A 130,354-nucleotide genomic window follows, 5' to 3' on the forward strand; every position below is an offset into this window, starting at 1 on the left:
GAAGCATACACTTGCTGGGACAGGGGTCGCCGATGGGGTAACCCTGCGAACTCTGCCAGCACTATGTCCCTCTCAGCATGCTCCTTCTCAATGGGGATGGATGATAAGTCAGAAGGGGGCCCGTGCATATGTTTTGACACCCCCTGCACAAATGGGATGCCCTTTACGCAAGTGACCACCATAATCCAAAGACATTCTCAGTCAACATTTCATAGTGGGTCCAAAGTAGGCACAAGTTTGGGCTTAAGCTTTGAGCCCCCAATTGGTTTGTCCAAGGGCTCCATGTCAGCCCTATCTGAAGTAGCCAATATGAATCTCTTATAGAATCTGACAGGGGACAATTAATTGATATGGATCCCATTTGGGACCCAAATCTCAAGCCCACATTGTGCCTACACTGAAGCGTGGGCTGGGAGTCAACAGATCCAACAGAAGCTACAGCATCTACTGCCGTTGGGCAGATGAAGTGTATTACGACATGTGTGATTGTGTGTGTGTGTGTGTGTGGGGAGACTGCAGAGTAATAAATTAGAGTTTATTTGCATGTTGGAAGGCAATTTAGATCCATGGCATTGTGGCTAAGGAGCCGATGCTTGTCATCTCAGTTGAACAGGGGTTGCCGATGGGGTAATCCTGTGGTCCCCACAATCCCTCTCAGCATGCGCCTTCTCAAGGGAGATGGATGATCAGTGAAGAGGGGGCCCATGGATAATTTTCAGAGCCCCCTGCACCTCTATGACGCCCTTCACGCCAATGGCCGCCATAATCCAATACTGGACTCATTGGTTTGACATTCTCAGCCAAGTAGGCACAGTTTGGGCCCCAAATGAATTTGTCCATGGGCTCCATGTCGGCCCTATATGAATTAGCCGATATGAATCTCTTATAGAATCTGACAGGGGAAAATGAATTGATATGGATCCCATTTGTGGTCCAAACCTCAATTCCATATCGTGCCTACACTGAAACGTGGGCTGGGAGTCAACAGATCCAATAGAAGTTGCAGAATCTACTGCTGTTGGGCAGATAATGTGTATTACGACATGTGCGACTGTGTGCATTTGTGTGTGGGAGACTGCAGAGTCATAAATCAGTGTTCATTCGCATGTTGGAAGTGTGTGGGTAGATGGCCACATGTTTAACCTTGATGTAGTGCTCCCAAAACATCTGCTCACCGCTCTGACGACCTTGCAGAGGGGCAACAAGCAAATGTCCAACTTTATCTCGCTCAGACCCCTGCGCCTCCTCTCTGCGTCTGTACGTACAGTATCTTCCAGTTTTCCTACTGCACTGTGCTGTATCTCACCCTCAGGCTGTTCTTTAGCTAAAAAAGGAGAGAAATTGATTATCCAGCATGTCTAGTAGGATTCCTTCTCTCTCTCGTCGAGTGTTTTTACGCAGTTGCGTAAACCTCAGCCCGCAGAATCCAACTCGATGTGCGCTAGGATGCTTCCACGCACACGCAAGTACGGAAAGGACAAATCCTGCGAGGGGAGACAGAGGAGCAGGGGGCTGTGGGGGAGGAAACATCCTCTCATGCTCACTTTCACATCCCTCCCTCTCTCTCTTTCTCTCACTCGCATCCTCCAGGAGAGCGAGGTAAGGAGGTGGTGGAGCGCTGTGTGAGCCGAGGCAGTGAGGCAGTTGAGATGAGCACATCAGAGCTGGAGTCAGAAAAGAGCGCAGCTGCCCTAACATGCTTCCCTTGACACTGCACAGCTACCTCTGCGCTCGAATGAAGGTAAGTCTGAAGAGAGGGGGGAACGGGGGCTAGAATATCCGTTTCCCGGCTGAGTGCGATTGTGTCACGCGGGCACTATTGAATGGGTCCTAATATTGTCTGTCGCTCTTGAGAAGGAGCATGCTGAGAGGGACAGAGAGTCGGCGGGGATCGCAGGATTACCCCATAGGCGACCCTTGTCCCATTGAGACGGCAAGCGTCTGCTTCTTGTTCAGGATGCCATGGATCTAAAATGCCTTCCAGCATGTAAGGTGGCGTTTTTGCCAGCGTTCTCGGGGACACGTGTTTTCGTGCATTGCAGGAGTTTCACAAGCCTGCCAGTTGCATGTGTGTGCATGCACGTGTGTGCAAGAGAGAGTTTGCACGTGCTTTCACGTGGAGATGCGTTTGCGGTAACCGAATGGTGTTGTGTGCACACTTTCAGAGAGGAAAGTCGCTGGTGTTGATTTGAGTCGTATCGATTCTCTCTGATTCCTCGTTATAGGGGTATTAGTTCTCTCGCCTGGAGCTGCGGCTACGAACTGCTCACATAGAGAGATTTTCCTCCTCCTAGCCTCTCTGGTCCTGTCACACTTTGAGTCTCCAGATAACTCTGTGCTGAAAAGCAGGGAACAAAGCAGCGGCTGCTCGATAAAGGGGAAGATAATAAAAGCCAGCTCGATCGTTGCTTCTAGGAGAGGGAATGAGTGTGAGATTGTGAATTTTTCATAGAGTTTGCTTGCAGCTTGCATACGTAATAGCAAACGTGAGAAATGCGCTGTACGGTTTCACTTTACCTACAGTCATGTCAAGTTTAAATATACATGGAGTTGCCGCTAAAACACAAACATTATGCAAATGCATTCACTATACTGAGCCAATGATGTTTTCCATCCTCTAACCCTATGTTTAACGTAAACTCTCAGCCTTTTAGATTTTCCCTAAGATATTTAGTATGTTTATTAAGCTGTTTCCCTCATGGGGATCGTTGGCTGTTGCTCACAATGGAGGTGATTTCAGGTTTTACTATCCTTGTGGGGATATTTGTTCCCTACAATAGAGGCAAAGCCTGACTCACGCACACACACACACACACACACACATCAAAGCATCTAAATGCAGGCAAACATAAGAAGCGTTCAGCCTAATCCATTTGCAGAATTGACAGTGTTTATCAGAATATACACGTCATTAAAGTCTCTGCTCGCCATGGCACAGTTGATTCTGATGGAGTGACCTCTGACCCCATTAACTTCATGACAGTTCTCTTAACTCTGAGCAAAACAACTGCGTCACACCAAAGGCCTTTCTCAATTGCCTACTGCCAATTCAGAAATTACGAATCAGTGTGAATTACTAAAGGGATTGTTTAGCCAAAATGCAAATTATTTATTCCCTCAAACTTTAAATCGTCCATGGAATATAAAAGGAGAAATTTGGAAGGCTGTTGTTGCAATTGATGTGAAATTAAATTTTATTCTATTTCTTACACAGACTTCAGGATATAGTGCACAGGACATGTGGACAGTTTTTATTATGCTTTTGTATTCTTCTTGAAGCTTGAAAGCCTCCCAATCATTGTAATTGCATGGACAAGAGCAACAGTGCAGTCTTTAAATGTTTCATTTGGTGTTCCATAAAATAAATGAGTTCATATACTGTATGTATTTGGAATGACACAAAGCTGAATATATGATGACAGTATTTAAATGTTTGGGTAAACCATTGCATATTAAGCAAAGCGAGCATAGGAAACTCATGCAGGCCTGGTTGTGCAGCAGAAATATGTTTCTCTGAAGTCATGGTTTGGCACAAGCAATAATTCTGTAGGCTAATGGTTCTTGAAAACTCAATGATTAGTTGATCTCATGATGTGAAGTCCCTTCACATAATTTGATAGTGGCTTACCTTGAAAGAAATTGATTTTGTAAGATGTGCAGACATAACTGTGTTTGCGTGAATGTGCGTGTGGACGTGCATCAGATGGAAGTAAGTTGCACCTCATTTGCTCCCAATGTGCGTGTTCCATTTGTATTGTGTTAGGTAAGATCCAAGCAGAAAAGTCCTCGAGCGCAATCCATCTGCTTGGTCATAATTAGATAAAACTTCAGTCTAATACATTCAGAGTATCGTCATGTCAGCTGCGGCTGGAGAGGAATTCCATTTCCTGCTGCATTGATCTGTATGCTTTGAAAGTATGTGTCTAGCTGTTTAAAGGACAGGTCTGAGATTAAATCTTATGCTGGGTCATTCATGTTAAGCTGTATACTTTGCACTTTTTTTTTTTTAATTAATAAAATATATATATTTTTAAATATTAAACTATTTTATGTTAAGATTTAAGGTAATGAAGGTTTATTTTTATAGCATTAAACAATGGTGAGAAAAACAGGATGTCTAACAATGTAAATAAAGAACTAAAGTTAACAATCAACAATTGTTATCAGAATTTTAATATTTATAATATTAATTTTGTTAAAAAAAAATCTAACTGGATAGAATGTTTATACCACAAAAAATATCAATTCATATAATTTATTGCACTTACTAATGTTTGTTATATTGTTTTCCAATCAGCTGATGTCACTTCCTGAAAGATGATGTCACTGAGGAACTACCTATTGGTAATGAGATATTACAAAATATTAGGTTGGTTGGACATTGATATTGAAGATAAACAAATCCTATAAACAAACAAAAAAATCATATTTATTTATTTATTTATTCATTCATTTATTTAATACCAGCGATATTGTCAAAACAATGTTTTGCCTACAGTGTATATTTTGGTTGGGGGGGGGGCACAAAAAAACACCTGGAATATTTTGTGTTTGAGAATTTTAGCAGATATTACTCAGAGACATGGAAAGAATTGGCACTCAAACCAAAATACTGAAATCATTACATTTGTCTGCCTTTGCATTTTTTATGTATGTACTATTTTCTATGCATTTACTTCTGCCTAACTGTGATGTTGTGATTAAAAAACAAGAACAAGAAACCTTCTTGGTAATACATTGAATACTTAAGAACTACAAACATAAAGACAATTATAAAAGTCACAAAAACATAATCATAGTCAGTGCACAACAAATACGAGCATTATACTGTATATACAAACTAACAAGACTATTAAGACTTAAAAATAAACCAATGGCCAGACTAGAACACATAAGGAAAGGAAACCAGGAACAAAGACAGGAACTTGACCTTTAAGACATTATAAAATAAAAGACATGATATATAACCCATTAAAAAAAAAAAAACAGCTTTGCTAAGTTCAAATAAATTTACAGAAATCAAGGGTTTATGGATATTATCCATGCGCATCTTTGTCAGACATGTCAACTTGGATTTGTATGTAAAACACTCAAATGACAGCAGCTCCAGCAGTTGAAAGTAGGATATTATAACCACTGCTTGTACACTTTGTTTGTTCTTTAATATTTCGCAATGGAATATCAAGGTATTCATTTACAGAGAATTAATTGAGTGATTAGGTATTTTGAAGCCTTTCGGTGTTACCAGTGTTGCCATAGAAACAAATCATTTGTGAGTCTAAGGATGTGAAGAGCTCAGCGTTGAATCCCTGAGTTATGATAATTCTCAAATACGTGAACGCAGCATCACATTTGAATGTAGATCTTCTTTTTACTCTCCAGCCTGTCACCAAACGCGGCCACAGTTCTGTGACATACAGAGCTGACACTAGGAACACAGTGGGAAGTAATACTGCCACATCCTTTAAACCAGCACTCGTAAAACACACGCTGCAATGGAGAATCATTCCTTCACCTTCTGCCTCGTAAACACAGCAAGCCTTACAGGCCGTGTGTGCGGGTGTCTGTGTGAAACTGACAGTGTGCAATAAAAGCCAACATAACAGATAATGAAAAGGGAAGATGAAGATGAAGATGAAGGAATGAGAGGCGTGGCTAAATGGCAGATTTCTCGTTACATTCAGGCCATGCTTTTGCATTGAGATGCATACACACAATGCCACCGGCACACTTATGCAAACAAATCAGAGAACATCTGATGTTTATCTGAAAGAAAACAAGCTCGCGCCTTTGCTAAATATAGCATGTATTGATTTATAAGCATGAAAGAATGTGCTTGGAGAAATATTACAAAAAACACCATCAAAAGTTTTCCAGCTGCTTTGTTTTAGCAGCATACAGTCACTGCAATAAATAGACGTCCTATTTGGCTGTTCAGCAAAGAGACAAGAAATGTGAAAAACTGCAGTGTGTATGTGTGTGTGTGTGTGTGTGTGTGAGTTTGCATCTGTCATTCAGAAGTCAAGAAGGTGATCAATGTCAGATCGATGCAGCACTATATACTCAGGTCACTGTTGCAATACTAGAAATGTCAGAATTTTGTTCTGTGATGCTTTCAATGACAAAAGAGCATCGTTCCACCTGGCCTTTTTCATTACTTAAAAGTGCTTTTTGCAATTCCACTTGCATACCTCCTGTGTCAGTCAAGCAACTGAAATTTATTTGTTTAGATGAGTTTGATCTATTTTTTTTCACCCAAAACTGCTTGTAAATGTATGCAAACATGTTCAAAGTTATGTGGTGCAAAAAACATACAGATGCGTCAAGGTCAACAAGCTTCTTACAGTGCAATCACATTGGCGAAATGTTGCAGGTCAAAAAACTCAATTGTCTCTTTTCAATAGTGTTGGGGAGTAACTATTTACATGTAACGGGATTACGTCATTTAATTACAAAATAAATGTAACTAATCTGTTACAGTTACTGAGGAAAAAAAATGTTAATGATTACAAAATAAGTTACATCGGAATATTTTCATACACATACAGATATGGTTGATTTCTTTCCCAAAATTGCATTGACTGCTTTATAATATGAGACACCAATGTTTCAGGAGTTTAGGATACAGAATAGGACACATGCTTCTTCAATATGGGTTTATGCATATGCTTTATTTTTCAAGATTTATTTTAGTTTTTTTCTTCCCCGAGGCATTGTTAGATGCCAGCCATTCCTGTCATAGCTACGCAACGATTTTATTTCAATACAGCTGTTCATTTTTAGCTTATGTTAGTTCAGGTCCATTAAATAATATTAAACATTAAGTTTGATTTTAACAATCTGTTTATAAATGTAAAGATTAACATTGCAGTTAATAAAAACGTCATAATTATTATTATTTATTTATTTTTTAGTTCATGTTAACTATAGTAGTAAACTAATGAATCAGTAATTTAATATTTCAGTATTTTAACAACACATTCACGTGTTTACGGTTCTCTGATGTTGGTTAATGGAATAATGTTTAATTGTTAGTTCATGTAGTTATTGTAGTTGGCTAATTGTATAGTCTAAATGTTTCAGGCTTGTTTGTTGTTGACCCATGAATGGAAATGCAAACAGATGGCATCTTATAGGTACCACAGACCTCCTTGCTCAACATAGAGAATAAGGGTTTTAATTTCCAGTATAGTGAACTCAGATTTACAGTGTGTTTGTGCAGAACAGATGGCCTGTCTTCAGGAGGATCTGCCTGCAAGTGAACGCGCTCAATTCTCCTGCGCCAATCATCATCATATCCCGTGTGCTGACATTTTGATTATTTCCAAGAGATTCCCCAGAGATCAGAGTCCATTATCGCTGGATTATAAGTGTTCCCAAAAGAAAAAGGATTTAGCATTTTCCGTTTGTGCTCCGCTTTATTGACAAACCCCGACTTAAGGTGTTTTAAGCGGTCGTGTTGAGGCAGTGATTCAGTGATTCCGGAATGCTAATTAGGGCAGTTCGACGCGGCGCTCGCTTTGGCAGACTCGATGCTGCAAATCACTTCAGGGAGCTGACAGGCCATCTGATAAACACAGGAGAGAGTGTCGAAGAGCCTGTTCTCTACTTAACACGACCCACCCACCCCCCACAAACACACACACACACATCCAGTAAGGACCGCCTAGAGTGCACGGCCTTGTTAGCGCTCTTGAGTGAGTGTCACTGGACCAAAGATGTATGCATTCACGCACACCCTATAAAGACTTCTGGAGTGGGTGTGATTTGGCCGTCCATCTGAACTTCCTGGAGCATCACTTGCGTTGGTGTAGGACTGCGATGAAGGTCGCTGTCACGGCGCCAGTGCTCCAAAGACAGCGGCCGGCTTAGTTTCAGCCGCTGCTATTCCTGTCACTGATAGGACGAGACGCACTGCTTTCATTAGGCTAATTGTCCTTAGTGTGGACAGGATGTCTGCTTGAAGGCTTGGTGTCATTCAGAGCGATAGGGACGCTCATACACACTTCCACGCCTGAACACACACGCAGGCGAGTGAATGCAGTGCTGGCAGCGAGCCGCGCTGGATGCTGTTCGTTCCAGGGGCATTTTAACTCATTTGCCCCGACTAACCTCAAAGTGTCATAACCATTTCAGATATAGACAGCCGAGCCATCGTCCCGCTCTCTCCGCTGTGCATGCATGCACGTCCGCACACATTCACACTCACACCGGAGACGATGCTGCAGCGATGACATTGACGAAGTGTCCGAACGAAGGGTACTGTATATTACAATATCTCATAAGTAAACCCTAATCCTTTAATTGAATGTTTGCGGTTCTCTGATTTCCATTAATGGTAACATGACACATGGGTAAACAAACTCAATTTTTCATTTGCAATTAATTTATTTATTGTGATTTAATTGTTACAAAGCACCTTGAGTTCCCTCTAGTTTGGGAGGGACAGTGCACCCACAAATATGCAATTTAGCATGATTTATTAACTCGCATGTCATTCACTATACATATGACTTTATTTTTTTTTTCTGTTGAATACAGAAGATGAAATTTTTTACATTTTGAAAATATTTTCCTTGCAACTAAAATGAATGCTGTCAAACTTCACAAGGATCCAAAAGTATCATGAAAGTTGTCCCTTGCTTGTGTACTATATTTTACACTAAATAATGCCAGATTTACTAACAGCTTGCACCAGCGCAAACCATCTTTTGGCGTTAAAATAGTAATGTCAGGATTTACTAAAGATGTACAGTGAAGAATTAAAAGCTGAAAAGGCGTGGACACAGTTATTTTTGCACCTGACCTTATTGAATATGCATTTGTAGGAGTTTTCTGCAAAATTTATGGGAGGAGAATATTAAAATGAACTACGTAACGCGATTTACTAATGTTTGAAACACACAAAAAAGCATGTCTTAAACTATTTTGCACTTGAACTGGCTACATTTGTTGTTGCTAAGAGGAGGCACCGCAGAGAACAGAGAGCGCCTGATAGAACGAGAAGATTTTTTTCCACACGTATTAATTTATTTGGAAAGCCAGGAAAACATATTATCTGAATCCGAACATATCCTTACGATAATTTGTGCTGCACTTGGTAGACTGCGTTGGTCATTATGGAAATGAGATGTTGCGTCTGTGTTCTTTAATTTGTGCATTGTCAGTAAATTTCCACGCCCGTCGGCGCTGTTTTGGAATTGCGCTCTAATGCTAATTTGCCCTGTTTAGTAAATCTGGCCCTTAGTCTGTTCCACATACACTTATCTTTTTTCTTCTGAAAACCTGAAAACTTGCAGCACACGTCAATTGACGACTTTTATAATACTTTCATGGCGTCCTTTTAAAGCTTGACAGCTTCAGTTCCCATCCATGGTAATTGCATGCAAAAACATGGGAACTGCCTTCAAAATCTTTTATGTTAAGCAGAAGAAAGTAAATCATGTCGGTTTTGAAGGACACGAGGAAGAGTAAATTATGACAGCTTTTTCATCCCTCGCTGAGCTATGCCTTTAAGTAGAAAGTGTATATGTAAAGTGCATATGAATACGGCATCAGTAAAGAGTGTAGTTTGGTAGGGAGTGCAGAGGGAAATTTACCCATCAGGCAAAACGAAATTTAGCTAAAATAAATGTTGTGAGAGTGAGTGATGTGTCTGGATTTTCATTCAGCTTAATTATTTCCAGGTGTGCTTTTGGTTACACTTCATTTCGATAGTCCACTTTCGACATTCTACTAACTATAAGTAACTTTGAAACTACATGTCAACCACATGTCAACTAATTATCATACAGTTGCAACTACATGTCTACTAACTCTCAGCAGGGTAGGTTTAGGGTTAGTAGAATAAGTTGACATACTTGCAAAGTTTCTCATAATCTGAATGCTGTATGTTGTGGACCCATCAAAATAAAGTGCTAGAAGATATTAAGCAGACAATCTACTAATACTCTAATGATTGCTAGTTGACATGTAGTTGCAAAGTTACTTACTGTTACTAGAATGTCTAAAGTGGACTATCAAAATAAAGTGTTACCGTGATTTTTGCAATTGTTCACAGGTATAAAACCAGGGCTGAAAATGAATGCTCCCCAAGTGCCAAATGTGAGTAAAAAGTGTTGACTAGTAGAGATGAAACAGTGTTACATGACAGTTGCCCAGTAACTAATGATAATCGTTTTGATTTATATAATACTGCTATCACTACTACTACTACTAATAATAATAATAATTCCAATTAGATGTGTTTCCCCAGTTTGTCCTGCGTCTTTTAATTCAAATAATGCACATGCAGTTTCATGGCTAGTAAATATATATATATATATATATATATATATTTATGGCTGGTAAATTTCCTCAAGTCTGAAGCCCTTGGCAGGTGTTGCAAAATGTTAGTTTAAGGCCCTGTAAAAACAGTGCCATCAATGAAAAAGGCACATACAGTATATTATAAATTCATCATGATGTTGCAGGGCATTCCAAATGAACTATTTATTTTTAACTTTTTCAGCTTCTACAGAAGTCCTTGTTCAGAGTGTAGGCAGCAGTGAACACTGCATCGGCTGTGTGAATTGAACACAGCTACAGAAATGCTAAGGTGGAAAGTCTAAGTAGAAAGCTTACTACTACAGTACGTCTTCTCCATTCAAAAGTCTGGCTTGTTCAGTTTGTTTTGATGACTCTTCAGAATTGCTTACTCCTTCAAAAGAAAAAGGGAAGAGAGTGAAAATCGCGACCCTGACTGCAGGACATGGATGAATGGACTCGTATCTGAGTAGTAAAATGCATTGCTGCAGCAAGAGCTCTATTCCTCCCCCACCAGTCATTACTCTCCCATGCGTTTGAGTAGATCTGGTTGTTGGACATCACTGGTACTGCAGTGTGTTGACAAAACACGTGGGTCATTCCCCAGACATTGCAGGAAATGTCTCTCTTTGCGATAAACCAGCTGTTCCTATTTGTTTAGGGGGGGTTTAACAGCTCTGCAGTCTGATGAGAAATCCGCAGGTCTAGCAAATGAAGTGTCTCCCTGATCGCTGCGCTGATCTGCTCTAAGAGGCAATGATGTAGGTGTGAGAGCATGAGCGAGGAACTCCGACAGCAGCTGAATCCTCCAAGCAAAACCGTACCATTGAAACACTAATTAGTATTGATACAAGTGCACGCCTGTGGTGTCTTACTCACGGGAAAGAGATCACCTTTCACTGTGAAAACAGGCTGATGTCGACAAATTAAGCAGCAGCATGTTTGCAGTGCAATTGAAGCAGTCTGACAGCCACACATTAATGTAAAAACTTGATGCCCACGTTCTCCAACATTAAAATATATCGTGGCAGAATTATGTTCTGTTAACAATTCTCATGCATGCATTGATCCATTAATTCAGACAGCACATTGTATAAGAATACTCGACTGATTACCACTATTGAATCATGCTGAAAGTGTGATTCCTGAACAAATGATTCAGTCTGTTCTTTTTAATGAGTCAAAAAACATACAGCGCAGTAAGTCACCTGAGCATATGACTCTGACGAGTCAGTTCACAGTGTGACCAGTGCAGTCTGATTATTTAACAAATGACTCATATGAACTGATTCTTTAGTGAAAAACAAATCCCAAGTGCTGATTCACAAATGAATGACTCTTGAAATCCGGGTCTTTTTATTTAATTTATTACATACCGTATGTAGGTGCACAGCACTCAAATGGGTTGCTCGTAAAACTATGCATTATAATTGTTGTTATTAGTATTTTATAAAAATAAAATTAATAAAATATTACCATTTTTTTTATTTAGAATTATTTATCATATTTGTCTCTTTTTAGTTTTATCCACGTTCTATTTATTGTTAGGGTGCATTTATTTGTATGCATTTATGCTGTTAAAAGTCAATAAAAGTAAATGTATAATTTACACAATTTATAGTGCATAATTTATATTGTTTTACATTTATTTATTATGCATTTTCCCCCAAACATTTCTTACTCGAAAGTACTGATGGAATCATTGACAAAACTGTTAAGGAACCAAAACCAGAATCATTAAATATAAGCTTCTCTCTCTCTCTCTCTCTCTCTCGCTCTCTGTTGTGCCCTCTGTCTGGCTTGCAACCAGACCCAAAACCACAAAAAGCATGCTACTCTAAAAGCTTGATAAGGAGCTTGTTACCTCTTCAGAACAGCAAGATAAGCATGAGGGAACGGAACGGCTCTGGCTCACCTCACCAGCGTGCAACCATCAAAGTCATATGGAGTTGCACAGGGACCGTTTTGTCATAAAATGTGGAAATGGCAGAGGAGGGGACATTGCAGAGGCCTGCCGTCTGTCTGTGATGTATTCTCCATGTGCATCTCGGATGCGGGTCACGTCAGTGTGCCCTTTCACTGCAGACCTGTCAGTCAACACTGTATTCCTGAGTGGATGGCGGCTCTGACGTGCCATCTGCGCGCAAGCAGGGCCGTGCAAATAGGGATGAGTGATGTCACTGCAGTAGAGTGGAATTAGACAAATAAGAACGAGGGTCAAACAAAGGACTCGAATCTCCAGTGAGGCCGGCCTCCAATTCCTGTAAAATTTTCACTACTGTTGTCAAGTACAAATTGAGTTTAGCTGTTTTGCAACAGGGATTCTTTCTAGGATGTGCTAATTAGTCAGAGATCAGCTGTTGCCCAATACAGCGCCAGGTTTTGTGTGTTTATGTCTACACGGCACTGATTATTTAATTCCCCCACCGTGAGGGTTATTTTCTCTGAGCTGAAAACGTGTGTGGCCGTTACAAGGCATGGAAGGGAAATATGCACCAGCATTTGTGGTAATTTGCTCCCGGGGTTCATCAGTTCACCTGATTACTCTACATTGATTTACTCTCCTAGCTGATCAATACCTATTTTAAGATCTCTTTTTGAAAAACCAGTGGGGGGTTTGTAAAATATCCCCCTAAATAGGCTGTACTTTCTCTGGTTTTCACTCGCTTTCTCTATATTTCAGAGGAGACTCCGCCATCATTTGTCTGAAAGTTATTTAACTATTATCCTAAACAGCTTCCAGAAGAATTAGGGAGTGCACATGGCTAGCATGACTTGCAGATGGGCTGTTGGGGATCATGGGAGTTTTTCACTGTCATTAGGCACCTTATGTAAGCGATTAGCATAGATGAAGCTGTGTGACATTACCGACAGGAGCACAGGTGCAGTGTGGGAGTGACCAGGATCTGGAGCTGAATCATTGCTTAATGCACCATGTCATAACATCTGAAAGTTAAACTAACCAAAATCCAGTTTTCCATAACAAAGACGTGTTAATGGAAACAAAACATAGGTACAGTAAGCCTACAGCCCTGCTCCAAAATCAAGGGCATGTAGGGAACCTGATAAGGCACCGTCGACATTTTGTTTTACATTATTTAATTGTATTTTTTAACATTATTTATATTTTATTTTATTTGTCCAGAGTTGATAAACTCTCTTAATTGTCACTCTTATAAATGCAGAAATGTTTCAATAAAATACTTACAATTGCAATTAAAATGGACTATTTCCAATTCTAGTACACTGAGAAAAATGATTTTGTGGTGAAGTAAATACTACATAAAAACAAATGTAATTTCTACATTAAATAATTTAGTTCAGGCAATAATTAAAAAAAAAAAAAAAGTAAATTCTATATTATTTCTCAATTTAAGCTTGTAGAAATTAACATTTCAACGTATAAGTATATTTTACTTAGAATTGTTTGTTATGTTTACAAGGATTCTTTAAGTTATGATCCCGTTTTTCCCATCATGCACTGGGGCATGAATAATTAAAAAGGTAAAATTTTTCACTGTTTTTGAGTTGTATTTACACTATTTTATGGTTGCTTTTGTTGTTAGGTTTAGTAACTTACTATTTTGTGACATCTGGATTTCATTTTCTACTCAAAAATGACCCATTCATACTCATACACTATTCACTAATTGTTACCGTCATTGTGTATGGTGTACCAGGTTTTGAGGTCTCTGTTACATTCGTTAGTAATTGTTTTGGGTGGACATATTAGTTTAAAAGGATAACAAGCTGTCTACTTGTTTACTGACAGGTTTGTAAGTAAACCACATGATTTCATAGCATGCTTTTTTTCCCCAGTGTTACATTGTTTAAATAAATTTTATAAACCGTGACAGTGCAGTAAGCAGACCAATAGTTGAAGATCTAAAATAAGTTAAAATGTTATTTAGATTCAACTCAATTAATTACATTTTTAATATAAATGAGTTTAAATGTTAAGTTAACACAATGTTGCAAGTTTATAAAGTTCATACAACTTATTTTGGTTCCTTAACCGTTTTGTCAATGCTTCCATCAATACTTTCGAGTAAGAAATGTTTGGGGGAAATAAGTTCATATAATAAAGATTATCTTGTTTATTTTAAGTAAAATTGTTCCAAGTTGGGTTTACTTAAAAAGTGTGATGCAAAAATGGTGCATATACATTTTAAGAAAATCTAACACATCAGTTTGACCAGTGTATATTTGTGTGTCGCTATTTTTTATGCTTGTTGTATTGTTAGTTTAGCGACATGCTAACAGCAGACTCGAGGCTATTTGTTGCTGAGTTGCTGCCCTAACTAGACCTTTTCAGATCGGTTACTTATGAGGTTCCATTTCAGTTTGGATGCTGTAAACAGCAAGACAGCTCAGTAGGTTTTGAAACCGAGCCTACGCTACAGCAGTACTTTCTGTTCAGGCCCTATCTGCTCAGAGCCCAGCTCGATAGCTTTGACAGGTGAACACTAAATGTGTCAGAATGGAGATAGTGAGCTGCCAGAGGCAGCGAGGAGCACGCAGAGGTGCTCACCCAGGTTGGCGTTTCTTCTGTGTGTATGAGGGAGAGTTTGACTGGATGACGGAGACAGCAGCAGCAGCTTTCATGGCGTGACGGTGCTGATGCAGTTAGTCTTTTGGGAGCAGGGAACAGCTGAGACTGCCAGTCTGTTTTAGGCACAAATTAAACTCAATCCGCACACTCAGAAAGTACATCTCCCTTGTGAGCTTTGATTTAATCCTTCAAGTAACCATCGAAGATGTTCCCCCAAAGGTGTCCGTGTGTCTACGACTTGTTCCATCCAAGTCATGTCATGTCATATTTAAAATGACACTCTATTTAATGTGAGAACCTGAGCAGTCAGGTTTAGTTTTTCTGTTTGCCCATTAGAAAATCAGACAGGCATGGTTGAACAGCTTTCCCCGTGGCGTTTGACATGATAAATATGTTTACTCCCCTAATTGAGAGAGGGTTTGACATTAGCTGATCAGATTAACCCTGATTTTGAATGCGCCTTGTTTGCTCGTGTGAATCTATAAACAGTGGTAATCCTAAAACAAACCATTCAATATTCCTATAGGGCACAATAAATCCATGTAATGACGTTTATCCATCTGAATGGGATAAGGGTAATGTATCAAGGCTTAGAGTGGTAAATCCCAAGGTTCATTGAATGAGCATCCATTAAAGGTGCACTCAGTAGTTTCCCCTGCTCATTAAAAGTAAAACATGCTTAAAACCATAGCGTGGTTATTTGTTATACAGTAAGTAAGAGCAATCAGGTTATGTTATTCTTTTGTGTTATTTATCTCTATTTCAGGTTTGCAGTCGAAGCTGAGGATGGCAGGAGATTCTCGCGTCCACATGGACCACGACATGGAGATAGGAGTGACTCCAAGAGAGGTCAGAAGTCCCCACTATCACTTTCAACTTCAGTAATGTTAAGGGAGTATCTACTGTAACCACCACGTAAACTTGAGAATTTAGAATATACAATAAAAATGAGAAATGTATTTATTTCATGTTTTTAATATTTGTTAATCATTAATCCATCAAAACAGTGGCCTTCAAATAAATCATAATGTGGGAGATTGAAACTAAAGGAACCCTAAACCAGTGGCTGATTATGTTAAGTGCTTAATTAACTGAAATTCAGACAATTGTAACTTTAAATACCATTTTTTAATCAAACATTTTTGTGCTCTATTTACATTCTCATTGACAGCCAGGACATTGTATAGTGATCAATATATTGGGCTCATTATATAAAATAGCTGATTACACAATGCTCAGTCAAGTATTTCAGGGAGCTGTGCAATAACTAAATACTATACTTATATATTTATAAAAGTGAATATGTTATGTACAATTTTTTTAAATGTATACATTGAAATCATTTATTTAGACATATTTAATACATGCTAATACATGCATATTTTTGACATGACTTGAATGATGAGGGATACTGAATAATAATAGCTAACTTGAAGTACAAATTTGGAGGAACACCAAATATTGGAAATTGGCTCTAGATGAGGGTATTTGTTTGCAATGTTTACAATAAGTATTGGTTTTATTTTTTACCCAATATTTGGCTTTATCTGACAGAAAATAGGGGGCCGCAGGTGTGTACGCAGCAGGAGGTCTCCGTGTGCTCCAGTTTCACATAAGTACTTTTAGGCTTGCCTATAACTGACTGCCACCACTTTAACATGATACCACGTTTCAATTAACAACCAAGCACAATCTTCCACGAATGGAAAGACAATGTGCCAATGTGTCCTTGTCTCATGTGGAGGGCACTGTGTTATGGACTTGGGAGGGGGCAAAGATTCTTATCTGGGCTTGCCAGTATCCCATGGGGAAGAGGAAGGTAATGGGGGAAGTGTCCCATGGAGCTGGTTTAGAACAAGGAATCAAAAATGGACTAGAGCCAAGATAGAGAGTCATGGGAGAGAAAAAAACAGCAATAGAAAAAAAAGAAAAAGCCACCAGTACTCCTACGTTGCAGTAATCTGCATGTTCTGTATGTGCTGAGACGTACTGTGATAATGTCATGACAGTTGCAAAGATATCAGAGCACTCCCATTGTTTGAAAGGAACAATGTGAACGTACCTTTGCTTGATGTTGGCAACTGTGCCATCCACAATGTCATTGTCTGGCTTACAGCAGCTTAGTGAAGAGATAGAAGAGGCAGATGGGAGCTATTGATCTGGCTTACAAAATATGTTGAATGATTCTGATGGGACTAGATTGCAACACCAGAGGACCTGTAGGAAGCATCACATCCTGCATGTATTATGCCTCTCTAGCAGTCTCCCTAACACTGATGCTTAATATAGGCCTACAGGTTCAGACTTGCTTATAATGTAGCCCGTTTTATCATCATCGCCATCATTTTGAATTGAGTCCTTATCCAAGAAGACACAGCTTCTATGTCACATTGATCTTGTAAACGAATTTGTTACTTATCTCTCTACCTCCTTACAGCAGGTGAAGAAACTCCCAAAGCACCTGAGGGAAGCACAAATCCCCACAGATCGCACCCACCTCATCTCTGATCCTGTTAAGAAACCCCGCCAGCGCTACGTACAGAAAGACGGCAAGTGCAATGTTCATCACGGAAACGTTCAAGAGACCTATCGTTATCTCAGCGACCTCTTCACAACACTGGTCGACTTACGTTGGCGCCTCAGTTTCTTCATTTTTACCTTGGTCTACGTGGTCAACTGGCTCTTCTTTGGGTTTTTGTGGTGGCTTATTGCGCTAATACGAGGAGATCTTCTACACTCAGATGAAGAGGGCTGGACCCCTTGTGTTGAAAACCTCAACAGCTTTGTCTCGGCTTTTCTCTTTTCCATCGAAACCGAGACCACCATTGGCTACGGCTATCGTGTCATCACAGAGAAGTGCCCAGAAGGGATTATACTTCTACTGGTGCAGGCCATCTTGGGGTCCATTGTCAACGCCATGATGGTGGGCTGCATGTTCGTAAAGATCTCGCAGCCCAAGAACCGAGCAGAGACGCTGATGTTCTCCCACAAGGCCGTGATCTCGGTGAGGGACAGCAAGATGTGCCTGATGTTCAGAGTGGGTGACCTGCGGAATTCGCACATTGTGGAAGCGTCAATCCGTGCCAAACTCATTCGTTCACAGCAGACGAAGGAGGGAGAGTTCATACCGCTCAACCAGACAGACATCAACATTGGCTTTGACACAGGAGACGATCGCCTCTTCCTAGTATCGCCTCTCATTATCTCCCACGAGATCAATGAGAAGAGTCCTTTCTGGGAGATGTCCCGGGCACAGATAGAGAAGGAAGAGTTCGAGATTGTCGTCATCTTGGAGGGCATGGTCGAAGCTACAGGTATGTTCTCCTTGACATCAAGCAATTCAACTGTTGACCTAAAAAGTGTCATAGTCTCCATGAGTAACAAATGACAGTTTGAAGCTTTGCATTAACCCTAGAAACTATCAGTCTTTCGCAATTGCTTCAAGGAGCAAGTTGCGCATTAACTGCCAAGCTCTGTAGAGCAGTTGACCTCAATGAATTTTCCATGTTTTTTTGCGGTAAGCGACAGACTTAGAGGTCAGTCATTTAAATATACAAAACTGCAACACATTAGTCATTTGCTGACAGTGCTGAGTCATCCCTTCCCTAAGCATGCTGACTACACAAAATAACATTCAAGAACTGACAAGAAGATAAATGTTTCAATATTGATGCTAAGGCTATATTTCCAACACATGAGTCAAGGTGGGTTTGAGAGCCTCTTGTTGTCTGGCTAGCCATGTCCTTGCAAACCTGTCTAGGCTGGAGTTGTGTAAAGAGGTGAAAGGTGATGAAAGTACTCCGGGTATGTTCCACTCTGCTGGAGGGGATCCTTTGGAAAGCTTATTGGAGCAAAAAAAATATTTTTTCCACTCTTCATTTTAATTAACGTTGTTCCAGTTCTCAGGTCAGTGAAACTCAATAACGGTCAGGCAGTTCAATGAGAAAACTGCTTTTAAAATGTCTTTGAGAGCACAGTTTTGCTATTATACCTCAAGACATTTGGACTAATACACAATCCATAACACAGCAGAGAGCCCAGGGTGCTGTGGCATTCAAATTGATTATTAATAATGCTGTTGATGTTGATTTACTGTAACAGTTTGTTCAATCTGCATCTAAATTTGAGTCCATTACCTTAAAAATTAGTCATAGTCTGCTTAACATAATCAAATGCAAAAATTCATTTAAACACAGTCTGTACAAAGTTAACCGATACTGGTGTGATACCTGTGCTTCAGCAGCAAACATGCGATATGAATATATGAAAGTGAATGGATTATCTAGATATATTATTCTCGGCTACTGTTTGGTTGGCCTTGCAGAACACTGTGTGCGATATTGATTTGAGTAGATCTCCTTATTCTCAGGGCTGTTGAGGGAATAAAGAGGCCTCCGTTGTCTAACGTGTCTACACTAATTGCAGATTCATTCCCAGGCTGAAACATTTCCCATGGTTTATCAGATATCTCAGGTGAATGTTTGCAATTCAAATTATTTATTGGGCGTTTGTCCAAAGAGAACTTGCACTGCTAATCTAAATCCAATTCATTATACATGCTTCCCTGTGAAGGCATCCTGTTCTGTGCTTGTTTTGCAGTGAATATCAATGAGGACTCAACAAAGAAAAGGTGAAAAGCATTTTATGATGACATTTTCCTTCACATATAATGCAAAAAAAAAAAATAATAATAATAATTTAAAATAGCACATTTAGAAGTTTTTGTAACACAAACATGCAACTGTTATTGACTGAAATATCCAAGGACCTAATGGAGAGAATTTAATCTTACACTAACCTTGCTCTGTGCCATAGATGCCATACGACATATCAGCAGTCTCCTCAACCTTCCTATCACTTTGAAATGTTTTCCATTTTCCGCTGTGAAGATGTGCATACGTAAGCACATGTCAATAGCTATGGGCTATGATGCATTTGATCTACTAAAGCCTTGTAAATTATGCCTTTGACAGATGACCAGGTATAGATTAGGGTGCTACAGGCCAGGATAAACCTACAAATAGGAACGCTGGCCTCTCTCAGATCGAAGTCTACTCCCACTTGCTAATGAGGGATGATGCCTTCCTTTTGATGTGCAGTAGAGCGCTAATGACCTGGTGAGTGCAGTAAGGTCACAAACAACCTGATGTCTGATTTGTAGAATATAGCAATGTTTTAATTTAGTCCTGGCATGTGACAGGTATGATGGATAGCCACATTGGTCTAGTCTATTATTTTTCCAGTACTGAGGGTCAGGAGTTCTATAGTGAGTCTCTTGAGTACTACTTGCAATTTGCATGAACGTGATGAGACTCTGATGATGGTTAATCAGATGTAATTTGCATAATTTAATTGTTGCAACATAAGCGGTTTTCATTTTTGAAATGCCTGATCTTGAGTGATATAATCACGAACAACAGCTTTTCCAGGTTCATCCCACTGCAGAACATGACATGCAAACATATTTGATCCACTCTGTTCCAAAAGCTAGTGAGCTGACTACATAGGCAGAATTGTAAAGCATCACGGGCACGCTTCTGAAGCAAAGGCGCTTTGATTATGCTACCTTCTAAAATGACTTTTTTGGAAGCATGAGAGTCAAATTGCTGAGAAGGCAAATGCATTGCAATGAAATGCTGATTGTAAAAATAACTCTTCAGAAAGATGCAAATACTTTTTGGACCATTTTACCACACATCAAACACTTGCATTGTCAATAAAACTCAATGCGTTGTCAGTCAAGTCTCAAAGTGAATCTGAATTATGAAGCACAGATTTGCTTCCAGATTTGCAGATTGGTTATTTCAAACTAGCTATTATGCAGTACAGTTAACAATGAAAGTTTAGAAGCAGGTCGGGAATGTCTAACAATATGGATTTAATATCAGTTGGTGTTAGTGATCAAAGATCTGCACCCCTATTAGAGAAAAATAACCTGTCATTAAATGCTTGTCTCCCCGTCAACATGATGAATGCCTGAAACACAGCAGCCCATTGAGTGCTCATAACTAACGGCATCTACTAAATATGTCCAGTGGCATTAAGATAGGCTTATCTGTGTTTTTAAGTAGCGTCCATTAACTTTCCATTCATTTTGCTATTAATGAGTCTCAAACCCATAGATAAGAACTTGCTTCGAATTAATGTTCTTTAACTAATATAGATTTTTAAAGGCCAACTTTATGAGGTGGTGTGTTGATTAAGAGATGAACTGTGGAGGCAGTTTGAAGGTTATTGATGTGTGCTTGAGCAGTTTAAATTTTAACACTGACTATTAGTGCCGGATTTTTATTTAAAGCTCAAACAAACCTGTAGAGAATTCTGGTGTCCTCTGAAAGCAGTGATTTTCAGTTCTACTTCTAGTTTGCCCCACTAGAAGCATTAGATAAGTGCTTGTTCAGTAACCATATAATTAGTGGATTGAAACTTTTTTACGGATTTGTTTAATTACCCAGGCGTATTACATTTTATTTGTTATAAAACGGCTCTTTTTAAGTGTACTAATCCATGCACAGTGAGACAAAGATTTCAACACACATATAATGCATAATGTAGTATATTAAAGCTAAATTATGAGAATGACCATGACAAGGAGAATCGTGCAAGGTTTTCCTGCATGGGAACACAGCAGTTCCCATAATGGTGCTTCTTATCCTAGGAGAAATGATAGTACTCATATGTGTCAGCAGATTTCAGTGTCACCGTTGTTCTCCACAATTAGACTTAGGAACCCCTGGCCTTGAGGTGTTGTGCCCTTATTTATAGATTAGAAAAGCATCAGTGCATGAAACCGGCCATTGCTAGGTTATTGAGATCAACCTCTCCATGTCTTTCTCTTTCACTCACACACACAGAAAGAGAGAGAGAGAGAGTATAACGCAATGCTAAATGTGTTACACTCAAACCCACACAACATTTCTTCTCTAAAACATGACACAAAAGCAGAGGGAGTCAGAGAGACTCAGAGCACTGAGTTCATTTCAGTTTCAATCAACGCTACAATGTAGATCATTGGTTTTCAATTGCTTTTGCTTCAGGATCCATTTTTACATCAAGGGGTGAACCAACACTCTACCAAATTTGTTTATACAAAAGTAAGCAAAAATGTTAATAAATACTTATAGTCAACTTTTTTTCTTTTTTTTTTTTACTATAAGTACATTTTAGCTAACTTTTGGAAATGAATTAATATGTAATATAACATAATATAATATATTAAAATGTAATTGTCAGTATAATTGTCCATTTGACAGTTTAACAGCTTATACAATTACTGTATTGAAAGCTCACTGTATTATGTGGAGTAGAGTATTATGAGCGAGATTGACTGAGCAAGTGTGATTACCTGCATCTGATACAGCGTTCATTCTTCAGCTCAATCTCATTCCACACTAAAACATTAGTCTGAATGTCTGCTGAGGAAAGCGATATCTTTGTCGTACAATACTTTCATCTGTTAAGGTTGATTTCCGATGAAAGTACTGCTCAGTGCATTTGTTGGCCGCGTCTTATTTGTTGATTTAAGTAAAATTAACATGCTTGTTTCCAACAGCGTTTCAGTCTTTTTCAATATAAAAGTCTTTACTGCTGACTCTCTCATAAAAACAGTCTCTTCTCACCATCTAATGGTGGAACAATGTAACTAAAATCACCATCACGAACACACACCGTTTCTCAATGCTAAATACTATTATTAAATAGTACAATTATTTATATAAATATTATTTATTGAATAATAATATTTTATAAACAACAACAGCCATCATAAAATTTGCTGATCAATTCAGTCAAAAGTACAAAGGCAGCGCTCTAATATAGAGAATTATAAAATTTACATAAACATATAACATTATATTTTGCTCTCAGCCAAAAATATTTACTCTGGAACAAAAAAAAAATGATCGATGAGACCAAACACTGTCCGTTAAATTCACCCAAAATTAATTATATCTCATGTTTAGGCCTGTAGCCAGCTATGAGGTCACCGAGGTCCAGACCTCTGTAAATGTTTCATGTTCAAAAATAAAATGAGTTCTCTGAATGACTAATTTGCTGTTAAACTCCTCATATGAATTTCTGCATGGCATGTATAATTCAGTTTAGACAGTTTGCAAGAATGTTTAGCATCTGAGGAATGAACATGATCGCTGCGAGATGCTGCGGAGTGAATGAGGCTTGAGAGAGTTGTAATCAGTTGTAATCAGCCTCCGTGTTGCCAGATTATCCGTTTTTGGATTTGTCTTTTCCACTTAATTTGACACTTTAGAAAGTTAATAAAGTAGGACGTTGCAATTTAGGGTCACGGATATCTTTATCTTATCTTAATTGCAAAATATTTAAAATAATTTCAGTTTATTTTTATTTATTTATCGTTTTTTGTTTGTTTTAATAGCAATATCTGGCAACAGTGCATCGCTGCTGTAGTGCCGAATTCTGACCCCCGCCAGATTATTATCCCCCTAGTATTGGTAGGATGGACAGGTTATTGCTGACAGGATAGCGCATTCAGTAAGGGAAACGCAAAAAATATCATGATATTATCATTATAACGTTATCAACGTTGTCAAAAACAGTAGCATTTAACACTAGTACACAGATCTGTAGAACAAGTAGGTTACAGAATGAAATGAAATACACAAACACTAGCTATGAAGAAATCTATGCTATGTCATTCATTATAGTAGTGTAATTTTCACAAATCATGCTAAAAACATTCATAAGAGCACTAGACAATGTTATCAGCTATGTTACCCCCACCCACCCCCAGACCTCACTAATTTTCACAGCCTGGCTATGGCCATGCTCATGTTTAACCACTATAGAGACATCAGAGCTAGCAGCAAATTCCATCTGGCCGAGGTGAGGCTTCTCTCGGTGGGTTCATGAGTGCTGAATGGCCGCTGACGCCCTGGAGCTCACATCCATCTCACGTCGTTGTCTTTATTAACAAATCATATATTTGAAGTCTAAACAACTAATTGTCCCCTAAAAACTACATTCCGTGACACAAAAACATAAAATTATAGTGGATTTGGGCAGAAATACTGCAAGTGGAGCGATACAATGATTATTATCGATGATGATGTGATTACTTACGGCCGAATCACAGCCGTGCTGATATACAGCCATATCGCACTGCTACTTGTGTGATATTGCTCAACCTGTCCATATTAGTATCAGCCTTATTGCTTTAGTTTCTATAAAGCTACAGATGAATTTGCACCACAATAGCATAGAGTGTGACTGGACACATTACCTTTGACATCAATAATAAATAATCTGTTAAGAGTCTCCAACTTTTTAAAAGCATCTTTTAAGACTATTTATTTTGTTACCACTGCAGAATTATATTATGAATTGCAGAAGCGTTTTGTAATTAGCATTTACTTTGGGTCGTGACGCCCCCGTTGAGAAGCACTGACGTAGATCGTGATGCTGTTGGCTTTAAATGCTAGAATGGTGTAATTCTCCATAATCTGTAATTACAGTTTTATCTATAATATATGGCATCACTGACTATTTTACCTATAAACATGAGGTTTTAGTCTCGTATTATTCTTCATGTTTTGCTAAAACATAAATGTAGTGATTAATAACGAGGACTTTTCCATAATTACAGGTCTGCACTAAAATTACTGCATGATTTTGAGTTTCCATGATCCCTTTCAGGGCAAAACACAAATTGCTGTAACAAAGTAGACGCAAGACATGCATACAAATTTGGGGAATTTCCTTTCATCCTCTAGTTGTTTCAGAGGATGTGTATAATTTGCTCACGTGAAAAGATAATGATCATCTTGAGGTTATTTATTTATTTATTGCATCCTGTGTATGAAAAGTGGACATGACGGATATGGAAGTGGGCGGCACACAGCACATTAACTTAGGTTTACATGACAACTTGAAGTCATGGGGCAGCAATTCTGTATCTCGCTGTGTTCAAACAGCTGTAACTGAAGACACACGTAGTTACACACTGCACCAAATATAAAATGAAATATGCCGTTTGATCATTGTAATCCCTTTGGCTTCCAGCTCATGCTACATAATGTCACATACTCAAAACTGCTCAGAAAAGGAAATGTAAAACATTCAGCCTTACAAACAAATTCATCTCCCTTTGGCACAAACTCACAATTGGTTAAGAGTCTGAAAACTGTAAGCAGACGCAGCAACCCATGCGGAAAATTTGTCATTCATTGAATCATTTAGGCTATTATATATTGAATTTCTCGAAGTCTTGTTTTATTGGAATGTCCTTTGTGTGTACAGTCTTTTTTGGTGAGTATAAATATATATAAATAAATAATATATATAAAACCTTTACTCTGTTGATTTATGAAAATGCAAATAATATGCAGCAAAGAACCGAGATTTTATATATGCAAGTCTTACTTACCTGCATATTAGCATTTTCATAAACCAGCAAAGTTTCATATATATACATGACTTGATTCAATAAATTCTGAAATGTAATTACCACCATTAATTGTATTTTTTATTTTTATTTTTTGAATGTTTTTTTTTATCAGTAACTCATTACAGATAGAAGAAATCATTGTAATGTTGGAATTATAGTGACTGAGATACAGAAAAAAAAAACATTGTTTCTATTACATTACTGATTTTCTGAGCTCTTTCTTTTCTATATATATATAATGGAGGGCATACAGTAATTCAGTATTGTGAAATGCAGCTCACGAACAGATACGGCCCATATCTCACCGCAAAAGCTTGTAACTCCAATATCATCTGACCTGTACAGCACTGTAAACACTGAGAGCCTCATAAATTATTTCTTTCTCTCCCTCTCTCCCCTCCTTCATTGCTGTGTGTGTGTGTGTGTGTGTGTGTGTGTGTGTGTGTAAATAACCGTGTGCACGTGTTTTTGTACGTACCTACATGTGTGTGTGTGTGTGTGCGTCTGTGCCCATATTGCTCTCCACGTATCCAGGCATGACGTGTCAAGCACGCAGCTCCTACCTGGACTCGGAAGTGCTGTGGGGCTACCGCTTCACCCCGGTGCTTTCTCTGGAAAAGGGCTTCTACGAAGTCGACTACAACAACTTCCACGACATATACGAGACCAACACCCCAACCTGTAGCGCTAAAGAACTGTCCGCTCGATTAAAAGAGAGTCCGCTCCTGCCTCACCTGCCGCTCCTCAGCCCCGACCTCAGGCAGCACACAGACCCCTTCTCCAGCCAAACCACACGAGATGATCAGGAGAAAGACGACGAGAAGCCCGCGGAGACCAACAACGGCTCTGCCAACCGTTTGGAGGAGAACCCTTGAGGGAAACCTTGCTCCGAATTGACTCAAGGACTCAGTCTGTAGAGACTGGCAAGCTTCTTTCCCCTCGCATGGAGAAATATCCTTGCAATAGCCATGCAATACGACCCCCGATTCCTCTAGAGAGCCGAGCTGATGTGTAGATCGAGGTTAGACGCACAAACAGATGAGAATCCGTATATATTTATACACCTGTGCATACTACACATATTTTAGCTTTATAAACTCTGTTGTGCAGATTTTCATGGTATCAGTCAACGCCCTGTACCTCAAGGACAAAATAGTAGCCATATACTGTATGACCCAGAGGTCAAACCCCTTAATCTAACCATAGCAAATAAGCTTTAATAGAATCCCAATGCAAAGACTCTTAGGAGCCGAACACAACGCTTGCGTGTTTAACCACCGCGAAAACCCGCGACGTTGGTTTCTTTAAGCTATTCTATTGTATGTTTTATCTGCATTATAATTATGCATTATAATTATCAATTTCCCCTTCATAACGAAGTGCATGTGTTTGAAATTGATGCAAGATGGAAGCTGGGAAATGTACCAGACTAAAGCACAACTGCTGCAGTGCACTAAAATAACGGCGACGAATGGAAATATCGCACATGCATTGTCTCTGTGAAGTTCAATCTTGCCCAGTCCACGCTCCTGGACTCGTATTTCGTCTCTTATCACGTTTGATTTGTGTGCAAGTTTGAGGCCACGCGCGTGAGACTGTCAGTCGCATTTCCGAAGAACTGTGTTTCAAAGCATGAACCCTAAGGCAAGTTCTACACACTTTCTAAACAGGGTATTTTCTAAGGCATGCAGACTTCAAAAACTCAAACACTTTCTACAAAAATTGTACAGTTAAATTCTGGGTTAAGGTGAGAGGAGAGCTCCATTCACAGCAGAGACAACGGTGCAGTATTTTAAAGATGCATTTTAGAGGAAACTCACCTATGACAAGTCATTTTCACAGAATAATATTATATGCAGGCTATTTACATAAATAAAATAAATAAAGAAACTTATAAGGGAATACTGTTGTTTTTTGGTCGGTTTGTTTGCTTTGTGTTTTGTACATGGGGAATAGAGTAAAATGCTCAAAAAAACAATGTCAAATGCAAGAAGCAAAGTGTGTGGTTAAATTAGGGAAAATGATGATGATCATTTATAAACAAGTAATTCATTGAATAGACAAAAAAAAAAAAAAAAAAGTCATTGAACACAACGTCAGGGTTCCACGTGCACCATAGGAAATTGTACCTTTAAAGAAAAATGTGATTTATTTATTTATTTTTTACAGTAGCAGATGCTGAGAGAAGTTTTCTGTTTGGCTCTGAATGGTGTAGTTCTCATGTTTTTCTTAAACAATACGCTTTGTTCCAGCCATATGTTACCAGCCAGTGCTCCTTCTGCCCACGGTACATATGCATTATTCAAAGATGAGCAGAAATTAATTATCTGCAGAAAATGGGACACAAAAAAAGTACATACATTTCTCTAAATTTATCACTCATGCTTTTTTGTAAGTGCAAGAAGTTCCTTTGAGGAAGATTCACCTGAGCGTAGCTGACTGCTTGGAGAACACATATCAATTTATTAATACCTCTGAGTTTAACTCATGCTCACGAGGCATATTCCTCATCATCCGTCTTCATGCTCCATGAAAGTTGCTTAACAACAAATAAAACAGTTTAATAAAACCAATAAGAACAATATGCAATGGTTCAAATGCCAGATGGCTTACAGTATAAAATAGCATGATGTCTCATCGGTTTGTGCAATACCAGAGATATTGCCTGTAAAACTCAAATAAACAGTATAATCCTTCAGTAAAATAAGTTCATAAGAGAAATAAGCAACTTGAGGCTGTGCATTATAATGATTTTACCATTGTGTAGACAAAATGGGAAGTGCATAAAACCTTCCAGACTATTATGTTTTACATTGTTAATTTAAATAACTTTTTTTTATTATTATTATTTTTTTTTTTAAATATGTCCAAGTACATTTCGGAACCTCTTTACACATTGACCTGGTTTTCTGAAGCGACGTTCACCAAACAAATTTATACGTCCCTAGTGAGGACGGGGCTACCGTTCCGTATACATATGTGCACTCATTTTCACAGGTATTTATTTATATGAAAACACGCTGTCCAATGGTTTCAAGATCTACATATTTACACAATCAATATGGATTTGTATACATGGATACTGCTCATAAGATCATGCTGGTCTTCCTTTCTCTTCTCAATGTTTCAAAACAAATACTAATGACTAGCAACTAGGGGTATTCCCAATTCCCAAATCATTACCATATTTGGTCATGAGAAACGAATAACGAATACACCTAAATAACAGTAATATTCATTAGATTGATTATAAAATGAGTAACAACAATCCAAACATTATATAAATAAATGATATTTTCAATGTCAGTTCTTGTTTTTGATAACATGCAACACTTCCTTTTCTGAACAAAGCAAACAAAGTGAATTTAAATGCAGAGAAAGAGCACTGTGAAGACGTCATGCACTGTTAAGAAATGCAATGAAACGTAGAGAGCAGAATTGTTAGCACTGTTTGTTTGTGTAAATTGAAGTTGGCAAGACAGAGAAATCCACAGCCGACAGCCAGCCACAGTCGTTCTGCATGGAATTGTGAGTAAAAAAAAGGTGTAATATCTGGGATCATTTCAGAGTCAGCTGCACAGACGTGAACAAGGCTTTCTTACACCTGGAAATAAAATGCATTTACAATCATTCACAGTCAAACAGCACTTGACCTCATTAAGACACACTTACTAAAATCTGATTACTGAAACACCTTCAGGGACGGATTCTGACCACATCTGAAAAAGGCATAATGTATTTTTTTTAACCACTCTGTATAAGTAACAGGCCTATATGTGAGTAGCTTTCGCATTTCACTGAAATTTTGCCATGAAAGAAAACATATTCTGTGTACTATTGTTGCACTTTACTGTGTAACACATTTTAAAAAGCTTATTTTTTTATGAATTGGTTAATGCACTATATAACAACTATGACATCATGGCATTAAATGAAAATCCAACCCATCTGTTTTTTAAATGCATGTTATAGATCTTATTGTGATGAATTCACAGTCCAATTCAAAATGTTTGGACCTTGTAACGTTTATTCAAAATGTTTTAACTGGATCCTCTGGTGAACTGACAGACTTCTGCTGAACTTCTTAATTTATATACACTGTAAAAAAAGAAAAAAGTTGAGCCAACTTAAAATTTCAGCAGATTTTTGAGTTTGCTCAACTTATTTTTGTGGGAGATTCTCAAATTTTTGTTGTATAACCTTAAAATGACAAGTTGAGAAAACTAAAAAATCTGCTGAAGCTGGTTGCCTTAAAATTTTAAGTTGGCTCAATTTTTTTTTTTTTTTTTACAGTGTAGTCTGCTTAAGCCCCACCCTTGCAAGCTCATGTTCATCCGCCTCTATTTTATGCCACGCCCACACATCTCAACATCCAATCAACAGCTGCTGCACCAAACCAATACCCCACCTTTTCAGCCACTTCCTGTTCAGGCTCCGCCCAGCTGCAGTTTCATTCATGCATTTCATGGGAATTAACAGTGTATTTAATGTATGCATTTTTTCAGCATGGTTCGATAAAAATCATTCCATACAGATACAGATACAAAACTATTTTTTATAGAGTTTATCCTTTAGTTTAGCTCTTTCAGTGAGCTTTATTCACAGCATGATCTGGTTGGTATTATGTGGTCTCTGTATACTGTATATCAGAGCTTTGAAGGATCAGTCTAGTAAGTCATCGGATGGGTCTATCACGTGTTAGACTTACACAACAGTCCTAGATCAAATCCCAAGTCCAACCCTCCTACATTGAAAACTTTGAGAGAAAGTTTCTTCTGCAGTCCTCCAGACATTTTAGACGCCGCGGTCTATTTGAGAGTCTAGAAAACAAGACACTAGAAAACAAGACTCCTTCAAATGAATCACACAACAAGCCTTGAAGCAACCACAGTCCTCCCTGAAGAGCCGAGAAACCGCTCAGTCACAGAACAGCCGTGACCTCACTTTCTTCAGTCTATTAATATAGAAACTGATCATGCTCTATGGTCATTAATACAAATCATCATTTTTCTTGAACTGTCAAGAGTAGAAAGGAAAGACAAGACAAAAATTAATAATGATTTTCAGAATTCTGTTTTACTCTTTATAAAATGTGATGTGTAGAGACTCCCCAAAAACATATCAATATTTATAAATTAATAAATCATGATATACGTAACAAAAATCATCTATAACATGATATCTGGTTTATACACACACAGTAAAAATGTTTTATTAAAAAAAATGAACCAAATAAAGAGTACAGTAGGCCTATAGAGTATAGTAAATATATTTCTAAAGGTACTGTTGACATATCGGTAACAACCCAAGAAATCCATACATACAAAGAACACAAAACAAGTAAGTTCAATTCTCTTTTTCCTGTGTCATTCCACTTTATTACACATAACGTATTTTCTGAATATATTTGTTTTGTTTTATTTGTATGTATGGATTACTTTGGTTGTTACCGACATTTGGTGAAAATTTCATGTCAACGGCACCTTTAGAAATATATTTACTGGGAAAAATGGTGATGTGTTCAACACTTATTTTACCGCTATATATATATATATATATATATATATATATATATATATATATATATATATATATATATATATATATATATATTATTATTATTATTATTATTATTATTATTAATTGAATTTCTGACGTACTAAAATAATAAAAGAAAATGATTATAAAACTATACAAGCATATAAATAAAAATAGAAATGACAAATGCATGTGTGTGTGTGTGTAATGATGTTATTACATTTTAATTGATGACATGGCAATTTTAGAGTTAATCTTTTTAACTCCATTTCATTTGTTTACTATATTTTTAGTAGGCTTATTGTTAGTGAATCTCAAACACATCATTATGATGCAGAGAGGATGTGTTTGTTACGCATGGTCATTTATAAGTTTATCTACTGAGTGAAAAGTAATCTGACGCCCACAGTGTTTCCTGCTGGAACATTATTTCTCAGCCTTATCACATACAGCAGAGCCTTTCACCGCAGGCCCAAAATATAGGTCTCAGGTCCGCTCTGACAGGGTCACAAAACAATTTGTTTAACAGACTGTAAGGATATCCTAAACTGCTGAAATAAAGACTGTGCTGATTTGAATATTTTATCTGAACAGCCATTACAGTTAATTGAGTGTTGAAAGAGACAGATGCTCTTAAATCTGACAGCCAAAATAGATGGATTTCAAGCACCGCAGCATTATATAACGTGAGTTTGTTCCATCGCAGAGATGGTTTTCACACTGCGCAGAGGACCAAAGCATCTGTGGAAAATGGCTGTGCTAAAAAGAAACTTCAGATGGTTTGCAGGGTTTCTCTTGCAGCTCCATCAATCTTGGAACAAGAACATATGGCTGAGCCGAGAAGGAAAACCTCCATCAATTGCGAATCAATAATCTCTCAAAAAAAACCAGAGCGATAAGAGAGGATGAGCAGGCGGAGTTCCTGGAAAGGTGTTTGCTGGGATAGGCCTCATGAATTTTCTCCAGAGCAATGTGAAGGGAAGGACTGAAGCTGAGCGAAAGGATCTGGAGCTGATGGTACATGGCTGGAAGCAGTGAGAGAGAGAACATGCTATGGATGAAAGATCAGAGCCGAGAGCCTAAACAGAGTCCAGGATCCACGCTGAGCTGAGAGAGAGTGAGAGAAAACACAACTACACAACATTCATCTGAAGGCTTTTGTCTGGAACAGTGTTATTTCAGTATCACTGAGATAGACAGTTTGAATTAGTTTTTATCTTTATGGGTTTTTTTGTTTGTTTGTTTGTTTTTGCTTTTTTATTTTGGTTTTACTTTTAGCTATTTAAGTAAAGTATGCAAAATTAACTGAAAATGATAAATGTTTCCTTGGCAAGTAGCTAAAATAAAATTTGTTCAATTTTAATTTTATTCATTTGTTTGTGTGTTAACTACAATAACCCTGGTCTGGGTCTTTAATTGAAAATGCATTAAAAACATATTTACAAGATACAGTACAGAACATACAATGACTTGAACAATTCATGTTTTACTTCTGTATTCAATTTTGTTTTTTTTTAGGGCCAAAAAATGACAGAATTGTCAAGATGGTAACTGTCCTGAGATCATGATGAAGGGAAAATCAATCAAAACAAATAAACAAACAAATAAATAGCAAACCATCATAAGTGATTTTGCAAAGTTTTTTATAATTATTTCTTAAGTGTAAATATGCTAAATTAATTTAGGCGGTAAAATGTCATGTGGTGAGACTTAATTATTAATTAATCATTTATTTATATTTAATTTATTTATTTGTGAAATAAGAAAAGAAGTCGCATGTTATTATTACTTTTTACTTGATGGTTACACCACATTCATTCATTCAGACTCATTCTTCATCATTTGTTCACTCTTTTAGATGTCAGGTTTTGTGTTGATATGTTTTTGTAATTAGAGGCAAGCTCATCATGCAGGAATGGTTTAGAAGAGCTTGGCTTAGACGTTACTCAGAATACGAGTGTTTTTAGTGTGTGTGTGTGTGTGTAATCTATTATAAACACAAAAGTTGTGGTCCACCAGATACAGTTTGGGCCCAGAGAACATGAGTCAGACTGTTTATAAGTGAGTGAGTGTGTGTGTGTGTGTGTGTGTGTGTGTGTAGCATGCGTGGGTGTTTGTGTGTGTATGTGCGTCATTGCTTGACAAGGCTGGTTGAGGCACTGTGAGTATATTGTGAAAGTTGTTTTGGAGTATATGTGGGAGTGGGTTAGGCAGACCTGTAAAGCTAGGCTAAAGGGCCTAAGAGCCTTATTTATGAATAAAAATATCTCTCTAAAAGGCCTCTATCATCGAGTGGCCCCTCATTTCCTCTCTATCTATATATAAGTATCCATGAAAAGGCAGAATCTCAGAGGAGCAGAGTGACATTTACAAAAGATCATTGCTTACGACTATGTTTCCATGTATTAGAAAGCATTTCATAAAACATGCAATTGTACAATAAAGATAAATCTGATATATAATGAATAAGATTACTGATATCGAATGTTAATTCAAATTTTCATTATAATTTACATATTTATGTTTTTTCTACACTGTAAAATAAATAAATAAATATATATATTTAAATATATATCGATCAATTTTCGTGGATTTCTGTAAACTCTAAATTCATCTCAGACAACATTACTGTCCACACATTCATTGGCAGAAAGATAACTAAATTCAACTGAGGTCTACATTGTCTTCAAAACCACATCTGCGCTCCACACTTACAGACAGATTACAGCTATTTTTAACACACAGTAGCGGTTACTTATTTGTGGTACTGGACACCTTATGTTTTTATATTTGGGATGAATGAACAAAGAAAAGGAAAGAGACCTTGTTAATAATAGACTGTTTTGTTGTGCTGCCAGCCCTTTTGTCTCCGTTTCTTTTCACAGTTTTTACAGAGTGATCTAATCTCTTCTGTGGCTTCTGAATTATGCAATGCCATATGCCTTATCCAAGACAGTGATTATGGAACATAAGCCATTCCTGCCTTCTCCACTATAAGCGCTGAACTGAAATGATGAGATGATGCCAGATTTCCTCTAAAGAGTGAGAGAACTGTCCACTTTTGCTAGTGGAAAATGTGGATTTTGCAACTTTAAGCATCAGGTAGCACAGTGAGTTCTTGATTTTCAATATTTATAGCATATGGTTTCGTTAAACAACAGCATAGTAGCAAGAGTGCTAGTTTCCCTCAGTAGCAGCGCAAATGGAAATGAGAGACTTCTGTGAGAGAAATGAAAGATTCTAGCCAGCAAATGTTCCCAATGGATTTTTTCAGGATATTCTGCAAGATTCTCTCAAAATAATGAAACATTAATAGAATGTTTGTTCAAAGTTATCTGGTCTTTAATAGTGTTCTCAAAACGTTAGCACAAAAAATCATTTAGATATTGTTCATGGACACTTTATTTTCTAAACATTTCAGTTTGACATTCATGTAACACAGTATTTTCTGAATGTTAGTACATGTTTCAGAGAACATTCAAAAGTGACGTTCCCATAATGTTTGCAAAATTATAAAATGGAATGTTCTTAATGTTTGCAGAACCAAGACAAAATGTTTTTAAAACATTTAAAATAATGAAATTGAACATCTCAGAGCAGTGGTATTTGGTCTGTGAATAAATTCACGTTTTTGAACAAATCATTTGCGGAATGACATAAGTATTCATAAAGACAGTCTCTTGATTTGTTCCTGAATGAACAGGTTCAATGAATGATTCAATGACTCATTAAAGGGGTCATATAATGCCATTTTTGTACAAGCTAATATGATTCTTTAGGGTCTAAATTGAAAGTTTGTAATATACTTTAATTAAAAATTCTCATTAGTATTGTAAGAAAACACTCATTTTACCTGCTCAAAAACAGCTCTGTTTTCAGCACACCGTTTTAGTGCGTGTGTTTTTAAATGCTAATGAGCTTTGCTCGCCCTGCCCCTCTGTTCTGTGGGGCGTTTTTGACACAACACATGTGGAGTGTTGCCTTGACAACAGTTGAGGGTATATTTTGAAGAATGGCAGAGGGAGTCTCTGAGGATACTGTGCAACCGTATCAATTCGAACCGAGTCGGACCGGAACAGGATGACGTCCCGAAGAAGTTCGACAATTAAGGCTCGAACGGGACGTTTCTGAATGGTTGGTTAACGTAATGTCACTTTTATCTATTTTTGTGTGTACTGTCAGGTAGAGTAGTGAGATCTGAGCGCTATGTGTTTACTGATACGTTAGTTCATTGACAGATTGATGTTACAGCTAATGGTCATGAAAAATAAATTCGGTAAATGTAGGCTTGTCAGTGATGCGTAACGTTATCTACATACATCGTGAAGCGTGCTAGCGATTTGCAAAGATTAATATAAAGATTAATATAAAGGTTAATTAAACGTTACACTCACTTCTTCTGGAGGTTCAGCAGGAACACGAATAGTTGGTACCGATTCTTTTTCAGGAGCAGCTTCTTAGCAAAACCAGCTTTATACTGACCTTCATTTATAAAGCAGTCTGGTGAAAAATGATTCGCAAACATGAAAACATTGGCGTTGCTCGTGGGGAATATTCCTTCAAAAGCAAAACTCAGCCACTGTGTCTTCAGCGGTTCGGACTTAGGAACATCAAAATGACTGCTGTGTTCATTATTGCACCGAGAACAGAACACCACAATCGCTAGACGCCATTCTGCTCATAGACAGCTCCAGCGTATATCAACAATGACGCGGACTATGATTGACAGCTCGCTCACGAGCAAGGGCGGATCTGTGTTGAAACACTGCTGTCAATCAACCATCGTGGGAGGGCGTCCGACCGTGTGGCGTCTGCGGTCGAACGGCTTGATTTGAGACAGGGTAAAACAAATAAGGAGATTAAAAAACACTGGATGGATTTTTATCATTTTATGATGGTTGTGTACAGGCACTGCTAACACACATTTCAGTACAATCAACTTGTAAAAGTGCATGTACCATTATATGACCCCTTTAAGACAGTGACTTTCTGCCACCTACGAGCAGTTATACAGTGGTGTGAAAAAGTGTTGGCCCCCTTCCTGATTTTTTTGCATGTTTGTCACACTTTAATGTTTCAGATCATCAAACTAATTTTAAATATTAATCAAAGATAACACAAGTAAACACAACATGCAGTTTTTAAATGAAGTTTTTTATTATGGAGGGAAAACAAAATCCAAACCCACATGGCCCTGTGTGAAAAAGTGCTTGCCCCCTAAATCTAATGCAGTTTTGCATTTGTTAACACTATCGGGTAGGTTTAGGGCTGGATTTGGTGTAGGGCATATTTCCAACACGATAGAGCATTAACCTTTAGCGACAGTCCCCGGATATTTGAATTCTGAACCGCCACAATACGTATCTGAAGCAACGTAATAAAAAAAACAGCAATACGTACCAATATCTACGTAATAAAAACGTGCCAGGATTCACATATTGAACCTGTGTGTTAGCGCCACTCAGTGGACATTTCTATTTGAAACTGCGGCGAAACGTGCAGCAAGGTACGTAAAACGGTGTCGCATAAAAAGTGCGCAGAGGTACATATTTTTATGAGACCAGGTTGGTTTTTGCCCAGTCTCTTTCTTATTGTTGAATCATGAACACTGACCTTAATTGAGGCAAGTGAGGCCTGCAGTTCTTTAGATGTTGTTCTGGGTTCTTTTATGACCTCCTGGATGAGTCGTCTTTGTGCTCTTGGAGTAATTTTGGTAGGCCAGCCACTCCTGGGAAGGTTCACCACTGTTCCAAGTTTTCTCCATTTGTGGATAATGGCTCTGACCATGGTTTGCTGGAGTCCCAAAGCCTTATAAATGGCTTTATAACCCTTTCCAGACTGATACATGTAAACTATTTTGTTTCTCATCTGTTTATGAATTTCTTAAGATCGCGCAATGACGTGTTGCTCTTTAAACATGCTTCACTTTGTCAGACAGGTTCTATTTAAGTGATTTCTTGATTCAACAGGTCTGGCAGTAATCAGGCCTGGGTTCGGCTAGTGAAATTTAACTCAGCTTTCTAAAATAATGTGGTTAATCACAGTTCTTTCATGATTTAATAGGAGGGGGCAATTAATTTTTCACGTAGGGCCAGGTAGGTTTGGACAGCTTTTTTCCCTTAATAAATGAAATCATCATTTAAAAACTGCATTTTGTATTCACTTGCATTATCTTTGCGTAATATTAAAATTTGTTTGATGATCTGAATCTTTTAAGTGTGACAAATATGCAAAAAATAAAAAAATCAGGAAGGGGGCCAACACTTTTTCACACCACTGTAGTTTCATATTTAAACGTGTCTTCGCATTTTTTCTATAATTTCATAGTCATGTATTCAAATTGTTATGCTCAAAACATGATGCTAACAATGCCAAGGTCCTGGGTTTGATTCCCATGGAATGCATGAACAGATGAAATGTATACTGTAGACTGATTGCATTTTACATTGCTTCTAAGCTTGTCAATTGTATTAGTGTAATGGTATACAACCCGAATTCCAGAAATGTTGGGACGTTTTTTAAATTTGGATAAAATGAAAACTAAAATAATTTCAAATCACATGAGCCAATATTTTATTCACAATAGAACAAAGATAACATAACAAATGTTTAAACTGATACATTTTACACTTTTATGCACAAAATTAACTCATTTCAAATTTGATACCTGCTACAGGTCTCAAAATACTTGGGACTGGGGCATGCTGTAGCATCTCCTCTTCTTTTCTGGGCAAGATGTCTGGGCATCGAGGTTATGAGTTTCTGCAGTTTTGGTGTTGGAATTTGGTCCCATTCTTGCCTGATATAGGTTTCCAGCTGCTGAAGAGTTCGTGGTCATCTTTGACGTATTTTTCGTTTAATGATGTGCCAAATGTTCTCTATAGGTGAAAGATCTGGACTGCAGGCCAATTCAGCACCCGGACTCTTCTACTATGAAACCATGCTGTTGTAATAGCTGCAGTATTTGGTTCTACATTGTCCTGCTGAAATACACAAGGCCTTTCCTGAAATAGACATCATCTGGAGGGGAGCATATGTTGCTCTAAAACCTTTATATAACTTTCAGCATTCATAGTGCCTTCCAAAACATGCAAGCTGCCCATACCGTATGAACTTATGCACCGCCATACCATCAGAGATGCTGGCTTTTGTACTGAACGCTGATAACACGCTGGAAGGTCTCCCTCCTCTTTAGCCCGAAGGACACGGTGTCTGTGATTTCCAACAAGAATGTCAAATTTGGACTCGTTTGACCATAGAACACTTTTCCACTTTGAAACGGTCCATTTTAAATGAGCCTTGGCCCAAAGGACACAAAAGCGCTTCTGGACCATGTTCACATATGGCTTCCTTTTTGCATGATAGAGCTTTAGTTGGAATCTGCAGATGGCACGGTGGATTGTGTTTACCGACAGTGGTTTCTGGAAGTATTCCTGGGCCCATTTAGTAATGTCAATGGCAGAATCATGCCAAAGAGTGATGCAACACATATTTATCCAGTTTCTCTGAAACTTTTGATGATGTTATGCACTGTAGATGATGAAATTTGCAAAGCCTTTGCAATTTGACATTGACTTTTGACATTGACTTTGTTTTTAAAGTATTCCATAATCTTTTTACGCACTCTTTCACAGATTGGAGAGCCTCTGCCCATCTTTACTTCTGAGAGACTCTGCCTCTCTAAGATGTCCCTTTTATAGCTAATCATGTTACAGACCTGATGTCAATTGATGTAATTAGTTGCTAGATATTCTCCCAGCTGAATCTTTTCAAAGTTCTTGCTTTTTCAGCCCTTCGTTGCCCCCGTGCCAACTTTTTTGAGACCTGTGGCAGGCATCAAATTTGAAATGAGCTCATTTAATGGATAAAAGTGTAAAATTTCTCCATTTAAACATTCTTTATGTTCTCTATGTTCTATTGTGAATAAAATATTGGCTCATGTGATTTGAAAGTTGTTTAGTTTTCATTTTATTCAAATTTAAAAAATGTCCCAACATTTTTGGAATTCGGGTTGTATATGTGATCACAATATAAGGTCTTATTAAACCTCAAACCTGCCTCTCTCTCTGACACACACACGCGCACTATTCTCTGTTGTCTCTCTTAAGAACAATGCCCCAGGCCTGTTTATTCTGAAGACATTAACTTGCTTCAGCATCTGCTGTTTCAATCCCCCAAAGAGTCACAGTTACACAGAGTACAGAAATATGAAAACATATAAAGTGCAAAAGAAAACCATTTATTTTTACTTATTTCAATGATATGATTCAATAAAAACGTTTACTTTCCCTCTTGAAATCATTACGTTTCTGTGGTTTGTCCTTGTTTGAGATCATCTGTGAGATCTAAATGACTGAAGAAACATTCACAGCATGGCTGGATGAAGAAAAAGATCAGTGCATTTTCTTCACAGTTCTACTGAAAAGAACTACTGTAAGCAGTTACAAAACTCATCACAAACTTATCCTGACCTCATACACCCGACCAGAGCCAAAGGTTTAATAACTGTATTCCAGTTCGACAGGACTGGATTTAGAATGAGTGTTGCTGTCAGAAAGCGAATGGGAAAGAGGGAGAGAGAGAGAGAGATTGTCTTTCAATCTGTCTTATTCCCTTTTCCTCTTCTCACACATGAAATCTTTCACTCAGCAGTCAAACTGAGGCTAGTTAAAGTTTAATTACAACATCAATAGATGGATGTGAGCCCACTCCAGGGTTCTGCGTATCACATTCGCTTACCTCTGCCAGACAGGAGCCATAGTAAAGGATTTATTTTTTTCGTTATCCAAGTTTACTTATTGTATTTTCATCAAAATACCGAATCGTAGGAAGTAACTCAGATTAAAGTGAGGATGATCATCATAAAAGAAAATGCAAAGACTTTCAGAACACAAACTTTCTTAAATTGGCCCAAAACAAAACAATTAAAAGTGCCAAATCATTAGTTACTCATATTAAAGGCATGATTATTATCAAAAGCAATTCAATTTTCTGTCCGTTTTTAAAGATAAAAATAGTTACTTGCACTATATAAAATAAAATATAATAAAATAAAAAAGTAGCATTCATCAAAGTGCCAAATTGTAGGAAGAAACTCATTTTAAATGGATGATTAATAAAATAAAATAATGACAACTTCTATTTACCATTAGAAGAGACTCATTTAAAGAAATTAAATAAAGCAATGAAACATATATTAAAATATTTTGAGACAACAGCTCTGTTTTGACCATCTAATAAAGATCCAGAGAGAAAACAGCAGCAGGTTGTGGGAATCTTTCACTGCTGATTGGATGAGCTGAACTGGGTCTTTGGCTGGGGAATGAAGCTGTCACGGCCGGGACGATCCCTCTCTACCAGCCACAAACCCAGAAACAGCCTGCTCATCCACATTTATCTCTTTTTCCACATTCATCTTTTTTTGTCCTGTTTTCCATTTCTCTCCCTCTGTCGAATAACTCCCTTGCTGAGTAGTTTGAAAGTAAGGAGAATATTTTCTGTGACAATAATGAAATGCATTACTTTTTTATCAAGTTCATGAAAAATGTGGTTTTGTTGCAGGGTTACAAAATGCCAAAAGAGGTGGTTTACAATGTGGGGGGTATACATTTAATTTACAATATAGATACAGATTTTAATATATATATATATATATATATATATATATATATATTTATTTAATAAATTTTCCTGTGGAGATAATACATGTGATTATTATTATATAATAATATATAACTGTTGCACTCTGTTTTGCAGAAATGGGTGAAAAAATCATTTAAAAAAAAAATCATTAAACAAAATAATTTAAATAATTTCTGGTTCTGTTTTTATGCACATAAACTTGCTCCATTTGAATTGTCCTCAGACTCATGTGAGGTTAGAATTATTTTAAACAGCATAAATGTAGCTGCAGATTGAGTAGGAGAAGAACACACGTAGCCTGAAGCCAAATAATTCAAACTGTAGAAATCCTCTGTGAGGAACAGCATGCAAAATCCAATATTTTTCCTGACGCATCAAAAGCAGAGGTCAACAGGTACTGTATGTATTGTTCTGGTACCATCAGAACTGCGATATGAGTCTGCACTCCTCCACATGAGTGTAAAGCTCTTGAGGAACTATACTTCCTTATTATACTTAACTTTTATTACTAAGAACAGTAACTCTATTTCGATAATCCACTTTAGACATTCTACTAACTATAAGTAACCACATGTCAATAGCATTCATTAGAGGGTCTGCTTAATATCTGCTTATATATATATTTTCTTTTGATGGTCCTCAACAGATATTCTACTGACTACAAGTAACTTCCAAGGACATGTCAACTTATTCTACTAACCCTAACCTAACAGTCTACTAATACTCTAATACACTAAAGACAGTTAGTTGACATTTAGTAGCAAATTAATTAAAGTTAGTTAATATGTAGTTGCAAAGTTAAAGTTAGAATAACTAAAGTGGATTATTAAAACCAAGTGTAACCCTAAGGTCTCTAGTACTTTTCTATTACTTGTAGTATTACTCAACATTTCTATAACAATTGCATACAGGCACAGGTTCAAAATTTACAAAATAAATATTTCACTGGTTATTATACATAAATATTGTCCTAGAAAAAAAAATTGTCTTGCGTTCTACTGTTTTGGGGTTTTTTTACTTCAATTTTACCTCGGAAATTGCTAGAACAATTGACAAATAATTCCAAAGAAGCGATAAGTATCACATTGAGTTAAATGTGAAATTTACAAGTAGAAAGACTAAAATGGCATTTTCTTGTAAAACATACTCTAATAACCTTTGTTTTGTTTACAATTTCAAATATATATATATATATATATATCAAAAATAGTTCCAAATAAAGCACATCAGAATTGTACGTCTCTAAACTGGCGTTTGGTCACTGAATGAATCTGCATTTTTGAACAAATCAACTGAGTGAATGATTCAATTACCTATTCTTATTAACTGTTTCTGATTGGATGTGTTGAATAAATGATTCAATGACTCAACAATATACTACAATAACTTTCGAAAAATATTTTCTGACACTGTAGCTAATAAGTCTAATCTCATACTTTAGCATGATTTCTCACTTGCCGTCCTTTCCCAGAAAACAAACTGACAGAGCACTATCCCATGAGACAGAAGAGGCATCTGTGATTGGAGACAGTAGAGCATGTTAGCACAGATTGAATGTGCTAGTTATTATTCAGTATTCAGAATGGATGAGAGCTACATTGGAGTGGAATTCAATATGATGAAATCATTTAGAATCAATAGGCTGGAATGTGTCAGTAAGAGCAGAATTTTTACAATAAATGCCAATTGTGTGCATGTGGATGTGAGTGCTTGTGTGTAAATGAGTCCAGGAGCTCAGGGACTCGGTCCTGCAGCTGAATCTCAGTGTCTCTTCCCCCAGGGTCACCCTCATGTCCTCAGAGACTCTGTCTTTCTCGCTCTCTCTGTACTTTTTCGTGTTCGGAAAACCTCTGGGGCTCTTATTCCTGGAACTCCAGCCACAGGAGAGAGGAAAAGAGGAGTAATGCTATAAAGATGATAGATGGATTATTGAATCTGTCCTCCGGATAAATATATAGATAGCTTATTCATGTTTTATACATGGAGTTGAAATCTGGTTGAAATGTGGTCTATAATAATTTCTTATAGGATTAGTTTTTGGTTTTTTGGGGGTTTTTTTTGCATCAGATGTGAATCTCCCAGGTGGGGAAAAAAAAAGTGCATTAAAATACACTTTATTACAGTACACTTAGTACACTTCCATAATGTAAATGTAATTATATAATTACATTTCAGTTGAAGTGGCAAAAAATCATGTGAGTGACAGTTACATAAATACTTTACATAACATGCATAACATAATTTTTTTTTTTAATCTAGTAATATTTAGAATCACACTTCTTTTTCTCAAATAGAGTGAGAACTGACATGTTGAGTCATTGATGTTTTGTTAAAGTTGTACAGTCACCCCATCTCCCCTACTTTATCACACCTTTTTGTTAGTGTAGTGTCTTCTTAAAACAAAGATTTATTAAAACTCCTCATTTTGCAGTCCTTGAACTCCTGTGCACGCATTGAACGCAGAATGTTTGGATATAGGACATCTGTGTTGTTGTGGGATAACCCATCATCACCTGTTGGATGCTCATAATCATATCACGAGTGTTGCTGCAGAACGCTGGCACTGCCATGCTAGAGAAACTTCACAGTGAGTTAGACGAGAGCCTGGCATCAGCCGCACCAAACAATTTACAGTAAATATATTTCACTGTGTTTGGCCACACACAAAGAGCTCCAAAGAACATGTTACGGATCACATGCCCATGAGAACTCACTGTATTTACATCTCAGACTTCCTTAAGGAGTATCAGAGAATGAGAACTGCAGAAAACCCTTAGTCAGACTGATTTTACTGTATTTATGGCCAGGGCCAAGAGATCCCAATAATATAGGTGTAAAAATGCACATTTTCAAAATAACCTTTTGTTTGTTTGTTTGTTTTTACAAATAAAATTAAAACAAATCCAAAATTCTAACAATACAACAACAATGCAATAAATAGCATGTGAATGTGCATTCTTCTTGGAGGACATTTTGTGCACATTATCAAGTTATACTATACTATACTATAATATAATATAAGTAAGGGATAATCAACGGCTAGCTGTGCATTAAACGATTTGAATGCACGACGTGGAGGCGAAGAACCACCCGACGCGCAGCGAAGTGCATTCAAATCGTTTAATGCACAGCTAGCCGTTGATTATCCCGTTTATGCCATGGTCATTTACCAGCATTCACATATTAAAGATGTTAATCATATTTGCGCTGCAATATTTGACCGAAACGATAAAAATTACGGTTATTTTCGTCTGTATTACTATTCAACTGTAACTGTATGTTACTATGGTTACCAATGTTTATAGGAAGCGCATTAATATAGAACGTGATTAAACTGACCTGGAACTACCTGTGCAAGCAACACCTGCCAGCCAATCAGAATCAAGTATTCAGACAGACCATGGCATAATATAATATAATATAATATAATAATAAAGTACTATTTTACATTTTTATTTTTTTTTTATTCTGTATTAATTATCAGTTCTCAAAGATTTGAAAAATGAATCAACTAATAAATGTCTGTTGTTTTAGATCAGTCAAAAGAGGTAAAAACTGATTTTTCCCCACTATTATATACAACAGGATCTGCATTTTCCTTATTTAATTATTTATTTTAATAAGAGACAATAAATGTAACTGTGCATCAAAATCACTCCTTTCCTGGTTAAAAAATACATAAATAAATCAGTCAAGTCAACAAATTTGTGTCCGCTAAATGTTACGTTGTCTGTCCAAAAAATAGTGCAAAATATGCGGTATATTTACGAGAAGACTGCAGAGATCCAGCGAGTAGATATTCTACACTACTGGATGTTTTGACTACGTCATCACTTTCCGAGAAGAAGAAGAAGAAAATGGCGGTCTGACGTGAGAATATATTTGTTCTTCATGCCCTGAAATTGAAAGATGATTTTTATTTATTTTTTTTAACTTTTTGATTAATTGACAAGCACATTTCACATTTATAACCGAAAAATGACAATTTTCACGTAGGCCTACAGTAAGGCAGCATTTACACTGCATGGTTCAAGTGACCCAATTCCGATTTTTTCCTCCCATGTGGCACAGATCGGATATGGCCCACGACCATGTAAGCAGGAAAAAAATTACATGGATTCCGATATTCTCCGATCGGTTTCAGGCCTCATTCATACGTGGAAATAAATCAGATTTGAATCGGATCCGAGCATTTGCGCCTGCCGTGTAGGGGACAAATCAGATCTTCCCCTGTAAATGCGACTCCTACGTCATTGAAAAGTGAGTTTTTTTTTTAAACATTTCGCGCTACAGACATACCTGTAACAAATGAAACATCTCTAGTTGAGTAGCAGAGTATTAATTTCGTTCGTCCGTGTTAAATGAAAGACGATCTGACGCTGAAATGTGCTGCTGTTGTCAATGAAGGCGGCTCTTGTACAGAGGAGCGCTTCAGTCCCGTTCGTTCCATTGAAACCACAAAATTAAATGCACACAAACATGTCCCTGCCTTTGATATACAATCACTGATGAACGCATTTGGTAATTACTAAAAAAACACAGACGATGTGACATGCTTAACATTATAGAACCTGAGTATTATTCCACTCGCAAGCTTTCAGCGGAGCTGAAGATCTTCGCTGTCCTGAAGAATTTGCACGGATATATAATTATTTTGATGTAGTCTATAGATGTGGCTATTGCATTAAAAACGTTTCTATATGAATTCCATGTCAATAAATTAAACTAAATGTACTATTCAAATTGATTTGTGATGTCATATGCTATTTTTGGCTTGTTTCACCAAGTGCAGTGTAAAATGCACACTTCGGATACAGGTCACTTTTAAAAGAAATGTAAGCACGTCGTCCAAAAAATCGGATATAGTCACAAAATCGGAATTGGTCATCAAGACTTGCAGTGTAAATGCAGCCTAAGTCGTGCACGTACATGAAAAAGATTTTTAGTGTGTGCATGTCTTTCTGTATGGTGATGTAGGGCAGTGGCAGTCTTTAGTTGTGCATTCTCGTTCAGGTGTATACAAATGATGTGTACTGAACAAAGACATGAGGGCGTTCGTCTGAACAGCTGGGTTCAGAGTCACAGCGCTACACCTCAGCGACCGCAGCCAGAGAAGTCAGCACGTAATGACAAACAAGCCAATGAGACGTGTTGAGCAGGAGCAGCCCGCTGGCTCTAATCAAAGCAGTGATTTCAAAATCCGGCTGCTGACGTGTGATCCAGATCTTCAGCTAGATAGACAGGTCATGAAGAGTGTCTGACTGTCATCAATTCGACGGTAAAGCAGGAAAACCCTGTGCAAACCTACCAGCATCACACATGCAAAAAAATGAACCATATATGCAATACTTTCAGGACGTGATGAGCAATTAAGATGCTATTCGCAATTTTCTGCCCTTTGGCAAAAATTTCAGTAGTTTTAGACAAGATCGTTCCCAGTGCTTCAACAACACAAAGCACACTTTTGCATGTTTTCGACACTTAACCGCATGTTACAATTTACAATAATGAAAATGTATTATAGTTTAAATTTACATTAAATTCAATTAGTTGAACAAGAGTGCTTTTTGATTCACTTAAGTCGGACTTCAGTACCTTTATATGCAATTTAATAATTACGTCTATTGTCTTTGAAATACGGTTAAAGTTACTACTGAATGTACTGACAAGCATTTATGATTAACTAAAATATACTTAAATGTCTAGTACTCTACTATACTATATACTATACACACACACACACACACACACACACACATATATATATACTATACTATAATAGATATACTGTATGTCTATTCTATTGAAAGTTATGAGGCGCCACAAATCAAACTTCGCTTATCAATACATACATAAAACACGTGCATATACACCAAATTACTCGCATATACATGTATACTATTGGATGTTCAATACATATATATGAAATACACGTGCACACTAATATGAAATCCATACCAATACATATTATGTTAGTAATGAATGCATATACACTTGTGAATAGCTTGTGTACATATAAACGTGACGCATGCATACTATAGACACTCGCCTATACATATAAACTCGATCCATGCGTATACACCCACAACAACACACACACATACATATAAACTCGCTGCATGCACACACACCTATACATACTCACATATACATATAAACTTGATCCATGCATATACACCTATAAACACTCGCACATACATATAAACTCGATGCGCGCACACACCCATAAAACACTCGCGCAAACATACAACATAAAATTCACAAACGTATACAATTCCGATAAGAAAGACGCATGCTTTAGTTGTGTATATACGTATATGCAAGTGATTTTATATGTGGATGTGCGTGAACTTTTCAGTGCAAACGGAAGGCATTTCAGTGTAAAAGGAAGCAGCGGCACTTCCGGCGGCATCTCCAGATGCCGGGACATTTGAAAATGCTGTGGCTTAATGCATTAAAACAGTGTTTTTAAAAGACCAAACTCAATAAACACATTATTAATGAAGCATATGATGTATAGACAACCAGATGAGTCCAGAATAAGAACATAACGCGTTTAATTACGCGTAAAGCCTTTTCCTCCCATAATATGCTTAACCTGGCTTAAGGCGTCAGTTTATGGGCGTCGGAAGCAAAATAAATGTGGGTGGGTCCTCCCCCAGAAAAAAAATAAAAAATTACTGCAGTATATGCCATGTTCTGTAGTCTGGTGCCTTTTAAATAACGGAGTGTCTATTTACACAAAGTGCAAATAGGCCACCTTGTCGGCAGGGATTATTTATCTCTGCTCACTATCGTAACAATATTACAATAGACAGCTATTTCTATGCAATTCCAGTGGCTTAAGTGGTAAAGCGTGTCTTTTACCGTCCGTCTTTTACCGAAATCGTTCTTCTCCCTTTTCACATCTCTTATTACATCGGAAAGGCATTTGTTTTCAATAAAAATGAAGGAAATAATCTAAAAGTTTAAATAAAGTATCGGGTAGGGTTAGGTGTATCTGAGCAGCAGGTACGCTCAGATGCTTTGTTTACTTTGCTGTGTCTCGGTAGCGCAGCAGGCGCGAGTAACTAGTGAAAACACGGAATTGAGTTTCATTTATATGGACTCTGAATGAGCCAAGTGCAATAGATTTGAGGAAGCAGCAGTGTTCAAGGCTGTAGCTAAATGAAGTTTAATTTATTAAGGCATTCGTCATGTCACGTGGAATGGATTTGACTGACGGCGCTCTGAAAAGTGCACAGATTCGCTGAATTAGAGACGGCAAAAGTGGGTGGGACCAATATCGGTCTTCAAAAGTGGGTGGGTACTGTCCCACCCACATACAATGGTTCCGACGCCCATAAACACATTATTAATAAAATCAAACTATGTACTATGTTATTGCGTTTGGTATTTTAAAAACACTGTTTTAATGCATTAAGCCACTTTACGCGTTTTAAAATGTCCCGGCATCTGGAGATTGGCCTAGTGGGCAAACTGACTGAATATATTTGAATATATTTTGCCAATGTCTCACCTTAGACAATATTGGACACCTTCCAATATTTCCCTTACTGTACGTACAGTACACAATAATTTTACATGAAAAATTGGACTTACATTTATTATTACAATCTATGAAAGGATGTATTGGCAAAAAACTCACTGTAAATCACTACATAAGTAATACAAGCTTTACAGTTTGACAATGTGTTATTTTAAAAGTAATTTTAATGAAAAATACATCGGACGTTTTAACCAGTCGGTGGAATTGTCAGACGGTTCCTTAACCATCAAGCACAATAGCGCTTCAAAACTTTCTCCAGTTTAAATTTACTGCTACAATATAGAATTTTAAATATTTTTTCATGATATTACTATTTTTTTCCAAAACCGCCAAACTCAATACACACATTATTAATAAATCATACTATACTGTACATAATGTGTTTACTGAGTTTGGCATTTTAAAAACACTGTCTCAAGGCATTAAGCCAGGTTAAGCATATTATGGGAGGAAAGGGCTTTACGCGTAATTAAACGCGTTATGTTCTTATTCTGGACTCATCTGGTTGTCTATACATCATATGCTTCATTAATAATGTGTTTATTGAGTTTGGTCTTTTAAAAACACTGTTTTAATGCATTAAGCCACAGCATTTTCAAATGTCCCGGCATCTGGAGATGCCGCCGGAAGTGCCGCTGCTTCCTTTTACACTGAAATGCCTTCCGTTTGCACGGAAAAGTTCACGCACATCCACATATAAAATGACTTGCATATACGTATATACACAACTAAAGCATGCGTCTTTCTTATCGGAATTGTATACGTTTGTGAATTTTATGTTGTATGTTTGCGCGAGTGTTTTATGGGTGTGTGCGCGCATCGAGTTTATATGTATGTGCGAGTGTTTATAGGTGTATATGCATGGATCAAGTTTATATGTATATGTGAGTATGTATAGGTGTGTGTGCATGCAGCGAGTTTATATGTATGTGTGTGTGTTGTTGTGGGTGTATACGCATGGATCGAGTTTATATGTATAGGCGAGTGTCTATAGTATGCATGCGTCACGTTTATATGTACACAAGCTATTCACAAGTGTATATGCATTCATTACTAACATAATATGTATTGGTATGGATTTCATATTATTGTGCACGTGTATTTCATATATATGTATTGAACATCCAATAGTATACATGTATATGTGAGTAATTTATAGGTGTATATGCATGTGTTTATATTGATAAGCGAAGTTTGATTTAAATCCTACGTGGCGCCTCATAGAAAGTTGTTTGTCGTGTATTTAAATATAATATTCATAAACATGAACATTTGTAATGATGATGTAATTTAGTACATGCATTAATTGTAATATCAAATAGCAATACAGTTGAATTATAATCTGGTACTTTATATGTGCATTAGTATGTTAGTCAACACATCAAAATAAGTGTATTTCTGTAAATCAAGGTAAAAGATTATTAAAACAATAGTTCAAATGTGTTTTGAGGTAAAACTTTTAATTTGACATTGTCAGAAAATTAACATTGTAAAAGTGTAATTGTGTTAAAAATGATAGTCATGAAAGTGCCTCTCTTTAAGTGCACTTGAGTAGGCTTTTATTTCATTAGTTTTATATTTTCTGAAAGTATAGTATATTACAAATATACTTTTACAAGTGCACATTCAATATGCTTAAAGGCAGGATTTGGCTCAAAATAATTTTTTGTTATGCTGGTTGAAAGTCATTTCACATCTCGATGGCAATAACTAAGTTAAGCGCTCTAAATGTATTTATATGTATTTATATAATGTGTGGAAGACGTAGGACCATAAAATGTTTGTCCAATTCCTCGGTCCGAGGGCTACGACAGGTTGTCCGACTTGCCTGTCAACATCTAAAGAGTTCATTTGCAAAACCAGTTAACTCCGTTTTTAACAATTTTCAAAAATCAAGTTTTTTCTTTGTGCATTCCAATTCATTTCAATTAATTATCAAACTGCAGTTGGGTTATTTTGATTATTTTGAAATTACTAAAAAATGCTAGCTAACTACCACAATAAAACACAATAAAAACATGATAGCATAATAAAAAAAGTTATCTGTTTTTGCAAATAAACTCTTCATATGTATTTGCATACCTCCGCACATCCTGTTCATATGAAACGTCATCAGCGAGTTAATTATGGAAGGTGTTATTATTGTAATATTATGCGCTTTGTACTCTAATGTTTTCTCACCGGTGAATGAGACATGAGCTAGGGTACCCTCGTGTCGCTTGGTAGCCTCCGCTCTGCCTGTGTGCTTTCTTGTGTTGTCAACGTGTGGCTTTGGAGAGTGATTTGCAGGGAGGGTGGGATCTTATGCTTTCAAAGCCAGCTTTGTCATTCTATGCATCAAAGCGGTGGAAAGATACAGCTTCACTTCAACATCATCATGTTGCATGCAAGTGGTTCAATATATCAAAACATTCAATGACTTGACCGTCATAGTGAGAAAATGGTCTCCGTCCCATTTTGGGGCAATCTGATGAAAGCTTCAGCATGAGTCCAGTAAAAATGTTTTGTGACAAAATTGAAAATGATCCAATTAAATTATTGAAATAATACTTAAAATCTCAGGGGCACTTTAAGTCAATTCTTCAGGTCTAAGCCGATAAAAGTTTGTTAACCCCTATTCTTAAATATGTATGTGAAACTGAATGCTAATATTCAAAAATGGCATCAATAATTTTGAGACACTTCCTGATTTCACAAAATTTTAACACATGCATGCCATAGACGCTAATGACAGAAGCCATGGAATAAAAAGAACCAGATGCAGCTTTAACCCTCACGTTTAACTGTATACACTTTACATACAAGACTTTTATTTCTTGGGTTTTAAAGACTTTGCTTGACTTACTTTAAATGTTAAGAGTGTTTTTGCGCTATTAAAAGGCCCTGGGGTCTCTCAGATATCAAAATAGAAAATGAAAGTTAAAGAATTTGCTCAGCTGTAAGCAGCTTTGGATAAAATAATCTGTTAAACGACTAAAGGTAAATGCATTTGCAAATAACCTGACAGGAAGTTAGGTAGGAAAATTGGACATTTCCCAGTTTCTCTCACTTGTCTCCATCTTTAGAAATCAAATGAACTGCTGCTGATAATAATAGCAGAATGTGAACAAAAAGACAACCCAATATCTACCTCTTCACCAAAACTCACCGTGTTATCATTGTGTGTGCGCTTTTACCTGCACAATCCCTGCTCTACACAACGTGTGGGAAGGTTCATCACATGGGGAAAAAAAAGACCAGTTCAGATTTGGCACAATTTTTAAGAGAGTGTGGGTGCACTGAGCACAATACAGCATTCAGGTACACAACATCATCTCTGCTCAACGCCATCTTAACGTTCAAAGGACGCTTTTAGAATTCAAACGCCGTCGGCAAACAAAAAAAGCAACAGTATCAAACGGATTTGTTGGCACATGCAAATGGTTCAAGTGTGTAAAGAGAGCTGATTTTGCAATTATGGAAAAAAGCAGCAGTTCTTTGTGCATCTGAGCCAAGAATTACACGCAAGCATCATGATGATGCAGCAGCATCGTACTGCAGGAGAAAATTATTGAAGAGCAACCGCTTTTCTAGCTGTACTTCACATTTGCATATACTTTTCATGCAAGGCAGCTACGCTGATTACTGGAACAGAGCTGCGCATTTAAATATCACACAAATCTGTCATTTACTAGCCGATGGGTCATTTAAACCTGAATTTTAAATGTACAAATACACTACTAACTACTCTAACATTGATTTAAGAAAAATTGAACACATTCCTGCATAATTGATGAAAAACACAGGTATTTTCTGCTCAAAACATGCAATCTTGATGCAATCTGGCATGTAAATATACATATACCCACATCTGCAGGCATGTTTGAACAAGGTGTCCCATTGATAACTTGCACTGACCTTGTTTTCAGTTGTCATATAAACAGATATATTTCGATTATGTAACTGTGTGTTGCATAACACAGACTAGGATGACCAATCAGGTATGGCACAGCAATGCATCCAGGTTCCGCACTGATTCTGCAGGGGGAACGAGACCGCCGCTGTTCAGACACTCCAGCCTCGGAAGAAGAGGGCCAGTGACGCACTTCAACGACTCTGTTGTGCCCTAAACTACTTCACATGTGGCCGCCCATCCCTGCATAGAGAAACTCCAGCCGCAGTTTCTGTCTGCACTGGCATGGAACTGAAATAAGTGTGTACTAATGAAGAATACAGAGAAGAACCTGATAGCAAAAAGGGCTGATGAGTATGACATGAGCATCTCAATAGTCCATACAATTACATATTAGATATGTTCCCAAATCTAAGAGTCAGACATGTCCTAAAAGGACGGCCCTTTTGAAAAAGAAGTATACTTTAGCATACTAAAATAGTGCTTGTTACGAAAATAATATAGCTACTCAATTGTGGCCTGAATGCAGTGTTTTCAGATAATCAGTTTAATGTTATTTACAATTAATTGAAATTGAAAATGTATTAATTTAAATTTATTTAAACTATTTAAATGCAATTGACCCACTTAAGTACGACTTCAGTGTATATCTCTATATCCAATTTCACAAATGTGTGTTTAAAAAATATAAACTTGATGCAACAATACTGTAAAATATAACAAGAAAATGAAGTATCCATATGTGCTTCAGTATGTTAGTCAACACATCAAAATAAGTGTACTTCTTTAAAGCATATGGCCTTTTATTTCATTAATATCTGTATCACCGTATCTTAAAAAAAATCTTGATTCTGTGTCTCTTTCCGACTTTCGGTCCATTTCAAATCTTCCTTTTATCTCAAAGATTATGGAGAAAGTTGAACTGGATTAAATACAGCATTTCTTGTCAGATAACGCTATTAATAAAGTTTTTCAATCAGGTTATAAAACTTTACTGTATATGTCCTGTTAAGAGTCTTAAATTATATATTTCTTACGACAGATTCAGGGAAACCCATGGCTCTTGTCCTCTTAGACCTAAGCACTGCATTTGACTTAGTTGACCAAAACATTCTTCTGTCATGCCTGGAGTCTTGTGTAGGACTTTGTGGTACGGTTACAGTGGTTTCGCTATTATTTGTCAAATAGGTGTTTTACTGTTCAATTTGAGCATTATACATCTTCTAACATTCCTCTTGGTTGTGGTGTTCCGCAAGGTTCAGTCCTTGGGCCTGTGTTGTTGTCCATGTATTTGCTCCCCTTGTGTCTCTGTCATTCATGTGCCGATGATACACAGCTTTAACTTCCCCTGCAGCCTAATAACAAATACTCTCTTCAGCCATTGTTAGATTGCTTAAACTAACTTCAGCTATAGCTTTCAAGTAATTTCTTTCACCTAAATGAAAACAAATCTGAAATTATATAGTTTGGTCCTAAGGAAATTGTTTCTTTTAATTTTGATCTTGGCCTCCTCACTCCATATAATACACAGTGTGCCAGGAATTTAGGCATTCTATTTGACTCCAGTACACAGTTTGACAAACAGATTTCAGCTGTAGTCAAGTCAATTTTTTACCAACTTCACCTTCTCAGTAAATTAAGCCCTTTCCATCGAGGAAAAATCTTGAAACGGCTATCCATGCCTTTGTAACTTCTCGGCTTGATTATTTTAACTCGCTGTACTTTGGTATTTCTCAGTAGTCCATTTCCCATCTTCAGTTGGTTTTGAATGCAGCCGCTAGACCAGTGTTTCCCAACTAGTGTGCCGTGGAAAATTGTCAAAACTTCCTTACCTCTTATATTTCGTTATTATTATTTTAAATTAGTGCTATTGGTCATGGTTATGTCTGTTTGTGGGTTTTACAAAATATTTAACCAATTAAAAGCATTCAAAAGAGCTTGTGACTAAATGTCGTAACACCATTGGATCCTCAAAATTGTCAGTCAAACCTCATAACTCCACCCCGCCTCCATTCAAAATTAAAATGTTGCGACGCGCAGTTTAACAGACATCTACTTCTTTGCAATGCAAGAGTAAATAAAGAACTGATGTTTGAATAAATACAGCGTTTACTTTACTCAAGAAACGCTGTCTATAAAGGCTAATGTTTTTGTGTGTTTAAAGAGCAGAGAAGAGTCGCATGTGCTGTCTAGTTGTAGCCAATACACTTTTGTACGTTTTAAATATCCTACATAGCGGTTCGTTATTTAAATCGTGAGATTTTGGCCAAATGTATTAAACAACAAGAGAAACTGTGTGCCCATATAGCTACAATAAACTGTATAACCTGCAAACTGATGAAAACGTGATGCTGTTCATTTACTGCCTCAGATGTGGCCGTTCTAATGATGGACAAAACCAGCCCGATCTCACGGCAATTTGTACATATTTTACGAGGTGGCAAATTCATATGACTTCATTCGTACAAATTCATACGGTTTTTGCTAAATCGTATGTATTTTACGAGTTTCCAATTGGTATTAATTTGTACGAATGACCTACACCTAACCCCACCCCTAAACCTACCCGTCACTGGAGTTTAGAGAAATCGTACAAAATCGTACGAGTGAGGTCATACGAATTAGCCACCTCGTAAAATATGTACAAATTACTGTGAGATAGCGTTGGACAAAACACAGATCCCTGTTATTTGGTCGTTAAAAACCTTGTTAACTCCATTTGAGTATGATTTTCAGAAATTAAGTGTCTGATCATATTTAAAGCCAAAATACCAACTCTGATGACGCATATTTTAATTATTGAAAAAACAAACAAACAAACCAAACTTTTTATATATTATGTTTAGCGAGATTTGTTGCATATCAAAACTGTGCCACGGCAGAAAAAAGGTTGGGAAACACTGCGCTAGACTACTTGAAGGGAAGCGAAAATACGACCATATAACTCCTGTCTTAAAGTCCATACACTGGCTCCCTATCAAGTATCGGATTGATTTTAAAATTTTACTATTTGTCTATAAAGCCCTCAACAACCTGGCACCTCAATACTTAACTGATTCTGCGTATGTACACCCCTTCTAGAAACTTGAGCTTTTGTAACCTTGGCCTACTCATAGTTCCCAGATCTAAACGTAAAAATTGTAGTGATCACGCCTTCGCTACTGCTGGTCTTAAGCTTTTGAATAGCCTTCCTCTCTTTGTATGACATGCCCCATCTATAAGTACTTTTGAATCTTATCTTAAAGACATATTTTTCACCCTGGCTTGTAACAATCCTTAGTATGCTATCCTGGGTTTCCTGCTCTATTCTGTTGATCTTTTTTGTATGTTTACTTTACTTTTATTCGTTGTGTTTTTATTCTTTGTAAAGCACACTGTTGTTGAAAATATCATATTATCTGCAAGTGTATTTTAAAATGAAATTTCAAGATTGGAAATAGACTGCAAGTGCACATTCAATAATCAATACAATTGAGCACACTTATTTTTAGTTGAATTCATTTGAAGTCATAAATGAATCATTTAGACTGGTTTTGAACTGATTCGTCAAAAAAAAAAAAAAAAATGTATTAATTAATTAATTCAACGATTCAATAACAGACACTGCTATGAGGCATGTTAGCATGTTGCTAATCTAACGATGTAGCTCTAAGTAAACATCGCACAAATGTGACCCTGGACCACAAAACCAGTCGCTGGGGTATATTTGTAGCAATAGCCAAAAATACATTGTATGGGTCAAAATTATCGATTTTTTTCTTTTATGCCAAAAAACATTAGTATATTAAGTAAAGATCATGTTCCATGAAGATATTTAGTAAATTTCTTACCGTAAATGTATAAAAAAATTTATATTTTTTGTTTAGTAATATGCATTGCTAAGAACTTCATTTGGACAAGTTTAAAGGCGTTTTTCTCAATATTTAGATTTTTTTGCACCCTCAGATTCCAGATTTTCAAATAGTTGTATCTCAGCCAAATATTGTCCGATCATAACAAACCATACATCAGTGGAAAGCTTATTTATTCAGCTTCAGATGATGTATAAATCTCAATTTCGAAAAATTGACACTTAAGACTGGTTTTGTCGTCCAGGGTCACAAATATTGAGTAAAATGTAAATTATGATAGTACAGACTAATTTTAATCTTTACAGTATTGAATAAAAAGTCAATTTACTGACATTTCTCTCACTTTGTCCGCCATCTTGGATTTTTTTTTTATATATTTATTTTTTTCATTGAATTTGGTGCAATGTATTCTTTGATTTTCTCTCAGTAAAGGATACTGCTGTACTGATGTGCTGCTGCCTATAATTTGACTAAAACAAGAAATCAGTAGGATTAGCTTCTAGAACAGTCTGGAACGTTCATGTGATGCCTTCATATGCCACCTCCAACGGCTCTGATTTATGAAAGCCACTGGTGGTTCATGTTTTGCAACATCCATTTGAATGAACCAAAAGTTCACCTAACACTAGATATGTTTGCTGTATTGTGCTGCTGAGTCCAAACATCAGTCATGTTAAGGGCTGTAAGCAACGAGGCCTTGCAGTCTGGCAGCACATTTAGGCACATAAAAACACTCTCTGCTGCCTGACACAGCTCCAGATTTTCCTCCTCTGTGAAGCTCTGAGTAATGAATCTGACTCAAACAGAAAGACAGCTCCTTCCACTTCAGATCGAAACAATAAGCATAAAGCAGAAAGTGAACATAAGGCCATCATGTACATATGATGTGCTTGAGCGCATGCACAGAACTCATGTTTCTCTCTCTCTGTAAACAGAGCGCGCTCACGCAGTCACGTAGATCAGTCGCCCTCTTCAGGCGATGAGAGGCATTGCTACAGATATTCTGCTCATGACTTCACAATCACTGCTGCTCAGAGAAATATTTAATATCTCAGCATGCTCAAATATAATATCTTATTTGAAAGATTCATCCCCAAATTAAATGGATTCACTTTAAAAATTTAGCTGATCTATTCTTCTAGTGTTTTTTTTTTTTTCTCTTTTATTTTCCCTGCTTGCAAATTATCTGGTGCCTTTTGGTACAGAGTGAGGATATGATATATCCGGGAAAAAGATTATTGTTCCGAACTTGTCCTTTATAAATATTAAATATGGGAACTATAAAGAAGAAGGCCTTTTTTGATTGATCTGGGTAAGCATTTTATTCAACATTTATTTCCCACCCCATTTGTAGTTTTTAAGAATTATTTGATTTTCTAAAAGCCCTGTCAAAAGAATAAAAAAGCTGTGATTTTGTTGGATTTACAGTAGTTGATAAATATAATTAATTTTCTAACTCTTTGATATATCTATTTTTGCGTTTAAAAGATGATTTATTCTTGAGTTTTTACATGTTTTTTTTTTTTTTGTATTTATTTTTTATATATTTTATAATTTTTATATATTTTTTTCACTTCTCACTTTCTAATTTTATTTTGTGTCTAAGCACCTACCATGAGTAAATTGATTGTAATCTGAATACCATTTTTTGTTTGTTTTCTTAATAAAAACAAAACAAAAGAAAAAAGTATATATTAGGATACCTAAAGGAGTTCACAGTTGTTCCATTTTGTTTCAATTTTGTCTCAGGTGTTTTTCATAAAATGCCTTATTTTTAATGAAAATACATGCAATTACAGTATGGATACAGAGCTGTATTAATGTGGATTTTGATGAGAAATATTGAGATCTCTTCTCTGAGACTTTTGTATCTTGACAAATCTGAGCACAACTTGAGACATCTCTTCTGAAACTCCAGATGAGAAACGTCTGAGAAGCAGGAGACAATCTCCATTTGTTCAACTGAGATCTCATGAGTATTGCTTATGGTAATTAAATCGTCATCTAAAAGCAAGAAGCATATTTTCATTTTATTAAATACTTACTGTAAGAATTTCACAAAATATCCAGTGGTGATATTTTTATTTTTTTAAAGTTCCCGAAAGGAAACAAAATCGTAAGCAGAAAAGATTCATTAATTATAAATACTCAAGGTCAGATAAAAATGACTGAATCACACAGAAATGCAGAAACCATACATGGATATTTCAGTTCTGTCCAAAGATGAAGAAATTGTCTGTAGTGCCGTATTTACATACGTTTATGTGTTTTTATTTATATATGTGTATGTTGAGTGTCAGGAATGAGGATGAAGATATAAAATAACTCCCTGGTCTTCCAGTCTCTTAAGCACGAGAGCCTCTTGATTGAGATCATGGTAGGAATTCTGCAACAACAACAACGACATTCTGTAAAGCAGCGCCACGTGACATACGGTATACGGAAACATGAGAATCAAAGCACCAACCACAGCTCTGTTTTTCCATTGCAAACAGACGCTTTATACTAACCTTCATGGATTTCATTGTCTCCTTTCCGTAATAGTGGATGGGCTGTTTCTGGTTCCTGGACTCTGGATATCCGAATCCAGCCACGTGCACAACGTCACAGTAGTTCAGTGCCACAAATACTGCCAGAATGCCAGTGGTGGGGTGGACTGGTTTCTGACGGACAAACAGAGAACGAGCTGATCAGGTAAAGTGTGTTTAATAGTGGTTGTCCTCCTGCAGGGGGCGGCTGAAGACAGCTTTAACTCTCCTCTGAAATAATTAAACCCCCATGAAATCTTAGCTTTAAGTTCAAGTCAACTATAGCAGATTTTATTGTTTATTTGCTATACAAATGTGTCTGATCAAATTATCTCCCTTCCTTTAGTCCCACTTTTAAACAATTTTATGAGGTTTTAAACTTTGTAAAAACGTTTAACACACACACATACGCTGCAATCAAAACAATGCAATAAACCATTTCAAATGTATTCCCTGTAAATTATTGCCAGACATCAACTTTTAAGTTGGAAACTTTCCACTTACAGTAGTAAAAGAAAGTAATGCATCTTGGTTTTTCCAGCCCTGACTGCTTAAATTGCGTCAATCTCTCTCTCGTTCCAAGTCATTAGCTTTTTCACATTGCTCCATGATTTCCGCAGCTACTGATCTGTGTGCTCCCACACAAAACACACTCATACATCTCCTCAAAGACATCGCACATCTCAGCCTCCCTTTCCACAACACTGTCACCATTTCATCATGTTCATCATTAGACCAAGAGTTCAGCATCTTTCCTTTCCAAATGTGGCTGTAAACATAGACGTATAAAACAAAATATATATAAAACAATGTTCCTCAACGTCTAATATACAATATATATATATATATTAGTGCTGTCAAATGATTAATCGCGATTAATCGCATCCAAAATAAGTTTTTGTTTACAAAATATATGTATGTGTACTGTGTATATTTATTGTGTGTGTATATATATATATATATATATATATATATATATATATATATATATATATACATACATGAATGTATATATTTAAGAAAAATATGTTATGTTTATATAGAATATAAATATAAACATGTAAATACATGTAAATATTTTCAAAATATATACTGAATATGTTTGTATTTATACTGTATATCCATAATAAATATACACAGTACACACACATATAATGTAAACAAAAACTTTATTTTGGATGTGATTAATCGCGATTAATCGTTTGACAGCACTAATATATTATATATATATATATATATATATATATATATATATATATACATATATAATACACATTTGATATTTAAGTAGAGCTTAAGTGTCTATAATAATAATAATGCCCACATCTTTAGAGGATAGACAGACAGACAGATAAATATTAAATAAATAAATATTATTATTATTATTATTACTATTACTACTTCTACTACTATTAAACTCATAGCTATAAGCTGTATTATTTTAGTATCATTGATGTACTATTACAATTTATATTAATATTTTTAATTTGTTTTAATATATTTATATATATATATATATTTTCCGTTTTCATTTTAAATTTTGTTAAAGTTTTGTTAATTTTGTTGTGTGGTTTTGACATTCAGTTTTTAGTACTTAAAGACCTAAAACAACTCAAATAAAATGAGAAGTCATGCCTTGGCAACTAGTGGAAAGAAAAGTTTTATTTTAGTTCACGTTTATTTTATCTCAAGCAACAAAAATGTTTTTTTTTTTTTTTATGTTTTTAGTTTTAGTTAATTATAATAACCCTGGCTAACTAGTAACTAACTATTTTTAAATAGTAGATAAAAATAACAGTGTTCAAAATGAATCCAATACTCCTGGAAATCATTATTTTTATAAACTCCCTGTTATTTTTATTTTATTTGCTTTATATAACCCTGTGAACCCTGAATAAACAATGCATGTTACTAAGTCACAGACTAGCCTAATGATTTCCTCTAAATATTTTCCATTTTCTTGTTCTACTTCTAATTTTAGACAGTGGCTTTGCTAGCTTCCTACTGACGGCAGACAGGAAGAAGGCTGTGCTGGTTTCTGCTGATCAGTGTCCAACTTAAGAACTAGTTAGGCCTTCAACGTGTTGAAGGTCGACTGAAGATATCACTTGTTATTTCAGTCCATTTCTCTGACTAATAACTCCAGAAGCGGCTGTGTATGTGCACGTGTGTTTCCCACAATGTTCCTCATGTTTATTGACGGAGCACGGCTCGGTTTGCCTGCCTCCCGAGCGCGCCGTCTCTGCGTTTCTGGCCGGCGGCCTGGAGTTAGCAGGGGTCCCTGTCTGCGCGGTACACGAGGTCAACCTTCTTAAGCAGCCAGAGGAATACAAGAAGCGAGACGGTACATCTGATGCACGTGTGTCTGCAATCTATCCAATCACAGCCCAACAAACATGCAGAATAAAGGCCGCCTGACAGAAATATGTGGAGGGGTGTGCCTCCAAAACTACACAGAAGTGAAAGAGGATATACTGTATGTGTGTGTGACGCACTGTGATTAGGTTAAAAATATAGATGAAAAAAATGATAAAGAAAGACAGATTGACACAGAGAGAGAGAGAAGAGTTGGGTGGGGAGGAAGTGTTCTTGTGTTTCCAGGCTGTTACTGGCACGGACCAGAAATAAACAGACACATTTCTGATCGTAATTCTTTGACTCTGTAATTCTGTGGGTTTATCAGGACACATGTGAACTCTGAATCGAAAAACACAACAGACACCACAACACAACATCGCCAGCTGGATTGTGATTTTATTAAAAACAGCATCGTTTATGGTTTAAGTCGATCTGTAAGACCAGTGGTTCCCAAACTGGGGGGCGCGGAGTTATGATAAGGGGGGCGCGGCGAGGCTAGTGTACATACAGTCAGCCGATATTTATAGGGATGCACCGAAATTTAAAAAGAGAAAAACGGTCCAATGAGCCGAAAATATCTGCCGCGCCGCCCGGCAGTATTCAGCGCGCACTGTCTCTCTCTCTCTCTCTCTCTCTCTAATCACTGCCGTCGTGACACTCCGCTGAATATTCCGCTCTATGAATCTGCGCAAAGCAAAGTCCGCTCAAATAACGCGCCGACAGAAAATTTCTATGTATACTTATTCCTTTTTGCAATAGCGCTATTGTGATGTAACATGCTGTAGTACAGCTGTACTGCACAACCGTGGTAAAATGACGCCACCCTCTCGTGACGCTATGCTCTGCTCACGTGCTCTGATAAGCTTTGTAGGACTATAAAAAAAGTTATATCCGATTCTGTTTAATATAACTGAATAAATATATTGATTGATATTTAATATTAATAGGCTATATTTTTGTCCAATTTTATTGTGTTACTTTCAATAAACGTGGTTGGCTTGTGATTTTTAAATTCATTAAAATTGAGTTAAATTAAAAAGTCTTACAAAAATGACTTAATATTATTTAATAAAATAATAAATAATTATTACAAAGCAGTTTCGGTTTTGGCCAATAATGTTCTTTTCGGTGCATCCCTAAATTTTTATGTAAAAATAAATGTTTTCAGGGTGATACAAAACCCCACTGTGAAATTATCTGGGTAATTATGGCTTCTTGCCACATATGTAAATAAATGAGCACAAAATATGAATTTCATCATATTTTATTACCTCAAGATGACTCGCAGAACCCGCTGCAGCGGTCTGTTATCAGTTCTAGCGGTTGTTGTCGTTAAATAACAGACCATTAGATGGTGCAATTGATTAATCATAAATGAGAATTGCCGCTAGCCAAATAAAATTATGAATGAATGACGCATTCTGCTCTAACCATGGACAAGTTTTTGAAAAGACAACAAATGCCAGATAAACGTAAAGTAGATGATGAATCTACTTCAAATATCACGGGCCTCGATCATTTATAAAGCGTGCGTACGCTCAGATTTGATCGTAGAGTGTGCGTGCGCTTAAATCCACGCCAGCGCTCATATTTATAAAGACGGTCTTTGACGTGGAAAAGTGCTTAGCGTCACGTCAGGGTCCGAGCAGACGTACGCACTTTTTATTGTCGGAGTATTGCAGGTTTTTTAAATGTAAGCTGTTCTTGCAGCTCGCTCTTCTAAATTATGATGATTGGTGATATTTTATATGTTAATGACATTAATTAGGAGTCGTTTACAAGGCAGAGAGCTGAAACCATTCAATTGCGCGCAAGTTGAAGATCATTTGCGATTCATAGATTTCACATCTGAAAGAGGCGCGTTTTCTGTGCTTACGTTCATTCTATGATTCTATAAACGTATGCATATTTGAGAAATGATCGTAAGATCAAATTTAGGATGGTTTCTGAGCAACATTTTATAAATGAGGCTCCACAACTACAACAAAGAGAAGAAAATATGACGAGGCATATCTATATAATTAGATTTTTGTGCAGAGGCGAGTTTGAGAAAATCTGTTGAAAACAATGAATACTGTTACATAGTTAATAATAATAATAATAATAAATAAATGTTGAAGCTGCATGCTTTACTTGTAATGCTTCTACTCTAAAAGTTACTAGTTCCTTAGTTTTTCAGTAAGTTGTCACACACTGAATTTGTGTTAATTACCATTAATGAATTACAATGTTTCAAACAAATCCTCCTGGAGGTGTGTTTATGTGTATGTGTGGGGCTTCGTTTTTATTCTGCAAAAGGGGGGCCCGGCAGAAAAAGTTTGGGAACCACTGTGTAAGACTGATAGTCTGACCTTCACTACTGTAAGTGACGCAAACGAAAAGCAAAGACACACGATTCCGTTTAAATGTTTGCGGCCAATATGACTAATTTTATTTTTATTTTTTTTAAAGAGAATTTAACTGACACGCTCGATTGATCAAAAGTGACAGCAAATACATTCATAATCTTACAAAAGATTTAACTTTCAAATAAGTGCTGTTCTTTTGAACTTTCTATTCATCAAAGAGTCCTGAAAAAAAAAAAAGTATCTCAGTTTCCACAACAATATTTAACCTTGATAATAATCAGAAATGTTTCTTGCGAAGCAGATCAGCATATCAGAATGATTTCTGAAGGATCATGCGACACTGGAGTAATGATGCTGAAAATTCAGCTTTGATCACAGGAATAAATAACTACGATCAAACGATTAATCGCATCCAAAATAAAAGTGTTTGTTTACATAATACGAGTGTGTACTGTGTATATTTACATTTTACTCATGCATGTATATATTTAAGAAAAATATGTTATGTTTATATATTAAATATATTTATATATAATATAAAATATAATAATATAAATGTACTGTATGTATATATGTATTTTCAATATACATACTGTATGTGTGTTTATTGATATATACACATAATAAATAAACAGTACACATACATATATTATGTAAACAAAAACTTTTATTTTGGATTAATCGTTTGACAGCATAGTTTTATCATGTATTCACATATAAAACAGCTATGTAAAATTCTAATAATATTTCACAACATTACTGTTTTTTAATGTATTTTTGATCAAATAAATGAGACTTCTTTCAAAAATATTAAAACGTTTATCAGTCCCAAAACATTTGCATGGAATCCGTCTGCTGAAAATGTATTGACTGTCACCTGGAAGATTTGCAATCAGAAACTCATTTGTCTGTACATTTTGCATAATGGAAATATAGTGTTCCTCACATATAGCACAGGAGACTCAGTTCTGATTTTAAGTTTAACATATATTGGATAAAAGAATCAATCTTTAATTCAATGGAATTGTGTTTTAAATATTTATAAATATTAAATAAAATAATATAATTTAAAAAAAATTTATTTTTAAAAAAAAATTCTAAATGTATACTTAAAACCTTAAAATGTAGGTAACTTTAACGTTAAGAATCCATACACGATGCATTAAAACGCAGCCAAGCTCATCAGGTTTTGGAACAGCCTCATTACAAACGTTTCATTATTATCAAATATGTAAATGGCGCTATATATATATATATATATATATATATATATATATATATATATGCCTGAAATGACACCAAAAGTAATCATATTATTTGGAACAGCTGTTTCCATGGCAATAAGAGTGTTTATCATTCCCCGAATCCTGGCCGTGTGTGCAGATCTCACCTGTTGTTTGAGTGGCTGCAGGGGAATTTGAAGCAGCTTGCTGGCTGTCAGGCGAAGGAAATACGGGTCCAGAACACGGATCTGACTAGCCCGGCCGAGCCAGATCTGGGGCGGAAGCTTCCAGAAACCCTTTCGGACCTAAATCGAGCACAGCGCCTCATGATTACTGGGAATCCAGGTGCACGCTGGCACATGAGGGAAAAAGGTGAGACAGACTGACCCTCTTTTCATCATACAGGATCTCTTTGAGCCAGCGGAGGTCCTGCTGCTTGAAAGGAACCAGGACCAGCAGGGTGTCTGGGTCATTTTGGATACCAGGATTATAGGAGGCGGATTCAGGATAAAACAGACGTAACGTGGTCTTGTTACCTACGTCCTCCTCATAGCCTCTCACCGGGGCATCATTCAGCCTGACACAGAAAGAAATGGGAGCAGTGTATAATAAGGTCAAAGGTCAAATCCGATTTGGAGAGTTGGAATCAGCATTGCTTCCTTTCCTGCATCATTCATTTTTTTGAATGAAATCCAGTACTTTTATCTTACTAATTTTTGGTGCCAATTCCACAAATTGTGCCTGTTTCATGCTTTCTCCCAAAACATGATGTTTGGCGACCATTTGTAAGGTGAAGAAGTCTTGTATTGTTGCTTAATCAGAAAAACACAACAACGACATGATTCCTATCTTCCTCTGAGCCACATTACAACTATTTTCACATGCATCACAGTATTTCATTACCAATCCTATAGCCAGAGTTATGGTCAGTGACAGAAGAAATGCAAACATGAGCCAGATGTTTTGTGCTCCATCTGTATGTTTTACTACATCCAAACTGAGACAGAAAAAAGTGAACAAACGCTTATTTATAAACGTATGTTTAAAGTTCTTTGTCATTCAATTTTTTTTTTCTCTCCTGTACAGATTGTACAGATACAGTTTTTTTACATTGATTCAGCTGATACATTTTTACAATGATACAAATTGTTACATTTGTTTACTTTTTTGTCATCAAACGTTTTGAGATTTTCTTTTGTTATTTTGATAAGTGCACTGAAGCTGTTACATATATTTAATTTTTAAAAAAGTGTGTGTGATGGAAAGTTTTATAGATATTGTTTTAACTTGGCATCATAAAATCAGAGCTGTGTAATGTGTGTGTGTACAAATACTGCAATTCTAATGGGACTGTTGAAAATGTGTCAATTAAGGAATAACAGCGGAAACAAATTGGTATTGGTCATAATTTATGAATATTGACCATGCAATGTAGTTCGTCCACAATTTGTGCACTGTTGACGAGGAAGAGAGGTAAAGCTTGGCAGAAAACACCCCTCATTTAGGCGATTTATGAGGTGACAGGCTTGTGCAGCCAAACTGCATTCCCATTATTCCCTGTGGAATCAAGCGAAAGCTAAAATACATAATAAAGACAATTACAGACCTAATTTACACCCTTTGCCTTTGATTTTGCTTCCAGAATTGGCAGAAAGTTAAAAAGAGAAAAACAAAATATGTTTGTGCATAACTCATAACTGAGTAGGGGGACCTGAAGGCCGCAATAAATCTCACCATAAGCCGTGTGTGTGTGTGTAATTTGTTTAGATTGCACTAGCAAACATTCCTGAGGCAGAGCCAAGCCTGTGATGAAACACTATCAAGGCCACTTGAAAACAAATAATGGCAACACAATGTGAGATTTACCGCCAAAACATCCGGCACTGGGAGTGGAGGGTCCTGTCTGATAAAAAAAGATCAAGGATGTTCAAAACTGTGAAGAGCCACCCTTTAAAACTTTAGCCTACCTTTAATGAGTTACTATTACAGAAATATTATACTTAAAAAGAATATACTGAAGTGTGCACTGAATGTAATGTTTAAAGTGTAATATTCCATAACATTACTGTATTTAATATATTTTTGATCAAATAAATGCAGCCTTTGGGAGCAGAAGAGATTTCATATACTTCAAATATGTCCTATTTGTTTAATGGGCAAAATTTGAACTTTTTAGGCTAAGGTGTTGTTTTGTTTTTTTTGTTTTAATGAGCATAACCAGAAGTTTTACAAGTATCCCTGCTCTCCACGGTCTTATGGACGTCATGGACTTGGCGTGAGACACTAAAAGCACATCCTTATCAACTGACCCCCATGTTATATCTTATTTTTCATGGGAGTGAACCCATGTGGGAAAAAAACACCCATTTCTCACAAATGAGATTAGAGAGGAGCTGGTGTTCTGCTCAAATCTCTGCCTAATGGCAACTTCGAAGCATCAGGATTTGTAACTCAACACCAAATGTCAAGCGGCTCGGCTCTCCTCCCCCGCCGCGATTAGCTTCTGAGAACATGGCGAGGATGAGAGACCATGGAAAAACACACAGCCAAATTCTGCCGTTTGTTAGAGGCTTAGAAAAAAATAAAATGGTATTTGTTAATTCCAAGGCTATAAAGCGGCTTGAGAAACAAAGGTCGAGAAACAGTAGCCAAGCAGAGCTCTAATTGCAGGAGGTATTGTTAAGTGAGGCTATTATATGCCACTCAATAGACTTACAATAAAACAAGAATGCAAAATACAAGCCAGACCACTGGAAAAGTTTTCACGCTGCACACAGAAAGAAAAAATAGTCAGTGGACAATGGAAAACAAGAGATGGAGAGGAGAAATGAACTAAAAGGCTCATAAAACTCTAACTAAAACTTTCTGAGGACCTACATTAGAAAAGAGTCTTTTTTTTTTTTTTTTTTTTTAATAATGTTGAGTCTTTGATGCCAAATAAAGACAGTGTAAGAGAAACACTGAAAGGTCAAACGGAGGTGGAGGTTTTATTTACCTGATCACCACGTCGTATTTGTTAATGATCTCCCCCAGTGAACTGTTTTTTATGGAAAAGCCGTTTCCAATGACTGCACACGTCCTGCAATCTAAGCTGCTGACACACAGAGCACTTTCCATGAGTGCGGTACACAACAAAGGCCACAAAAAGTTAATTTTGTAAATGAAAAGAAATGCTTCAGTTCAGAAAATGTTGCTTGTCAACCTAAATATTATAAGCGATTTTATTTTCTATGCAATTACTATTAAATTTCTACAACTTAAAGGGATAATTTGCCCAAAGATAATTTGCTGACAATTTGCTCACCCTCCGGCCACCCAAGATGTAGACGAGTTTGTTTCTTCATCAGGTTTGTAGAAATGTGTCTCTGCATCAGTGTCTCAGCAATGGATGCTCTGCAGTGAATGGGTGCCGTCAGAATGAGAGTCTGATAAAAACATCACAATAATCCACACCACTCCAGTCCATCAGTTAACATCTGGAGAAGACAAAAGCTGCATGTTTTTAAGAAACAAATCCATTGATAAGATGGTTTTAACTTCAAAACATTGCTAAAATATGAGTCCATAATCCATAATATTGTTTCCTCCAGTGAAAAAGTTGTCTTGTATGAATCAGGAGAGAAATCTATACAGATTAAGCACCAACATTTTGGATTATGGACTGATTAAAGCAACTGATTAAAATTAAAACGTCTTAATGTCTTGTTTCAGCTTTTGTCTTCTCCAGATGTTAACTGATGGACTGGAGTGGTGTGGATTATTGTGATGTTTTTATCAGACTCTCATTCTGACGGCACCCATTCACTGCAGAGCATCCATTGCTGAGACACTGATGCAATGCTACATTTCTCCAAATCTGATGAAGAAACAAACTCATCTACAACTTTGATGACCTGAGGGTGAGTGAATTTTTAGCAAATTTGTATTTCTTTAGCAATGAACATTAAACAAACATCAAAATGAATAGAGAAAACTGATCAAATGAAAAAGTACAAATTAAAATTAATTGGTAAAAGGATTGTGATTAACACACTTGCATATTTAGTCACTATTAGCCAGCACTAAGTAGGGGCTGCAGGGATTTACTTCTCCTTTCATTCTGTCGCGTCACACGGATACGTTTTCTACGTTTATTTACGCTTTGATTTGAACGAAAACAGCGTATCCGTGTGGCGCGGCTGACACAGAACAGCGTACTCAGTTTGCGTCCAGCGGATATTGTCCAAAATAGTGACGCGGAGGAGACGAATTGTTGAATAAAGTCATTATTTCTGTTTTCTTTGCACAGAAAAAGTATTCTCGTCGCTTCATAAAATTCAGATTGAACCACTGATGGCAGATGGACTATTTTGACGATGTCTTGCATACTTTTCTGTGCCTTGACAGTGTCATTTACTTGGCAGTCAATGGGACAGTCACAAACCTCCCGGTTTTCATCCAAAATATCTTAAACTGTGTTCCGAAGACGAACGTAGCTTTTACGGGTTTGGAACAACATGGGGGTAAGTGATTAATGTCAAAATTTTCATTTTGGGTTGGATTAACCCTTTAAATAAGATAATTTTGATCAGGAGCAAGAGCATTACTGTAATTAATTTGCAATGCGTGCAGTAATTCACGCCACACCGCAACTGAAGCAAAAGACCGAATCTGAGGAATGGGTTTCTTCAAGCTTACGGGAGCTTGAGTTCAGAGTTTAGATACTTGTGAAAGCAGCTCGGCCCTACTTCACCTCTCAATGTTTGCTGGCATTGTGTAGCTGGAAGTCACTGCCAAGACCTTCAGAAGCAGGGGCTCTGCAGAGACAAAGAAGAAAGTATTAGAACAAAGTGCACCATTATGAATGTATCATGAATGGACTGCATGCAGAACGATGAGCACCATGCAGCAAAAGCATGTGGTGTACAGAACAGACTAACTTCTTTATATATGTTGACTGAAAGGTTTCGGGGGCATGTGAAGTTCCAGCAACGAGATTTATGAGATCATGTACTCAAGCCAGATTTAACATAAGCATTAGCTTAATGACTTTGCTGTAGATTTAACCATTGTATTAAAGGTAAGATTATAAGAGAGCGGAGCAACAGAAGCTGTACATACCGCTGCCTTTAATACCATAGGGCAGAGCTTCAGCCGACAGATGTTCCCGCCAGAAGAAATCCTGCAGCTTCAGAAAGAGCTCAGTCTTTCGGCTCATGCTGTGTCGATGAAACAAAAGACAGACTCAAATACAAACTACTCCTCAAACTACTCAAATTCATTTTAGACATTTACTTTTTTTGTATATAGATTTAATTGACTTAATGACAGACTTTTAATCTTAAATTTAAATCAATTATAAAAATTATTATAAAAAATAATTAATAAATAAATAAATAAATTATATAAAATAATTAACACAGCCTCCAAAACAGATATTTTGGAACAATATATATACACATACACACACACACGTGTGACCAAACGATATTTTTTATCCCTTAACCCAACCCTAACCCTAAACCTACCCCTTACAGAAAACATATTTACTAGTTTGCATTCAGATAAACATCATTTACTTTTTTTTTTTTTGGTCCTCGTGGGGGAAAATGTCAAAAATTTCAGGTTTTACTACCCTTGTGGGGACATTTGGTCTCCACAATGTACCATAAACAAGTACACACACACACACATACAATACATAATTGTTACATTGTGAAGTTTCATTGTGAAAACAATGTAATGACAGCATTCTCCAGTGATGACTACATGTCAGTTTACAAACAACACAGATATACATTACACAGGGCACTAGTTTGGCTGTGTTGTTTTTGTGTAATGCTCAAAAGCTTGAGACTGACATGTTAGGGTTAAGCAAGCTAGTCTGTCATAACAGCACAGCCAGAATCATCACACGTGGATGTGTTGCTTTTACAGTGCTGCCAGGCTTTAACACGCAACCACTGCCCAAGAGCGAGAGGAGTGTCCTTTTTCATTAAGTGCCCTGTTATTCTCTGGCTACACCAGCTGGAAGAGAAATCCTGATGCTTTTAAGAGCTGCTGTTCGGAAAAAAGCTGTCTATTTTCACCCATTTTTGTGGCTGTATTCTGTGACAGAGTAAACAATTTTGAATACATCGTTGAATACATTTCCCCAGACTGTTGACCAACTGTGTTAACAACTCAAACCTTTTGGAAATTGATCTGAGCTCAGTTTTTGAGTGAAAAAAAAGCATTATTTGTGGATTAGTTTGCCAATGTTGACTCAAAAACCGAGGTCCATAAGCTATTAATGAAGCCTGTGATCAATCAGCTCCAAAACCAACAAAACTATCTGCTATTTGAAATAAAACAAGTTGATAAAAATATCTAATCCAATATTTGGTAATAAAATAGCATAACAAGAAATTATAAAGCAAGAAATATAAGCAGTTTTTTTTTTTTGTAGGCTGGTCATTTTTGAAAAATGCACAGATTTTTGCTTCACAAGATGTTGCTGAGTGAAATATTGCTTTAATGTAACGTGGGTCCCGATGCTGAATTAATGTGGACAGATTTGTCTTTTGAGCAAGCTGAAGTTTTGCCATTGAATGCTCCTTTGTTTCAACACTGAACTGAAACACTATGATTTTTGTTTTGATACTAAAAGGTTAGTCTTCCTAAATCTGATCAAATCAGATAGCAGGCGAATCAACAAACAAATACATGCAAAAGGTGAAACTCCAGATGGAGAATGGGGAGACAGACTCTTCATGCTCAGATGGGGAGCGGCCAGCTGTGTAAACCAATAACACGGAGAACACTACAATACAGAACACACAGATGCCAATCCGCAAGAGGTGGCATGTCGATTTGTAATAATTCCATTCAAATGCTATTTAACCCTCCAAAGCTTTGCAAAAAAAGGTCACACTTTGGCCATTCGTGTCACTTTTCACCAGGACAGGACTGTAGGAATGTAACTTACTGTAACGTAACAATAAGAATGTAACTAACAAAATTTTAAATCAGATCAGAAAAGTGGAAACAATAAAATGATGTACTTCTTTTGTTTGTTTGTTTATGTGTAAATTCCTCTAATTCACCATCATTTGTAAATGCAAATATGCAAACCTTTCTACTGTAAAAATGTACACTTGGATGGAAATGTATCATGTATTTGTGGCAGACTGCTGCCTTCAGGTGGAAAAGAACAATGATATGATGTGTGTGTGTGTGTAACCTTTTTAATGATTTGCACTCAGGATTTTTTATAGCCTTGTCCCTTCATTTTTGTGTGTGTTCGTTCAACTTTGCATCTGGTATATAGATTTTATTCAAAACATATTTTAAATAAATACATTTTCCAGTTCATTTATTATGGTCGATCCATAGGAATTTTGACTGGGAACTGTCAAGGTTTGGCTTTTTTTATAACCATTTATATTTACTGAATGAAGTCAGTCTTTTTGTTTGTTTGTTTGTTTAGATTGCATTTCTAAATATAAGTCATCAAGTTTTGAACCATTCAGATTGAGGAAATCATTTAAAAAAAAAAAAAAAAAGGCTGACAAGCTTACACGTGTTAATGCTATTAAACTCAATGTTTTTGCATCAGATACTGCTGTGCTTGCAAAAAAATAAAAACTTGCTCATTTTCATGTCGTTTTGAAAAATGTTGGTAACCAAAAAGGTTTGGTTACTACCCACTTCCACTGTGTGATTAAAGGAAAAAAAAAAAAAAAAAAAGCATTTCATCTTATTCTATGTTCAACAGAAACAAAAAAAGAAAGTCATACATGTTTGGAACGACATGAGAGTGAGTAAATGATGACAGAATCTTAATTTCCAATTTTCAAGCTCGGTAAACTACAGTTTCCCCAAAACAGGTTCTCAGTGTGAATATGAGGTCACATACTTTAATTTAAGACTCTCCCACTTCCTCTGCAAGCGATAGTTGTGACATAGAGAAACAGTGGGCTGAGGGGCCTTTCCGCTGCCTCCATAGCTTAAAGAAAAGAACAAATCAGTAGTTACCATAAGTACACCTTGAAAGCTTTTGCATGTCTCAGCCTGAGAAGTACAAAAACAGTAATAACCAATGAAAACATAATGTATTTGATACCATGTAGAGCAGGTGACGGCACTAACCTCTCAAAGTAGAACTGGGAGCAATAGTAACAGATGAAGAAGAACACAACCGGGAGGAGTCTTAAAAACCATGCTGAAAGAGAACAAGAAATAGAAAGACAGCTTTTATTGATTAAAATACATATATGTGACCCTGGACCTCAAAACCAGTCATAAGGGTCAATTTTATGAAATTTGAAAGATTTGAATAAATAAGCTTTCCATTGATGTATGGTTTGTTAGGATCGACAATATTTGGCTGAGATACAACTATTTGAAAATCTGGAATCTGAGGGTGCAAAAAAATTAAAATATTGAAAAAAAAAATCGCTTTTAAAGTTGTCCAAATGAAGTTCTTAGCAATGGCATATTGCTAATCAAAAATTAAGTTTTGATATATTTACTAACTATCTTCATGGAACATGATCTTTACTTAATATCCTAATGATTTTTGGCATAAAAGAAAAATGGATAATTTTGACCCATACGATGTATTGTTGGCTATTGCTACAAATACACCTGCGCTACTTGTGACTGCTTTTGTCTCACATATTGTGAGATTGATCAAACTGGAACTGGGCTGCCAACCAGCTATAAAGGAAATCCTGGGTTATCTTCACTTTCACATTGCTCATAACTTCACTTTCACATTGCTCATAACTTCACTTTCACATTGCTCATAATTTACCCGGGGTTAACAATTAATCCTGGGTATTTGTAATCTGACGTTTCAAATCATCTCAGGTTAATGTTCTTATTTGCATATTTGCAGTGCCATTGATTAATAGTAATAGAATAATAGTAAAAGAAAGTTGACAATTCACTTAAATTATTTTTTTTAAATTATTATTTACTTAATAATTTTAAGGCAATGGGTTTCCTCAATTTTTTTAAGTTATGTCAACTTGTAGAAAATGCAGATGTAATATGTGAGCAGTGCTGTGTTGTAACTGATTACATGTAATCCTAATTATGTAGAATCAGATTCCAAAAATTAAGTACTTGTAATTAGATTATATTACACTTTACTCATAATCAGATTAGATATTTTCTATTGCTCACATGATTACATATTAGTTTCTCCCGTCCATTGCTACGGTTAACTCTATGTCAATCACTGCAATTTTGAAAATGAACTCCACATTACTTCATGTAATCTCGATTACATGTTCTGTTATAATATAGTCAATAAAGCTCTTGACATAGTGTCTGCACACTAGGGATGGGAAGATTCGCTCGGTGAATCGGCATAAAAAGATATATGTAGAATCTTAAACCTACATATATGTGTATTTTTTATGATAGCAGTAACTGTAAAGGGACTATTGTAGTAAATCAAATGTAAACTATTGTAAAACAAATGTATTTCTTATAGCATTTAAAATCTAGTCATTTTCTTTATTATTTATTTTCATTTTTAATTCAGTGATTTTAACTTTTAAATTTAGTTATTTTAATGCTTTAAAGAGCAATTTTAGATTGTAATGTTCTAATGTTCTGCTAACTATAAAAGGTACAGCTGTCGTAAAACCAGAGAGAAAGGCTGCATGGCTAGACACTGTAAAAAAAAAAAAAAGTATGGCATGTGAGAGAGTCAGTGGTAATATCATTGTGTTCCTATTGGTCAGTGTTAGAGGAACTGAGTTTAGCCCGACAGTTAGCCTGCACAGTGACTCTAAGCTTGATCTAGGCCTATGTTAAAATTGCTTTATGAAACCAAATCATTTGACAATGAGTCTGACTAAATGAAATAAGCCTGGTTTATTTGGTTAACTTGTTTTAAGAAACAGGCCTCGAGGCATTAAAAGTGATCATATTTTCTCCATTGCATCAAATTGCATTGTGTTGAATCGAATCGAATCGAAATCAGATCACACTGCATCGTAACAGGGGTGAATCGTATCGCATCGGTACCTGATTCATATGCATCTTTAATGTATCTTATTGTTGGCTATGCATCGAGACGCGTTATCGTATCGGCCTGAGTCATGAGATGCACATCCCTACTGCACACAGTTTGTTGTATTGAGAGGATTCATGACTCAAGAAAAAAAATCTGGAGTTTTGAGCGGTGAATGAATTGGACTTGACCTTGAACTTGAACACGAAGGAAGATCAGAAAGTTCAAGAAATCAACAGGTATGTCTGTGATTGGCTACATTGCTCAATGCCCCGAAAACACAACTCTAAATAGAAACTTCTGCGGTTCTCCGCAGAGCACTAACACAAACACACACTGGAGCGTTTGCTGGATCTCTTTCACAAATATCCAATCCCTGCTGAAAAAAACAATAGAACCCTGCCCAAAACACAATAGAAATTGTATTGGTTTTAATGGAAACTATAATGGTGTCTACTGGTATGTGATGGATTCTATTGGTGGGATGTTAAAGCCTATTGGAAAAATGCCCAAAACACACTACAAAAAGGAATTTTGTAATGGTTTTACTGGAAAAAGCTAATGGTTTATAATGGTATTTTAATGGAAACCATTAGAATTTCTGTGATGGTTTCTATTGGGCTTCTATTGTTTTTTAAAGTTTCATCTGAAGGTGCCCTTGCTGTCGTTTGAGGAAGTTTTTTTTTTTTTTTTTTCATTGCATGAGAAAATGGACATGTGGAATAAGAGTGTGAATCTCACATGTGCATTCATTTAATGGTGCTTGAGAAAATAGCTGTGGAGCGTGAAAGCAATTTGTGCTATGAAATGTATGTTTATATATGTATGTATGTATATATATATATATATATATATATATATTGATAAGAGCCATTTTTAACTCCTTATAACGAAATAATGACGACAAAATAATATAAATATAATGCTAGATAAATTTCCCATGAATCAATTCGGGGAAAATACATTAAAGAGAACTACCAAATTAAAATATGCAAGCAGACACCGTCAAAACGGCAATCAAGAAATTAACAGATACCCTCGAAAAACACATGCATCATTTTCAATGTCAACAGTCAGAATTTAAATGCGAAGAAGTGCCCAATATAAGTGATCAGAATAAGCAACGTAATTACAGGTATTTCACACTCCTTCATGCACACACCGTGACAGTCAAAAATGTGTAATTCTGCATGATAATCCGACAATAAAAAATGCTCTTCCTTTCATGTCGCTCTATAATTTCACACAGAACTAAGTCTTTTGTGAAGTTCATATTGAACATAATATAGAACTTTGCACAGTCAAAACTAACAAGTCCAGCATATTTAAAGGATATACCAATCTGGACCGTTTAAAAGATAAAAGACAGGATCGTATATATACCTGTAAATAGATTTTGATTAAATAATTTAACTGTGCTCTGATTTCGGAGTTGCAGTGATATAGCCTTCATGTCATCTCTCCCTCAACAGGTGTAACTCACGTTTTGAGAGTTAAAACACTTCCAGTCTTTAACATCGAACTTATAAATAGGCATTATGGCCACTTAAATACATTCAAAATCAGATCCGTTATCACGCTAAAAGCCCGTCGCTCATGAATCATCACGTCTGTCTGCTGATCAACTAGTGGTTGGCTAAAAGTGCGGCCACGACATCAACATCAGCACTAGATATTGTGCGTGTGTGTTTAGTAACGTTGTGATGACTGACTGGATGCATGCAGTAGGCTATACATGCACACTTGGGCTTGTTCGTTAACCAATTAGCCTATACAATTGATATGTTTTGAAAACCGCCAAACTGACCAAAAACCAGCCCAAATTTTGTCCACCCGGCCCAAACCAATATTTACCCGCACAATGAAATTCAAAACCGCCCAATCTGGCAACACTGGGCTCAAGCCTCCGTTACTAGGTTTAAAATGATGTTTTGGAATTAGCAATGGAGGCGCTGGATGAGATGCAGAAGAAATAATCCTACTCACAATAGCGATTTAAGTACGAATGCCTTGAAATATATCATCTGATCGATGTCTTGAGGTGTGGCAACCGTAGTATAAGCGGAATAATTGACTTCGGTATATATATATTTAAATATATATATATATATATATATTTTACAACTTAATATACATAATATACATGATATGCATATACATAGAAAGCATATAAAATACAAATAAAGCATACTTTAATATTTCAATAACCTTTGTGAAAATAAAATGTCAAAATATGGGTTAAATAATGTCCCATCATCATTCAGTGTAACAGATATATTTATGCAAAAACGAAACAAAATACTTATTCTGACCTGTACTAATTAATGCATCCAAAGGAAAATGTAATAATATAATACATTTTACATACATCATAATTTTTTATATATTTTAAATTATTGAAAAGGTTTTGCTGACGACAAATAAGTAAAATGTTGTGTGAAGGATAGCGGCAAAGACTAGTAAAGATTTAAAATGACAATGAATTATTTTCGTTTTTTTTGTTTTTTGGCGGCTGTGCTGTGAACCTTAAATAGAGTCTTTTAATGTCATCTTCTTGTTCTAAATATGCATGACAAGATTTTTTGGTGTATGAACTATTGTTACACTGAATGACATTTTAGTGAGTGCATGTCTCCTGTAACTCAGGGTAAAGGTTTTTTGCAGACATTATTTTTGTTATCAAAAAAATAATAATAATAATATTAATAATAAAACAAAATAAACAGGACACATTCTAATGTACAGGGAGAAAACATAATGAAGCTGTATTAAATTGTTCTTGTTCTGATGCTTGAAAACTTTTTCGTCTTTGACCCATATTAAAAGGGACAAATGTGCAGTTCATGATTCAGTGTTTTTCATCGTCTCGGTTCACAGTAAATGCTGTTCCACATTCACTCTATCTCCTGCAGTGAGTTTGGGCTGTTTATAGAATACAATGAAAATGCAAGATGATGCGCTGGCATGTAGTAATGAAAATTGTTCATAAATCTGTTGTCAACAAATGTGGAGCTTAAAGTCTTCCAGCGCTGTGCCCACCAAAATAAAAGGTCTATGGTTTAATAATTGAAAGCAAAGAAATAAACATAAATATCAACTAAATAAAAGTGTTGTAAAATATATTTTTTATTAAATCCAAAATTTTTATTTTACAGTACAGTACTACTAAAGTAATGCATTTCTTTAATGATTTGATTTTTACTATTTAATATAACAATATTATTATTATTTGTTTTGTATAGCAAAGACATTAAGACTTAAGATTTTACTACTGTAAAATAAAATTGTTGTTGTACAGTCATATAGAATAGGTTCCAACAGGCATTAATAACGCTATGTCCCTAAATTTAGTTGTTTTCTCATATATATTATATTGCGGCACATAAATATTAGTCTCTAAAACTGAACGTCACCTGTGCTTCTAAATTTTTGACTAATGTGCATTATTATTGATTTATTTTTTATAAAGTAATATAATAATATTACATTACATAATTGAACCATTAATGTAATAATAATAAGTATGTGTGTTACAGAGAGAAGCGTGGCGGTGTGCAGGTCATGATTCAGTATTGCCGCCATTTTGATTATGAGATAAATATAAGTATTATTAAATAATAGTATTGTAATTTTGTAATTTACTGTTCTAAAATAAAATTATTTTTATTTTACAGTACAATAGTATTACTACTAAACTAGTACATTTCTTTAATAATCCAATTTTGATACTAATAATTATTATTATTATTATTATTATTAGTGTATAATCATATACAACAGGTTCCATAAAAACAACAACAGACATGACTTGCACTATGTTCCTAAATTTTGTCATAAATGACCATAATTGATTTTCTCATGCCTGTTTTTACACAGTATGTTGTGGCACATACTCGACTTCAACTGTGCTCCTAAATGCTGTTTTACTGTAGTACATTTTTTTATTTATTTGTCTATATCTCTTTTTGACAATATAATTTAAACATATCACATATTTGCTGCATAGTCTATCAATTAATATGCGATTACACAAAAAAAAAAAAAAAAAAAAGGCTGTTTAAAGTGTTCTAGATGAAGTGAAGCATCTCAACGGTCCTGGCCAAATACCCCTGTACTATTTACAGTATGTGTGTTTGTGTACTCACTTTTGGCTGCTTTTAAGGTCATCTTCACTCATGCCTTTGCCCTCTGATTTCTGAACCGCCCATATTGCTCTCCTGAGGAAACACAACATCACATCACGTTCACCATCTCTCTCCTCACACCCCATGTTTGTACAAGACACCACAAGAAAAAGGTGAAAAACCAAAGAAGACACACAGGAAGATAAAGTGAAAACAGTCCTCGCAAGCGTTTTTTCTTGTCCGTTGTGTATATTTCACTTCCTCACTTTTTATATGATACTTTCACCCTAAAGAGTGTGTTTTTGTGTCAGTGTCGGAGAGGGAGTGAAGAGAGCTTAAAGAAAGGATGAATGTAACACAGTTAATCTGGCCTGATTCTGGATTAAATCGATGTCTCTCACAGACCGAGCGATACAGTACATGCACACGTGCTCATGCATGATCACACGCCCTAGACTGGTTTCCTGTTATTTCTTAGACTAAAAGTTTAACAGGCAAAAAAAAAAAAAGGTTACTGAATTAGCACACAACAATGTGCAATGCTCTCCAATAACCTAAACAATGCAACTGATCGACTTGTTTTCTGTGAGAAATCATGCATCAAATCAAATTCACAAAGATGTATTAAAGGTTAAATGCATAATGACTCAATCAGTGTACTGCTGATGTTCTCACTTTTGCAGTGACTTCAGCATTTCAGTGGAAAACTGACTCATTGAAGTTTGTAAACTCCCCTGAAAGCATAAAGAAAAGAAAGAACCATTATCACAGTCCATAAAACCGAACACGTCATCTCAAATAAATAATTTATACTATCTACGTAGTTAAAGATCATTATAATTTAAGAACTGCCTAGCCTCTAATTTATCATTTGGTTGTTGTTCTGAATGTTATGTTTTGTAAGACACATATATTATATTATATTATATTACATTACGTTACATTATATTACATTATAGTATAGTATATTATATATATTATAATATATTTTATTATATTATACTACGGGGCCGTTGAATGCTTGAATCTGATTGACAGACGAATGTTCTAAGGTGTGCAATTATTATCAGAGAAATGCATGTCAAACGTTTTGAAAATTTTAATTTTGGCCACGATTGTTAGTTCCCAGCATGCTTTGCACATAGCTGGATATGTAACAGCTGTGCAGTTACGAGTTTTTTTTTAATTGTCTACAGTCTTTTAATTGCACAAGATAACTCAAAGTCAAATACAAACAGGCCTCACTCAAAATCACAGACATTTGCAAATCAACTTAAAACAAATGAGCGCATTGCACTAATAATATTAATGCCATTGTGTCGTAGATTAAATAATTTAGGAAATTTCACATGATTTATTCAGGTACATTCCATTAAAGAAATCAAGCCTTAAAAACTACCCAAAAAATATTATATGTAATATTGTTACCATATTTCTTAGTTTATTATTATTTTGCTTAACTAGATATAACAAACAATTAAATGCATTAATAAAATACTTGAATTACATTAAACAAACAAACATGCTTTAAAAATAGCTATAACCTTCACAGATAAAAAATATTTTGTGGTGAAGTAAATAGCCTACTACAGAAAAACAAATATAATTTCTACATTAAATAATTTAGTTCAGGCAAGAATTTAAAAGAAAGGGTAAATTCTATATTAGTACTCAATTTAAGCTTGTAGAAATTAAAGTTTGAACTTATAAGTAGATTTTGCTTGGAATTGATTGTTTGACTAAATAATCAAAGTTACTGGTGCAAGAATAATTAATAAGATTACATTCCTCACTGTTTTCGAGTTGTATTTACACTGTTTTATGGTTGCTTTTGTTGCCAGGTTTAGTAACTTGCTGTCTTGTGACATACTCAAACACTGTCCGCTGATTGTTACCATCATTGTTTATTGTGTACCAAGCACTGAGCTCGCTTTATTCATTTGGGTAATAACTATATTGAGTAGACATGTTTGTAAGTGTACCATATGCTTTGATAGCATGTTTGTGTTTCAATGCTATATTGTTTGAGTAAGTGACTGATGAGTATTGCAGAGTAAACTTAAAATAGTTAATTACTCATCAAACTCATCTAACTGGCCACGTTAAATTTACTTATTTCCTTTGCTAATTTTAGTAGATTTTACTTAATTCCATACTTAAATTTTACTTTAAAAATGCAAAAACGTGCAAAAGAAAAATGTATTAAACTTTACTTGTTTTTTTGCCAGTGTTCTCAGATTCACGTCTGCTGCCTTAGTTCAAGTTTATCTCGTGTGATGCAGGACAACAATGCATGGAATGGACATCAACTATTTCACAGGCCTGAAGATACACAAGCTCTGCAGCTCAACAAACATTTTATAATTCCGATGAAATGATACTAATACTATTTACAAGCGTGCGGTCAGGATCCATCAGCAAACACCCGTAAACCACCTGTCTTCAATGCCATTAGCAGAGAGGAAAAGCACTCATCGAAGTCAACTCTTACATGATCAATAAAACTCAAAGCGTAACTTAACAAACCACACAGAAACCTGATCTTATATTTGCATTTTACAATCAAACACAGCATTCAATAAAAATATGAGCGGCAAATGACAAATGAAATCGGGTTCACCACATGACTAGCACTGGAGTTTGCCCTCAATGCATTTTGACATGCAGATGTGGTCAAAACAATCTGCTGAAGTCAAAGCGATCATACGAATGGGTAAGAAAGGTGATTTAAGTGACATTGATTGATGTTGGTGTCAGACAGGCTGGTCTGAGTTTTTCAGAAACTGCTGATCTGCAGGGATTTTTAATGCACAACCATCTCAGAGAATGGTCCAAAAAAGAGAAAACATCCACTTAATGGCAGTTCTGTGGGCAAAAATGCCTTATTGATGCCAGAGGTCAGAGAAGAATGGTCAGACTGGTTTGATCTGATAGAAAGGCACTCATTACAACCGAGGTCTGCAGAAACACATTGAAACGGATGCCAGTCCTGTCAGGAAACTCGAGCTATAATTCACACGGCTCACCAAAACTGGACAATAGGCTACGAAGACTCATTGGAAATACATGCCTATAACTACATTTCTGCATATCTCATAAAACGTACCTATACGTATGAACCGCTGCAGTTTCCAGTTAAAATGAACACTAGATGCAGTAAAACACAGACAACTTTTATTCCTTTTCACACAAAGTATGATTTACAGGGACAGGGTTTCGATTTAAAATTCCTTGCTCGACACTCCAGAATAAATGTAACATGTTGTGGGATTTGAAAACTGATACATTAGAACATTAGCGTCACATGTACAGCTTCATATGGCTGGGTTTTCTACCATTTGCTCATGCGATACGACGTTGCACTTGTGAGGAGAAGTGCTCCAGTATGAATCTCGTGAAACTACACTTCAACAAAACAGCTCAAACCCACGCAAAAGAAAGTTACATTTGCAAGGTTGCATCAGCAGATGCATTTTTATATCACTTTTGCAATCATTAACACTATCGGGTAGATTCAGGGTTGGCTTTGGTGTAGTAGGGGGTTTGTTATTTTAAAATTAAAAATGTATTAAATTACAATGGACAAAACTTCTACAGCTGTTATTAACCTTAATGTTACAAATGGACTAGTTTTACCCTTCGCATTCATTTATCACTGCTGATTAATCGGCAAAACAATCAATCTTTCAACTTCATAATACATTAGTGTGATACCAGTCCAAAAACAGCTTTACATTATGTACAATAAGTCTAAAAAACAAACCTGAGCTTTCTGATGAGTCACTTTTGAAGATGTAAAAATGCTAAATAAACCAGTAACTGCACAATAAATTAACTATATTATTGTGACGTTGCTCTAACATTTAACAACATCCCTTAATAACAAATTCTTCTCGTTTAGGATTTTAAATTTCACTTCAGACCATGCGTCTTCATCATTCTTCTTGTGTATAGAACATTAATAACTCTTTCTTATGAATACTTAACTTTGACATTAGGGCTGCAACAGAAGATTATTTTGATAATCGATTAATCTAGTGATTATTATAACGATTAATCGACTAACCATCGGTTATTTCGCCGATTAATCAGTAGACGTTGATTATTCAGCTTTTGCAATTAGTTAAAATATTAAGTTATACATATTCTAACATAAAGGTCAATTCAGCTTTAGAAAAGCATATTATGTAATTACAATTATTATACAATTAATTGGTAACACTTTACAATAAGGTGCATTGGTTAACATGAACTAAGAATGAACAATACTTCTACAGCATTTATTAATCTTGGTTAATGTTCATTTCAGCATTTACTAATGCATTTATAAAAATCACAAGTTGTGTTTTTTAACACTAGTTAATGCACTGTGAACTAACACGAACAAACAATGAATAACTGTATTTTTATTAGCCAACATTAGCAAAGATTAATACATGAATTTAATACATGTATTGTTCATTCATGTTAATTAATACATTACAATAAGGTATCATTTGTTAACATTAGTTAAAGTGTTATCAATTCATTATACAAATAGATGTATTTGGCACACAGAATGAGACACACTCACCATTTAATTAGTTACATGGGAAAGTAACACATCATTCTGCTCAGTGTTGGGTAAGTTACTTTCAAAAAGTAATTAATTACAATTACTAATTACATCATCAATATTGTATTTAAATTACTTTACTGATTACTCTGTCTGAAAAGTAACTTAGTTACTCAATAAGTAACTTAATTATTCAAATCGCTAATTAGGCTACATCTTAAAATCCCTATAAACCTTAATAGAAATTAAACTGTTTATTCTTTCAATTTGAGTCAAACATAGAATAGTTTAGCCTTTTAGATTTAACACAACTTTAATACTTAAACATTTTTATTAAAAATGTTAACCTTCTTTGGTTAACAAATATAAATACTCTGCAAAATATCTGAATAACAAAAAAGCTTAAAAGTTAAACAATACTTTTCAGTTTGATGTTCATGAAAAGCCCAACTAGTAAAATCTATACAGGTTTATGTAAAAATAACACGTTAACTAAATGTAGGTAATAATAAATTCTTTTTTTTCATTAAGTTAATTTAGAAAAACGTTTGGAGTAGTTTTGTTCGTTAAATATAAGTTTTATATAATGTATAACGACCTAGCGGCCAGCAGCATACAGTGAGCTGATCTTTGCCTATGTTTGATCAATTTAGCCTTCTCAAATCATCTCGACTTGCCTAAAATAAAATCTATAGATATGCTAAAACAGTTCAAGCATATAATCATGTTTAAACGTTAAACCTGCACTATAATAATAATGTGTGCTAGCCAGGGGCGTAAATTTCATCTGACAGTAGGGGGGGACAATAAACATAAAATTTCTCAAGAGCAATTTTTGAAGGGGACACAAATAATACAGCCAAAATTGTACTTGCAAGGATAGATATGTGTACATAGCATGGAGACCGTGTTTAAATATGAGTTCATGGTTCACCACGCGGTCATATTATAATTATTATTTTGCGTCATTCATAGTATTTTAGGTTTCGTCTCTTTCGCATTAATTCAACCGCATTAAATCCACTGATCTGCCACTTAACATCATAGTGAACGAAACCCAACACATAGGTCTACAATATTAGCCTAATATCAGTTCACACACAGGGTTATCGCCGTGTTAGTTGTAGTGGGTGACAAGCTACGATATTAAGCTTGTCAAACTTATAATCGGTCATAGAAAATACATCGGATGTCATAATTTTTTTGTCATGACTAATTTATTAATGATCCAGCATCATCTGTATTAAAGATAAAGAATAATTTCACTCGATGTTTAAAGAGAATAAAATAGCCTTGACAGCCTACTTACACATAACTACCTAGCTCTCTCTCACCGGACTCGTGTGCAGGCGGTAAAGAAGGAAAGCAGGCAGTGGACCAAACCACTGAGGAAAGGGAGGGGGGAATCTAAACATTTCTGAACTTAAAACGTTTTTTTGCGTTTATTTTGTTTTATTAATCACACAATTATTTTAAGTATATGTCCATTATATTATTTCCAATACACAGAGTCACTTGTAATTATATTTTTACGGGGGACAAGCCTTAGATAGGGGGGGTCCTGTCCCCCCGTCCCCCCCAGGATTTACGCCTATGGTGCTAGCCTATATCCAAGTTTGTGCGGAGAGTGGAAGCTAAAGCGCGCTCTGCAGGACACGGAGGCACCAGGGACATCACTTGCATTTTTTCAGAGGAAACAACTTAAAATAGCCTACGCCGTAATTATTTTTATTTATTTTTTCTGATAAAGGTAAGAGTAATACATCATTCGGAACTGTAAAGGGTCTACTTTATTTGTGTGCACTCACAATATCAACAAAAGGTTAAACAAAGAAAACAAACATGATGAGTTTTCTGCCGTCTACCATCAATAAAGATGCATTTCTCTCTAAAGGCGCGTCTAATGAGGAGACTTCATCCTTGCGACAGGGACTCAGAAAACATAGTTGATTAAATAATTCAAATATGTCCTTACTATTTCCCGCGGACACATTCATGTCACATTCAGTCGCAGCAGCACGGTCTCGGCTAATACGGGACGGTTGGCAACCCTATGTATCTGAGTATTTAAGGTTTCTCTGTGAATCAGGAAAATCTGAAAGTAAATGAACTGGCGCGCGGAGGGTTAACGCCGCTGCATTCAATTTTATCTTTAGATGGTGAATTTAGATTTCAAATTCAATATTGATTTTAGAACTGTTGAAATTATTTAGTGTATGTAACGCAAGTACTTTATAAGTAACTGTAATTAAATTACCTAAAAATGAACAGTAATCCCTTACTTTACTTTTTCAGTGGATAAGTAATTTAATTACAGTAACGCGTTACTTAGTAACGCGTTACACCCAACACTGATTCTGCTTAACATCTCCATTTGTAAGTGATAAGAATAAAAATAAAGGTAACGTTAAGTGATGAGATGCTTTGGATAAACTATTTTATTCAAAACATAATGTCTTAAAATAGCCTACCTTACAGGGTTATGATAATGATTTCTGTAAAACAAACTATCACTTTAATTAAATATTTTTTCCCTACTAATAAAAAACATTTTATCATTAGCTAGCTCCACACCGGAGAGCTGCTTTATTTCAGAAAATCAAGATGCAATTCTAACTGAAAGCGACATTGACGTAAAGCTGCTTGATTTAAGGCTATTGCATAAAGTACTATATAAATAAACATGATGTGAGCGGACTTTACTTGAGTAACTGCAGAGCTCATGCAAACATCCACATCGTTGTAATCAGATGCATTTTTAACTGCTGCTTTCACACTGCTGTCAGTTTTTGTTGTTTATTTTGTTATTGAGAGGAAAGCGCGCAATATATATATATTTACATATTCATCAAACGCCGCTCAGGTTCGGGTGTGTCTTCTTCTCTTGAATTGCATCCAGGAGAGCTGAACTACAGTCTTGCGCTACAGCGCCACTCTGGTCGAACCGCAGTATTGCAGGCGCTTGCATATTAGGTCATGTGAGATCAAACGATTACTCGACAACAATTTTTTTATGTCGACTAATCGTTTCAGCCCTATTTGACATCAATCCCAAATCATGTATTTACATATAACCCCTATCACCTCTCTCTGGACGGCACAAGTTTTGTGAAGGTCACATATTGAGCATGCGTTTAGCACCACTCACTGGACATTTCATTTTCATTGTTGCAGAAACATTGCCACATGCACATATTTCCAGTGAGCCTGGGTCGACAATAGAAGATTGGAAAAAAAACTCTGATGTGTCCCGATTTTTGCTGCAATATTCAGATTTTGGTGTAAACGACATGAAAGCATGGATCCATCCTGGCTTGGTGCTGTAATGGTGTGAGGATATGGAGTCAATTTAATGCCGCATATATATGCAAAAGAAAATAAAGTTTTGCAAAAGAAAATAAGTTTTGCAAAGAAAAATAAAGAATTGCAAAATAGATAAATAAAACAGAGCAAAAGCAATGATTTTGCAATACATATTTTCCATGGCCATATCTACTAATTTATTTGCAATGCAGCTTTTATTTTGCGTTTCAGTCAAGTTTGAGTTTGCGATACTGTTTTCCCTTTGCGCTTCACGTTTCTGCGCGTCTCACTTTGTGGCGCTGTTTTGACATGGGGGTGGAGTCAGGGGACGGGGGCGTGTCCAACAGGCCTGGGCATGCCTCCCTGGAAGTGACGTCATCGGCCCGAGACGCAGATCACAGCTGATCCAGGCACCGTCACTGAGCAGAGGCATGCGGGCGGATCGTTTCCTTTTATTCACTAGCTTTAAAACATGCATGTTTTCATTTTATTAACAAATGTATATGTGTATTAGCAGCGTTTGCTCAAGTTAAAGAAGTTGTTAATATGAACATCTGCTGTTTATTTCTCTCAAGGTGTGCACACTTTTATAGCATTAAAATGTGTATCGTTTCATCTGGTTAACTAAATGTGCATTAATAGTGCTTGTTTAAAATCTCTTAACCTGTGCACAGCTCTTTGTTTACATTAGTTCAGAGTTACTGCTAGTTTTAATGTAAAAGAATGCAATTAACTTCACAAACTATACATCATTAAAAGGTCTAAGACTCAAGCTTCATATCCATCTCGACTTCGTTTTCATTTACATAACTCCTGGCATAAATTAAGAAATGACTGGCACTGGAAGTTTAAAAAGATTAAAAAGTCATTTTGGTTTAGTTTTGTCGTGGCCACGAGATATTAAGTCGTGGGAACGTGATATACTGTATGCCGTGGCCATGAGTTTAATCATGCATAAACAAACCCGCGTGACCATAGCAACCTGGGATTATCAGAGACTGATCAAATATATTTATCCATCCCACAGTCCGTTGATCGTGTCTTTTTATGTAATATATGTGTATATTAGGCTATTATTATTATTATTATTATACAGCCCTGAACGTTAAGAGATCGAAATGAAGGGAAAATAAATCAAATACATAACAACGAATATGAAAATATTACTAATACTAATAAAATACATGGACTTACAAGACTTGTGGGATGGATACAAATGTTTTCTTGTCGGCCTATTTTATTATACTTTAACATTCATTCATAATAAACTTAATTCGAATGTTGTCTACATCGCGATACAGTCCAGTACGTAGCCTATGGTTAACACTTCAACCACCAGAGGTCGCTGTATACCTAAAAGCGCCAGCGGGTCAAATTCACCCATGCCATGACTACTGTTTTGATATGGCTAAAAACGTAGTATGTCACTGTATTATGCCACTGTCTTCACAATGTCTAGAGTCATAAAATTATTATTTTTAGTCATTATGAAATGTTTTTGTCCTGTTGTTTTAAGTTCACAGCTATTTTTAAGCAGGTTACACTAATCACTTTTCTTAATGATGAATATAAACCAGTCTGCAATGACAACGAGAATTACGAGGAAATAAATACATATTTGGGTGTTGTAATATTATAGCTAATAAAATGTTTCAAGATAACCCATGTTATTTAAATGACTAAAACACCCTAAATAGACTATTATAAGCAATACTAATTCACCACATTGCAAAAGATGTACAATGACAAATTCAAGTGCACAGTTTCACCTAATTAATGAATTTGTTTAGTTATATAATTTATCATTTGAATAAGAGAACAACACCAATAAACTTGGGGTAATCATAAAAATTGTTTTATTCATTACATCATAGTTCAGATTTTTTTTTCAGGAATAAATAAGCAACACAGTAGCGAACCATAAACGATAAAAAAAATTGCAAACACAAATTAATATTTAATCCAAAGTTTGAACATTTATGAGTAGAGGAATAAACATCTTCATTTGAACGTGATGACAGGAATTATGCGTAAATTTGTCCTGATGGCGCTTATAGGTATAAATGCCCCATTTTTGTTCTGGTTTTATCTAAACAATTTTTTTAACAATAAACAGGGGATTGTAAATAACACAATTTTAGTAAAAGTCAATGACTGTAAGACTTGGATATTTTTAATTGAAAATATATTATGTAGCCTATTTGAAAAACAGCCATGGGTAAAATTACACCGTGGTGGTGTTAATATAATAATTTAATAATGCTTTTTTTTAAAAATAATTTCTTAATTAAAAATAAAATATTAATAAATACATCTCTGATAATCCCAGGTTGCTATGGTCACGCTGGTTTGTTTACCCATTAATATCTCGTGGCCACGAGAAATTTAAACCAAAAAGACTCAAGCTTCATTTTTTTTTTAACTTCCAGTGCCAGTCATTTCTTAATTTATGCCAGGAGTTATGTAAATGAAAACGAAGTCGAGATGGATATGAAGCTTGAGTCTTAGACCTTTTTAATGATGTATAGTTTGTGAAGTTAATTGCATTCTTTTACATTAAAACTAGCAGTAACTCTGAACTAATGTAAACAAAGAGCGCTGTGCACAGGTTAAGAGATTTTAAACAAGCACTATTAATGCACATTTAGTTAACCAGATGAAACAATACACATTTTAATGCTATAAAAGTGTGCACACATTGAGAGAAATAAACAGCAGATGTTCATATTAACAACTTCTTTAACTTGAGCAAACGCTGCTAATACACATATACATTTGTTAATAAAACGAAAGCATGCATGTTTTAAAGCTAGTGAATAAAAGGAAACGATCCACCCGCATGCCTCTGCTCAGTGACGGTGCCTGGATCAGCTGTGATCTGCGTCTCGGGCCGATGACGTCACTTCCAGGGAGGCATGCCCAGGCCTGTTGGACACGCCCCCGTCCCCTGACTCCACCCCCATGTCAAAACAGCGCCACAAAGTGAGACGCGCAGAAACGTGAAGCACAAAGGGAAAACAGTATCGCAAACTCAAACTTGACTGAAACGCAAAATAAAAGCTGCATTGCAAATAAATTAGTAGATATGGCCATGGAAAATATGTATTGCAAAATCATTGCTTTTGCTCTGTTTTATTTATCTATTTTGCAATTCTTTATTTTTATTTGCAAAACTTATTTTCTTTTTGCAATACTTCATTTTCTTTTGCAATTCTTTATTTTTCTTTGCAAAACTTATTTTCTTTTGCAAAACTTTATTTTCTTTTGCATATATATGCGGCATTAAATTGACTCCATATGAGGAGATTTTCTTGGCACACTTTGGGACTCTTAGTACCAAATAAGCATCGTTTAAAGGCCTCAGCCTACCTTGTATTGCTGTATTGTTGACCACGCCCATCCCTTCATTACCACAGTGTGCCCATCTTGAGAAGGCTACCTCCAGCAGGATAGCGTGCCATGTTACAAAGCTCAAATCATCTCGAACAGGTTTCTCAAACATGAGTTCTCTAAACTCAAATGGCCTCCAGAGTCATCAGATCTCAATCCAACAGAGCAGCTTGGATGTGCAGCTGACAAATCTGCGTGATGCTCTCATGTCAATATGAACCAAAATCCAGCACTTAGTGGAATCTACGCCATGAAGAATTAAGGCAGTTCTTAAGGCATGTGTACATGGTTTCTTCCACTTTCTATGACATACGTGGTCCCAATTGAATGGTATGGTCTTGGCAACTATCCTGTGAGTAAATCCCTTTTGATAATATCTGAAGGCTGGATTACTAAATTTGATTATTAACTCTGCTTTCCATAATTCCCTGACGTTTCCCATATAGCCTTTCTCACTATGTTTCATCAGTTCCTGAATCTCTCTCTTGGTCACACTCATGTCCAGAGCGCAGGTGCTACGTTGAAAGTCTTTGTCCAAGGTCATTTTTTGGGATCAAGCAAGATTCATTTTCCATCTTCCCAGTTTATAAGCAGATTTAACAATGTTAACTGCTATTTAATCACATTCTGTGATGGCCAAAGTTCTGGGGCCATATTGAAAATCTGGGAATCAAAACTAGTTCAAATCGAGAAGCATAAAGAAAGGTGTGTGTGTGTGTGTGTGTGTGTGTGTGTGTACATATACATACACACACACACACACACATTTACTAATTTATGAATTATTCTTCAAAATCTCATTTTGTGTTCCACAGAAAGTCATACGAGTTTGGAACAACTTGAGGATGATTAAATGATGACAGAATTAAAAGATGACAGAAAAAGTTATTTCTACAGGCCCATTCTAAACCAATTAGATCTTTCTTTTCAGGCCTGCTGGTTCAAATTATACTCAACACATACTCATCTGCTATATTCTAAACGGCCTGCGCCTGAAGTATATGAGAAAAAAAATCGAACTTATATACAAATATTTAATAAATATTTTAATACATAAATATTTAAATCAATCAATCAATCATATTTATCAGTCAGAGATGAAAAAGGTTTTCCAAGCATCAAAACATAATTGTAATACAGCTTTAAATGTATTAGAAAGTGTGCTGTTGTAATCTAATCAAAAAAAAAAAAAAAAAAAGACTACCATGTTTTTACCATCATTTACAGAAGAAACCCAAACTGCAATGATTCATATTAATTGCTGGAAACTGCAGTAATTTTGGATGTATGAATCATAAGATGACATTAAAAACACTTTTAATCACAACGCAGTCCTAAAACATAAATTAAACATAATTTTTAAATCTTTATCTTTGCCACTATCCTTCAAACCACTATATTTTACTCATTTATCAGCAAGAAGTTTTTAATCATCTAAATGTCTGTGGAAACTTGAAGGAACTAGTTGTAATGAGCCATGACAAAAGGGTTATTTTCACGGAGTTAACTAAAAAACCATCAATTACAAACTCACCATCAGTACAGTATCAATAAACACAACTTCAAAAACCAAGCTGATGCTGCTGCTCCGAGACAGAACGGCACATTTTCTGACTGTGCAACGAGCATGTGAACAACCCTAAAAAACAATAGACACAACTCCTCTAAAGTGCACATAACCTTGTAAGCAATAAGCTGCAAGAATGGAAGACAGAAAGAGTAATAAAACGAGTATATTCTCAATACCACATCATTTTAACATGCATTTATCTGCAGTTAAACAGTATAGTTTCTTTCAATCCATATGAGAGATGGCATAAAAATAGCTACGAGCTGCTGGAAATAGAATTCAATAATCTTGATAGGCTTGAGCTCACAGCTCCTCCGCTCACCCAATTTAACCCTGGCTCCGCGTCCAGACACAGCCATCATTCAGCAGCCAGAGCGTGTCCCAGCATGCTCGGCATAAGAGACCCTTCTCTGAAACACTTGATTCTGAGTGAGATTAAATTAACACATTTGACATTAACAAGCAAACACATACGTACGCTTTATCTTTTTGGCGCTGAGTAATAAGTCACATGGTGGGAACGGTCTAAAACTCCCAAAACCAAAGGGCGAAAAACATTAAACATTTTCATTTCACAACAGCTCACTGATAAAGAATTTTGAAATCATTAATAGGAGGAACATGGGGTTTGTAATGGTGTCAGCAGTAACATGAAATGCCTTATATATATATATATATATAAATTCATTAAGGTACTTCATGTCAATTGATTATTTTATTTTGAACTGACACAAACTGAAAGATGAGACTACTTATAATAGACGTCCACCAATAGTGGATTTCACCAATAATAATCACACTGGCCGATAACTGAATAATTAACAATGTTTTTCAAATGGATACTAAATGAAAACAAATATAACACTGCAAGTAAAAAGTGCTGAACTTACAAAAAACATGAAACCATGAAAATGAACTATACTTTTAAATATTAACATTTTAATTAGGCCTGCACATTGATCATTCATGGTAATTAGCTAATTATAACAAATACAACTTTAAAAAATATATATATTATTATTAAAAATCTACAATGATTAATCCTTTTACGGCTGTTGTTAACCTTAATGTTACAAACAGACTCTTATTCTTACTCTTAGCATTCATTTATTGTGCCGATTAATCGGCAAACCGATCAATCGTTCAACCTCTAATTCATAATAAGTGTGGCACCAGTGCAAAAACACATTATGTGCAATAAGTCTGAAAACAAAAGTGAACTTTCTGACGAGTCACATTTAAACTACATTGTGACGTTGCTCTAACATTTTAACAACATCCCTTAATAACATTTTTCTCATTTAGGATTTGAAATTTTACTTCAGACCATGCTTCTTCAACATTCGTATTGTGTATACAAAGAAGTTCAGTCCACTAATGAAGGTTTGACGTCAGACGCAAATGCTGCGGAAAGATGTTCCCTGAATGTTTGAACATGAATGACCATACGCACCTAACTAAATTAAACTAAAGCTTTAACATCAGTCCCAAATTGTGTAATTACATCTAAGCCCTATCACCTTTCAGGATGGCTTAAGTCTTTCACTTCTGTTCTGCACGCTTTCCATGTAGAAAACACAGAACTGAAATTCAAGGTGCATGTAATGAGCACCACATGCTGCAAGGCCGTGAGGCCACGGTCCAACCCGACCTCTGAAACAATGCTAGTCTGTGTGGCAAATGGAGAGCAAACAGAAAAATGGGTGGTGGTAGTTTAGTGGTTATGGTTGGTAATGTAACCATTTCAAGTTTAACCTTAGGTAGGAACACTTGGAGAGAACCATGCCACCACTGTGCACTTAAACCAGCTTGAGTATTATGTTGATATTATAGTTTTGTGTGGGTGGTTTTTGTGGCATTGACATTTTTTTGTACGTTTGAAAAGCACAAGGCTTCTCAAATTCTTATTTGGGAATATGAAAGTCGTAATGGAAAAAGGTACTGCAGTGCACCTGCACTTCAATTTGACTTCATAACATTTCAAAGAGTAATAAGCTTAAAAGAAAACATTTACCAAAAAATGAAAATTTACTCAATCTCATGACATCCTGAGGCTGAGGCTACGTCCACACGAAGCCAGAGCTTTCCCCATCTGATCTTTTTTTCCCCTCGTCTCAAGAAATTTCTGTTTCTTATTATACATTTTTATGTATCAGCTGCCAGAGTTCATGCCAGGAATCACGATCGTTTGTCACCGTTTCTGCTGTAAACTAGTTTTATTTTTAAATAAAAGATTTGATGATGCATATTATATACCAGCAAGCAGATGCGACCAGAATATGAACCCAATAAGCTAAATTGCATAAGCATTTTCCCATAAAGAACGTACACATAAGGAGTGCTTAGCTGTATAGACAGTATATAAGCACGTGTATACTATATTATGAGTCATTATGAGTTGATTAGTCTCCACTTGTTTCAGTTCTCCTCCTTCTCCTTCTCTTCCAGTTCTGTTTATAAGCCCTGGGTTTCCCTGTCTCCACGTCAGCTGTTTCCTCGTTTCCCAGGCCCGAGAGGAAACTTTTTTTTTTTAATTGGCTTAGAAATCAGATAATGGACAATAACCAATAAATGATTTGTTTGAAAGGTTTATGCCTTTTATTCAGATAACACAGTGATAGCTGGACGCTTTTATCCATAATAGGGATTTCCTGGTAAGTTGTAAGTTATTACTTCTATATGAGTCCGTCTTGCACTTTCTGCACCCTACGGCTTTGTGTATAACTAATATATATATATATATATATATATATATATACATACATACACACACACACACATACATATCTAACCTTACTGTTGTCACATTTCCCTGGTTAAATAAACATTACATTAAAAAGACCAAATACAATTATATTTTGTATTTTTACACTGTGTAATATTCTGTTTATCAACACCAATAAATCTCATCAAGTTAGTGTTTTTTACGTATTTTTACATTTATTCCAAAATAATAACAAAAGGCAGTAACAATACAAACATATTTTATTTGTCAACCAATGTTCAGCTGTTCTTTTTAACTTTACCAGCGGGTGTCCCTGTTGGACAGAATTACTAGTGACTTTTACACTTTTTAATGTCGCATTTTGTAATACTTGCGTTGATTTATTTTTGTAATATAATAATTGTAACAATTTTCTCATCCATTTTTTTTTTTCTCTAAAGAGACTCTGCCTCTCTTGCCTTGACTGATGGCAGGCAAAGCCGTCCAACACACAAACATTAGAAATTCAGTAATCTTATCCTTGCGGCTTTGAGGTTATGTAAATTGTGGCAGGTTATTTTACATTAATTTCATGCATGGAAATTAATAAAGTGATGAATGGAAATTGGGCAGTTCAATTAAGTATAGAATTTTTGTAATAGCTACAAAAATGAAAATGGGCAGATGTGGGATCACCGAGAAATGAAATGTTTTTTGTTTTTTTTTGTTTGTTTGTTTGTTTGTTTTATTACAATTTGTATAGCCACGGTTTTATTACAAATAGCATGCTTAAACTATGGTGAGTGTAGCAAAATGTTTTAACTGTAATACCTTTTTTTATGCATTGAAAAACCATTTTCGTAAGTTTTGTTGCAAACTATTTTTACTGTTATTTTATAATGAAAAACTGTAGCAATATATTTATAATATTTATAGAAAGCATTCATTGTTAAAAAAAAAAGATAATTTATGTCACGTACTGTAAATGCTCTAGGCCTACAAGTTTGAGGCATTAATTATAACATTATTATATACACCAAATAGTTTGACCATACTTTCTTCTTTCACAGCAGGAAAACATTTTTTGAGAGGCACCAGGACTGTAGTGATGGGTCGTTCTTGAACGATTCGTTCATTTTGAACGAATCTTTAATGTGACTCGGGAAGAACGAGTCGTCTCAGGGAGTGATTCGTTCAGTCGCGCATGCGCAACATCCTATAGGTTCTGCACTGAATTAGTTCACCTTAGTTCGGGTTTGGAGTCGTTCGTTCATCACGTGACAGCCTCATACACTAACCTATGCAGTCAGAGCCGGAAAGAGAATTGATTCGTTCACCTCCCGAGTCTTCGGGTTTGAGTCGTTCGTTCTTTTGTCACGTGACAGCTTTGGGCAGAGAAATTAGTTAACAAATGGGTGCATAGTCATTATTATTACTATTATTATTATTATTTACTCGTACAGTTATGTGATGCATTTCTGGTCTCAAATTATTCCTTTTAATTTCTGTCACGATGGTTCTTTTCCATAATACTGAATGTAGTAATAAAGATAATAAAGAGTTGGTTATGCTTTAATTTAATTGTATTTATTTTTTTAGAGTCTAATCTTCATAAAATACAATACCTTGTTGTATTTATGTCTTTTGAGTTAACCCTTTAGATTAGACTGTAGTGTTACTGACTATACTTTTGTAACATATGACACTTTAGACATTAACACTGTGTACACACTCTTGAATTGTTTTTTTTTTTTATTGTTTATTTTTGTGCCAGAAAAAGCTTTAGCAAAGAGGATAATTATTCCAAAATGAATTAAAACAATTTAAATAAAAAATACAAGAAAATTAAAATATACTAAAGCCACAGAGCCAGATCATAACCTTAATATTTTAAACTAACATTAATCATTCATATTCAAAATGTTATTTGCTTTCACTTTATATCATTGTGTCCTTTTTGACCAATCTTCTTATACAAATATTAGACCAATATGTCAAGTCTGCCTGTGAAAAACAATTATACCAGCAAAGTCAAAACTGGAGTAAAAATGAACAAACTATAAGTGCTTTGTAATTTTAGGCTTGGATTTTTTTTATTATATAGTTATATTATATGTTTATTGATAGACAAAGACAGTGAAAGGACAAATCAATCAATATTTTATTTATAACAGGGTTTTATTTATTTATAAAATAACACAGATCCTCAAGAAACAGTAACAAAAACATAGTGACAGAAATGAACAGATCATTTTTATTTCTAGGAAAATGCTTATTACACATATTTTGATAATTTTATGATAATTCTTAAATATGATCCAACATACAAAAAAATACAGTTTTACTTTATAGTATTTTACTGATCCGGCAAGTGGTCACGTGACAAAAGAACAAACGACTCAAACCCGAAGACTCGGGAGGTGAACTAATCAATTCTGTTTCCGGCTCTGACTGCATTGGTTTAGCTTATGAGGCTGTCACGTGATGAACGAACGACTCAAACCCGAAGGCTTGTCAGATAAGAGGTGAGGTGAGCTAATCAAGACCCAGGTAAACGATGAATTAATCTTTTCTGTTTCTTATAGCATTATAGTTTGTATTGTTTGTAGTGTGATCAACGTTTGCATAAGTAGTAGATATGTTAAGGAAGTAGCACGTAACATTTTAATTATATTTTGCTAAAATGAACGAAATGACTCGAAAAAAGATTCGTTCATTTTGCTGAACGAGACTCAAAGGTCCGAGTCAGTAAAATGATCCGAACTTCCCATCACTACAGGACTGCAGCTGACTGGTGCGGTAACAGAAATTTAAATGGATTTTTTTTATTTTTAATAAAAAATTGATGATGCATACTACATGCCAACAAGCAGATGAGCACTAAATTAAAACCCTACACAAAGCTGCGGGGGCAGAAAGTTCTCCAGCGGAATTGTTCACTTCTTTCCGGTTTTTGTGAAATGACAGGACTGTGAGATGTTCTGGACAGAACTTGTGGATAAAAACAAGTGGGCTATTGTCGCCATATTTGATTAAAAATGTTTCATCCTTCAGGATCCAACAGTTCACTGTAATAAAGAGTGAATAAAGATCCTTCAGGACCATAAATAAAATAGAATCACGCATAATAAGGCATAGTATATGCTTTATGAGTACAAATAAACAGCTAATATAGTAATATGCAAGCAACTAGTTAATAACTATAGTGTTACATTAAATACATAAAAAAATAAATGTTTGTGTGTGTGTGCATGTGCGTATATAGCCTACAGCAGGCATCCTCAAATCTGGCCCACTCCTGCTTAGTTTAGCTCTAACCCTAATCAAACATACCTGAACATGCTAATTAGTGTCTTCAAGATCATTAGAAAATCACAGGTAGGTGAGTTTGATCAGGGCTGGAGCTAAACTCTGCAGCAGATTGGCCCTCCAGGGAAAGATCTGAGGAACCCTGGCCTACAGTATTGGCTAGCGGCAGCTGGCACTCCTTATCTGTGTACATGTTCTTTATGGGAAAATATGTATGCAATTTAGCTTATTGGGTTCATATTCTGATCGCATCTGCTTGCTGGCATATAATATGCATCATCAAATCTTTTAGTTGAAAATAAAAATGGCGACAAACGAGCGTGACTCCTGGCACGAACTCTGACAGCTGATACATAAAAATCTATAATAATAATAAAAAATAGCAATACAATTGTGGGAACTTTGCATCATCATTTAAAAAAATAAAAAATAAAATAAAACACCACCGCACGCCACTGAGAACAGTGTAGTTTTTACCGAGCAAACAGCAAAAACAGCGAGAAAAACCGTGGCAGCTGCCGTGGCATCTGGAGACCTCCGCTGCCAGGATTTGCGCTGCTCTCTCTCCAAATGAAACCAGACCAGCGGGTGATGGATTATAGATTGGAAACTTCTGAGCCAAACGTGTTTAAAGCATCACATTAGCATACGTACAGTGTTTGATCCGCTAAATAGATGTGTTCTTTGTGGAAAGAAACAAATAAATGTTGTGCTATATAACATTACTCTTCTCCACAACAAACTGCATCTGCACTCATTGCTACGGTCCTCTGAACGCGAACTGAGACACTTGATTATGAGATCATCTGCGAAGCCCCGCAGTCTCAGACTAAGGTAAAGTTAATTTTTTGCATACAATAAACTTTAGTTAACGTTAGCCAATGCATGAACTAACATTAACAATGAGAAATATTGTTCCAGTATTAATTAGTCAGTTAATAAACTTTTTGTTAGCTCAGGTAAAACAGATAAAATTGTAATTTTAATAAATAATGTATTAGTAAATGTTGAAATTCAAATTAATGTTAATCAATGCTTTAGAAGTATTGTAAATTGAATCTCTGTGCTGTATTTTCTGTTGGCCCACCCACTTAAACACTTCTGGCCTCGCCCCTGCCTGTTGGGTCATTTTATTGGGTTATTTTGAATATTTTTACCCAGGTGCTGAGTTATTTTTTATTTTTTTAACCCAAACACTGGGTTCAGCTTGTTGGGTCGTTTTATTGGGTTATTTTAACGCTGGGTTGAGCGTGTCTCCGGTGAAACGCAGCTGCTGGGAGCCCAGGAGAGAGCGGTTCTCAGCGCCGCCGCCGATGTGGTGCACTCTTTTGGGGAAATAAAGGTTTGTATACATTTTATTTATAAAGTCTTTAATGTGGTGTAAATTATATTATTTTACGCAACGCAACATGAGGACGAGATGTCAGTCAGCAGCGGTCATTTCGCGTTGGAAACGCCTTTGCCTTGCAGAACATAAATGGATTTTACTCATTATAATACTGAGTGTAATTTACTTTGATGTTAAAACATGTTCTCTAATTTCAGTACTGTTTGTTTACGGGCAGGTTTTGGAGTCAGTCACGCCATCAGGCGGTCTAAAGTTCGCAGTTCCCCCGCGAACAGCAGCCCTTCACCGGCTCAGATTTCAGCAAAACACCGGCACGAGAATTAGCATTATTTAGGTAAAAAGCTATTACAGAGAACGGTTGAATACACTTAAATTAAAATGCTACTTCTATATGCCTTTTTTATTTCTAAACGAGTTAAACGTAATATTGTAAACTATGTTGTCAATTTGTCAATTTGTCTTGTATTTTGTCCATGGGTGTTCTTGCTTAATAATAAATGTTAATCTTTTGATTATTGCTGTTGCCTCTAATAATTCTGTGTGTGATTTTTAATTTCCAACCCATTTTAAGCCAGCAATATAATAATTTTTGAACAATATATTAAACAACCCAGCATTGTGGGTAAAAACGTTTAACCCAACCAGCCGGGTCAAAATAATCCAGCATGTGTTCTGTCCAGAGTGCAGAGATATCGCCTGTGGCTGATGCCTTTGATGATAGCAAGACGATTATTATTAATACTACTATTATTATTATCATGCTAGTAATACTATCTAATTAATATTATGTATATTTTGTCTTCTCCAGATGTTAACTGATGGACTGGAGTGGTGTGGATTATTGTCATGTTTTTATCAGCTGTTAAGACTCTCATTCTGACGGCACCCATTCACTGCAGAGCATCCATTGCTAAGCAAGTGATTAAATGCTATTTTTTTCCTAACCTGTTCCCTTAAAAAAATAACTCAGGCCCCGTCCACTCGGAGATGCGTTTAGCTGTACACGCCAAAATTGTGTGTGGTATTATTGGTGGTTTGTCCAGACGGATCCAGCATTTTGGGAGCCTGAAACCACTATTTTTTTTAAACCGGGACCCAGAGTGGATAAATCTGAAAACGACACCCTTGCGTTTTCGTGTGTACAGCCAATCCGTATATTGTGTGAAACGAAGATGTCATCAGCCCATGTCTCGACCCTACGTCACGTAACAACAACATGAACAAACACTGAATGATTGTCTTTTTATTAACTAACATTGACACAGATTAATAAATGTAGTGTTCCACGTTCGTTTGTATACCGCGCGCAAGGTTTATGTGCAGTCCAAGTCTTCATCTCCGACAAATTCAACACTATTTTCATGTCATTAACATTATTGTGGGTTATGTTTTGTCCTTTTTGCTACATATTGTTTACGTGTCTAATCCAGGTTTATGTCTTCTCAATGACAATTCTAACTTCTGTATGAGTTCATTAAAGAAGAGAATGTTGCTGGTTTTACAGCTGCAAAGAAGGCAATAATACAAAACTGGTTTACTCCGCACATGTGTGCAAAAACATTTTGGATTCATAACCTCCTTGAAATAGTGACTTGTGAATGTACAACAGCACGAATTAACAAGGCTAAACCTAGTATCATTGATGTATGGCAATGTTTTTCTTCCACACTTTGGACTATATAAAGGAATTTTTCTCCTTCCCTTTTTTTCTTTCAAATTGTGAAATTGTTGACGGTGTGTCTGTTGCTCCGCCTCCCTGTTGTTTGTTTGAATGGATGTTGTTTTGTTGATTTAAAGACAATAAAAAGTTGATCACAAAAAAAGCAGAAGAGTCTTTGTTTTTTGTGTCTGGATGTGACAGCAGTGAAAAGACATTTTCATATAAAATATAATGTAATGTAATGTTCAATCGCAAAATATGTCCATTTACAGTATAAGTTTTGATCATGCAGCCTTATATCAACATAAATAGTTTACATAAAAAAAACATTTACTAAAAATAGATTAGATAGATATTTTACATACAAACTTACAGATGTGTTGTTAAATTACTGAAATTATAACCTAAAACCTCAAGTAAATGTTGTACTTCTAAAGGGTTCGACTGACAAAAAAAATGAGAATCTCTATCTTAAAGTTAAAAAAAAAAAATAACTAGCAATGTGCCATTTAGTCACAACAGACATGTTAACATGTCTTAGCATAAGGCTGCTCATGAAGTGGAAAGCTGTCTAAAAGTCATTTGCACACAAGAAAGGGACACTGACAGCTATCGTTCACATCTTCTGGCCTGACCTGTGATCCGAGTAAGCTCTTTCTGAACTGCCACTCTACTATCTCTTAAAAGCATGCACAGCTTGACTCTTTATCTGCAGGGCCAATGGCAACTGTTGCAAGGAATTGTTGAGTTAGAAAGAGGCCTAGACTTTTGACATTTGAAGAACTTGTGAATCGTCATGAGCAAAACGAAACCTGAAATGCATCTGTGCATCAATGCAAGCATAACATTAAGTTAATGATTAATTGAACCAGCCCACAGTGCAGCAATGTTCAAATCTCACAATGCACGTTTAAGCCCGCACCACAAAGCTGAAGATTATTAGGCCTGGATACAAGACGTAGATCTCAAACTCAGAGCAGGTCTGTTCTATCTTCTTGTAAATAAATATTGTCGCACTTTACAGGTTGCAAACAAAACTGCACACAGATAAAGCTGAATACAATTTGCACATGCAACATTTAAAGAATAAAAGTGCTTAAAGGAAGAGCAACCTCCTACATCCTCTCTCATATCCTCACCACAAATGCATTACCACGCAATTGCCTTTCAATACATTGATGAAAACTGTGTAATACAATTTGAAGCACCTTTAAAAGCTTGAGTGAATTGCTAATAATTTCTTAATGTGTATATGATCTGTCGGTTTTAGCCAGTCATGCAATCATAGACTGATGCAATCAGACCCTGCCTTGCATAAGGGTACGAGAGAGGAGAAGCCTTGTGGAGAAGACTGCCAGTCACACGAGTGTATAAAAAAATATTTCATCAAATATACACAAAGCTTAGAGACTAGATGATGCAAAAAAAAAAAAAATATATATATATATATATATATATTATATAGGTAATCTAAAAAGTTGCTTAATGTGGTACCATCTGAATCAACTTGACTAGATACAGTAAATAACAATACAGTAACTCTAATTTTTACTTTATTTTACAGTTAACATTTGTCTGCCATACAGTAAGAATTATTCTAGCATATTGTCGATCATTGCACATAAAAATAACATTATTACACTAAATAATAATAATAATTGTGATGATGATAATAGTAATAAATCAACTTTACGTTTAAAGAGTTACAAACCTTATATTTAAATTTTACCTGACATATTTGCATTTGCAGCAACTGATGGCTACTATTTGTAATTCCACATCTTTTACATTGCCTTGTAAATTGCCACTATCATTAATATATAAATGATAAGTGGTTTTCCGGACTTTAACCAGCTGGTTTGCAGGTCTTGGTTGTGTTTCTGGTTTTAGGGAGGTTCTAAACCAGCAGTTAGATGAAAAGTCGCTTGGCCAGGCTGGAAGTCCAGATAAACCCGCTTAACCCAGTAAACCATTTTTTTTCTGCATGATATGCTAGTTGTTAAAGTTATGGGTAAATGAAAGTGCCAGTTTCAAAATACTTTTCATAACCACTGTTTCCTTGACCTAAAAACCACTAAAACCTAAACTCTCTTGCTGGTTAGGTTGGTTTGAATTTAGACAAAGTTGTCAACCAGTTACTACCAGTTTGAGACCAGACCAGATTAAACCTGTAGATAAAAGCGTCATGTGGACAACATAACTAAAACCAAAAGAACTAACCAAAATTTCATCACCACCTAACGGATTAGCTATTGCACAACTGGCAACAAGAAGCTTACATCTGAATTTCCTCACCCGACAGGAGCTTAACAGCCCTTTAAGAAAAAGAAAAGCGACAAGAGGTGTGTGAACCAGTGTTTCGCACAGAAATAACAAAGTTAAGGGAACAAAATACTAAGAAATCACGTAGCCTATGCGTAATTTTCCGAATTGAATGTAAACGGTCTCAAAACGCAGTGAGCAGCCTACATAGACTACATGTCCAGGCATCATCATCAACATGGAGTAGGCAGCGCACTAGGTTTTCAAACTTACTTGATTGAGACTTAAATCAACTTACCAGGAAGCACGTATCTAGATATAGTTGAAAGCACAAAGATAGTCCGTAAAGTGAATGTGATTGTCCAGATAGTCCCCCCCTCTCCCCCAGATCAAGCGCGCTGCACAATCACATCTTACGAGAAAAGTTGCGCTATTAAGTGTGCGTTCACGGGCGTCTTTGCTCTTCAGATGGGAGGCGCCGTTAGATGACTTCACTGATTTTAGCGTCTCCTTCAAGCGCCCAGAACGGAAACAGTCGCTTCTTTTGGCTCTCAATAACATCAGTATCTTTCTCTCGCTGTTTTCATGGGGCTCTTTCCGTGGGTCACATCTCTGTACTGCACAGAGTGTACCCACTAAACACCGTCCGACTGCGCATGCGCGAACGGGACCGACTGTAGAGGGCTGTGTAGGAAAGTTCAGTCGTTCATGTTATGATGATGCTGAAACGTATTTATTCGTTGCGTCTTCTGATGGACACGTTTTTGTTTTATGAAGCGTTTTACGCTTCATGGTTGTAATGTGACAACTTACCCCTGTTATGTTGTCACTAAAGGTCAGCGTGTTCAAGGTCTTTAATCCTGGGCAAAATTTTAAAATTGTGTTTTGTAGCCAAGATGCATTGACAAATAAATTACTCTGAGAAATAACAATGTAGTGAGTCATTCCACGAAACCGGTACGATTTGTGTCCCTCTAAGTGTATTTTATCTATTGGGTCACCAAAATCTATTTTTTTAATATTTTTGTATTAATTGAAATGTCTCATTTAATAAAAAATGCTTATAAATAGTACACCAAATAAAAACGAAAACTCGTGGTATTGATACGCAAAAATGGACTTTGGCGTATATATGATACGAAGTGTTTGGCGTACATATGATACGAATCTACTCCACAACCCTAATCCTACCCATGGCGTAGCATATACACGCCAATGTCCATTTTTGCGTATCAATACCACGAGTTTTCATTTTTATTTGGAGTGTACTTGGGATATGAATAATAAAATTAGAAAAAAGTCCATACATTTTGCTATTCTCATAAATATCTATCAGTGTTTTTTTTTTTTTTTGCTGGTAATGTTTTTTTTTTTTTCTTTCTAAGTAAATTCATGATTATTCATTAAAATCATATTATTTAGTTCCGTGCCTCAGTAACCCCTCAACCCCGTTACACAAATCATTCTCCCCCCATAAAAATAATGAACTGATGTGACATCATTAACCAGAAGTGACATCATATAGCTCTTCTGAACAACATTGTGTGCAGACATAGGCAAGTTGCCACCTTCTTTTATAACTATAACTTAATATTGTGATATTTTGATTGTCAAGCTTAATGACTCAACCCCGTTACATCAAATAAAGATGGAAAACTATTACTTGTGAAAATTATCTTTGTTATTTTAACAATATATATGATTTCTTAATATCATGCATACCATGTGCTCTCCTGTTATTCATACATTTAGGGCAGGGGCCGTTTTGAGCAAAAATCACAACCCCTTCACACTCAACCCCATTATTTATTTGATCACAACGGGGTTGAGATTGTGATGGGGTTGTGTTTTTAACACTTTGGTTCTGAAGTTATCCAGTAACTTAAATGAATTATTCTATTTGATCAAGAATCTTATACCACATGCATGTGTTGAATGAAGTAATGTCCATGTTAAAGCTATGTGTGTGTGCACATGTGTTCTGCTTAAATTTTCACAACTCAGTGTTAAGTAAATTCTACAAACAGTACCCCCATAATGACAATGTGAACAAAGTTTTTGAAATCTTTGCAAATTTATTAAAAAACCGGGTAAAAAAGCAATTACAGCCTCAAGTCTTTTTGAGTATGATGCTAAAAGCTTGGCAACATCTATTTTTGGACGGTTTCTGCCATTCTCCTTTGCAAAACCTCTCGAGCTCCATCAGGTTGGATGGGGAGCGTCGGTTTTCAGATCTCTCCAGAGTTGTTCAGTCGGGTTCAAGTCTAGGCCACTCAAGGACATTTACAGAGTTGTACCGTAGCCACTCCTGTGTTATCTTGGCTGTGTATTTAGGGTTGTTGTTGTCCTGTTGGAAGGTGAACCTTCTGCCCAGTCTGAGATTCTGAATCATCATCATTAATGCGATCTCAATATTTTGGTGCACTGAGCTTTTTTTCCTAGTCTGACGAGTCCCTCAGTCCCTGTCGCTGAAAAACAGCCCACAGCATGAGGCTGCTACCAGCACACTTTACTTTGGGATGGTACTTTGCAGGTAATGAGCAGTGCCTGGTTTCCTTCAAACATGATGCTTGAAATTGAGGTTTATCAGACCAGAGAATCTTGCTTCTCAGTCTTGCCACATTGTCATAAAGCCCAGATCGGTAGAGTGTTGCAGTGATGGTTGTCCTTCTGTAGGTTTCTCCCATCTCCACGTATGATCACGGAGGTGGAGGATGATCAGGTTCTTGCTCACCAGTCTAATCAAGGTCCTTCTCCATCAGTTGCTCAGTTTGGCCTGGAGGCCAGCTCTAGGAAGAGTCCTGGTTCTTTCAAACTTCTTCCATTAAGGGTAACAGAGACTACATGCTTCTGTGAACCTTCAATGCTGCAGAAATAGTTTCTGTACCCTTCCCCAGATCCGTGCCTCCTGTCTCAGCGGTCTACAGACAATTCCTTGGACTTCATGGCTTGGTTTGTGCTCTGACATGCACTTTGGGACCTTATATAGACAGGTGTTTGCCTTTCCAAATCATGTCCAATCAACTCAATTTACCACAGGTGGACTCCAATCAAGTTGTATCTATTTTAAGGATGATCAGTGGAAACATGATGAACCTGAGCTCAATTTTGAGTGTCATGGCAAAGGCTGTGAATACTTATGTACATGTGGTTTTTTTCTTTATTTTTTTTTTCTTAATAAATTAGCAAAGATTTCAAACAAACTTCTTTCACATTGTCATTATGGGGTATTGCTTTTAGAATTGCGTGGAAAACAATTTAATCCATTTTGGAATAAGGTTGTAACATAACAAAATGTGGAAAAAGTGAAGTGCTGTGAATACATTCTGGGTGTACTGTACAGGGGTGTTTTATGTTGGTGAAAAACCAGAGCCTGTGTGCTTCAGCACCATCTCCATGTGAAGATCTTGAAAGAGGTGTGGGCCAGATACTGAATGCCACACAAGTTGTGTGTTTTATGTTGATGACCTATTCAGTCAGTTTATAATGTTCTAATGTATACTATGTTGTTGTTGTTTTTCCTGCCGTCGAGTTAATAAAACTCAGCCCAATTGCAATTCATATCTGTTGTCTTTCTTGGTCACATAATGAAATACAGTGCTTATAGAAAATCTTACAGTGAATTTGAGTAAAAAAACAACTATTTAAGCTGTATTTGTCCCTTCAACCCCGTTACCCTAGTCTCAACCCCATCACACCTACATTTGTATTAATTATTTTTTTTAAGTTTATGAAAAAGTCATTTAATTTTTGTTGAACTCAGTCTGAAATGTTCATAGCAATCATACGAATAAAACAATAAGCCCCAAGAAGCCGTGGTTTACAGTTAATTTATAACAGCTAAGGGGCGTTGTTAGGCACGACACGAAGCGTTTTTATAAATCGGTTATTCCGTTTCAGTAGTAATGTTTCAGAAAATAAAAGAGAGCAAATAAAGTTTAATGATATAAATAAAAACTTTTTTATATTTATTCTTCCACCAAACAATGTAGGCCTAGTTCTTCAGAAACAGTTGTGGTTGCCAAGCAACACACAAAGAAAACAAAGGTGTAGGTTTGTAGTGTAATTTACTACAGCTACGAACGTGGCTCATCCAATCAGAATCAAGGACCGGAACTATCCTTTTTATAATACTGATTTTAGTTCAAATTCTGAAGTTAATCCACTTCTTTGATCAAAAATGATGAGGTTGCTGTCACAAAAAGTTCCATTCCAGGCTTTAGTATAGCAAAAGTGTGAGATTTTATGTAACTTTTATATTTGCAAATACTGAATTAGTGTGAGGGACATCTGATTAATAGGAAAATGTTGATTTCATTACAAATGCATTTTATGATCATATTCAGAGAGATCCCATAGTGTCCATAACGGGGTTGAAGATTAATAGTGCCCATATCTTAAAATAATAGGGATTTGATGGGTGGGAAAATATGTTTTTTCAGTGTGGGGTGTTCAGAAAAATTATATTTCGGGGTAAAAAATCAAAAATGTAAGTCCAAATCATACCGGTTTCGTGGAATGACTCAACTGAGATGCTAATAAAGCAAGAAAAGAAAGAAACAGAAAGTGACAGAGTGCATACTGTAACAACAAATGTCACAAACATCGGCAGTTTCTGCTGGAAGAAACCACAGCTAACACTGCAAAACAATTTGCACCCTGAGAACATGGTTATACGGAAAATATTCTTCACAGACTGGTAGAGAAATTTGAATTGTTTCCATATTCATGTAAAAATGGCACATTGTGGTGTTTTGAAACGAGGAGGCAATGTCCTCTGTGGTTTTTATGTGTTTTTAAATCCAATATTAGTTTATGTTCCAGTTACACTCACACTGTGTTGACTCATTTTCCAGGTTAAATAAATAAATATTATTGCTTGCTATTTTATAAGCACGCTTAGACACACATACAAAATGAGGTTTTTCTTCAGCAACGCTGTTTACACATTCAGTTTTTGATTCAGTGACTCATGAAAACACATTCAAAAGAAGTACGTTTTCATTGTTCAAGGCCTATGAACAGTCACAACAGTAAACTTATTTAAAAGTTGAAAAACAATAAAGTTTGAAGAGTTTCAGAGACAAAGAGCTTTGCAACTCATGAACAGCTTCAGGTTAACAGTGTCAATGAAAATGTGAAAACATCAGTTGAAAGAGTTATTTTACTCCAAAAACTGCATCTATCATCATTAAAAAAAAAAAAAAAAAAAGATCAATTGCCAAAAAATTGTTTTAGAGAACCTGAGCATTAACATAATTATATACTGTACATTAAATATTCCTAATTAAAGGAATACCCACATTTCCATTATTCACACAAATAAACCAATGCAGCGAGAGAAGACTTACCGTGTTCATGTATGATATCTGCTCTCCTTAACCTTCAAACCCTAAATATTGAACTTAAGTGGGGGTTTGAATGATATTGATTTCGTAAGTTAATCATTTCATTGATATGTGAAAGAAAAAAGGACAAAATGCAAATACTGTCCAAAGAGGTTTTGCAACATTATTACGCAAGTCATTCTGCCAATCACTGAGAAAACCAATAGCACTTTACAAATATTATCTAGAGTCAAAGATATTGTCTTAATGCTGTTGTTGGACGCTAGAATAATAATAATCGGTCATCTTCAGCGGCTGTGGCTTTGCTTCAGTAGGATGGTATTCTGGTAATCGTTAATTAACTTACAGTATTCTTATTACAGTGTCCATGGAGGAACCTGAATTCCATGAATCTCTCTCTGATTATATTTTCTTGTCCTGAGAAGTATTCACTGACCATTATGGATTGACTGAAACTAATAATTTCTGGTGAGCTGTTGCCAGCAATCTTTCTACTTTAAAGTCATTCTTAAAGGAATAGTTCACTCAAAAATGCGGATGAGTTTGTTTCTTCATCAGATTTGGAGAAATGTAGCATTGCATCAGTGTCTCAGCAGTGGATGCTCTGCAGTGAATGGGTGCCGTCAGAATGAGAGTCCAAACAGCTGATAAAAACATCACAATAATCCACACCACTCCAGTCCATCAGTTAATGTCTTGAGATGTGAAAAGCTGCATGTTTGTAAGAAACAAATGCATCATTAAGATGTTTTATTATTATTATTATTATTATTATTAAACCATCCCTTCTAGCTGAAATATTAGTCCATAATACATAATGCTTTCTCCGTGAAAAAGTAATCTAGCCTGAACCAGGAGAGAAATCTGCACAGATCAAGCACCGTTTACAAGACAAAACACTTCTACACAAATATGTAATCAGAGAGATAAAGAGATGGATCAATTCACAGAATTCAGGTTCCTCCATGGAGACTGTAATAAGAATACAGTAAGTTAATTAACAATTTCTGCAACCCAAGATGGTTGGACAGATGCTGTAATGCTGAAGGAAAGCCAAAGCCGCTGAAGATGACCAATTATTCTAATTCTATTGTCCAATAACAGCATTAAAGAAATGTCTTGAACTCTAGACTGATGAAATGACTTGCGTAATTTGCCAAACCACCCTGGACAGTATTGTCATTTTGTCCTTTTTTTCTTTCACATATCAATGAAATGATTAACTTAAGAAATCAATATCATTCAAACCCCCACTTGAAGGTTGAGGTTGGTCCTCACAATGGTGAGATTTCAATAGAAAATCAATGATGTCGTTGAATCACTGTCATTAAGTCATGTTGATTCAATAGTACTTTTGCACCCACAATTAATGTTGAATCAAGATTAAGATTTCAAAGAAAAAAAATCTCTATTACTGCTGTTGAATCAACACAAATTATCAAAAAATAATCAATGGTAATATTGTTGAATCAACATTACTTCTACATCACTGTTGTTGAATTAACATTGAAATGAACAAAAATAACAAATTGTAAAATTGTAGAAAAAACGTTACACTATGATTTATTCCAAATCGCTGATGTTGAATCAATATTGAATTGAACAAAAATAATCAATGCGTTACATTGTTGATTTATCACTGCTGTTGAATTGATATTGAAACTTCCTAAAAAACTGGTTATGCACTGTAAAAAAATTTATTAAAAAAAAAACAAAAAAACAAGTTGAGCAAACTTAAAAGTTTAAGGCAACCAGCTTCAGCAGATTTTTGAGTTTTCTCAACTTATTTTTGTAGGAGATTTTTGAGTTCTCTCATCTTTTAAGTGTTATATACTTAAAACAACAAGCTGAGAAAACTCAAAAATCTGCTGAAGCTGGTTGCCTTAAATGTTTAAGTTCTCTCAACTTTTGATTTTTTTACAGCACTGTAAAAAAACAAGTAAATAAATAAAAAGTTGAGCAAACTTAAAAAGCTTAAGGCAACCAGCTTCAGCAGATTTTTCAGTTTTCTCAACTTGTTGTTTTAAGTTTATACAACAAAAAAACAAAATACATTTTAAATAAATAAATAACCAATTTTTAAATAAATTTACTAAAATAATAAAGACCTAACCCTAAACCAAGCCAAAACTCAACAATGTCTCAATGTCACCAGGCTATCTGGGAAATCATTTACATCTTGCACAGTGTGCAGTGAGTACATTTTCAGAAAATGTTCATTTTTGGGTGAACATTTTCTTTAAAAGGAAGAGTTTGAACTATATATATATATATATAATCAAGAAACAAAATAAGCATTGTATCAGTCTCTTTGAGAGATTAATTTTAAATGCAACATAATCTTATTTAATCCCCAACAAACCAGCGGTGTTTCTCTCAGATGCTCTAATGCACGTCATGCTTACACTGATTCCAGTAGTTTCAGCTTTTGAATGACAAAGAAAAGTCTACAGTATTTCACAATGATCCAAATAAGAGAAAACAGAGTGTTTGTGTATTTCTCAACCGATTTAATGTGTTGAACGCTTGAAGCCACATTTGCCAGAGAGGATTATGACATGTGACATGTTATTTGCCAAGAACGTTTAATCATACCTTTGCAGTTCTTTGAGGTGTCCTATTGGTTTACATGGCATGTCCAACTGTGGCTTAAAGCCTTTCTGAAAGCATTGAAATGCTAGTGAAACATCTTATTTAACCATGCATGACAGGCAGAAAAGCAGTCCTGAGCTCTCTGTGGTTAATAATATCTGTAAATATGAGATATGCTATTAATACTGATGTGAATCTTCATTATATGCATTACATTAAATACAATTACTGCCATTTATATCTGTGGCTGCTATAATTTCCTTCTGTGCACATGTATGTACGTGTGGGTGGGTGTGTGCGAGTGAGAATAATTTTAAAATAATATTTTGTTGGGTATATTACATAAGCTCTTCTTCTAATCTGACTTTGACCTAAATCAGAAAGGGAAACATATGCCCCAGCATGTCTGAGCTCATGTATTATGACTTTCTGTTGCCATCTAGGGCTCATTTCACAAGAATTATTGAACACAAATCTTCATAAATGTCTGGGTTGACACCCTCACTATGGAAAACATAAACCTCATAAACAACACTGATAAAAAATTAGTTTTATACACACCAATTCAAGTAATACAAAAATACATGTTTATTTATTTATTAAAGAAATTAATACTTTTAATCAGCAAGGAAACACATTAATGAATTTCAGTTCATTAAAGCAAACTTGAAAAAAATGCATCACAGTTTCCAAAAAACTATTACAACACTGATAAGAAATGTGACACTGAGAGCAGGAGTAATGATGCTGAAAATTCAGTTTTGCATCACAAGAATAAATTACATTTTAAAATATAATACAATAGAAAACGTTTTTTAAATTGTAATAATATTTCACAATATTACAATTTTTACTGTATTTTTTGGCAAATAAATGCAGACTTGGTGAGCAGAAAAGTAATCTTACTGACACCAAACGTTTGAACGGAAGTGTGTGTTAAGGCATGGCGGTTAGATGAACCAATTTTGACATTATTTAATCTTGAGACATAAGACGGAGATACGGAGTTACGATACAGCTTGTCTGCTTGGACACCACTTCTTGGAAGTGAAGAATCTTGTCATTGCTGTCAATGCAATGAATGTTAATAGTTTGAGTCTGTTCTCAGCCATCAGTCTGAGATGCACTGCTGGACTTTTGCTTCTCAGACATGTCCTTCAAATCTGTTAAAAAAGGTAAAACATTGTTGAGAATCTATATGTTTTGTTTCCAAATGTGACAAAACATCTACAAGTATCGACCAAAATCAGTGTGGGAAAGTCTGAAATGTAAACATTCCCGTCTGGTTTACAGAAATGAGGCTTTATCTCTGTTTCACGAAAGAAGGTTTTTGGCTGCACAAACCCAGAAGAGTAAAGCACTTTTTCCACTATACTGTTTGAGAGAACTGAAACAGGGGGTGGGGGAGTAGGAAAAGACGCTGTCTTAGATCATGTTTGAATGTGTAAATGCAAGATATCTGAGGCCTCAGAAGGGAAGTGCAACTTTCAGTTAGAGACAAATGATTCAAGCTGTACACACACAAAGCTACTTCAGAAGAGTCGAAAAGTGCACAGGATTTGAAATATGGATTATTTCACGGTACTTTTTTTGTCCTGTTTGGAACTTGACAGCATCACCCTTCAATTTCATCAAGAACAGAGTGGATATTTAGCAAAATATCTCCTTTTGTGAACAGTTTTGCATCACAGTGATATTTTTATTAATTTTTTTTTTTTTGGTTATATTGTCTGTTTCATTGGGTAATATTTTAGTTTTGTCTTATTTGATGTAACTTTGTTCTTTGGTGAGGTTGTTTTGTGCTACTCCTGGTTCACTCAAGCTATTTATTTATTTCCATTTATTCTCATCTTGTCTACAGCTTGTCTAGTTTTGCAAAGCAGTTGTAATAAAGTGCATTTGTGAGCAACTACAACCTCAACTCACCTGAGCGCCACAGTTCATTTACACTGTATGCAAAACAATGGCCAGGACGAATGATTTATTAAGACTTTTCTTTTGTGTTCTATGGGAAAAAAAAGTCACAGAGGTTTGGAACAACATGGGAATGATGATGGAATGTACTTTTTCTGTGAACAATCACTTCAAATGTCTTGACTGATCACCCACACTTAAAAAAACATTTACGCCTAAATTGTTTCATGTATCTGAATTGCATTTAACAGTTCCATGTGCATTGTAACATTTTAACAAACTAAATTTCTGCACTTAAAAATAAATAAATCATTTAAAAATGACATGGCATAGTTAATTTGCATTTATTTGATTGCAATGAAATAATATTTTTTTAATGCATTCATTTAAATAGCTTAGAATCAGCATGGATATGTTCATTATGAAAAATGTATTCAGTTAAAAGTATGAACATGGATAAAATATGGAACAAGCAATATTCAGTGTATGAGATCAAAGCTAATTGGATTTATTGATGATAAATATATATAAACCTGTTTATCGTGTATTTTTTACAGAAACCTGGCTTGTTTCATTTATGTATGAATCTGACGAGTCATTAAATGTACTAGTTTATGTTAAATCTTTGTAAAGTTGCCAATAAAACAAAGCTTATTTGAGTATGTTTTCCAAGAAAATACTATTACAGTTTTCATACTTGAAAATTTCAGATTTAATTCAATGTGTTACTTGCCATTTTTTGTATATGTTTGTAAAATTTACTAGCAATTTCTGAGTGATTTTTTTTTTTTTTTTTTCAGCACGGATAGAAATCTTAAATGCAATTCAAAGACATAATATATTTTTGAGTGCATTGTGGGATCTGAACCTGCAAACACTAAGAGTCTCCAATACTTGTGTAGATACAAAATACTCACACTGAAGCACCGCCTTGTAGACTAGAGTGTATCCAAACTCTTTGTTCGTGTTCAGATCCACAGTGTAGAGGAAGCGCAGCTCGAGCGGGAGCTGTGATCTGGGCATGTTTACTACAGCCGGGAGGATCCTCTGTGACATGGGCCCTTCAGACAGGACCTGGTGCATCTGATACGAGCACCAGTCGTCCTTCACAAAGTTTGGAGTGAAGAGTAACAGCCAGCAGTGACTGTCCTGCACGGCCTGCAGCAGCTCAGTGGACACGGCCCCTCCTGCTGGACAGTCCCGCTCCTGCAGGTAACAGCGCAGGCCGTTAGACGGAGCTTCTAGGAAAGAAGCCAGACTCTGTGCTAGATCACTGTCCGCATCGTTGTGACACACAAAAACGTCATATCTGAGAGAGGAGCGGAAGGGGGAGGAGAGCACGGAGGGCAGAGGCTGATCTGAGGCCGATGGCTTGGCTGATATGGAGGATTTCGGGGAGGAAGAGGAGGAGGAAGACGAGCACACCGAGCTGCTGGTGTTGGAGTGTCCGGAGGAGCACGTCTGAGAACACGGACACGGTTTGACTTGGTCCGAATCATTCCTTTGTTTTCCAAAACGCTGACGAAACCAGCCTGATGATGCAGAGAAATGTAATATCATGTTACAGAGTTCATGTAATATTCAGGTAACACACAGAAGCATTTGTTGCATAAATGAACACATTTTAATGGGACAAAGATTAAAGCACTTCAACAAAACTTGGTTTTCTGTATTTTAAATCAATTATTAAAATACATTTTTATACTAAAAAAAATATATATATATATATATATATATATATATAAACATGAATCGTCACAGTGTTTAATTATTGCATATCAACATAGTTTCTTTATAATACACAGATTACATTATTATACAACATCTGATGAGATTATTACAGTCTTTTACAGTATTATAGTATAGTATAACTGTTGATTAAAGTATTTAAACAACCTGAGTTTTAAATTTAAATTCTTACATTAAAATAGGAGCAATTTTTATGATGGATGGATGCACTTTATTGGACTTCAAAATCTCAACAGCCATTCACTGCCATTATAAAGCTTGGAAAAGTCGGGGACATTTTTAATGCAACTACGATTGTATTCACCTGAAAGAAGAAAGTCACATACACCTAGGATGACTTGAATGCGAGTAAATAATGGGGTCATTTTCAAGTTTGGGTGAATCCCCATATATATCCCTTATATATAAGATTTCATGTAAAATTATCACCAAGAGAAATGCGATTGTGTTTCACTATGACTGTCACAGCTGAATGACAATAAACGCTCATTTGCTTTGAGCCACTGAGGAAAAAGATGAAAATCTTCTACTTTTAGCTGTCATAATGTCAGTATCATCTTGAAGCTCTGCTACCACATTAAAACATTTATTTTGTGGTTCATATTTGTTCACTACTTCCTTTGTGTTTGATGGTGACGATGCAATATGAAACTGCAACAGAGACTTACCCATAATGCTGCTGGCGCGGTTTTCCTCCATTCTTCTCCATCCTTTCAAGGATATAAACTACAACAGGCACATACGCAGACAATATTTAAAAATAAATACTGTATCACACACTACATCTCATACTGTATACACACAAGTAGCGTTCATACAACTAAAAAAAGTATTGCATGGCATGCACACAGTCATCAGCTCAAAGTTAATATCAGTTCCACTTTTCTCTGGATCACTTTCAGTTTTTATGTTTGGATATCAGTACATTTGTGCTTATTATGAAGTTAACTGCAAGCTAATATTATCATTCTATCATATTCAAAACATAATTAACACAGTAAATGACGTGCACAGTGAGACGATCAGTACTTACAGTGGTTTTTAGTTGAAAAGAGATTGCAGGTTGTCTGAAGGCACTGCTTCAGTGCAAAAGATCAGCATGAGAGGTTTGAGGAAGTTCATGCGATCGGAAGTGATGTGTCATCATGCAAACCAACAACTTATGGTCATTCTTACTAAATAATAACAATAAAAGAATAGGAAGACAGTAGAATACGAGGAAGTAAAGAAAGAAATGGGTGTAGCTTTGAGATGCATTTGGATTTACTATTGACAGCCTGGTCAATGCATGGCTTCGGATCTGATAAATTACAGAATATAGAAACTAAAAAGTAGCAGTTTCCATTTAAATTTTGTCTGTGTAGTTTGCTGGGTTTCCCCTCAGTTATGAGAAATGGGTGCGGTCCATAATACACATGAGTCTAGAAATTATTCAACTGTGGAAAGATTTTGCATGCTCCAATTACTGAATTAATGAGCTCTCAAAATTCATAATAATCTTTCAAGTAAATGCCATGGTAGATATTGCTATAATGCCATCATTTTAAGATGCAAGGATGCCTGGTTTTGCTTAAAAAAGCATTAGAAATGCACTTTTATTATCAATAATTGATTCAAGAAACAAGAGCAAAATTGATACTGAAATACAGAAAGGGTTAAAAAAATAGAGCATATAGATCTTGATCAAGGCGGATTTTAACTAGATAAAAATAATTTATTATTTTGTGGTTATTTATTAATGTTTATAATTAGTAATTAACTTGTTAACTAAACATTAATGAAACAAGAAAAAATATATGACACTGAAATATGGAAATAGAGAAACAAAAGGAGAACAGAGATCTTGATGAGGGCAGATTTTAACAAGATAAAATTCAATGATTATAATTAGTATGCATGATATATGTGACCCTGGAGCACAAAACCAGGCTTAAGTCGCTGGGGTATATTTGTAGTAATAGCCAACAATACATTGTATGGGTCAAAATTATCCATTTTTCTTTTATGCCAAAAATCATTAGGATATTAAGTAAAGATCATGTTCCATGAAGATATTTTGTAAATTTCTTACCGTAAATGTATAAAAACATTTTTGATTAGTAATATATATAATAATATATACTAGTATAGCAATATCTACCATGGCATTTACTTGAAAGATTATTATGAATTTTGAGAGCTCATTAATTCAGTAATTGGAGTAGCAGTTTCCATTGAAATTTTGTCTGTGTAGTTTGCTGGGTTTCCCCTCAGTTAGAAATGGGTGCAGTCCATAATACACATGAGTCTAGAAATTATTCAACTGTGGAAAGATTTTGCATGCTCCAATTACTGATATATATATATATATATATATATATATATAGCCTGAATGCACTGTAAGTCGCTTTGTATAAAAGCATCCGCTAAATGCATAAATGTAAATGCTACAGCATTCCGATTTCAAATCCCGCACCCTATCTCTCTTCCACTTTGCTGTTCTGATCTGTCCTATGGTATAATAAAGGCAAAAATAAGTATTTAAAAAAAAACTATGACAGTAATAAGAACCATTAATGATAATAGAACACTAATAATATTTGTAAAGTTGTCGGTTTTAGTTACAATGACATAAATCATAAACCACGTATGAAAAATTTCCAGAGTTTTCATGATATTAGATTTTTAACAAACATTAAATTTGTACCAAGGAGTCGTTTTGTCCCACAGGTGGGATAAACTGCCCCCATGGCTGGTGTAAAATGCCCCCAGTCTTACAAAGGAATTTGCTTTAATTTTGCAGATTTTAAAAAGTTTGTTAGGTGATGCTAACTGGCTAGTTAACTAGCTACCTGATGCTAACTTGAAGGATTTTTTAATTATAAAGTCCAAATATTTTTATTCAACCAACGAGCTAGAATGCATTTGATGGAAAAACAAAGGATTTGATGTTCAGAAAAGAATAAATACAGTAATTGCCCATGCATTGCCCCCGGGGGCATTTTACCCCACCTGCCTGGGGGCGTTTTACCCCATGTTTGAGGAAAAAAATAAAAAATGATATTGTCATTCTGAAAATATAATTATATTTTTCTTAAATAACACGTACTCCCTACCTACAGGCCCTACGGTTTTCATAACATTTATAACTGTGATTTTCTACAAAACAACAAGCCTTAAAACGCTTTTCTCTTGGTTTTTTTTTCTATAATTTACTGTGAAATCCGTGTTTTCTCCGGTACATCACCAGCGTCACTCTTATCAACGTAGAATTATCTTGAGCTTATCTTGTGAAAAACAGTAGGGGGCGTTTTCCTCCACTCTACTCTACTGTCATTATTGAAAACAGTAGGGGTTTTGCTACTCAGTATTCTTGTGAAAATTGTGATGCATTTTTTCAGGATAGAAAGTTCAAAAGAACAGCTTTTTTTTTTTTTTTTTTTAGCATGAAATGTCCTTACTGTCACTTTTAATCAATATAACGCATCTTTCCTGAACGACTTGCTTGATGACTTTTATTTTGAAAATACACGCTCTTCCGGTCGGATGTTCAGATGCGCTCGCGTTGAATGAGGTAAGTAAACAACAGCAGCTCCTGCACCAGATGTCGCTTTATATCCGTTATGTGGGGTCAGTTTTACCTCAGGAGAGTTCGTGATGTGTGTCTGATTTAAGCAGGCGGTTTACCGGAGCAGTATGAAGACTCCAGTGAGCGTCCTGCGGCTGCCCAGAGGACCGGAGCCCAACAGCCGCGGATTCGACCCGAGCTCCCCCCGCTTCATCGCTCTGTGCTGCTCCTCCTCCTCCTCCTCTGATGAAGAGGAGCAGCGGCTGCGCTCGGAGCTGCGCCAGAGGTTTCTGTGGACTCTCTCAGTGATGAGGGACAAGCTGGTCCAGTTCGACATGCACGAGAGAGTGCGCGTGCGCGCGAGGTTCGGCGCCTCGGACATAGACGTGCTGCGCTTCCAGGTTTCTGATCTGGAGACTCCTCTGGGGGTCCAGAGAGAGGCGCTTCTGAGGTGCCAAGATGTGCTTTCCTGCTCTTTTGAACTGTGAGAGCCATGCTGAGCTTCACCGCAAGAGCGCGCCACAAGAGTTGCGATTAAAGTTTAGTGGGTTCGAAGAACTTCCTCGTTGCGTTCATTGTTGTTCATGCTGCTGTTTGTAATAAATAACCTTTGCAAATGTTGAGAACCCTGTTCTGAAATGTTCTTTTTTTATCCCAATCAAAGTGTCCATCATATTTTTCAAACACTCTTTAAAAAAAAAAAATTATATATATAATTTTTTTTTTGCAATGATTTCACAAAACAATTATTTATTTATTTTTTGGTTTCTTTCAGTGAACAGTTTTTAACATTTTTTTTTCTTCTTTTTTCTTAATGTGAAGAACATTTTTAATAATCTAAAGTACCTTCTTTTACTATAAGAACCTTTTGTGCAGTGGAAAGTTTCCATGGATGTTAAAGGTTCTTCATCAATGCCAATAGTAGAGCCGTTATTTTTAAGGTTCTAGAGTAGCCTGTCTACTAATAATTAAACTAATCCAAACTGCACATGAATCACATTACAAAAATGTGCACTATAAATGCCTTGCGACTAATTATTCTGAAGCCACGGGAAACTGACATCATGGCAATGCTGATTTACTAACGAATCCTCAAGAATGCATGAGCTGTGAGGTCAAAGCCAACAGATGGAGATAAGTCAGTTTCATTTTTTTTTTTTTTTTTTTTTTAAAGAAAGATTAGCAGGACACATCACCACATACGGTCCCCAGTTTAATCACGGTACATTATGACAGTTGTGTTGTGTTACAAGTTTGCTGAAATGTTATTTGCATATATTTCTAGTTGGATTGGTTAAAACCAGATCAAAATTAAAAGTTTTTACAGAAAGGGTTTCAGGTTTGTCTTTTTTATCACTCCATAAATCTGGAAATACGGTAAAAACCCAAATAAAATTAAAATTTTGACCATGTATTTAAGAAATAAAATGTTGTAAGTGTGAATTATACATGAACAAACGCCTTAGTCAAAATCTTAAGAATATAGAATAAATCTGGAAAGTTTGATGTACAGTATGTAAGTGAAAGAGGATTGTAATCCAATATGTATTGTAACTGAAATCTACAGCATCAAATTCATAAAATGTAATAAAATAAACACTTAAAGGGATAGTTCATTAAAAAAAAAAAAATTCTTTCTTCTGCTGAACACAAAAGAAGATATTTTAAATAATAGTTTTTAGGAAGGAAATATTATGGAAGTCAATGGGCTACTGTCATATTCTTCAAAATATATTATTTTGTGTTCAACAGAAAAAAAGAAATCCATACAAGTTTTGAACGACTCGGGGATGGGTGAATGATGACAGAATGTTCATTTTTGGGTGAACTGTCCCTTTAAATGTGTATTTTGGATGCTTTCCTTCCACTAGTCTGATAGAAGACAATTTATGGAAGCAAAATAACCCAAAATCTCAACATTTGGTACCATTATGTATATTAGCACGGCTAGAATAGCAGAACTGAATCATAATAACAGCAAGTGTTTAAAATTAAAATAAATAAAGTTTAAAGTGTCCACCTGCACAAAAACACACGGTTTTCAAATGATTGTGTAACAGTTTTTCATTGAAAACTCTGCTGCACAAAAAAGCAGCCGTCCGACATATTAGTCATCTATTTGTGACCAAAAAGTTTTTTGTAAGGGCACAGGAGTTTGTTATTCTTCTAATGGAGCGAGGAGAATCAATGACATTCAATCTTCTTAAAAGGTACGAGGTTGTTTACCAAAGCCAGTTTTATTAGAATATCATTAGACATTGTTCAATGACTGTGCCTTTGTTTGTGAAGTTGGCCTGGCAGAGCGGCTGGGTCTGATGACTCATCCTACAGCACGCAGACAGACAGATAGACCCGTCCTGTTGTGTGCTCAGAGCTCCTCATAATTTAATCAGGAAGCTTACAAGGACATGCAATGTTAATTTCATATTTCAAGTCATGAACCGTACCTGCGCTAGTCATTTTGCTCACCTATAGCCTGCAGTAATCATGTTTTCAGATGCAGGTCTGCGACTGCTTAAGATGTTCATCGCTCACATTTAATCATCTTCCTCCCCTTCATTTACTTTAAATGTTTCATTGAATCCATCAAGGAACAAGTGAAGGACTACTGCAGTGAAATAAAGTGCATCGAATTGATCTGCATTTCTTTGGATTGTTTTTTTCGCTCACAGAAGTGCTTTATTTAATGCTTACTGAATGGACTCTATTAGCATCTACATGTGAGGCATTCATTCAATTATTTATTTATTTATTATTTATGGGAGGTGTTGAAAGTTTTTTTTTTTTTTTTTTTTTGTGTGAACCCGAAGAGCATTTTAATTTTTATTAAAATTTGAGTCATTTTATTGTGTTTGTCATTTTTATTAAATTTTTTTGTTTGTCTATATTTATTTTAGTACACAAAGTTCAACTAAAATGAAAAATGATAAATGTTTTAATAAACATACATTTTTGAATGTTTTTTATGTTAACCTGCAGTTTTACTTTTAGATTGGCCATTTTAACTTTAAATAAAAAAAAAATAAAATATATATATATATATGTGTGTGTGTGTGTGTGTGTGTGTGTGTGTGTTTACATAGTATTTATTCATTTAATTTTATTTCAGTTTTAGTTTATTTTAGTACAGTAAGTTAGACTAAAATGAAAATGATAAATGTTTTGTCTTTTTTTAGACTTTTTTATATTTTTATTTTATATCAAGTAACGGGAATGTTTATGGTTTTAGTTTTCGTATCCACTGTAAAAGAAGAGCATTGACATACTATAATTTTTTACATTTTGAATGTATTTTAATATACATCATAAAATCATAAATTACATCATAAATCAATACATTTAATACATTCTTTAATTTGAGTCATTTTAATTAGATTTATTGTTTTATTTTTATTATTCAGTTTTAGTTATTTTATTACACAAATTAAACTAAAATAAATTTTGATTTGGGAACTAGCCGAAATAAAATAAATATAATTTTTTTATATTTTATTATTTTATTCCAAGTATTTTTTAAGGTTTTAGTTTTAGTTAACTATTATAACCCTGTTTCATACCCACTATTAAACTTAGTAATTTTTTTTTTTGACTTTTTTTCTTTTGTCTAAAAACTGTACTTCCAAACATTCAAGCCTTCAGATCAAAAATCTTTAAGATCATGGGAAGCATGTTTTGTGCCTGCAGCCTCTTGATTTACAGTGAAAAAGCACCCCTCTGTGTGTGTGTGTGTGTGTGTGTGAGTCAGCGATGGTACAAGAAATCTGCCCTGTCCAGCTCCATTGGCCAGCAGGAAGCACATTCCAGTCCGTCCTGTTTGCGGCCCTCTCTCTCTTCCTGCCAGGCGCAGGAACATGTCTGTGATAACTTACAAAAATACATCACAGACCCTGCGGCCCCTCTCTGAACCATCTCTACAAAACCAGCCAGCTGAACGAATGGCCAAAAGCTCTCTGCTCATATATTTTCATACGTATAACTCAATGTTTTCTACAGCGATGACTGCATGTACCTTTCAGTGGAGTCACATGATTGATGAGAAATCTGTAACGGTTGCGTCCGTCCATCATCCTGTGTCCTTCTGTTATCACCTGCATTGTCATAGATCTATTTTTGTGTTAAAACAGAATCCAGTGTTTCCTCCGTGCGATTAGTTCACCTGAACATCACTGTGATTCACAGATAATGGGACCTGAAGAGGACAGCAGTCCTGAGTTCCTACGAAAGATGAATAAACATAAATGGAACAGATCTATACAAAGGCCTCGTACAGTATTTGACTTTGGATCTCGGTCAGCACACTGTAATGTTTGGTTCGGGGCAGAGATGTTGGCTCCATCTCTTTGGGATGTTTACCGCTCTGTGCCCATTGTGAAGGCCAGAGGCGCTCTGAGTCACCCTCGACCCGGCCGGGCCTGAGCTTTGTTTAACTTGCTTTCAAGGAATTTTGGAGCTGCTCCAGTGATTGTGACTCCGCTGGAGTTAATGCGGCCCATGAACTGATCACACTCCTGAAGAACGACAAAGAGGAAGGTCAAGGACATGCTGGATGACTCTAGCAGAAACCCATGGCCCTGTAACACTTCAAAACACAACTGGATGTTACTTTTGACACTTCTTGCTGGAGCAACCATGCTCTTTTATTGTGACTCGAGTTTCACGGGACTCGTATCGAGCACTACACATCATAAGTGCAATGCTGTACCGGGTGCGCTAACGAGCAAGTTTACTATGAGAGAAAAGCCATATATATGGAGCTGGTTATGTGAGGCAAACACCAAAATGTATTAGTTTATTAATCATGCATTAAAGTGTTTTGAGCTCATAATATAGTATTATGCAAGGAACTATAGCAAAAATATGTCTGTATTAATTGATAACCTGCCCTATAATCATAGTTTGTGTGAAAAGGAATAAAAGTGTTCATTCCAGCTGATAACTGCAGTGAATTGTATAAATAGGTAAGTTTATATATATATATTGTATATATATAAACATTATTTTTAAGGATATTTTTTATGTATTGTTTTATTTGATTTTTATTTATTTCATACTTTTCATGTCTCATAATGCTTATCAAGCATGTTCTTCAATGACATGTTCCTAATAGCCCAGTAGACTAATGCTTGCTTTATTAGTGGCAAAATGGTTGTTTATATTGGAAATTATGCCACAATTTTGATTTGTTGTATATAAAATATTTTCACATCATAAATAATTAAATAAATATCATGCTAGTATGATAATTCCAATATTAGTTTTGAAATATAATACTATTTTCAGGATGTCTTTTCATATTATATATTGAAAATCAATAAAATATCCACATAAATAGCGTGTGAAAAATTGCAAAATTAAATGAAGGCATCAGAAGGCGCTGTAACACAAATAACATGGGATAAGTTACATACTGAAGTTTAATACATGTTGTGAACTCTATAATAGTGATTCTTGTCTTAGCAAACTCTACTATAAGCCTCGAGGAGTTTTCTTGCTGGGCAAACAGGTGGAGATTGGGTGGGACACACGGCCTCTGTCTCGCCAGGAAGGACTGGACACAAGGGGAGATCCTAATTATAAAGAGATGAGAGATAGCTGCTTTTATCTGAATCAAAGTGGAGGGTCTCTCCCCACACCCCTCCGGGATTAAACACAGGAAGATTGCACTAATGAGAGACCGCGCTGCTTTAGATGGCATTAAACTCTCTTTTATGGGGAAGTTCACTTGACCATTCTCCCACGCATTATCCGATGGGAACATGATAACCGGCTATGGAGATGCTTTCTGAAGGCCAGTATCAGTCTGCAAAACCCCAAATGGCTGAAGGAGGATGAGTCTGGATCTTATGTAATTCTAACGCTAACCGTGTGTTGTGTGTCTGATGCTCAACCTGCCCTTAAAATCAAAGCAGGTTTATTAGAGTTAAAACTAAACACAAACCATAAAAAAGTTACTTGAAATAAAATAAATGTTAACTGAAATAAAATATAATAAAATGTTTTATTTAAGCTGGTTGCTACATTTTACATTTAGTTTAACTTGATATACTAAAATAACTAAAGCTAAAATTGAAATTAAAATGCATATTTAAAAAAAAAAAAGTTTTATAGAATTTAAAAAGACAAAAAATAAAATTACTAAAACTAAAAGGAAAAATATAAAAATAAAACTAATACAAAAATAAAATAAAAAAATATTTTAGTGTATCTCAATGATACTACAATAACTATGAAATAATATTGCAAAATCACTCAAAATCAAGTCACGAAGTGGGATTCATTAGTGGTCCTTTTCAATCTCAGTTTTCAATATTCAATATACCCGTGTTACGTATGTGTGCGATCCTGATTTGAATATGATCTCCTCTGATATAAACGGCATGGAGAAAGTTGGATCAATAGCATCAGTATTTGTCTGTAGTGAACAGGTTTTAGGGAGTTTGATGTTGGAAGCATTAGGCCTGACAGGCAGACAATGAAAGCTGTTAAGAATTTGCTATAATAATTCTCTAATTAGACAAAAACAGGAAGTAGACATGCAATATCTATTGAGTGGTTTCCTGTTGGAAGCCAGTACATTTGTTGTCGGTCCAAGTCCTAAAACTGGGACCCTGCCATACCAGAGTTATTTTCATTTTGACGCTGAACGGCATTCTTCTCTGGTGAGAGGCAGTTTAAGGGCTTTCTGTCAAAACACATTATGAATCGCCCTCAATTTATTCAAGTAGTTACATTGAATCGCTCCAGGAATGTTGTGGACAGGATACACAAAGAACACTGTAAGTGTGTGTGTGTGTTTTCTTTATGAAAACCAGTCTAGTTGCTTCCACGGTCAAACATATATTTCAGAAGAAATGCACATTTTAAATGAGCACTCCATGAAAAAATCATTCACTCTCTCATGTTGTTTGGAGACAGAAATACGTTTTGACAAATGTTTGAGTGTTGTGGAATCTATAACAACGGTATTATAATTTTGGGGTGAACTTTTCCTTTAAGTGTTCCTGTGCCAAATATGAAATAAAAATATGGCAGGACTCTGACACAGATTTTGCTGAACCGTTTATCTGCACATTGTCACATTCATAAAACTTTAAAAAAGGAACGTCAGACTGATTCCCATAATCCCATCCCTATGTCCTCTGAGCTGTTACATTGCTCTCATCCTCCCCTCCCTCCCTCCGTCTCTCTCTCTCTCCTGCATTCATCCTCTCATCTGTCTCATGACCACAGCTGTGTTGATCGCTGGAGTGGCAGGCAGATGGAATCAGGAGAGGCTCTTTATCACTTATTTTACTCCAGCGAGTATTTCTGGGGATGGGGTTGTGTTTTAAGACAAATTAAAGACACATTTCTTTCTTCTGGGTAACATAAAAGAAGATATTCAGAGAAATGTCTTATGCTGTCTTAAAAGAAAAAAAAATGTAAACAACTTTACAGAACAACATGTAAATTTTACAGTTTAAAACAACAACAAGTTTCCTTTCATCTAAATAATAATAATATATAGAGTAGAAGGTTCACAGTGCCATTTACATCAATACAACACACAACAATAACACACATGACACTAAAATAATACAATTAACATTCATTTAACAACATGAGATGGAATATATGACCATAATGTATGTAATTTATGTAAAAAGAAACTATTTAAATGAAATACCATTAATTGTGAGCTGACACACAGAGAAGAATTAAAAAAAACTGCAAGTTTACTGTAACAGTAAACTTACATGAAATACAGTTTTCCCAATGTATATAAGAGAACAATTATTATTATTATTATTATTTATTTATTTTCTAACTGTGGCATTTTTCATTCAAATTAAAAACAAAGTAGTTGTGGTCCATGCAATTGATATTAATACCAAAAGTGTTTGGTTTGCAAACGTTTTTCAATATATATATATATTTTATAATTTTTTATTTATTTATTTTTTTTTTTGTGCACTGCAGAAGTCTGTTTGAAATGATATGAGAGTGAGTGAAAAATGATTTTGGGGGGGTGAACTATCCCTTTAAATCTCTCATTTCCTAATCCACCTATTTGCACAAAAAAAAAAAATAAAAAAAAAAATTTGATTTATAGTGTCGTTTGGTTTCTTCCAGCTCAAACTTATTGCTTAAACTTTTCTTTCAAGTAAAGACTTATAAACAGCCTTGTCTGGATGACTGTGACTCTCTGTATGAATGTGTGCTAGTGTGGTTTTACTATGTTACTCAACAGTTAAATAGCAAAACTGTGATGATACAGGAATATTACTCTGGATAAAATCCACACAAAAAAAATAATAAAATAAAAAATTCTAATTTAACCCTCATGTTGTGTTATTATGATCCAGAGAGGATTTTCTTTTTCCCAAAAAATCTAGTTAATGTTATCGAATACGACCCAAACCTTCTGGCTTGCCTCACTCAAAGTAAAACAACTTTTGACCTTGTTGTTGGTGTTCCTGGTCAAAAATGACCGGCCTACAAAAAAATAGTTTCTAATCTCTCTCACATATGCTATATTATCACCAAATCTAGAATTCAATCTTATCAACTTGTTTTCTTTCAGTCAGCACAGGTTTTGTATTTGTTTTTGGAAGTGGTTGCTCGTAGGCCTCGTTGATCTGAGTTTATGCACTTCAGTTTTTGAGTGAACATTGACAAAATTATCCACAAATGCTTATTTGTTCACTTAAAAAAAGAGGTGCATGAGCTCAGAACAATCAGTTTCAAAAAGAAATAAAAAAACCTGTGCCGACTGAAAGACAAGTTTGAGTCCAATATTTTGTGATAATATAGCAAAATGAGAGATTTACAAGAACATTTTATAAGGACAGCCATTTTTGACAAGGGTTTAGAAAGTTTGTAAGAGATGTTTGAAACCATTATACGAGCATTTGTGTAACTGGTCTTTTGATTCGATAGTCTGCAGCTGAGATTTGTCTCTCGTATCTTTTCTTTTGTAATCATTTGTCTCAAACATGCACATTCATTCCCAGCACACTGTTCCTTCTCTCTCCTTTCCTCTTCCCCTGACATCTTCTTCTCCAGCACTTGATTTACGTCAGTCAGGACAAGGACATCCAACCGTTGGTCGAGCCGCTGACGTCGACGTGACCGCCCATCTCTCCTCCCTCTCACAAATTGGGGTCACCAACCTTCATCAGCCAAAGCGGGTGAGTCATCATCGGGCCAGAGTCACCGCGGGACGCCGCCGCCGCTTCTGTCTCTCGCCCAAATTAAGTAGGGCCGACCTGACATTGTCTGTTCTGTACTGTCAACCGGAGAAGAGGAAGAGCGGCAGGATTCATGATTAGGGGCTGGAGGCGATCCGGGCGGGATGGATGATGAGATGGGATGAAGACAAAATAAAGGGGCAGAGAGGAAAGGGAATAGATGGAGGGATGGACTGGCAGGGTCCCAGGGCACGTCGCTCTCGGCCAGCGTATTTACTGATCCTATCAGTGAGTCTGGATCTGAATAAACACCGGCTCTAGATAAGAAACAGAAGACATATACAGATACGCACACACGCATAACTACACTCGGTCTCCTTCCAGTCAAACAATGCCATCCCGAACCCTAGACTTCAGTGGAAGAATGATTTGCACATGCTGTCTGTGTTTATTTTAGCACCTAGTTTTACAAATTAGCTAACAGCAGAAGCAGACTCACATTTAAATTCTGTGTTCTCTGGAATACTTGATTCTGATTGGTTCTATTGAGTTCTATTATAGTTTCTCAAAAGCAGTAAGTTCAGATCTCTAAACAGTTACTTTCTTGTGTGCAAAAGAATGAGCAGAATTATCTATAATTTGCACAATAACTAAATGCGCATGGCTGAAATGCACGTGCTGATCAAAACCGATGAGCTGACTGTCAAAATTGTCACAACTTGTAAATTTATTTCATTTTATTTTTTTCATGTGAGCCACCACATGCAAAATGATCCATTCAGTTATGAAAATCTATCAGACATACATATATTTTCCATAATTATCTATGACATGGAATGTTTTCTGTTACTACAAAAACAAATGTACTGCATAGATACAAATGTGAATATTGTTTTTCTGTGAACTATTGCTCTGATTTTCCCCAGTAAACTTTTACCTGTTGAAATATGTATTTAAAAAACTTATTGTGATATACAATATCATTCAGCTAGACAAAATGGACAACATTATATTACATTATATAAACATTTACAATTATATAATATTATAAACATGTTTAAATGGGTTACTACATTTTGAGAACATACAATGAAGTTATGATTTCTCATAAAAAAAATAAAAAAAAACGTTGGAGGAATTGCACTTGAAAAAAAAGAGCCAAAGCAAATGAGCAAAAAAACTGTAATACTGCAATATAGTATAGTATGTTCCAATGAACAAATTTTCTTAGCGGAAGCTTTAAACTGATTTACAAGTGAGATAAAAGTAGTGGGATAATATTATACAGTCAGCCGTTCATTATCATAAAATAAACCCCTAAATGATGCAAGAGCCCTTCCAAGACTGGAAGACAAAATAATAGTTACGCAACACCCTTTGTCTTTGTTTGACACATAATGAGTTTGTCCTGTTGTTTACCACGGCCAGATGTGATGCAACACTAAACTCTGCTGAAAGAAAACTACTGCTATTCTGAATTCATGCTTTAAAGATCAGCTAAAACTATATCATCCACACATGCAGGCACCTGTTTTTGGCCTGTTGTCTCTGTGTACCGCATGGTACGAGGTCTCAACTCGACCTTCGGAGTCCCTGTGAGTGACCTGCGGAGGAACGGAGGGAGGCGGCGACAGGAGCGGAGCACAGGTGTGTGAATGTACATCTAAGCACCTGCAGGCTCTTTCCTCTGGAAACAGTCCACATCTGGCCGGGATAACGGCCTTGCCTCCGCACCAGACATAAATAACACTTCCAGCAATGTGGGACCATCCGTCCTGGGCTGTCTTACCCGCTCTGAATTACGACCTGCTGTTTTTCTCTCCGTCATTTCTCTCGATCTGCCTTTTGTCATTTTTATCTCGCTTGTTCGTGTTTTAACCCCCTCCCATCTGTGGGTGAAACATTATCTTCCTGACTTGAGATGCTTTGAAGGACGTTTTCATGAGCCACCTGATCCCAGTGATATTGCATTAGGCCATCATCCTTTCAATGGGATGTCTGATCAGAGATCTGAGACCGGAGCGGTGTTTCATATTCCATCTGCGCGGACGCAGTTTCCAAGAAAAGTTCAATTGCTTGATGATTTTTAGTATTTTTTATTTTTTACAACGGGTCACACGCAGCCTTCTTTTGGAAAGTCTGCCTGAAGCCCAAACTGTGCTGAGTTTCCATGTGTTTAGAGAGCGATGTATATCTTTCTGATATCGAATGGCAGATTCTGGACATGTGCATTAAATCCAGAGGCCACCCATGAGGACAAAAGAGAGACTGATGATTTGGTCTTTTCAGCAAGAGTATAAAGTCTCTATAGAGTTATCCATAACATACTGCATAGCTTACTGCTCACTAACTGCAAGGGATAATGTGAGATACTGTTGCACACTGTTGTGTTATTTTATAATTAGTGCAACACGAAATTCTGATCAGATGAGCGGTGCGTAACACACTCTTAAACACACACTCATACCTGAACATTCTACAGTACATTAATGCACCAGGATAGTTTGCTATTTTCCAGCATAAAACGTCTACAAATGTGAATAAGCTATTTAACTGTTACTTGGTAGAAGAATTGTGTAGTCTGATTTTTATTACAGTTTTTCTCAGTCGCTTTGGTGCATTTCTCAGATCAGAAATGAAATTCTCGAAACTACTTGTTCAACCTCCACATCATCTAGTCACTTGTGCACATCATAAAAGCAGTTTCTCATTCTTTTGAACAAGTTGCGATTGCTTTGGTACATTTATGCAATTGATTATGTACATTTGTCTGCGGTTTCCTACATTTTCAGTTACTATTGTCGTGTTGCTCAAAATGTATTATATAGTTCTCTGTGCTATAGTCTTACCCCTCAAAACCTCAAGTCATTAGTTCATCGTATAAGTCATTACATGCAAAATGGTTGAACAAGTTGTCATAATATGTCAAGCATATTTCTATACATTTCCATTAGACTTTTTTTTTCTAAATCTGTCCTGAACTGGTAAATTGCTCCCAGGTGAATCTTGACTTTCTCTAACGAAGGTGAACCATCAACTGGCAAGTATATATATAGCCGGAGCACAACACAATGTTACAATGCCTGACAATGGAAGTACAAGGAATTGGACGGCGTCAACAGCCAGAGAGAAGAAGAGGAAGAGGAAGAGGAGTGAGGCTGCGTGGTGGAGGAGTTGGGAGGCAAAACAGAGGAAGAGGCAGAAGAGGCCGAGGACATATGCGTGTTCCTGATGAGATAAGAGCCACACTTGTAGACCACGTTCTCAATCATGGGCTTACAATGGCCGAGGCTGGTCGAAGGGTGCAGCCAAATGTTGGGAGAACAACTGTGTCCTCAATCATTCAGACTTTTCGTCAACAGAACAGGTATGTAATCTAACAATAGGCACTGTACTGTAATACTGTATACTTTCTGTAATGCTTCATACAATATTACAGTATTCCACTTGCATTTTACAATATACAGTAAGTATACTTTAAACAGTGACATTTTATCTTACTCAATTTTGTGTTTTCATTACTATATTTTTTCCACATAGGACTGCAAGACAACTTCACAGGGGTGGCAGAGGGCCCCTTTTCACACCTGAACAGGAGGAGGCTATTTGCACCAT

At 35.9% G+C, this 130,354-nt stretch overlaps 4 protein-coding genes across 27 annotated transcripts; 2 read left to right on the top strand and 2 right to left on the bottom strand.

Annotated features, from left to right (window-relative positions):
• Positions 1–1,600: 1,600 nt before the first annotated feature.
• kcnj5 (potassium inwardly rectifying channel subfamily J member 5) lies at positions 1,601–27,172 on the top strand. Of its 7 annotated transcripts, none has more exons than XM_058752397.1 (4): positions 1,601–1,741; positions 15,624–15,706; positions 17,295–18,171; positions 25,812–27,172. In XM_058752397.1, the coding sequence occupies exons 2-4, from the start codon at positions 15,644–15,646 to the stop codon at positions 26,150–26,152; spliced, it is 1,281 nt and encodes a 426-aa protein (XP_058608380.1). In that variant the 5' UTR covers positions 1,601–1,741; positions 15,624–15,643; the 3' UTR covers positions 26,153–27,172. The 7 variants fall into 7 exon arrangements, with proteins under 7 accessions (XP_058608380.1, XP_058608383.1, XP_058608382.1 ...); XM_058752400.1 differs by lacking the exon at positions 1,601–1,741 and adding an exon at positions 10,557–10,630; XM_058752399.1 differs by lacking the exon at positions 1,601–1,741 and adding an exon at positions 14,027–14,081.
• A 30,642-nt stretch (positions 27,173–57,814) lies between these two features.
• st3gal4 (ST3 beta-galactoside alpha-2,3-sialyltransferase 4) lies at positions 57,815–107,829 on the bottom strand. Of its 12 annotated transcripts, none has more exons than XM_058750774.1 (12): positions 107,771–107,829; positions 78,340–78,411; positions 72,316–72,388; positions 72,083–72,172; positions 69,307–69,404; positions 68,939–69,002; positions 67,202–67,315; positions 66,923–66,973; positions 64,594–64,783; positions 64,374–64,511; positions 58,260–58,412; positions 57,815–58,135 (listed from the first exon to the last, which is right to left on the bottom strand). In XM_058750774.1, exons 2-12 carry the CDS (start codon positions 78,359–78,361, stop codon positions 58,046–58,048), a joined length of 1,083 nt encoding a protein of 360 aa, XP_058606757.1. In that variant the 5' UTR covers positions 78,362–78,411; positions 107,771–107,829; the 3' UTR covers positions 57,815–58,045. The 12 variants fall into 12 exon arrangements, with proteins under 12 accessions (XP_058606757.1, XP_058606756.1, XP_058606762.1 ...); XM_058750773.1 differs by lacking the exon at positions 107,771–107,829 and adding an exon at positions 102,718–103,517; XM_058750779.1 differs by lacking the exon at positions 107,771–107,829 and adding an exon at positions 102,718–103,514 and having other exon boundaries at positions 67,202–67,300.
• Positions 107,830–110,959: 3,130 nt separating this feature from the next.
• Positions 110,960–117,313, bottom strand: tirap (toll-interleukin 1 receptor (TIR) domain containing adaptor protein). Of its 6 annotated transcripts, XR_009267100.1 has the most exons (5): positions 115,056–116,164; positions 114,691–114,748; positions 113,191–113,805; positions 112,286–112,364; positions 110,960–111,522 (listed from the first exon to the last, which is right to left on the bottom strand). XR_009267100.1 is itself a non-coding variant. In XM_058752288.1 (4 exons), the coding sequence occupies exons 3-4, from the start codon at positions 114,719–114,721 to the stop codon at positions 113,099–113,101; spliced, it is 738 nt and encodes a 245-aa protein (XP_058608271.1). In that variant the 5' UTR covers positions 114,722–114,748; positions 115,056–115,197; positions 117,218–117,313; the 3' UTR covers positions 110,960–113,098. The 6 variants fall into 6 exon arrangements, 4 of the variants coding, with proteins under 4 accessions (XP_058608271.1, XP_058608272.1, XP_058608273.1 ...); XR_009267099.1 differs by having other exon boundaries at positions 112,286–113,805; XM_058752288.1 differs by adding an exon at positions 117,218–117,313 and having other exon boundaries at positions 110,960–113,805; positions 115,056–115,197.
• Positions 117,314–117,444: 131 nt separating this feature from the next.
• gemin7 (gem (nuclear organelle) associated protein 7) lies at positions 117,445–118,897 on the top strand. 2 transcript variants are annotated; one of them, XM_058752293.1, is made up of 2 exons: positions 117,445–117,575; positions 117,680–118,897. In XM_058752293.1, exons 1-2 carry the CDS (start codon positions 117,510–117,512, stop codon positions 118,055–118,057), a joined length of 444 nt encoding a protein of 147 aa, XP_058608276.1. In that variant the 5' UTR covers positions 117,445–117,509; the 3' UTR covers positions 118,058–118,897. The 2 variants fall into 2 exon arrangements, with proteins under 2 accessions (XP_058608276.1, XP_058608275.1); XM_058752292.1 differs by having other exon boundaries at positions 117,459–117,575; positions 117,677–118,897.
• Positions 118,898–130,354: the final 11,457 nt, after the last annotated feature.

This window comes from Onychostoma macrolepis, chromosome 18 (genome assembly GCF_012432095.1).
Source record: "Onychostoma macrolepis isolate SWU-2019 chromosome 18, ASM1243209v1, whole genome shotgun sequence".
In the NCBI taxonomy this organism is placed as follows: domain Eukaryota; kingdom Metazoa; phylum Chordata; class Actinopteri; order Cypriniformes; family Cyprinidae; genus Onychostoma; species Onychostoma macrolepis.

Bases quoted from the DNA above. Each gene is read 5' to 3' on its own strand.
- kcnj5 (XM_058752395.1), top strand. From the start codon at position 14,786: ATGGAGATAGTGAGCTGCCAGAGGCAGCGAGGAGCACGCAGAGGTGCT. The intron at 14,841-15,623 runs GTTGGCGTTTCT...TCTCTATTTCAG, and splicing joins ACGCAGAGGTGCTCACCCAG to GTTTGCAGTCGAAGCTGAGG. The intron at 15,707-17,294 runs GTCAGAAGTCCC...ACCTCCTTACAG, and splicing joins TAGGAGTGACTCCAAGAGAG to CAGGTGAAGAAACTCCCAAA.
- st3gal4 (XM_058750774.1), bottom strand. From the start codon at position 78,361: ATGACCTTAAAAGCAGCCAAAA. The intron at 72,389-78,339 runs GTGAGTACACAA...GTTCTCTTTCAG, and splicing joins GACCTTAAAAGCAGCCAAAA to CATGGTTTTTAAGACTCCTC. The intron at 64,784-66,922 runs GTAAGTCTATTG...TTTCTGTGTCAG, and splicing joins TTTTGCATTCTTGTTTTATT to GCTGAATGATGCCCCGGTGA.
- tirap (XM_058752288.1), bottom strand. From the start codon at position 114,721: ATGGAGGAAAACCGCGCCAGCAGCATTATGG. The intron at 113,806-114,690 runs GTAAGTCTCTGT...CTGCATCATCAG, and splicing joins CCGCGCCAGCAGCATTATGG to GCTGGTTTCGTCAGCGTTTT.
- gemin7 (XM_058752292.1), top strand. From the start codon at position 117,510: ATGACTTTTATTTTGAAAATACACGCTCTTCCGGTCGGATGTTCAGAT. The intron at 117,576-117,676 runs GTAAGTAAACAA...GTCTGATTTAAG, and splicing joins ATGCGCTCGCGTTGAATGAG to CAGGCGGTTTACCGGAGCAG.